The 121319-nt window shown below is 33.5% G+C and overlaps 8 protein-coding genes, 2 long non-coding RNA genes and 2 pseudogenes across 26 annotated transcripts; 6 read left to right on the top strand and 6 right to left on the bottom strand.

The window, feature by feature from the left end:
* The first annotated feature begins 2657 nt into the window (after positions 1–2657).
* LOC148197711 (6,7,8-trihydroxycoumarin synthase-like) lies at positions 2658–6077 on the top strand. Its single transcript, XM_088091868.1, has 3 exons — positions 2658–2766; positions 3346–4130; positions 5469–6077. The coding sequence occupies exons 1-3, from the start codon at positions 2658–2660 to the stop codon at positions 6075–6077; spliced, it is 1503 nt and encodes a 500-aa protein (XP_087947994.1).
* Positions 6078–7834: 1757 nt separating this feature from the next.
* Positions 7835–11749, bottom strand: LOC148197710 (uncharacterized). Of its 2 annotated transcripts, none has more exons than XM_088116591.1 (5): positions 11115–11749; positions 10738–11015; positions 10211–10357; positions 8831–10102; positions 7835–8489 (listed from the first exon to the last, which is right to left on the bottom strand). In XM_088116591.1, the coding sequence occupies exons 1-5, from the start codon at positions 11275–11277 to the stop codon at positions 8226–8228; spliced, it is 2124 nt and encodes a 707-aa protein (XP_087972717.1). In that variant the 5' UTR covers positions 11278–11749; the 3' UTR covers positions 7835–8225. The 2 variants fall into 2 exon arrangements, with proteins under 2 accessions (XP_087972717.1, XP_087972718.1); XM_088116592.1 differs by having other exon boundaries at positions 10738–10950; positions 11115–11273.
* Positions 11750–12937: 1188 nt separating this feature from the next.
* Positions 12938–14699, bottom strand: LOC148197709 (protein NTM1-like 9). 2 transcript variants are annotated; one of them, XM_088116594.1, is made up of 5 exons: positions 14460–14699; positions 14069–14346; positions 13740–13871; positions 13348–13657; positions 12938–13214 (listed from the first exon to the last, which is right to left on the bottom strand). In XM_088116594.1, the coding sequence occupies exons 1-4, from the start codon at positions 14602–14604 to the stop codon at positions 13394–13396; spliced, it is 819 nt and encodes a 272-aa protein (XP_087972720.1). In that variant the 5' UTR covers positions 14605–14699; the 3' UTR covers positions 12938–13214; positions 13348–13393. The 2 variants fall into 2 exon arrangements, with proteins under 2 accessions (XP_087972720.1, XP_087972719.1); XM_088116593.1 differs by having other exon boundaries at positions 12938–13657.
* Positions 14700–32225: 17526 nt separating this feature from the next.
* LOC148197708 (heat shock cognate 70 kDa protein 2 pseudogene) lies at positions 32226–33247 on the bottom strand (annotated as a pseudogene).
* A 3115-nt stretch (positions 33248–36362) lies between these two features.
* LOC124843076 (WAT1-related protein At5g40240-like) lies at positions 36363–42026 on the top strand. Of its 3 annotated transcripts, XM_047319708.2 has the most exons (7): positions 36388–36712; positions 36797–36862; positions 37044–37157; positions 40199–40442; positions 41201–41359; positions 41440–41591; positions 41738–42026. In XM_047319708.2, the coding sequence occupies exons 1-7, from the start codon at positions 36516–36518 to the stop codon at positions 41904–41906; spliced, it is 1101 nt and encodes a 366-aa protein (XP_047175664.1). In that variant the 5' UTR covers positions 36388–36515; the 3' UTR covers positions 41907–42026. The 3 variants fall into 3 exon arrangements, with proteins under 3 accessions (XP_087970903.1, XP_087970902.1, XP_047175664.1); XM_088114776.1 differs by having other exon boundaries at positions 36380–36862; XM_088114777.1 differs by lacking the exon at positions 41201–41359 and having other exon boundaries at positions 36363–36862.
* A 4202-nt stretch (positions 42027–46228) lies between these two features.
* On the top strand, positions 46229–50374 carry LOC124843079 (spindle assembly checkpoint component). Of its 7 annotated transcripts, none has more exons than XM_088115200.1 (10): positions 46231–46458; positions 46558–46727; positions 46940–47002; positions 47097–47116; positions 47211–47255; positions 47356–47417; positions 48308–48444; positions 48539–48627; positions 49131–49266; positions 50236–50374. In XM_088115200.1, the coding sequence occupies exons 1-9, from the start codon at positions 46380–46382 to the stop codon at positions 49258–49260; spliced, it is 795 nt and encodes a 264-aa protein (XP_087971326.1). In that variant the 5' UTR covers positions 46231–46379; the 3' UTR covers positions 49261–49266; positions 50236–50374. The 7 variants fall into 7 exon arrangements, 6 of the variants coding, with proteins under 6 accessions (XP_087971327.1, XP_087971326.1, XP_047175667.1 ...); XR_015786606.1 differs by having other exon boundaries at positions 46235–46458; positions 48539–48659; positions 49161–49266; XM_088115199.1 differs by lacking the exon at positions 50236–50374 and having other exon boundaries at positions 46234–46458; positions 49131–49496.
* LOC124843080 (sulfatase and phosphatidylinositolglycan class N domain-containing protein) lies at positions 49969–65133 on the bottom strand. 2 transcript variants are annotated; one of them, XM_047319716.2, is made up of 18 exons: positions 64789–65133; positions 64515–64706; positions 64047–64202; positions 63273–63566; positions 62071–62288; positions 61896–61970; positions 61603–61669; positions 60954–61276; positions 60104–60337; positions 59835–60022; positions 58309–58450; positions 58112–58220; positions 56519–56621; positions 56243–56420; positions 54962–55060; positions 54827–54885; positions 52125–52230; positions 49969–50571 (listed from the first exon to the last, which is right to left on the bottom strand). In XM_047319716.2, the coding sequence occupies exons 1-18, from the start codon at positions 65000–65002 to the stop codon at positions 50407–50409; spliced, it is 2922 nt and encodes a 973-aa protein (XP_047175672.1). In that variant the 5' UTR covers positions 65003–65133; the 3' UTR covers positions 49969–50406. The 2 variants fall into 2 exon arrangements, with proteins under 2 accessions (XP_047175672.1, XP_087971324.1); XM_088115198.1 differs by lacking the exon at positions 60104–60337 and having other exon boundaries at positions 64789–65132.
* Positions 65134–74539: 9406 nt separating this feature from the next.
* Positions 74540–77452, bottom strand: LOC148197707 (uncharacterized). 6 transcript variants are annotated; one of them, XM_088115264.1, is made up of 5 exons: positions 77041–77452; positions 76466–76778; positions 76147–76228; positions 75933–76075; positions 74540–74734 (listed from the first exon to the last, which is right to left on the bottom strand). In XM_088115264.1, the coding sequence occupies exons 1-3, from the start codon at positions 77214–77216 to the stop codon at positions 76208–76210; spliced, it is 510 nt and encodes a 169-aa protein (XP_087971390.1). In that variant the 5' UTR covers positions 77217–77452; the 3' UTR covers positions 74540–74734; positions 75933–76075; positions 76147–76207. The 6 variants fall into 6 exon arrangements, with proteins under 6 accessions (XP_087971390.1, XP_087971392.1, XP_087971393.1 ...); XM_088115266.1 differs by having other exon boundaries at positions 75933–76069; XM_088115267.1 differs by having other exon boundaries at positions 76147–76186.
* Positions 77453–85483: 8031 nt separating this feature from the next.
* LOC124843083 (protease Do-like 9) lies at positions 85484–99563 on the top strand. Its single transcript, XM_047319718.2, has 9 exons — positions 85484–86178; positions 87312–87511; positions 87613–87793; positions 90204–90395; positions 93120–93352; positions 98059–98160; positions 98257–98307; positions 98384–98488; positions 99096–99563. Exons 1-9 carry the CDS (start codon positions 85644–85646, stop codon positions 99192–99194), a joined length of 1698 nt encoding a protein of 565 aa, XP_047175674.1. The 5' UTR covers positions 85484–85643; the 3' UTR covers positions 99195–99563.
* A 4655-nt stretch (positions 99564–104218) lies between these two features.
* Positions 104219–104806, top strand: LOC148197706 (cationic amino acid transporter 1 pseudogene; annotated as a pseudogene).
* A 1637-nt stretch (positions 104807–106443) lies between these two features.
* On the top strand, positions 106444–110125 carry LOC148197705 (uncharacterized). Its single transcript, XR_015786501.1, has 3 exons — positions 106444–106636; positions 106750–106824; positions 109847–110125. It is a non-coding gene; the product is annotated as an uncharacterized LOC148197705 (long non-coding RNA).
* A 1715-nt stretch (positions 110126–111840) lies between these two features.
* Positions 111841–114438, bottom strand: LOC148197704 (uncharacterized). Its single transcript, XR_015786571.1, has 3 exons — positions 114194–114438; positions 113344–113482; positions 111841–112353 (listed from the first exon to the last, which is right to left on the bottom strand). It is a non-coding gene; the product is annotated as an uncharacterized LOC148197704 (long non-coding RNA).
* Positions 114439–121319: the final 6881 nt, after the last annotated feature.

Raw genomic sequence — 121319 nt, 5'->3', positions numbered from 1 at the left:
ACATAACGACACGTGTTGTTGTCAAATTGTCAAATTTGCGTTGTTGAAGAAACGTTTTCCTTTAATGTATCATGTGACATGCCATTATATTATACATTTTTCTTATAATATGTTAAGTATATAACATACGAAAGTAGAATTATATACTTATACATATATAAATCTTTTGAATGTTTCGAATATAACTGAATATTATAATATTTTAAATAGGAAGTTAGCGAAAATTAATAATTTAGTAAGAATTTTTAAGATTCTAATTAAACTGAGTAGACTATAAAAATAATATATATATATATATATATATATATATATATATATATATATATAAATATAAATTTTTAATGTGGAGAATTTATTTATTGTTAAATAAATAGTGGTTTAGATTTTTTTAATGGTATTGTAAATGTAACTAAATTAAATTTTATGTTTGACAATTTGATGTATTATTTTACGAAAAATTGTAGAGTTTTGTAGTGTGATTGGTATAACATGACAATATGTATATGTTTGAAATGGTTGTTGGACTGGTTCTATTTTTTTTTGTGATTTTAGACTGTTGCTATATAGTTTGAGTGTGTGACTATTACTTTATTATTTCGATGTGTATCCAGATTATTGCTGTGTGGGTTGGGTATGTTGTCGTGTTTGTTTAGGACGTGGTCATGTTGCTTGGTTATGTTAACAAGTTCTTTCGATATTTTTCAAGGGGAGTGCTTGATGTTGTGTGGTATGTGTTTGTGAAATATTGTTCAAGTGGAATTCACATCGGGTCCATATTGAGTTCACATTGGATTTTTAAAAAGGACTTTAGATGTTGAGAGTTGAATAATGTTAAGCAGAGAATGAGAATAGTTCTTGTGTTTAGAGTTAGGTTTGACCTATAGTTGAGATTGGAGTATGAGTGAGTGTTGTGGTGTATCTGAATAGGTGAATGATGAGCATGAAGAGTGGAGGATAAAGTTTACTTGTTGTAGCTAGTAATTTCTGGTGCTATCTATGGATATGTGCTTCCTTTTTCCTTGTGTGCATTGGAAAGGTTATTCGGATATTGAACCTTCCTTGTGTGGGGTGAAAGTGTCTTCCTTGTCCTTGTGTGGCAAGATTGCATGTTCCTTAGCTGGAACGCGGGACTAGTCGAATGTACCTATGGAGAATTTTCATATTGGGCTGTGGGAGCAGCTACAGTCGATGAGGTAGGGTACAGGAGTGAGACTGACTCTTTCCACTATGATGTTTATGGTTTAGTGATGCTCATGGTTTGTTTATAACTAGGATAGTCATGGTGGTGGTATATCTACAATGATGATCGTGGTATGGAATGCTCCAGGAGTTGTTATGCCTAAAGCGTCTAAGAGAGTTGAAGTCAAACACTTGATGATACCTGAAAAAGGTACTCAACGTAGCTGTCGAAAACAGAATAGGTCGAGACAATGTCTCTGACAAAATATCTTAAAAGACATAAAAATATAAACATTAAAAGAAAGCTTAAACAAGTTAAACGCTATTTGTCTAAAAAGAGACAAAACCAAAAGAAGCGTCACAACTGTCTCCCTCAATGGTGATAATTCAACACAAATGAAAAATATAAAAGACGATACAACATCGAGCAACCAAAGTATAGAACCCCTTTGCAACTTATATAGTGTGAGGGCTTGGGATGTCGGTGTACAATGTCTTGTTTGGTTAATTCTTAGTTAGACAGTTAGTGACATCCATTCCAATCAGACGAATGGTCGAAGTATCTTAGAGACCGAATAGTCAAGCCGAAGGGGATTAATTCCAAATCATTTTGTTTAAAAGCTTAATCATGAGTAGACATGTTTGTATCGTAATTAAGCCGATCCTAATCAAAAGTCCATCAAAAAGTAAATAGAAATTCGAGATAAAATAGTAGATTATACATTAATACATTAATTACACATCTATTATCCTTGCTAATCGAACCAAACTGATTTTGAAATCGAAAGACCTCTAATAAATATTCATCGATTGGTATTAACGAACAAGAAATCAACTTGAAAACTAAAAGTGAAAGAACTCCCACTAAGAAGAAGACTGTATCCATATACCCGAAAGAATTCTGAATTACTTTCTTACTATGTGTTATGCTTTATAGTTGTAGAGTCCTCAGTGATTCCTTACAAATTGAATAGACTTGTATTAATTGCCTGACTCATCAAGAATAATTCTTTGGTTCGTGCAGGATCAGCATGATAACGATGCATACATTTCACAAACGAGTCACATCTCCATTTCTAAATCACATCATGGCATGGACTGATTTGTACATAGCCAATGAAACATTTTACATCATAAATTAAACATGAAAGTCAAATCATTAAAAAGAGCCAAAACAACGAGGAAACAAGATGACATAAACATCTCGCAAAAGCGTTAGATAAACAACTACCCTCTAATAGTATTTTGCCTTTTCACCACATTTTGAAGTTCAGAATCTTTTCTCTCTGTTTTTTCTTAAGAAGCTACAACATAAAGATGTTATTGACGTTAACCACATTAATAATCAACTGAACGTAATTGTTTTACCAAAACGGAACGAGGGAATTCATACACATATATATTTACCCACTTGATCAAGCAAATCTCATCCCACTGCAACGAAAACTCTTGTTCTCTCTCTCATTTTCTAATCGTTCATGGAAAAAATGTTACCGTTTGTTCTTTTAGCTTTCCCCATCTTGCTATTATTCCTCTTACGAATACGCAAAACATCTAAGAAACCAACCTTTCCACCAGGCCCTAGAGGTCTTCCTTTGATTGGCAATCTTTATCTACTCGATAGTTCTACCCTTTGTTTGAAGCTATATGAACTCTCCAAAAAATACGGTCCCATCTTTTCTCTTCAACTGGGTTCAAGGCCTGCCATTGTTATCTCCTCACCAAAACTAGCCAAGGAGGTAATGAAAACCCAGGACCTTGCCTTCTGTGGCCGACCCTCTCTCCTAAGCTCAATGAAACTTTCCTATAATGGGCTAGACATGGCATTTTCACCCTATAGAGATTATTGGAGACACACCAGAAAAATTTCCATCATCCACTTCCTTAGCCTTAAGCGTGTTCTAATGTTTTCCCAGTTCAGAAAATGTGAGGTATCCCATTTGGTGAGAAAGATATCGGAGCACGCTTCTTGTTCCAAGGAGACGAACTTGCATGAGCTCCTGACTTGTCTCACAAGCGCTGTAGTGTTTAGAACTGCTCTGGGGAGAAGGTATGAAGAGGAAGGAATCGAGAAAAGCATGTTCCATGGCCTTCTTAAAGAAGCGCAGGAATNCTTACGAATACGCAAAACATCTAAGAAACCAACCTTTCCACCAGGCCCTAGAGGTCTTCCTTTGATTGGCAATCTTTATCTACTCGATAGTTCTACCCTTTGTTTGAAGCTATATGAACTCTCCAAAAAATACGGTCCCATCTTTTCTCTTCAACTGGGTTCAAGGCCTGCCATTGTTATCTCCTCACCAAAACTAGCCAAGGAGGTAATGAAAACCCAGGACCTTGCCTTCTGTGGCCGACCCTCTCTCCTAAGCTCAATGAAACTTTCCTATAATGGGCTAGACATGGCATTTTCACCCTATAGAGATTATTGGAGACACACCAGAAAAATTTCCATCATCCACTTCCTTAGCCTTAAGCGTGTTCTAATGTTTTCCCAGTTCAGAAAATGTGAGGTATCCCATTTGGTGAGAAAGATATCGGAGCACGCTTCTTGTTCCAAGGAGACGAACTTGCATGAGCTCCTGACTTGTCTCACAAGCGCTGTAGTGTTTAGAACTGCTCTGGGGAGAAGGTATGAAGAGGAAGGAATCGAGAAAAGCATGTTCCATGGCCTTCTTAAAGAAGCGCAGGAATTGATAGCTTCAACTTTCTACACAGATTACATTCCTTTTGTTGGTGGTGTGGTTGATAAACTCACAGGGTTGATGGGTCGTCTTGAGAAAATGTTTAATCTGTTGGATGGGTTTTTCCAGAACGCCATCGATGAACACCTTGATCCTGAAAGGAAGAAACTTACCGATGAAGGGGATTTCATCGATGCATTGATTCAACTGAAGAATGACCCTTCCTTCTCCATGCATCTCACTCCTTCTCACATCAAACCCTTGATGATGGTTATTATATTCTAACCTTTTTGTTTTTTCTAAGCACCTTCAAACTTTTCTACTTTTTTTCTCACAGTCAGTTGTCTACCAGGTAAAACAGAAATCAACACTGGATCATCACGTCGTAAATGTGTATCTCCCACACCAGAAATTTTCATCAAACGAAATCACTGTTTTAAAACAATAAATTATTTATAGAAAACTATATCTTTATGAAAAAAAAAATTTAACGTACATTTTTTTTATAACATTTTAAGAACCGTAAATTTGTCATCATCTTCTCAGTAGTTTATTATTTATTTGTCACTGACATATTCTAAATCTAATAAAAAAATGACATACCAAAATGTTATAAAAAAAAATGTGTTAACATATGATTTCTCATTCTTTATAGATCATACACATATTTGACACATATAAAGGTAAATTGTCATAAATGAATGAATGTTTGTATTTGTTTTTTAAAAAAATGATATTTTGAGACATAAATTTTTTTGACACTATCTTTTTTTATTTTTTATTTTTTACTTTTTTCTTTCTTAAAAAAATACAAAAATTCACTGTTGATCATTTTATTCTTGTACTACGTGTCATCCTATCATTACAAAAAAGTAATGTAAGAAAATATATTGTTAAATCAATGTAAAAAATTTGTGAGTAAAAGCATCATTTTTCAAACATCATATGACATCACTTATCTTTTCTTTTATTAATTTGTGAAATAATGATAAGGTAATACATATTTACATTTATTTGAGATACACTACAAGGTAAAATGATCATAAAAAAATAAATTTTTGATATTTTAAGAAAAACAAAAGAGTAAAAGATAAAAAAAGTAGTAGTATAAAATGAATGTTAAAAATTTGTATGTGTTGAAGTGTCATTTGTCTAATTTGTGGATTTGCTTATTCTTCTCTCGTGATATACACTAGTTTTTATGTACAACACCTTCTTTCTAATTTTCAAAACCAAATTATATGAAAAAGTACATACGTTTCCATTTCAAAAACTCAGAAAAAAAAATTATACTTTCGTCAATGAAGAGTTTCAGTAGAAAAGAACGGTGGGAAAATTTGAAATTATTCATTTGTTTAACTAAACATAATGTAACATCATATTCTTAAACTCCACAAAAGTTAAGAGTTGAGAGCCTCTTATACCACTCCCGGCAACCTGTGTTGGTTGCTAGTTCAAAAGTTTAAATATATGGATAATTTGTGTAGATGTGATGTTGTAAGGATCATAGCAACACAATTTTCTTTAAAGAGTTGGATTGTTTTGCTATAAAAATTTTTGGGTTAAAGTTTTCTAACAGATGAGTTTCGCATATTTTGTGTGAATCAGAATATAATTTTGGCGGGGACAGAAACAAGTGTAGCCGCAGTAGTTTGGGCAATGACGGCACTGATGAAGAACCCGAGAGTGATGAAGAAAGCCCAAGAAGAGATAGGAAATGTGTTTGGTGGGAAAGATTTTATAGAAGAAGATAATATCGAAAAGCTTCATTATTTTAAGGCAGTTATAAAAGAAACAATGAGATTATACCCACCACTGCCTCTGCTTGTACAAAGGGAAACGATTAACAAGTGTAGTATCAGAGGGTACGAAATTCCGGAGAAGACATTGGTGTATGTGAATGCTTGGGCAGTGCATAGAGACCCAGAAACATGGAAGGATCCAGAAGAGTTTTATCCTGAGAGGTTCTTGAACAGCAAAATAGATTTTAGGGGATATGATTATGAGCTGATTCCGTTTGGCGCTGGGCGAAGGATTTGCCCCGGCATTCACATGGGAGTTATGACAACGGAGCTTGTGCTCGCTAATCTTCTGCATTCATTTCATTGGGATTTGCCTCAAGGGATGAAAAGTGACGACATAGATACTGATATGCTTCCTGGACTTGTCCAACACAAGAAAAACCCTCTCATCCTAGTTGCAAAAAAGCGAGAATGATATGGAATTTGCATGACGATGTTAAATAAGAGAAAATAAGACAAACACAAGAAAATTCTCTCAGCCTTGTCCTACGAGAATTCGCAATTATCATGACAATGCTAATTGTTAGAAACAAATCATGCACATGTAGCTACTTTGTCTTGCTATATAAATCATTTCTGTCGTCTCAGTGTAACAGTTTAATATGATGTCTCGTGTTTTTCTTTTGAACACGGCCAAAAGAGATAAATTAATATTCTGTGTAATAGGTTTCTTAATTAAATCTTACAATAAATATCACTTAATGCAACAACAACAAAAATCATGGCCTAAAATATAAAACCCGTGAACTTTAGACAATAGTTTTTCACAGTTTTGATAGGCGTGGTTACATGTAATACGCATATATGGAAATAATTAGTATATAATTATTATTTATGACTTCCAAACCACAACATTATACAAGTTTAAGTTTGTGCAACTACTTTAAAAAATATTAATAGACCCAATAAATATAATTGAATCCATAATAAACAATATATTTCAATATTAGTATAAACTACATTATCAAAACAATGGTCACATGACAACACTTTAATTCTTCTGGAAAATTGTCTTTATTTTCTTCATGCTGCAAAGAATACAAAATATATTATGTCAAACTTTATAAACATGTTGTGAATTTTGATAAAAGTTAATTGAGTCTAATTAAAACCAAAGAAAATTTAGCAAATGCCAACATATAGACAACTACATTTTTCATTTAATGCTAGACGACCACATTTAGACAAATGACATCTCCCTCCGTTAGCAACATAACATCACTCAATCCATATCACTAAACTTACTAAGAAGCATATTGAAATTCAAATATGATTATATATATATGTGTTTATATCTGCATGATCTAAAAAAATGAAAACTAAAAGATAAAACAACTAATTTTTACAGGAACTTCATATCCAACTCCTCCAACATTAAAAAACAAAACAATTCTGGGTGTAACTTGAAAACATTTCTCAAGCCCTTTGCACTACTTTTTTTTTTTTTTTACCTAAAATACGTGTCATTGTATTATTTATGTTCTCCAAATATGGATTTTGTTGCTTTACCACAAACTTTACCGTTGCCTCTTGATCTTCAAATTTTTGTAATGTCACTCCTTTCATTTTTCATTTGCATATTCTCATTTTATAAAAACAATTTCTTTTTTTTTTCTTAAACATTGAAGGTGTTATAGCCTTTTCATAACAAGTTACTCTTCTATGCTTGTCCCGCATATTCATTTGAGTTTTGAATGAAATCTTGAATCTTAGTTTACTAAAGACACCCAATTTCGATTGTTAAAAATAATAGATTTATATTCACTTCATAAATAATGGTAAAAATATCATTATGTGTTTCTTCATAATTTCTTTTCCTCTTTGACCTTCTCGACGTTGACGAGTTGTAATAAACATCCATTATGATTGTGTATCATGAATAAGTGTTATAATTTCATCATGAACATACAAACCTTTCTTTAGTACTTCAACCTGACAACATAGCATCAAGATGATGGAACATCCTCCAAGCTCTCCAAGACAATAGAAGAATAAAAGAAACTTGAACTTTTCCCAACTTTCTTATGAGAAACTCGACACTAATGGCTCTCACTTTGAAGGAAGGTTCTTTGGTGGCGAACCTAGAAGGAATACTCTCATTTATGATGACTTTCAAAGAATAAATACACTACCAAAAAATTTGGGTTATCAATTCTCGTTCAATTCAAAAAGTGAAGATTACAAGGGGACAAAGACTTATATATATGGTAGTGCATTCAATGGATAAATACACTTTGTATCCTAGAGAAAAAAGTTCACTACAAAAAAGTACTCTGTCAAGAAACTACAAATAACCGTACAAACATCCTAGTACACAATCTACTATCTTAAATACACACGATTTCATCGTTTATAATACTTTCTAATACATTTCCGATTATACATACTTTTGAATTATAATGCATAATTGTCATTATGCAATTTCTAGTAAATTGGCTATTTCAGAGCAAGTTATTTTTAATAACATATACTCTTATCCACTAATCCAATAATGGTACGAAATTCTTAGTTCGGACCATATGAAGTTGTTCGGTCTTAGATGATACTGATCTTCCCATGACCTTTAAGTGCAAGGAAAACTAGATATTTCATTCCAATTGATCTCTTCAGGATTATATACTGTAGAGTCACATGAGGATGTCTCCATTCCCCGTAAATTGTCTTGAAATATACTTTCTTGTTTCTGACTTGCTTCTTGGTTGGAAAATAGAAGATGTGTGTCACCATTTACAACATCATATGATGTTTTAAACATTTTTGATGAATGGTATTCATCTGAATTAAGATATTTAGTACACATAGTTGAACTATCATCAATACAAGCGTCCTGCAATGATTTCAAAAGAAAATAAACAAATAAATTCGTTGATAAAAGTGCTCAAAAGAATATAACAATATCACAAACTCAAGAAAAAGTGTAGTTCTCAATAATAGCCCGTTAATGACTCATGAATCACAAGAACGCATCAAAGCCAACTCAAAAAGACATTTTACGTTAAAATTATGTTGTATCTACTCGAGAAAATCCCGATACATTGTGAAAAATCTAACAAAATTCAAATCATAATAATGCACTCTGAAATTTTAATTTAGTAAATCAAAATGAAAGTTCAGAAATGAAAGGAGGCACACTCAGTATTATTTGGACTTTGCAAAATAAATATTTACCAGTTTAAGGACGACTTCTGGATTTATGCAAGTGCTTTCACAATATGCCCTTTTCAATGATTTAGGGAACTCAAAAGGAGTCTGCGAAGGAGTATGTGTATTTTGAAATGGAATTTTCCTACTTTCAAAAGGAATCTTCCTAGATGCTAAAGGAATCTGCATAGATCCTAAAGGAATATGCATAGATCCTAATGAAGTCCGCATAGATCCTAAAGGAATCTGCGTAGTTTCAGATGGAGGATGAATCATTTCAGGTGGAGTATACATAGCTCCTAAAGGAGTCTCAATAGTTTGAAAAGGAGTTTCCAAAGACTTCGAAGTTTCAAATGAAGTTTGTGTAGTTTCAAAAGGAGTTAACATAGATCCTAAAGAAGTTTGTGTAGTTTCAAATGAAGTATACATAGCTCCCAAAGGAGTCTCCCTAATATCAAAAGGAGTCTCCATAGTTTCAAAAGGAGTATTTGTAGTTTCAAATGAAGGATGTGTAGTTTCGAAAGGTGTTATAGATCCTAAAGAAGTCTGCGTAGTTTCAAATGAAGTATACATAGCTCCTAAAGGAGTTTGCATAGCTCCCAAAGGAGACTGCATAGTTCCTGAAAGAGTCTCCAAAGTATCAAATGGAGTCTCCATAGTTTCAAAAGGAGTCTTTATAGTTTCAAATGAAAGTTGTGTAGTTTCTAAAGGAGTTAACATAAATCCTAAAGAAGTCTGCGTAGTTTCAGATGAAGTATTCATAGCTCCTAAAGGACTCTGCATAGCTCCCAAAGGAGACTGCATAGTTCCTGAAAGAGTCTCCATAGTATCAGAAGGAATCTCCATAGTTTCAAAAGGAGTCTTTATACTTTCAAATGAAGGTTGTGTAGTTTCGAAAGGAGTTAACATATATCCTAAAGAAGTCTGCGTAGTTTCAAATGAAGTATACATAGCTCCCAAAGGAGTCTCCATAGTATCAAAAGGAGTCTCCATAGTTTCAAAAGGAGCATTTGTAGTTTCAAATGAAGGTTGGGTAGTTTCAAAAAGAGTTAATATAGATCCAACTTCAAATGGATTTTGGGTAGATCCTAAAGAAGTATGCATAGCTTCAAATGGAGTCTGTGCATATGGGATATGCCTATTGTTGTTTTCCTTTCTAAAATAGGCATCGTTAGATGGGTTTGGGAAAGATGCTTCATCCTGCTCAATATCAATTAGAGACTGTTCTGCTGGGGAGATATTGTTTTCTGCCTGATATGTTAACTGACAGATTGTTTCCATTCTGCTAAAAGTATCTCCCTGAAAAAATATGTAAATATATATATGAAATGACAGAAAGAAGCATAAATTCTCGGCATGTTCGCATGTCACAGTGTATATATGTTCATGAAAGATGCTTCAGCTTACAGATGGAACTCCTTCTGCTATTGCCTGATTTTCATTGTCAGAAACCACGCTTCTACTGGATTCCTCTTCATCACATATCAGTGCAGCAGTTCCTCCTTCGGTCGTTTTCCCATGTTTCTTTTTCAAGCGGCATAACACAAAAGCATTCTGAAAAAATTGGAGTATGGTAAGCATTCATTTGGCCCAATTCACAAAAGTAAAAGGTCAACACAAATTAGGCAAACATGCAGAAGAAATTGACGGTCTTCGATGAGAATTAGTGATGAATTTTGAGTGTTCTTAGATAGAAAGACTCAATTAAACACATCCAGTAAGTAACATGAGAGGTTCTCCATAAGCTTTGTCGAGAAACTAATTATTACCCATAGTCAAGATTAAAGCACAAAATTACATGGGATATTTTAAAATTTATAAAGTTTTTCAAAAGTTAAACCCAGGCTTTAAATACTCATCTTGGTTCGACTAGTTTACACTCCTTCCACACACTGTAATTTAGTTACAAGTTTCTCAAAAAATGAAATACAAACCTGGCTTTGGAGAGAGTTAAGAGCATGATATTCGTGAATAACCCAGTTGGAATTGACACCTTTGGAAGCACGACCACTGTGGAAAACAAGAGTCTTCTTAGTCCCAATGACAGTGTTGGTGTCCCCTGTTCTAACATCACGGGGTTTTCCCGTGGGTTTCCAGAACCCACTCTTGGTTGTCCTGTTAAACCTTTCACTATTTGAGGATTTGAACTGAACACGACGGAAGAAAAACCATTCTGAGTTTTTGAATGGTATTACTGATTTTGCTAACATCTCTATTTAAAACAATAAAAATTGAAGTAAAGATCAGAACAAGACAAAGGGCAACGTTGATTTCACGAAGATTCATGTAGAGTTTGGCTTTGGATTATTACCTGGTACGTCCCAAGGTTCCACATCGCAAAGATCTATATCAGTCATGACATGGACACGGGGATCATCATCTAGCAACTTGTGTTTGAGGTAAAAGTGGACAAGTTCTTCATCGGTGGGACGAAAACCGTATCCTACAATCTCCATTGGTTTTTGTAAACACATCTCTTCAGTGTTGAATGAAGAAAAAAGGGTGGATGACGAAACAGGGGACTGAATGAAGAACGCTACTTAGTGTTTTCAGTGTTTGTGTGGTGAAATGAATTTATAATTGCACATTCATTGACTTGACATGACTCCTTAGTTAAGAAGTTGTCTTTGGAAATTACATTATAATAATACAAAGCTCTTATTTCAAGATTCGGAATATGAGGCAATCTTGCAAACTTTATAAAAAGTTCGTAAAATTATTCTATAAATTAAAACTTTAGATCACGCACTTATAGTTCAAATATATTGCATCTAAGTGATCTTATTGGCAGGTTATTTTATAAGAAAATTCAACATATAAAGTCTAAATATATGAAATGTTATCGTGATTCTAAAATCAAAATTTTTAAGTAACAGATAGATACAGTAAAAATGAAGTGACTGTATTGTACTAATACCGCGTGAGAATGAGACTCTTTTTCCTAACTCAGCACTTTCTACGAAATGTACAAAAATATATTTAACAAATTTTCTCATTCGATAGGATATAATCTGTTATGAGTGTCTATGAGAAGGACCAATGCCTTTTAAAGTTATTTGAGCCTTGGTATCCAAGTTTCTTCCGTGGCCCACCATTTCAATGTTCTTTCAAAACTATTGGTTAGTGAATTTGCTTGGATCACTTGCTTTATTTTGGAGGTTAGTTATACTCATCACTACCAATCAAGAACATGACTCCAATGGTGGATATACTTTTTAAGATTTTAGTCATGTGCTAACTTCCAAGAACAGACAGTGAACTCCAACGATTCTTTTATCACCTCAATTTTTCTTTTCACATCCACGTTTTTTCAGTATCCCCGTAAATGAATTTTCATATGAACATTCCAGAAAGAGATTGGTTAAAGTTAGCATTGCTGAAACTTGGACATGCATTATCTTTTCAATAAAATTCCAGGTAGCCTTCATTTTTTAATATTTTTTTGTGACGATTTGCTTAAAAATCTTTATTGGATAGGAAAACAATTATTGACTGCATATTGAACATCTGACCTGACATACATACCAGCATGTTTTTGAACAGCAACAAAAACATTTTCATTACTGATGACATAGGCTTATTAAGATATGTTTCAATATGAGTGAACACTGCTTATAAGAACCACCAACTAGATTAGCTAGTTATCTCCAGAATTTACATAAATTAGCGAGAATAGAGTAAATTCTACTCGTAAAAGTTTACTTCAGATAAAAAAAATATTATAAAAGTAATATCCTAATTTAAATAATTCTACAAAATTATATAACTTTAAATAAATAAAAAGTTACATTATTCATAAAAATAAATATTGTAAAATATAAATACTTGGATTATTGTCATTAATTTTGATCATTATGGAGGTGAGGAGAGGCGATGACCATAGAGAGAAAGAGGGACGCGAGAGATAGTGACAATCAGGTCATGAAACCCTAAACCCCAAACAGCCTCGTTTTTTCTTAATTTTTTCTCTTTCAAGCTCGCAGAATCTTTACAAACTCGTGATTTTACATCATTCAACCAATTTCACAGTCAATTTTAATGAATTTACATAAAAAAAAAGTTTACTTTCGAGTTAACTCGGAAGTCGTATCCATGCGAGTTTACGAGTTAACTCGAGAGGTTGATAACCATGACTACAAATAAGAAACTTCATCTCAATTCAAAATAAATAACATGATAATACAAGAAAAGGAACTATGGAACAGTCACCATCGACCCTTTACATACACTACTACGTGTACTGAAATTGATAATACTTCCAAACTAACGTGGTAATACACACATAAAAACCCTTAAAACTACGTTGTCTTGATGACGTTGTCTCCATATAGATGAAAGAACCTTTAGTATTGTTATCAGAAGATTGATGGCTTCCGGTTCTTCTGATTCACAATGAGAAAATCTTCCGAGACTACAAAATACATCACGTGAAGCATGGTATATCAATAGTATGTTACAGTGAAAATCAGTTCAAATGAAGCATCTGCCTCATTCGTCAAGAAAGTAATCTTCATTTTTCTAATGAATCTGTTTGATTTTCTCACCTCTACATGGAATACTGCATTCTTTTGAAACCTTCCTCTGTGATGATTAGAAGAAAGAAAATATGCTCTTCTTTTTTTTCTTCTTTTTCTCTTGGTTTGTTTCATGGACGGAAGTATTGTCGAAGGTATTTATATTTTGTTCATTGTTCACATAACCGTCATGAACAAAAATAGAATTCAGGAATTCTTCTTCATATGAAGTATGCTCAATGTTAGATTCATTTCTAGAATAGGCATCGTGATATGAGGAGTTTGGAAAAGACGTTTGGTTTTGCTGTAAGGTCGTTTCTATTCCAGTAAAAGTAGTTCTCTGAAAATACACACAAGTATCAATTCTCGGCATTATCACATGACAGAGTGTTAATATGTTCGTAAAGAATGTTTCAGCTTACTGAAGGAATGCCTCTTGCTATTGACTGATTCTCATAGCCAGAAATCATGATTCTACTGCTCTCCCCTTCATCACCTCCACCTTCAGTTGTTCCCCCAGGTTTCTTCATCAAGCGACACAAAACGAAAGTCCTCTGCAAATCAGAAGTTATTTCATACAATGTGCAGAAATGAAAAGCCAAAACGAATCAAGAAATGCTAAAACGACGTGATTATATGCTAAAACTAAAAATATCCATTGATATATGTCAAAGGCTATAGAACAGTGAAGAAAAATCAAGAAAGAGTATTTCCAATATCAGTGTTAAAAATCTCCAAAACGCATACCAACCTGGCTTTCGTGAAAGGTAACAGCATGGTATTCATGAATAACCCAGTTGGACTTCTCAGCACGTGAAACGCTGCCTTTGTAGTAAACGAGAGTCTTTTTTGTGGCAATGAGAATGTTGGAGTCGGAGCTCCTAATCTCACGATCTTTTCCAGTGGGTTTCCAGAAGCCACACTTGGTTGTCCTGTTAATCCTTTTACTGTTCGAATACTTGAAACCAACAGGGCTGAAGAAAAACCATTCTGGAAAATCAAATTGCACATCTGATTCCCCGAATAACACTGTTTCAAACAAGAGAAAAAGTAAACATCAGTGAAGAAATTATAAGAGAAAGATAAAGAACAAGTGATGGTTGCATGAAGATGCATGAAGTGTTAAAGGTTTAGATTATTACTTGGTACGTGCCAAGGTTCCACTTCACAAAGGTCGATGTCGGGGATGACGTGGACTTGTGGATCATCACCCAGCAACCTGTGTCTGAGGTAATAGTCGACAAGTTCTTCTTCTGTGGGTCTAAAACCGAATCCTTTAACATCCATTGTAACAAAGATAGGAAGATGAGAAGCAAAGGTGGTGAAGCAGCTACTAACAAAGCTCAGTGTTTGTTTTGTGTTGTGTTGTGTTGTGTTGTGCTGTGGCAATGAATTTATAATGCAAAAAAGTCATTGACTGACTTTACTCCTTAGCTGACAAGTTACAAAAAGGAAAAGCACAAGAACTTATGTTGTGCTGTTAAGTCTTAGGTTATCATGTGGACGAATATATGATATGTAACAAATGAAAACCGAACATTCTAGAGGTTATATATAATAATAATCAACAATATCTTATTAATCCAAAGACAAAAATTATGTCTGGATTTCATGACCAGGAAACAATTTAAATTTTCAGCTCACTGTAATACTTTACTTGCTTTAAGAACAATTTATTTTGTATATATTATTTTTCGTTACATGATTTATATGGTAAATAATGAAGAAGTTAAAATTAGAAAAAATAGACGTTAAAATTAACTTATATTACAATTAAAATTTTAATATATAAACTAATGTTAACTCTATGTTTTGTGCTTTATTATTTTATTCTCGATACTTCTTTTTTCCATGACCAATCATTTGAACTCCTTGCTCTTCTGACAACAAAAAATAGACAGAAAATTGTTTAATTAAATATGGCCACTTTTGCTTTTCTTTTGGTGGTTTATAGTTATGGTCCCCTTTACTGAGAACTTGGTCACAAAGTATAACCTTTTCAAGATTTGAGTATAGTCATGCAAACTTAGAAGTTCTAGATGATGCAAACTTACTAACATTTTGGCATCAGTTTGAAACTTGTTCTCAAAGGTTTTTCGTTTCTCCTACCATATCCACTATCCTATTCCATTTACTTGTGACTTTTGAGTCAATTTTTCTTTCTGGTTGGTCCCACCAATCCAAGTCATTGTTTTTGTCCTTAGGGTGCATTTAATGGTGTGATTTGTTATGGTGCCTTGAGCTTCTGAAAAAAAAAACACGGAAACTCATTCTGTCAAAATATGATTTTTTTCATAATAGCCACCATAATAGGTTTGTTATGGCTTACCCTTCCAAGTCATTTCAGAGTATATCACATTTGTGTGTGATGCCCCTTAGATTTGCATGTTAAGAGAAAAAATATATTAACCTGAACATATAGATTTCTATACTGGTTATTAAGCATTTTTTTTATCACAGCCCAAATCTTCATAAATATAAGAAAAAGTTCAAAAGATAAAAATAGCAAAAAAAAAAAAGAACAGTCATAGCATAAGAGTAATCTATAAGTAAGTCTATGTGAGCCAGTCTTACGTCAAGAAAGATGATATTAAGTTGGACTAAGTGAAGTAAGTCATTTAAATTGGGTCTAAAGTTAGATTTCATTTAGGTCAAGTCAAGATTGATAGGTTTTAAGTTAAGTTAAATATACTTTATGTTTATGTTAAGCTTGAAAATTGAGTCTAGTCACTTAAAAGTCGAAGGTTGAATTGAGTTCGTTCAGGTTGAAATTTGAGTTGGGTCTATCGGGATGAAAGTCAAACCTAATCAATCAAACCAAAGAATCAAGTTTAATTGGCTCGGACCAAAGAGAGTCAAGTCGATGGGCAGTCCAAGGCAAAGGTTAAACGAAGTTTGCTCAAATCAAAAGACAAGTCAATGTGATGAACAGGGAGAGAGCCACGATGAGCCTTAAGCACTAAATAATGAAAAATCGGATGAATTTTGGAAGTTGAAGGCAGCTCTAGCTTGTAAGCAACAACTCCAACACGCTCAAGTATGTGAAAGGGACCATAAAAACGCTTGCCCAACTTCTCATAAGCTGAACCTCGGACAAAATTCTGGCGGTAGGGTCGCAACCGTACATAGACCCAATCATCAACCTAATAATCCACCTGCCTCCGCTTGCCATACGCAACTATCTAATTTTGAACCTTATGAAGTTTCTTTCGGAGGGTATTCAGGCGAGTTGATAACAGACAATCAATTGCCTCTAATGACGAGGAGCCTGCTAAATATTGAGGAATCGAAGGAGGTTCCTTGCCATACGTGACCTGGAAAGGAGACATTCTAGTAGCTGAATGAATAGTGGTATTGTAGCACCATTCTGCTAGACCCAAGTATTTACCCCAATCGATTGGTTTGTAGTAGACGTTGCCTTGTCTTGCGTCAAACGGTAGAGTACATGGGTATTTATAGACCCGTAGATTATTCTAGAACATGTTATCCACAACTTATGTGGAATGTCCTAGAATTTTACCCATGTAGAATGTTCTTGATTTTTTTCTTCCTATCTTAGGTTTTTCTACTATATTCTAGAAGTTTTATTACATTTTAATACTTCTACCTTAGGATTTTCTATATTCTTCTAGAATTTGCATTACACATTAATATGTATTGTAAAGTTAATTTCAACACATATAGAGCATAAACCATTATGACAACTACATGCATTAAAACTTTCTAGAAAAGTTAGATAAATAAAAATCCAAATCTATGTTGTTTTCATTTTTTTCTCCTCATCTTCTTCAATCACATGTTGTACATAATAAAGAATGGACAAAATCAGCTTGTTGTTATGGCTCATTAAACTATGAAGATTGTTTCATGTCATCCAATATAGTATGTAATTGATTCATTTTCTTTTTCAAATCTTGAATGTATGCTTTAAATTGTTATTGAAACTTTTTCATCAATTCCTATAAAGATGTTTTAGAAATTTTTGAACTTGTGGTTGAAATTACTAGTCCAAAAATTGTGAAAACTACTCATTATGTGACCCATAATAAGGTATTGGTTTCTCACATTATGGTTCAAAAAGTGATTATAATATGGCTTAGAAAATTGTTGTAGTAGTTAAGATGACTATTCAAAATATGTTTGAGATAGTTTCTCATAATGTGATTCATATATTATAATATGTCTTAAAAAGTTGTGACACATGCTGGAAAATTTTGACTCATAAGAAATGCTAGAATGATTGTTGATAAGAAAACTACAACTCATTTTCATCATAATGCATGTTAAAATTATGTTGTGGAACATGATGTTGGAGAGGATCTTTTACATTATTTTCATAAAGTACGGGGACCAACAAAAAAGAATGATTGCATATACCAAAACTATGACCAGAATTGTCGAGGCATCATTTGACATAAATGAGTATTGGAGAATTGTTGACTTCTTCATCATAGGTATGTTTCTTCATTGACACCTTTTTCGTAAATCTTTAACACTATAGGAAAATGATAAATTACCGACAGAATATTACCAACGGACATTAGGTCATTGATAAAATGAATTTACTGATAGAATTTCCGACGGGTACTACTATTGTCTTTACCCACGAATAAATTCGTCGGTAATGGCATGGTGAATTTACTTATTGGAGGATATATAGTCGTCGGTTAGTTGCTCGATCAGCAAAACCCAAAACTTGGGTTTCCCTCCCCCAACTTTCACATTTGCATTCCACCGAATTGGTTGCTTCAAACCATAGAATAGTAGCTTTCATTCATGAACGCCCTCTTCGTCATTCACGCAGGCATTCGCAGACCCTTCATTGCTGACACTTCATTCTGTCATTGCAGAGGCTGACCATCGTGACCTCATTCGAACAGAGGAACACAAAGGGTTCTTGTTCCAGGATTTGGTTAAGGCTATTAACAGAGCATCCATCTCTTTCCCTCACGCGCAAAGACAAAACCATTCGTAGAGGATTCCTCACATAATTGGTAAGTGTCTTGTTCTGCCACTTCGCAAATGGGCATTGTCCTGATTTAAAGTTTTTCCAATGCATTTAAGCTCACATTATTATACATTTCAATTTTATAAAAGTCACATTTATATGGAGATCTTTACTTCCTAAAAAGGGTTCACAACTAACTCCTCCATATTTGTTTATAGATTTCTACTGGAAGGATTATTCTCCGTCTTTAGGTATTTATTAACTACATGTACACCTGAAGTGTTGTATGTTTAGCATAATTTATTGGACCTTCTCCCTATGCCTACAGTGGGATAAATTTATTTCGAAGTTGTAATGACTATATTAGCTTCTCTTAAATTTTGTTTGTTGTGTTAGCTTATAAAGATAATAGTACACCTTAATTTCAATTCCTATGAAGAACTTCCAAACTGAAGAATAATGTTGAAAGTTTAGCCTTACCATTTCCCTTAGGTATAAATAAAAGAAGGAAATTTAACTAATTTTAATCAATTTACTCTTATGCTTGTATCATTTTTCATATTTGGTAGGCTGACGTTGGGGTCTCCTTCTCTTGTAACCCATGATACTGAACAAAACTCAAATAAAAATTCCGAATAAATAGGTGATAGACCAATATCTCTAAATTTGTTTTATTAAAAAATAGAAAAAGCCTTGTACATTAGTTCAAAGCCAATGCATCTGTCTCACGAGCCAATCATCAATTGCATCTTCCATCACTATTTGTAATCTCTATTTTGACATCCAATAGACTTGCCTTCTGCATAAACATAAATGACAATTTAGTAAGTTGCAAACCCTAAATTAAAACAATTTGAAAATGTCATGTTGCCTAATATTTTATAATGTCAAACAACTTATCTTAAGAGACAAAGTTTAAGGCATACTATCAATATTGAAACCTGTTGATGGTTACACGACATGTACAATAACTTAACATGAGCAAGTTAATTAATAAATTATTCTTTTCGAGTTAGGGGTTAAAGAATTGAAGGTGGTGAAAGGTAACACTAGGAGTTCTATTATTGAATAAAGGAAACTGAGAGGAGTTAGTATCTATGTGTAAGTTTGAGAGAACTTATGTGAGCCAAAAGTCTAGAAAGTTTTGTAAAAAATACAACCTAGTTATCCATCAAAAGTGTTCTTTAACTCACTGGCCCTTAAATATAAAACATAAAATTATCAAGAATATTTATTTCTTCCTTATTTCTTGAATAAGAAGAACCCAACCATTTGTGGTTTGTGTCTCGTTCTTCTCTCAATCAGACTCTACTCCTTAGTAGAACCTTAATCTAAATTATTCTCCTACATCAATTAAATGCATCTAGACTCATTCCCTACCTCAAAATAGAAGGTGGGGATCCCTTTGACCTTGAAGCATGGTGTTGGTGTTAAGAATTGTTTCAAGTTCTGAAAGCATCACTTTAAACGGTTTCTGCCTATTTATGCATTTAATTTTCAATTCATTAAGATTGGTACAAGCTCTAATTTCTTTACAACTTCTTAAATTACTGGTAAAAAAAAATATTTTTTACGCGCTATATACGCCTCAATTTTACAGAAACAGAAGCGTATAAAAGTGCGATGGCATTTTCGTAGTTTTAGCGAAACTTTATGCCTCAATTGTCCAGAAACAGATGCCTATATGGGAATACTGCCTCGGTTCTGTGAACAACCGAGGCAGAAAACATTGCTACCCACCTGCAAAGAGGATTTTTCACCTACCAAACTTTTTGAAATGGGGATACTGCCTCGGTTTTGTGAACAACCGAGGCAGAAAACCCTGCTACCCACCTGCAAAGAGGACTTTTCACCTGTTAGACTTTTTGAAATAGGGTTATTTCCTCGGTTCTCTGACTAACCGAGCCAGAAAACCCTGCTACGCTTCTGAAAAAACACTTTTAACTTGACAGTCTTTCCTATATAGGGCTACTGCCTCGGTTCTCTAACCAACCGAGGCAGTAGAGTTTGACAAAAGGTATTTGGAACATTCTATGCACTGACAACCCCTTATTCAAGACGTTCTGTCGTAGGCTCTACAACATCGGTTGCACTTATGATCGAGGTAGTAAGGTTGTTATTGGCTCAGTTAAATGAAGAACCAAGGCAATAGCCTGTTTAAATTTAAGAAATCGCGAAACAAAAGAACTCTTTCCCTGTTCATCTTCTTCCCCGCGAATGAACCCTTCTCCTCTGCTTCCCTCACCACTCTTTCTCTTTTGCTTCCATCGCTGGTGACAGTCGTTTGTCGTCGTCATCTCGTCCTCTCCATGTTGTTATCATCGTCAACTACTTTCTCCATTTCCTCCGCCACTTTTATCCCACGGCCTCTATCGTGCCTCTCCTCTTCCGTCATTGCCACCGCTACGAGACCATTGCCCCCAACCGGCGTGCGTCCCCAGTCGCCACCTACCCGCAACCATTGCCCCCAACAGTCGTTCGACATTGTTGTCGCACCTTGCGTCTGACAGGGGAGTACGCCTCGGTTGTGACCATAACCGAGGCTGAAAGCCCTCTATGGTATCAGTTCAGGTTACAACTAAGGCAGAAAGACTGACGAAAAAACAAAAAAAAAAAGTAAAAACCACTATATTGCTTCGATTTAGGTCCCAATCGAGGTAGTAGAGTCCAAGATACTGCCTCGGTTCAGTAGGAACCGAGGCCAAAAGTCCTTCAAAAAAATAAAAAAAGGAAAAATTGTACTACTTCGGTTATCTGTGAACCGAGGAAAAATCCTACCCCTTTTTGCCTCGGTTTAGGAATTGCTGCCTATGGGCGAAAATAACCGATGTAGTTTCCCTTGAGTACACTAATATGGACTTTGACATTTGGTATTGCCACAGTGGCTCTAATTTTGTTCAACCTACAGACAAAATAAGTTATGTAGTAGTTTGTCATGCAACTAATTTCATATGTGACACTAGTACAAAAAAGAGTTTTGTCATCTCGAATTCAAAATCATAATATGAAAAAGCTAACGTAAAAAAATGACTTGCAACACTTTTCTAAATTAATGTTGAATTTCAACGATAGAATTTATACTTTGCGACGTCATATGGTCATTAGACGTTGAAATTCTCAATTTTCGATGTCATACTGAGGAAATTATTGGTGCGAAGCTGAAAATGTACTATCATATGATGTTGAATGTTCTAATCTCAGACGTCAAGGAGCTATAAGACATTAGAATAATACTTTTTAGATGTTATGTGTTAATGAATTCATTAAAAGTTTGGGCGGGAAGGTGAAAATTTATTCACTTTATCTTACGTGAAACTTTCTTCTTTGTTCAAACCCTTCTCGGAGGAAGTTTTCGACAACCAACACATGTAATCTTTTTTTCATTTAACACAAAGACAATTTAATTAACTACTTTAGGTATGATTTTTTTCGTTTTGACTTCTTGGTTTCGTGCACAAGTACTCTTTAGAGCATAAACGCGTTCTCCTTTCTCCGTCACTAATGACAATACTTTATTCCGACGACGAACCCACCTTCAAACAGCTTAGTTTCATTTTGGGTTTTTGATGAACTTTCATTTTCGTTTTCATTTTTTATAAGCTATAAATTGGTTGAACGTGTTGTTATCGTTAAACTTGTTTGTTGTTCATACATCGTATATGTCGCAACCGGAATCGCGACGGGACGACGATCCAAAAAAAGGAACGGGTTTTGAAAAGAGATTTTGGAGTCGCCACCATAGTTTATTATGGAAAACTACGGAAAAACCATAAAATAGTAAGACACGGTCCACGAAAACCATATTCTGGGTTCGGGAGTCGGTTACGCGTAGGGAAGGTGTTAGCACCCTACAACGCCTGCCCTAAGACAGTACCTTTAACTAAATGCACGATTATGATGTGGTTTTCAAAATGTTTAACTATCCCCTAAAATAAAATTCTGAATAAACAAAATATATTTTTTAGTTTTTTGGGCCCGACAAGGATTGACCTTGCTCCTACGTATTCTCATTCAAAATGAGAAATCAGGGTTACGTAGTTCTTTTAGAAATTGGAAAGCTTGTTTGGGAAATTGTTTAGAAAATTTGTTTGGAAAATGATTATGGATAAATTTGGATTTTTATGAAGTGAACCTGACAAGGGCTAACCTTGCTCCTACGTATCTCCACTTTTGATGGAGAATCAAGGATCACGTAGTTCTGGCTAGAAATACTGTTTGTTTGCTTGAAAGTGTTGTTTTTAGTTTTTGAAGATTTTTATATATTTTTTTTTGATATTTTTATAAAAGACAGAGAGAGGTTTTTAGCACGAGGACGATGAGAGCGATCACACACGTGCTTAAGCTTTAAAACATATTTTTGGTATTTTTTATTTAAGAAAGAGAAAAGGTTTCTAACACAAGGACGATGCGAGCGATCACACATGTGTTTGACCCTAAAAATATATTTTTGTATTTTTTATAAAAGAAAGAGAAAAGGTTTTTAGCACAAGGACGATGCGAGCGATCACACATGTACTTAACCTTTAAAATATTTTTTCGATATTTTTATAAAATAAACAGAAAAGGTTTTTAGCACAGGGACGATGCGTGCGATCACACATGTGCTTAACCTTTAAAATATTGGTTTTTTGGTATTTTTATAAACAGAAAAGGTTTTTAGCACAAGGACGATGCGTGCGATCACACATGTGCTTAACCTTTAAAATATTGTTTTTTGGTATTTTTATAAAATAAACAGAAAAGGTTTTTAGCATAAGGACGATGCGTGCGATCACACATGTGCTTAACCTTTAAAATATATTTTTTGTTAATTTAAAATATTTATAATTTTAATATCTTTTTTGTAATTTTTATGGAGAATGAAACAAACAAGTCTAATAGATATAAATAAAACAAACGGGTGTGGGCTATCATACAAGGGGTTGCATATAATAAAATCCTAACAGTCAAACAAATAATAAAAGCATAAAATAAAATAAAATAAAAGCAAGAGAACATCCCATAAGAATGGGGTGCAGAGATAAAAACCAGAGGTGTGGAGTGAAATTGAGGCTCTTTAGTTTGGGTCAAAATCTTTTTTCTCCAACTTTGTATCTGCCAACGTGTAAAGATGAAAATGAGGGGTGCATCCTGAAATGTGTGCCCAGGTCCAATTCCTTTTTATTTTTGTTTGTAAAAATAGAGTGGGCTTAAGCCCGAATGAAATGGGGGTGTGAATGGGAAATGGGATTGCAAACGGGAGATGGGTGCGTGCAAAGGGAAGATAGTGTGTTTTCGTTTTTGTTTCAAAAAAATGGATCTGACCCGAGAACCTGGGCCCAAGGGTTTGGGCTCTTTCCCTCACTCAGGAGCATTAGGGGTCTCCCACTCTTTACTCCATTCAAACAGGCAGCTCAGAATCCAAACAGAGACCTAGAGTCTCTCTTCCAAACGAGGCAGCTAAAAGTGGACCTCCGCCTGTTCACGCACACGCGCCATTGCCTCCACCAAACCGGCCGTCGCCAGCCACAAAACCAGGACGCCACCAGTGCGCCGATCGCCGCCACAGACCCCACCGTTTGCCGCACCAAGCTTCTACGCCCACCGTCGAGACCCTCGCCTTTCACCCTGCAACGTCACTGCCACTACCTCCACCGAGGTCGGTCGTCGCGAGCCATGGCGTCCTCGGTGACTCCAAGCATCACCAGAGCTACATCCGACCACTTCTTCTCTTCCTTTCTGCTCTCTCCGACACCGTTAACCCAGGGAGGGGTTCGTCTCCGCCGCACGTCCAGACCTCCACTCGACTGGCAGCCGCGAGCCGCCGGAGCCGTCACCGGACGAAGCGAAATCTCTCCTCTTCCGTCGCTCGTCGCGTGCGAGTTGGACACGCTCTCGCCGTCGTCAACGATGCTTGTCGTCGTCGCCAACGATGGACTTTCCTATTCCTTCTTTATCCGTTTACAGTCTCGGTGTAGGGACGAAGAATTTTGGAGAGCGTGACGATTGTGATAATGGAAAGGTGATGGAGCTTTTGAGAAACTGGTTTCCTGACTCGCCCTTGTGTTACTCCATTTTTCTGTTATTTTCTGTTGTAGGTGAATGAGGGATCTGTTGGAGGTGAGGAATCGGGAGTGAAAGGGAAGTGTAGTTGGGAGTGATGAGCCGGGGGTGGAGAGTCTTGTAGGAGCATTTTCGGAGGGATTTAATCTGGCGAATGAATCCTGGAATCCATAGCAGCGTGAGAGTTGTGTGTGTGTGAGGAAGGAAGACAAAGGTTGGAGTCTCTGTTGTTACTGTGGGCAAAGACTAGGAAAATGAAGATATAGGTTGGGGAATGGTAGATTCCTGTGGTGTGCTTGGTGGAGGAAATTGGTTTCTCCAGAGGTCTCTGTTCAATGAGTATATGGCTATTTTCTTTGACTTTTAGCTCACGCAACTATTGTTAATTACACTTGGTGAATGTTGTGGGCATTGAAATGACATTTTGAATGAAATTTGATTAAGAGATAGTGTCGTGAATGAAACTCACATAACTATGTACGTTGCTGAAACATCACTCGTTCATCTCCCAGTACGCATAAGGAAAACATATATAGAACATATAGACGTGCATGACTAAAGGGTTTGAGTATAAGAAAACTTACCTTCGCAGCTTCAAGATGCCTCTCCCTTTGGGTTCTCTTTTCTCTTATTCTCTTGGACTGAAATTCCTCTTTTCTATTCTCTCATGAGAGCTGATATGAAAACACCTCTGCTATCTCCATTTGCTTTTTATTACATGTTTTCTTCGCAGCTTCAAGATGCCTTTCTTCTTGGGTTCTAATTCCCTTTGCTCTCTTCGACGCCGGAAAGTAAAGTTGACTAGGCAGCTAGGTTCACACAACAGTCGGTTCTCCTCTTTTCTATCGGGTCTCAGGTCTCTTGCTCTCTCGTGGTGATGGTGGTGATCCCCCTCAGCTCTCAGACATTGTTCTTTTTTCTAGGTTACCAGTGATGAAAACCATTTTGAAAACCACCCAGCTCTTTTTCTGCTGCCCCGTTTCTGGGAGCTCTGCCATATCCTCTGCCCTCAGATCCTCCTTTGTCTTTTTTTTTATGCTTAAATTGGATCAATTGGGAAAATCTATTCAGCCATCCTTTCCCTCTTTGATGTATGATTGCAACTCAACATAAGGAATTTTAGCAATATGAACCCACACTTTTTCTTCCTGCTAGAGTATATTAAGCATTTTAAGCATTACTGCATGTTGCTTTGTGTTGCAGGCTGGTAAACACGGTTGTTTTGTGTTCCAGGAGAGAAAACTTGGTTGACTTTGGTGTTTTTTTTTCTTTTTTTTCTTTTTTTTCTTTTTTTTCTTTTTTTTTTCCTTCTTTATCAATGCATATATATCACTTCTTAACAAATAAAAAGAAAAATAAAAAGGAAAAAACTTAACAATAAAAATAAGTAAATAAATATATACATAGATAAAATGATATGATACCAAACAAATAAAAATAAACACAATAAAATAAAAACCAAAGATAAAAGCAAAAGGATAAAATTAAAACATAATAATAAAAGAGAATAAAAACACAAAAAGTAGAAAATTAATAAAAATAATCGAGGAAAAGAAAATAACATCAATCTCTTTTTTTTTTGTTAATAAAGTAAAATAACTAAAAAAATATAATTAAAACATAAATAAAGATGAAAGAAAAAAATAAAAAAAATAAAAATAAGATGAAAAATAAAATAAGCCTATTATAGTCGATGCCGACGAAATTGGGTGTTGACAGTATACATCAAAACTTAGGATCAAACTAATAGTATATTCAAAAGAACTTCAAATGACCTAAAAATTTGTTCAAAGCATCAAACAATAATGAGAAGACCCCACAAAAAATTTGAGATCAAAATTCAAAGTCTAAGTATGTGAAATAATTTTGCAACGTTTGAAAAAAACAAAATAAATTGACGAAAAATAAAAAATGACCTTTTTTTTTTAATGTAGAAGGAACAGTCAGCTATGTAGGCTACCACGGCATTGAGAATTTTTTTTCTACCCCAAATCATTATAAAATAATGCAAAATGTGCCAATCAGAGCTTTTCAACAACTAACTAACTTTTCAAATAATTTTTAAGTTTCAGACGAACCCAAAATAAGGACTTTTGGTGGTTTTTACCTTAAATAAGGGTTCCAAGGAGTGGTAAAAAAACATTTCAACCAAAACTAATAATCATAGTTATCAAAACCAAAAATCACATGTAAATAGTCAGACTACAAGTAAATAGTCATTATACATCATTCATCACTTCTACTACTACACTACTATTAACATACATAGTAAGGATTCTCATAGTTTTTCGAGTTTTTACTTGTGATAGCTTTAGTTTATATTAGTTCATACAAATTTGAAAATGAGTTTTGGATATATGAAATGCCAAAATTGAACTACATTTGTTGGTTTTCTACTTTTTAGGTTTAGTAAAACTCTAAAAAAGATTCATTTATTAAAAAAAGAAACAAAGCAAAGATGTTTGGAAGTGCATTTTTGGACGTCATTTGACTCATTTAATATCGAAAATGATGATTTCCAACATTAATCAACGTGTCTCACTATGACGTTGGTATTTTTGCAAAGGTTAAAGGTTGAAAATAACATATGTCAAAGTCATTTTTCTATATTGACAATCTTGTTTCTTTTTTCTTTGTATCGTGTGTTTAATAATGAATTTCGTTGTTTTTTTTTGTCTAACGAGGTTCTTTAACAAGGCTTGCAAGAGGAAAGGCAAAGAGAAAGATTTGGACTGGTAATTTGACACGTTCTTTTTTTGCTTCATTGTTGCTACCTTTCTTCGAGCTGATATGTTACAAGGCAACAACATATCAAGGTAAGTTGAACTATGAAGACAATGATTTTAGTTTTTATAGTGCCATAATGTTTGCAGAAACTCATTCTTTACTTCACAAGAGGCGTTTTTCAATTCTAATCTTTTCGGAGGGAGAAGGGTTAAGAGGTTCTCTTTCTTTTTATGCTTCTTGATATGACCATACATGGGACAAACTTTAAGAAAAGAAATTCCTAGTGATTTCCAAAGTAAGATAGTATACCTAATCGCATTAATATTTGAATCATTCGGAGACAGGTCCATTCTTAGTTGCTGACATCTAATTTTGGATTTAGGCTACGTGCGGTTGTGTCTCTTCATAAACACTCATTGAATAGAAAAATAGGAAAAGGGTTTTAAATTAATTTCACTGTAAGTTAAACTTAGTTTATATATAATTTGAAAATGTTATTGTATGTAACTTCTTTAAATTTAGTTTACTAAAAAATCAATTTCATATTTATTTTTCTTCTAAAAGTTCATCCAAAAATATCTTTACTTGCACTTGATCAGTTTGTTCATAATTTGTGAGACTTATAGTTTCTCCATTGGTGTTAATGCATTTATTTTTTATGTCATTGTCGAACCTCAGGGAAGATGCTAAGAAGAACTACGTACCAAAAATCCAATGGACAAGGCTGAGTTGAAAAACTACGTGCCAGAATAAAGCTAGCAGATTGTGCAATTCTTGTTGACGTTTACCTTTTAAAGAAAATAAAGTTGAGTTTTTGGAATTAAAAGTGAATATGGTTGAGGTTGGCAATTTTGGTGCAGAGTTGAAACAAGCAGATTGCGCAATTCTTGTCGACTTTTACCGACTTTTACCTTCAAGGAAAATAAAATTGTGTTTTTGGAATTAAAAGTGAACATGGTTGAGGTTGGAAATTTTGGTGCAGAGTTAAAGCAATGCAATTTTAAGTAATGATTGGAGAACACATTTGGAAACTTGTTACCAGTCTTGTAATCTGTAGATGCCAGTGCCAGAAAGGAAAAATCAGTTGAAGCTCAATTGACACTAACTTGTTAAAAGAGCTGACACATTGGAGCAATCATTAATATTAGGGAACTCTAGGCTTTATTTATTAATTCTAGGCTTTATTTGTTAATATGTTTGAAAATCTTTGACTCATTCAACATAACTAGAGATTTGTATTTTATAATGTTTGGATGCTAAATCTTTTATGTATGAATAATGTTGTATGTTGATATTTTATGCTTAATTATTATTTCTTAAATATCATATATAAATTCTCTATATCTATACTTTAATTAGTGTTCAAGAATTCATAATTGTTCTAAAAAATAGGTTCATCAATCTAACAAATACATTACATACAAATTTATCCATAGGTAATTACATATAGATTTATTCATAAGTAATTACATAAGGATTTATTTGTATGTATTATCTATGGATTTATCCATATGTAATTACTTACAAAAAATTTTGTAGGTACTTATAGATTTTTTTCGTAGGTATTACCTATAAAAAAAAATTCATAGGTAACATTACCTATGATTATTTTATCTATCTAAGAATTTTTGCGGTAGGTAATGAATTCTTTCTTCTAGTGTATACGTTATACTAAGTATTATATATTATGTACATCCATCAAACCAAGAAACAAACACTACCCTAAAGAGCATTCACTCCTATTAACTATCATCATTAGCTCCTGAAACATCCTCTACTCATGCCAAAATTACAATCATCACAAAGGAAGAGAAAACATATAACCACACACAAAAAAGGGTAAGGTAATGCTAACATGACATTTAAATAATACATAAATAATACATAACTTCATATCTCAACCAACCAAACATAACATTTAATGATCCAGGCATCATACTATTCACATATACTTAAGTAAAATTATAATACTAGACTCGATATTTGGCTTTATGCATTTACTCGGACTCTAGAAGTTTGATAAATGTCCAATTTAAGTGAATTGTAAAATAAATTTGACATTTATCTTGTTTTGATTTTGTTTAGATTATATACTTAATTTACCCCTATTTAGTTTGTTTTGTAGTTCTTTATATCAAATAGAGAGTCAAAGTGGGAAAATGAAAAAAATAGAAGAATTTTAAGAAAAATACAACAAACTGAGTTTAGCAAAATTGTAGCGTGAAATATGGGTCTTGAGTCAAATGAAGAAAACTCACATTGGAAGGAAACTTTAAGCCCTGACTTGAGGCTTAAGGCATGAAGAATCTTTCACCTAGACATAGTCTCAGGAGGCTCCAGCACAGAACACAAGGCCTAAGCCATAAAGGAAATCCACCTTGGAGGAAAACCTCAACAAACAACCTTTGGAAGGATCTGGAATATAAATTTTATGGTTTGAGCCCAAAAATGTGCAATTGAAGCTAAAAAAAAGGAAATTTTGAAAGACTATAATAAATCATCTACGGCTAAAACACCAAAAGTTGGGGCTCAAGCCACGCCATGAAAAGTTATAAATATAGACCTCATGTCTTCATTTTTTAGGCATTGAGAGGAGGACCAAATATGTAGTAATAGAGTACGAATGGGTTTTTTAAGGCTCAAGAGACATTATTTCATTGTAAATTTTATGTTTAGATGTTGTAGGGGTTGAATTGTAATATTCTATGAGTAGTTGAACTCTCTCTTGTCAAGGTGCGATGTAATAAATTCTAACTCCTTGTGCCTTCTTGGATATTTATGTTTGCTTTCGGTCAATCTGTTTGTGAATTGGTTTATACTTGTTGGATGAACTGACTACTCGTATTATTTCAATGGCTTAGGATTGAGTAGAAATTAGTTTCAAGTTGTGGTCTAATCAATTCTTCTATATGCTTTTAGATCCTAGGAAATAGATATAAGGTTACAATTGGATATAGAGTTCTAATCTTAATGCAGGTGATCCATTCAAGCATTCACTAAGGAATCATATGAAGTTTGGTGATATTAGGTTTTAGGTGTCAAGAATGGACCTATAGTTACATCCAAAGGAACTCCCATAACTTGATTACTTGCAAAATCATATTTAACGATAAGAATATTACAAAAGAGGGAGAAAGTGGTGGAATCAAACTTCAACATGTTTTAATCATATAAAAGTCACTTGCTTTTAATCCAAATAGTTTTATCACACTTTTTACTCTGTTTTCATGAACAAACTCTATTTTGAACAACTTACAATCCATTCATTGTTTTATCAACAATGAAACTAGTTAGAACATTGTATTTTTTACTAAATCTCTATGAACATGACACTTGTTATACTACAAACTACCCTCTATACTTGTTGGTATATTTGGTTCTTTCGTGGCTCCTAGCAATTACTAATAGGTTGTAATCGATTACCAGACTCAAAATGGTCTACAGATAACAAAACCTACTATTTCCCTATGCCAAATAATGCATCCCATGCTTTACGCAAATCATAAACACTTAGAATAGCATATTGAGACAAGTCATTCCATCAAATAATTATGTAATTCGCAAGTTCACTATTCATTCCATATCTAAGAAAACATGCATAAAATTCCAATTTTCTCACACATACACATGATTCTGCGTTTGAACCTCTATGCCCCATTTCACCAACAAACATACAAATTTCTCTTATCATTACAGATTTAACACACAATAATCGATCAAATCGAAATCAAACAATGCAATAGCTAAAATTAATTTCCCTCACATGAGACAGGGAAAACTCATTTATTACTTTATTTCTCCCTAGAGCTCTATATTGCATGGGATCACCTAAACCACCAATCAAAATCATGATTAGAGTTTTAAACATAACCTCGTGGTTAGAGAATAATAAAGATTTATCAAGAGTAACCTTAAGTCACATGCACAATTTTAAACCCCACATGCAACCCAAGATTAAAAAATACCTAAAAAAAAGAGAAAATGAAAACTTACTCTGGTCAACTCTTTGATCAATTAAACATGTATAATTCCTCAAGAAGATCTATCCTATAGTATCTAATATTCAATCAGATGAAAATTGGAATTAAATGAAAATTGGAGTTAAAAAGAAGAGAGAAGGTAACTGAACCTTTTATTATTAAAATGTTATACACTCTTTTTAGAAAATCTTTATATATCTTAACCTTTTATTATGTAAAATATTATGTACTCTTTTTTCTAAAAATCATCACTACTCGTTATTTTTTATATCTATTATACATTAATATTCAAAATTTCTTATTTAATAATTTTTTAAATTAATTATTGAAATTAATTAAAATAGAGGTTTAATTATGATCAATCAATTATACCGTAGCAATATGTTTTGTAAATCCACTTTTATTTCATTCACTCTTAAATACGGTTTTTTAGTTTTTAATATTTGCAATTTTTATTGCTTTTAGTTCTAATAACTTTTTTAATTTGTGTCCTAATATATCATGTTTTATTTTAATTCATACTAATAACAAATTCTTTATTGTAATTCTTATAAATATGTCACTTTTTATTTTAATTTTTCTATTGTATGACCACTCGGTCAGGCAAGAACGGACGGTCAACCGTTCAACCAGGAAATGGTCAACCGGTCCAAAACAATTATTAATTAATAATTAATATGATCAATAACAACTATTAATTGACAGTTAATAAAAATAATAGTCATTAATTTTCAATTAATATGAATAATGAAAGTCATTTATTAGTAATTAATGGATCAAACCTAATTGTAAGCCCATTATAAGATTTATAAATATATGTTAGACATGGAGGAAATGTAATTAATTCTGATTACTCATTTTTATCACAAAATTATTGAGTAAAATCACTAACTTGAATATAGGAGTGCCTTTAACAGGTATCCACCCACACACCTTGGACAAGAAGGAGAGAGGGCGAACAACATAACTTGGATGATGAAGGATCATTAGGGAGCCTATTTGGTCTTCAGAAGAGCTTGGAATGACCTCAACCCTAAACCAAAACATTTTGTCACCCACTATGGGATCGAGCGGCATCTCCTCTAGCCACAAGGAACGAGATGAGCGGTACAATGGAAGACAATCACCTAGTCGCCTAGCCCCAGGTTTCTCCCTGTGTAATGTGCTCAACCTTGACCAACTTTGAGCAACTGGCCCGCAGATAATGGTTTTCAACTCTTATCGAGCCCTCCACAGGTGGGAATTCTAGTAGAAACACCAACATGAACAACATCATGGACAGTCCTTTGTCCATCTTAGCATCCCTTAAACACTTCTCAACTGGTAATGGTAATGGTGGAACAGAAATCAATTCCTTAATACAAAGAATCAATTTCAACGGTGGTTTGGGCAGTGGAGGATAGAGTTCTCTTTGCCCTCTCACAAGCAACCTCTTAAGTGCTCTAGGGTTGGCATTGATATCCTTCTTGTCTTTCTCTTGAACTCTTGAAAAAAATGATTCACCATCCTGTTATCAAAATCCTCACCTCCGAGATGAGTGTCCATAGTTGTGCCTTTCACCTCAAAGATACCTTCTTCAATGGTTAGTAAAGAGACATCAAAGGTACCACCCCCTAGATAAAAAATCAACACATTCTTCTCACTAACGCTGGTAGCCTTCTTGTCAAGACCATAAGCAATAGTCGCAGTAATAGGCTCATTGATAATTTGTATGACATTAAGACCAACGATAACATCAGCATTCTTGGTAGCTTGACGCTAGGAATCATTAAAGTTAGTAGGGATAATAACAACAACATTCTTGACTGTAGTTCCAAGATAAGCTTTAGCAATCTCACGCATTTTCATAAGTACCACAAAAGAGATTTCTTCGGCGGAAAACTGCATATCTTCACCCTTGTAATTAACCTCCATCATTGGCTTATCACTAGGTCCAGAAAGCACCTTAAAAGGCCACAATTTAATATCACTCTGAATAGAGGCATCGATGAACCTACGACCAATCAATCTCTTGGCATAAAAAACGGTGTTATTAAGGTTCATGGCTACTTGGTTCTTGGCGGCATCACCGATGAGACGCTCGGTGTCGGTGAACCCTATGTAAGATGGCGTCGTTTTGCTACCTTGGTCATTGGTAATGATCTCGACGCGATCATACTACTAGACACTTGTTGTAGGAGTACGTGGTTCTGAGATCAATTCCAATGGATGGACCCTCACCTTTGTTGGCCATGCTAAGTTTGATGTTCTGTCAGCGGACGAAGAGAGATCTGAGAGGTTTAGAACCGCGGCTGGGTTTCGAAGTTGAGAATGAACCCTTGTTTAGCATATTACGAGTGGTGCCTATCCATATTATCACGGTCAACGTCTTCATCTCTTATACAGGTCACAAGGCATTAAGCACTAACATCTCAGTCGTTACACATTCTAATATCGATTTCTCATTTTGGCCTTCAAACGTTCAACCGAAGACCGAACGGTCTCGCTTGCATGGTCATCCAACCTTATAACCTAAGCCAGCTTGATATTAATTGTTTAACCTCGTAAATGTGTTAGCCCGATTGACTACACTCTTTCTGACCGTTCAAATTTGAATTGCTTCTTTTTTACTGTGGAGATGATAGGACCTTGCAAATAAAACACTTGGCCTAAAGTGTTCGAACTTAATTGTTCGGTCTTTCTTTGGCCTCAACTGCTCGGCCTACCCTGGTCTCAAGTACTAGGCCACCCCATGGATCTTCACCAAAGGAATCATGGCCGGCCTTACCGAAGGTCGGTGACCATGGATCTTCATCAAAGGTGTAACATCCCGATTTTTAGGATGTCCCGATCACAAGTGAAATTTAAAAATTTTAAAACCATAACACCATTGCGGAAATCCAATTATATAATACCGAAAATAATCAAATAAAAACGAAATAAAGTAAACTCAATTACATTGTTTCTAAAGTTTATAGCACAAAAACTTTAAATAACCAAGTCTTTTTCCCACTCTCGCGTCTTTATCATGCATCTGGAGCATTGCAAAATTCATTGCTCCCGTATAACCAAAAGTTATCGATCATTACAATACACAACCACAAACAAATATGGGTAAGCTACTATAGAACAACCAATAACAATAAACTTTGTACATAGGAAGCAAACACAACTTAATAACAAATCAATCATCTACAGCGCTATCATACTAACAGAATCATTTCTACACCATGATCATCATCAACATTCTCATCATTCATACCGTAACTATACCATCAAGGTTATCCGTATAATATTATCTTCAAACACATCGTTATCCAGAAACATCAACACATGTACCTCCATCAGAATTAACCTCATCATGAATCATTCATCACGAATAACACCATGAGCTTCCACAGTACCATAGCTCCATAATGAAATGAATCAGTCGCACTCTTGTACCCTACCTCACAAACCTGTAGCCTCCCCTACATGTCTGCTCGAGTAATTCTGCCATCCTGGCTAAGGAACATGTTTCCTGCCACACAAGGACAAGGCAAACACCATCACCCCCATACAAAAAAGGTTCAATGCCCGAGCACCCCCTTTTCTCACACAAGGCCAAAGGGAGTTGTTATCTCGTATCAGACGATCGATAATCTCAAGTTTTACTAGGTACAACAAGTGGACATATCCCTCACTCTTATGCTCATCTACCATACACTGAGATACAACTCCAACACTCACTCATTCCACTCATCAGTCAAAGTTCATCATATACCTAAGTACAACAACCATTCTCATTCTTTGTCTAACACTATTCATTCATCATTATCTAAAGTCTCATTCAAAACTACAATGTACTCAACATAAACCTCTCATAAGTTCTACTCCAACAATAGATCAAAATAAATAAATAAATAAAATTTAATAGCAAACTAAAAATAATAAATTATTTATTAATCTAATTAATGATAGTAATCACATAATTTTCCTCTTTTATTAAACTAAAATTAGTAAGTCAATTAATATTCTAATTAATGATTATAATCTTATTATTTTTCTCTTTAAACCCAATAATTGTTTATTTCTTATTTCCAATTTTGTCAACTATTAATTAATTGATTTTATTACTCATTATTTTAATTTTAAAGACCTAATTTTTATCTTATTATTATTTTTGGATCTCTGCACCTTCGATTTCCAATTAATTTAAAAATTTCACTCATAATCGGGACATCCTAAAAATCAAAATGTTACAAAAGGAATATCGGCTAACCTAACCGAAAGTCAGTGACCGTGGATCTTCACCAAAGGAATCTCGACAAGCCTCACCAAAGGTCGATGACTGTCGATTTTCACCAAAGGAATCCTGACCAACCTCACCAAAGGTCGGTGACCATGAATCTTCACCAAAGGAATCTCAGTCGGCCTCACCGAAGGTCGATGACCATGGATCTTCACCAAAGGAATTTTGGCTGGCCTCACCAAAGGTCGGTGACCGTGGATCTTCACCAAAGGATTCATGACTGGTGTCACCGAAATTTGATAATTGTGGATCTCCACGACATGTCGCTTAAGTAGGATTAATAACCTATGTGTCTCAGTCGTTATAACCTATTTTAGTCTTCCAACCAATCACCTTAATCAACGTACAACAATAGACAAAGACAAGTGTCGAAGGTAAAACTAATCTACATCAAAAGTGGACTACCTAAAACCCCCTCGCGTATTATATCATGCTTGGGTTTGAGCGGGTCTGTATACTGTATGACCACCCGGTCAGGCAAGAATCGGGCCGTCGACCATCGAACGAGGAAATGATCAACCGGTCCGAAACAACTTGAAATGCTTTAAATAAAGCTTGGACTTGAAGTGTCGGAGTATCTTTAACATATACACATCCATACAACTTAAACAAGAAAGAGAGAAGACAAACAACAGATGAAGAATCATTAAGAAATCTATCCCATCTTTAAAAGAATTTGAAATGCTTTCAATAAGTAACTCAATCCCAACAGAAAGAATTCGTGATAGGTTTAATGACAATGTCAGCAAAGTTAACAATTTTACGATGACATTATCTCAGTATAAGTTAACAATTTTACAAATACTTTTATTTATTCAAATCAGAACTTGTTAAAAAAGTACTGTTAACCATAACTAGCTTTTCCTTTAAATAATAGGAACGTTATTTTTGTTTTGGTATATTTGGAAATAAAATAAATATTAAACATTTACTTGCTTTTTTTCTTTTGTAAAAGTAGCAGAATAGGTTTTTTTTGTTTGCTATATTGGAAAATAAGATATGTGTTTAAACATGTCCAAAAACACGTATCTAAACAAGCTAATAAACAGAATCAGATAGAATTAACAGGAAAAGTCAACTGGAAAAGTTAAAATAGAAAAAAGTAGAAAAAACTAAAATCAAACTACTGAAATAAAAAGAAAAATATGTATAAATAAATAAAACTAATGGTAGCGGTGACATTAGTAAAAAAGAATAACCAGAGAGACCTGAAAAGTTGAAGCAGAGAGAGATGATGAGAGAGAGGTACTGTTACAGGGAAGTGCTTCCATTCATTGCAATGGTTGCCATAGAGTTCTCCAACGTTGGTGTGAACATTCTATTCAAAGCTGCAACTCAGAAGGGATTGGGTTATTATGCCTTCATCGCTTATTCATATCTCATCTCTGTTCTCTTTCTCCTTTTGCCTTTGCCCTTCGTCTTTCGATGGTTCTCTATTACCTCTTCATCATTCAAATCAATTCTTCTATGCAATTCGATACCATTCTTCATCTTCTTTCTGCATTTCTTCAGGTCAAGAGGCCTTCCACAGCTCAACCTCTCTCTCATCTTCAGAATTTTCCTCCTTGGAGTAATCGGGTATGATCAAATTATGCAGTTTTTTTACCCTATTTAGACAATTCAGATCGGTTTGAACTAGATTCCACACGTAATTTTCCTCGTGAGAGCAATTGTAAAATTGTAGTTAAGAAAAATCTTGATGATCATGTGATTGAAAATGTTGATGTTAATTTTTGCTATTGCATTGGGGAGTGAGCAGAGTGGCAGCTCAACTGTGTGGCTACAAGGGACTGAATTACGCATCGCCTACGCTTGCGTCTGCTCTCAGCAACCTCATACCAGCTTTCACCTTCATATTGGCTGTCATTTTCAGGTGCATTTCTCGTTCATCTTCTAAACTTCTGTTTTTTCAGAGTTTTTCAAGTCAATTTCATATAATTAATCACTTCTATTGATTCTCACTTCATTAATCACTACTATTGACTTTTTTTTTACTTGCATAAGATATGAGAAGAAATTTTCAAAAGTTAAATTATTTTTTCATCAATTAAAATTAAATTATACACAGATTAGCTTGTAAAATATTTCTTGGTTCATTTGAGCTCAGATTTTTAATTTATCATAAATTATATTTGGTTTATAATAAAATTATTTAATTTTTCGTACTTTTAAATATTTTTAGGATAAGATTATCTTAATAATAATTTAATGTTAATAAAATGTTTGCCAATAGATTAGACTGGTATAGTGTCATATCAGAAATACCAAACGTTGGTTTCTTTAAGTGATTATACATACGTAACCTAAAATTTGAAATAATAAATTAAGATTACAACGTTATTTTTATTGTTGATTCATTACATCTTATCAACATATATTCATATAAAAATTATGCACCTTTGAAAGAGTTTTCTGAATTTTGTGGGATACTGGTTTTGGTTTTGTGTTGTACTGATAATTTCTGTATGTTCTCCGTAAAGGTTAAGAAAAAATTAATTTTCCTACCACCATTAACGAAAAATATCTATGGTAGACTTATTTTTTAATAAACTATTATATTATAATAAATCATAAATTTATGCGGTTATAGGATGAATGTAAAAAGAAAAAGTAATATCAAGAGATTACCATTTTCTTATACGGATTGCATATATGTTATACTAATATTTATGTTATTCTTTTATTGTTGAAAAAAATTAAAAACACATTTATAATATAAAGTGGAGGAAGCACGCAATCATTATAACCAAGAATTATACCACTGTGAACCTTAACATATCTAAGGTCCTTTATGAATAAGTCCAAAAGCTTTCAATGAATAATATGAATTATGTCCTTTTCACTTTATGTATATTTAAATTCAAATTTGGTGAAGGACACTATAAAGAAAGTAACATTATTGATGACAATCAATTTGGACCCCACGCAGGATATTCCTTTGAGATATGTTTATTTTCTGACAACAGACTATACACTTTTTTTTTATTATTTACTTAGTTATATCGTCACCTATTTTAGTTTTATGGTATCCTCGTTACTCCTATTTTCATAATCTCTTTGATTAAACTTTATTATAGTAGGATAACTTTAATTAAAACATCCTCACTTGTGTAAATAATAACTGTGTAAAAATTGGTTAGCTAACATTTTATATGGTTCTTATAATGTCACATGAAATTTAAAAGATTTTATACACATTAGTTTCACAATTATTACAAATTAATAAAATGTTTCCTTTTTATATAAAGATTTAATTATTCATTTAATAATTGTTTTTGTCTAAAAGTATTAAGTTAATCATGTAGAACTTTTTTATCAATTTGGTCCTCATATTTTTAGTGAGATTTATTTTAATCATTTTCATTAATAATGTATAAACGGTATTAAAATGAGTATTACTTGTCAATTTATGTTTTTTTTATTTTTTTGAATTTTTTTAATATTTTTCACGTCTTACTTCAAATTATCTTACTTCAAAGTTATATTATGTAGTATTATGAATGTTACGTGCTAGAATCTCATTTTAATTTTAATTGTTGTGAAAATAGAACAATGTTATTTCGTTTATGGACAAAATTTATTTTTTGTACAAATATTCTATTAAATATTTTTGAAAAGAAAAATAAACTATACTAAATTGAAACTAAGAAATAATATTTGAAAGCAACAATAATTATATATATATATATATATATATATATATATGGAATTATTTTTGAATTTTAAGAAATTATAATATTTAACTCATTCGTTTTAAATTTTTTTTCATGTTGTATTTGGAAATCTGATTTATGTTTTGTTTCACATTTATTTAATAATCATATTTAAACTCCAACTACATGGTTTTAAATAAATTTATATAGATTTTAAAGCTAGTTTAAAAATATTTGATAAAAACTTCAACTTTAATAAAAACAACAACATAAGATTTATAAAAAAACAATAAATTTTTCTATAATTTAAAAAAAAAACATTGTTCAATTTTTACAAAAAATGGGATTAAATTAATACTTTGTCACTACTATGTCATATTAATATTATTATGTCATATTAATACTGTCACATTATACTATATCACGTATTACAATATTAAAGTGACATGTGAAAAAAAAATCAAAAATAAAAATAGAGAAAAATAAAATAAAAGTTAAAAAATAAAAAATAAATACAAATGAACTTGACAGTGAATTTATTACCAGTTATAAGGTCCTAACAAAAACAACCATATTAAATAACTTTTAAAAATATCAAGACCAAATTAAAATGAAAAGAAAAAACTAAAATATCAATTTAACTATTTTTAACAAAAACAAAAACCAAATAATAACTAATGTAAACAATAATATAAATTATTGTTTGCACAATAATTTAATTATTGTGCAAGTTAATATAATTTATTTATAATAAAGATAATCCCTTAAAAAAAATTAAAAGCATCACAAATATCATTAGTTCAAGTCAATAATTTTAAGTATGAATTAGCCTATGTTAGTAATCTCAACATGTCATGAATGTCCAATACATTAGTTATTATTAATACATGCATCAATGTTGAATAAACTTATGCTTTCACTATAATCTTAAAATTGCATCATACAATTCAAATTTATTTAAAATTATTTCATTTATTTTTAAATTGAAATCACACCAAATCGAGTTCAGACTAAGTCGATCAAGTTGACCCTTAGTTATTAGCTTTGAAAAATAATTTCTTCCCATAAGAGATTCTTTTATTAAATTATTTTTTACCTAAAATCAATGTAGAAAAGATTATGAGATAAATAATAAAAACATATGTATTTATATTCATTTGTTCACGTGTTTCAGTTAAGTTTATGAACTATATATAATTATAACTTTCACTACTGTCACATTTTTTATCCTAAACCATGTTGATGGTCCATTTGTTTGAAGGATGGAAAAGGTAGCTTTGAGAAGCTCAAGCACTCAGGCCAAAATCCTGGGTTCGTCCGTATCCATATTAGGTGCACTCATAGTTTTACTCTATAAGGGTTCCATAATCCTTTCAACATCATCTCCAACACTATCTCCTACGCCTCTTTCTCCAATGGGATCTACATCACAAACAAATTGGGTTCTTGGTGGATCCCTACTTGCCATTGAGTATCTTTTGGTTCCAATCTGGTACATTGTTCAGGTATATATTAAACACACTCACAAAGATTCTTTTTTCACTTCCTTTTTTCTTTCTAAATATTTATATAAATAATTAGATTAAATCTCAATAATCATATTTTAAAATTTCTGAAATTTCATTGTTCCTTTTTATTCTTTGGAAAATATTATATACTAATCCCTTTTATTGAGCACAAAACTTTCCAGTGTGCTTCCTATGTGTGAAAAATAAAACTTAGTATAACTTACTGCAAAAAATAACGAAGAACAACTATTTTTTTCTCTCTCACTGTTTATCTGTAAAGGAAAACTAGAAACAAAGTACTTTATTAGATTCAACTAAAAGGAAAAGTAACTTTTTAATATTACGAGTAATAATTCTTTTAGATATTTTATATTCATTTTACACTATCTTTATTTACTTTTTATTTTCTTCTTTCTTGAAACAATATAAAAGTTTATACTTTTTTTATCATTTTATCCTTGTAATATGTGTCAAATGAATGTAAAAGTGTATCATGGTACCATTACTCCAATATTAGTATTTCAAAGTGATCCTTATCTTTAAATCTAAGCACCTTCCAACGAATATCACTGACAATTTTTTGACAATAGACTATATATCATTATTTTATCGGTCGGTATATTTGAAATGGATCAATCACAAGTTACTACGTCAACAGGTATAAAAAAGTTATAAAAAAAATTGTTAAAAAAACAATTTTTATGGCTAAATGTAATTTAGAAATACTAAGTACAATTTCTGTTGCTTGGAAACAGACCAATATTATGAAACAATACCCAGCAGAGTTTATTGTGGTGTTCCTGTACAACCTGAGCGGGACTCTGATATCTGCTCCAATTTGCTTGCTATTAGAAGAAAATTTGAGCGCTTGGAAGATAAATCCTGATATAACATTGATAGCAATTGTGTATTCGGTGAGAAGATAACAAAAATTTAATTGATACAAGAGTTAAGGAAATGAAGCTAAAACTGAGTTTTACTTTGATTGATGCAGGGTTTCTTTTGCACAGGCCTAAGTAGTTTGGTGCACACTTGGGGCATTCATCTTAAAGGCCCAGTTTATGTTTCAATCTTTAAGCCTCTGTCCATTGTGGTTGCAGCCGTTTCGAGTGTCATCTTCCTTGGTGATGCTCTGTATTTTGGAACGTATGGATTTCGTTTCCTTTTATTTATCCTTCTTGGATTTTAATTCTGCCAGATTTGAATCAATTGAAACTGCCAGAGGACACGAATATTTGATTCACTTTTGCAATGCACTTTTTGACATCTACATTTTGTTTTAAACTTTGTAGTCTTGTTGGAGCAGTGATACTCTCGTTTGGATTTTATGCTGTCATATGGGGTAATGCAAAACAAGATGAATTGAGTGAGGACTTTGACATGCGTCCTTCGTCAAGTAGTAAGAGTCCTTTGTTGCTGAGCTACAAAGGGAAAGATAACGAAGAGACCACCCATTGTTGACTAATGATTTTCTATACTGCTTTGTCAAATCCAATAAAGTCTTGTACAGAATTTACAAGAATTTAAATATATTGCGATTTTGTTTGATATAAAATAATAAAAAAAAAAGTTATTGTCTCATTGTCTATTTCTGCATTTGAGTAAGAATCTACAACGTGGGAGTAAGATCTTTATCAAAATTGGTTTAAATAGAATTAGGAGTTGTTATTTGTCGATCTTATGACTTAATAATAACTAATTCTTTGTGAATTCTAAGATCTAATATCTTTGGGCTTCACCTTACTTGCTTTATGTTATTATGAATCTAATATATGTTACTAACATCCACTACATCGATAAAGAGATTTTTAGGTTCACGAAATATTTATAAAATGGTTTAAATTAAAAAAAAATATGCAGAAAAGTTTAATTAAAAAGCTTAATAAAGAAATTGTGCTTCACAAAATAAATTTATTTGGTAAAAGAAAGGTTTTATTTTATATTTGAATGTTTAACCAAAGAAATTGTTAAATACTTTGATTATATTTGAATGTTTAATCGTCACCAACTCAAAGGAACACGCCAACATCATACCAAGAGAGAAAAAACATCTTGAATTTAGCAAGGTACAACATATAATTGAAGTAATCAAGCATAATTAACAAATCACATCATACAAACAATTCCCTTCAATTCTCTTCCTAAAATAAACAATGTCCTTTTACGATATCCTCGAGGTCTCAAATGTCTTTACTCAATTAAACTTTTACTTTCATGACACCCTCAAAGTTTGTGACTTTTTTTTTCTCTATACCTTATCTTACTATAAATAGGAGACATACATATTCTTATTGAGTTTATTTTTCTCAATTTTTATAAAAGTCCATCATTCTCAAAATGTTAAAATAAAATTATCTTTCTCTTAATTGATTCTCATAAGTCCGTAAATAATATATTATATTTTAATATTTTTATTCTAATTAATTTTAATAAGTCCTTACATAATATATTATATTTTAATATCTTTGTTCTAATTGATTCTGATAAGTCTCCACATCATATACTCTATTTTAATTTTTCAAAAGCTACTTTAATTAACATGTTAATTTCACTCCCAACTCTAATTAATTTTTAGCAAACACATGCACAACAATTATTATAAATATTAATACAAATCATACTTGTACATAAAACAAATAATATATATATATATATATATATATATATATATATATATATTCTAATATAGTTTTGAACAACCACACATAAGTTCCAAACAACCACATTAAACCAAACAAATTTTAGTTCATGATACACCCCATCACCTTTCTAGATAATTATTTTTCCTGGGTCTTACATCGTTCTTGATACTCTTGGTTTTTTCATGCAAACTTTCCTTTTAAAGTTAGCCTTCATTATTTTTAAGCCTTTTCTTGAATCTCTCTTTTGGACCTCTCAACTTGTAGTGTTTTTGGTGTTATAGACTCTCTTATGAGGTGAACCAATCCCTTAAGGTAACATCTTAGGGGATGAAAACCTAAAGTGGACTTGAAGCCTTGGTGAAGTAGACAAAAAGAGGAGGAGAGAAACACTTGGAGAGGAGTAGCTTTTCATTGGTTATATTTGCATCTTACTCTAATTTTGAATTGTAATTTGTTTTATTTTGCTTCTTATAAACTTGGCCTAATTAGGTTTCTTGGGAAATAGTTTGGTATGTAATTTCATCTCTTAATTAGAACCTTATTGCTTTTGTTAATTATTCATAGTTTAATATGTCTACTTGCTTATCAAATTTAATTCCCTTTGCGAAGTTTGGTGTAAGAGGGCCTGAAGTAAACTTTGACTAAGAAAGACTAGGTTATTAAGTAATCCTTTGTTATTCACCTATCTTTCTTGGAAGTGAACTTGAGCTTCTTTTTCCTTTTTAAGTCTCTTAAGGAATTCTTTTTGAAATACAAGTTTTGTTTGTGCATATCATATAGAAAATATTGAAAATGTTTAGAGCAACTTCTTATCAAATTGGAAGTAATTCTAGTGTGGAGTCTCCAAAAAGCTTAAATAAACTAGTCCAAGAACTAAAATCACTAAAAATTTGGAGGAAACAATAGGCAATTTTAAAAAGAAAAAAGGAGAAAATTGAAAGAGATTCTCATCTTGTTATCCTAGAAGAGGAGCTTAGGCTTCTTAATAAAAAAACAAGAGAGAGTCTAAGAAGGACAAGGAGTAGGAGTCATTTAAAGAAAAACGGGTTAACCTGCTTCAAGCCCTCGAGCTTAGCATCAATCGGTACCGATTTTGCACAACGAGATTAAAATGTATTCGATTGTTAAGAGCGGAAAGCGTGTTTGGTCAATAAAATGGTTCCTTTAATTTTCTTATAAAACTTTTATCGAACAGTTGATGTGCTAAAGTTTAAAGAGTGTAGAAAAGAGAAAAATCACACAAATGATTTTTATCCTAGTTCAAATCAGCATATTCTACGTCAATTGTTAATCACTATAAAGAGTGATTAACTATTTCACTAAAATCAATTTAACAATTACAATAAGATGAATAGAAATTAAGAACAGCAAAAACCTTTTGTTCGACAAACGAATGGAAGAACCTTCCTTCGACAAACGAACCGGAAGAGACAACTCTGCCAACTTGAAGAGAACTACTCTAACCTTTGACACACACAAAGCACAAGCTTCTCCTATTCACAAGACTTGACAAGAGTAACTACTATCACTTGAGAACTTTCTCAGACAAACTGTATTCTCAAATGGCATAGATAAACCCTCTAAAAGGTTTTACAAAAGTATATATAGCATACTAGTCTGAAACGAAAAAGACCATTACAACTGCTAGTGATAATCGATTATTGTAAGTAATAATCGATTATTCAAGTTCGTTACAGGGTTTTCAGAAAGGTGATAATCGATTATCCTGCGCAATTTGGGTAGTTCTGATTCATATCAGAATAATAAATTATTTCAAGTAATAATCAATTATATGCGCGAATAATATTTATTTAAGAAAGCTCGTGATAATTGATTATTACACCAAATAATCGATTATCTGCGCAAACTTTCTAAAGATAGTAAAACTTTTAAGTGTTTACATTATCAAGGTTATTCCTATTACAATTGATTCTACATAGATGCTTTTAAATAAATTCTAACTAAAATCTTTAAGTAGCATCAACAAAATATTAATCTTCAAAACATCAATGTTCCTTATTGGTAACACAAAAGACTCTTTGACACTTAAGTCAGTAAAAAAATTAAAATCTTTATAAATATTATGTGTTAGTGTTTATAAGAATTAATACTCCTTAAAAAATATTAGTTGTATTTATAAGATCAACATAAATTTTGTAGTAATAAATAATAGTCAAACACGTTAAATTATTAAAATTTAATTATTGAGTTATTTTATAATTAAAAAACTTAATTTACCGTATTTAATCCTACAGGAACAATAATAAATATAGATATTAAAAAGATGCACTACTTTATAAGATTTCACGTGCAAAAACTATTAAGACATAAGAAATGTTTTTTTTAAGAAAAAAAACTTGCGAATAAATGATAAAAACAAAAATGAATGAGAGGGAAAAAAACGGAAGAAATGCAACCCTTACAAAAAGCTAAGTAAGAAAAAAAGTGAAAAGAAGGCGTAGAAATTATAACACTAAGTTGGTGTTAAGTGTGAGTGCAAGAGGAAGAATTCCAAATGTAATGTTAAATCTGAGGAAGAGAGAAGAACGCCAAAAAGTAAGGATTTTTGAGAGAGAAAGAGAGGAAGAATGCATAGCTTAGCGAGGAAGAAGAAAAGTATATTGTCATGTGTGAAATCCCACGTAGGTGTGGAAGATGAAAGCATTTCCTCTCAAAATGTATGCCCACGTGTCACAGAGTGGCATTGCCCAATGTAAGGATTCTATGTAACCACGTTTCGATGTTAGTGTGTTTAAATTTCTCTTTTTAATTAGTTCTGGTAATTTAGAATTTCTTTTGGTTCTATTACTTTTTAAAACTTTTTTTACTGTTTAAAGTGTATTATTCATTATTTTATGTAACGTGAAGAGTGTATTTAAATTTTTTTCTTTTAGTTAATTGGAGTAATTTAAGACTTTTTTATTGTATTATTTTTTTTTTAAATTGTTTAAAGTGTATTATTCATTATTCATATATGTGAGTGGGCAGTTGATACAGTGAAACAAACTAGTATTCTCTTCTATTTTATCTCTTTACTTTCCATACTATTATTTCCATATTATTATTGTTACTTGTGTTAAGGAAGGAAGCAGGTGCTAAATAGATATAAACAAATAGCACTTGATTCTCTATTATAATTTTAAATTATCACAAAAATAACTTCAAACAAACTTATTGGCCAACCTTGAAGAAAAAGTGTTACAAATAAATAGGTCAAACTTAGTTCAGTCTGTCGTCTATTTACAATTAAATAGGAGCGTTTAAATTTGGTCTGCGGAAGGTTCGGTAGAAAATGGCGGGAAGGGGAAGCGATTCGCAGAAACAACTGTTGAGCCTGATCCGCAATTTCGCCGCTGAGAAATCTCAAGGAGGTAATTCTGTCGCTTCGTTTTCAATTTCTCAATTTGACGGAAGAACAATTACAATGTGCATTTGATGCTATTGTGTGTTTGAAATATTGAATGGCGAAGAACGAAGAGTGGTGACTCTGAGAAAGCAAATCGCTAAGCTCACATCGGAACTGAGCATGGAATATGAGGAGCTGGAAAAGGCCAAACGCTGCAAAGAAATGGTCGAACAGGATCTTAAAGGCTTCGAAGTTCAATTGATGTTGAGTGAAGCTTCGAATCAAACACTAGAGGTTACTTAATGCTTAATCTGTCTGTTTAAACAAATTTTGCTATAACAATTTTAGGACAAAAAATTGAGACGAGTTTTTTCCTAGGTTAAAATTTACTTTTACGTTCTTATTTTTCTCTCTGTGAACTTCTTATAGAGAAATTTATTAAATCAGAAAGTTCTTTTCCATCTATTCTCTCACTTTCTTTTAATAGAGTTGAGTTGAACATGCAGGCGAGGGTATCTTTAATTCAAGACCAGATCTCTGCCGTTGGATCTGATTTGGAAACTCTCAAGGTAACTCATTCTCGCCGTTATAATGGATTTCAATTTTGTTGCTCTATAACTTGTCACTGACCTTTTTGTTTATATGTTGTGCTCTTGTGATCAGTTTGAAGAAGCAGCTTTGCGGTAAGACGTTGCCACTTTCTTGTGTTCTTTTCACGATTTTCCAAGTTAAATTGTTGCGTCAATAGACCTACAAATCTTCCATGTGTGTTTGCAGAGAGCAATTTTTCCACAACATGCTTCATATGAATGGCAAGATAAGGTTGTTGGCGTTAATAAAAATATGGTGCTCAATCGAAATTTACCATTCATAATGGAAATAACTTCACCACATATAGTTACTTATCCCTCACTAAATGCAGGAAATTCCAAGAAAGCATCATTATTTGCGACATTGATGCAGTAGATTGTACTGCTTCTAGAGGTACTGTTATTCTTTTCACCGTTATAGTCTATGCTTTATATGTAAGAATACAAGTCATAAAACACAGAGCTGGAGGATTCTTGTGTGGTAGCCTTTCTAGTATGAGATTAGTTTTTACTTAGTTTCGGTTCCTTGTCACAAAGTTCTCTTGCCATGTTTGGACAAGAACCAAATTGTATTTTTTTAGTACTCATGTTAGTGACCTCAAGCAATAGTCTCGTTTGTAAATCATTTTAATTCAGCAAACTTCTGTCGTCCAAAATTTCTGCCGATAGTTATTACTATATTTTGGTATACTATCTCAATACAGAAGATAAGGATATAGTAAACATGAAATAAGATTTTATTCCACTCGTATCAAATTTTAATGCACATATGTTTTATAGGTAATCTTGGCAACACAAATTGCTATATATATACACACACGTGTGTGTGTGTGTATGCATGTATTTTTTATTCTGATTTTAGTGAGGATTTCTTCAAGCATTCACTTCTCTTTGCCTACTTTCGAGTTGTATTGGAAGTGTTTGATCCTTGGCAGTTTCAAACTTTATTCCTGCCATCTAGTCAGGGGAAAAGTCAGGAACAAGATCCTGGCTACCCATACTGGTAGTGGCCTCACCATAAATTGGCTCGCAGCACACACTTTCATGCATGCATACAGTTTTCATCACATATACGTCACACTACCCCCTCCTAGTTTCCAATAATATTATTGATGATCCTGCTCCCCCCACGGGTAGCTCCTGGATCTGCGGTAGTAGTTAGATATCGTCATTTCTTTTCTCTTTACCTTTTGAATTTTAACGTAGTGTATTCTTATACAATTAAGCTTTTCTAGATAAAGACTTTTGCCTGGAAACTGAGGATCCAGTTTGATATTGTTTTAGATGAATCACGAGTAATAATTAAAGAGAATGATGCTGAAGTTGCTTTATGTGACCTTGAAAGTACACTTTCAGAGGTGATATCTCAAATCGCTAAAGAAAATGAGGAATACCAAGAAGAACAAAACATTTGTAAGAACGTAAGTTGAGAATCAAATACTAGAATGTCTAGGTTCCTTTGCTATCATTGTTTTCTTAGATTTACCTCTTTCTCATGATATGGAGAACCTGTAGGCTCAGCAGCAATTGATTGATTGTGAAAGAAAGGTGTTTGTAATGGGCATGATAGTCAAGGAAACAAAAGAATTGCAGGATCTGACCATATATCCTTACAAATATTCAGTTGTTTCAATAGGTTTGGCAATCTCTTCTGCATATGTTATGCAATCTCTTGTTCATGTTATGAGTTTGTTTCATTATCATGAAAGCACACTACTTTACGACGCACGATTGCACATGACGTTGGTCATTTTAATGGAAATGTTTCATTATCATATAAATTAGAATGCTCCGTCAATAAAATCTATTTAATCCTTTTTCATGTTGAGCTGTGGCCTAGAAACTATAGGAGGCAAATTTGAGTGGTGCAACAGTATAACTAACCAAATCCAGCTGATCATTATCTAGATTTGTCATTCGGTAAATCTCATAAAACATGAAAAAAAAGAATCGTAAATTTTATTGCGAAAAATACTGTGCACCCGTCTTCCAAAATTTGAGTACTAGTTATCTAGTTCGTGTGATCTTAGTCTCATTAATGTAGTTAAAGGATTTTAATTTATTAGCATAATTGGAACATATGTGTTATGTACTTAACTGGAAACAAGCAGTCTTCTAAATTGGAAGTGGCATACAGTTCACTTGGTGAGGAGCTACAAGTGAGATGCATATGTCCGAGTTGTCATGTGGACAATTTGGATTCTTTCAGCGAAATTCTGGCAAATCTGGAGAGATGACATTTTGTAAGTAATCTACTTCACGACCAAACAATTAAAATGTTGCTATTATCGCATTGGAGTGATACCGAGGAACTGAACTCTGCTCATTTTGTGTGGTTTATTCGGATATAACTTTCATTCTTAAGATAAATGACGACTTATTCCTGTCAAGCAGAACAACTTGTAATTTTTCTTATTTTGGCCTCTCATACTGTGTTAGCTACGGATCAATAATATATGCCAAATTTGTAATTTCTATGTTGTAATAATTTGAGTTGGAAATAAGATTTTATTTACAAATTAAACCATATTTTCTAGATTTTAAATAAATAATTTCAAATTGCTCATTCAAATTTTTAATTTATTTTTTAAATGTTTGAGCATTCAATATTTTTACATGATAAATTTCAACTTTCAAAAGAACGATTCAATTCAACTTGTTTGCACCTTACAAGCAAATGGTCCATCACATTTTCTTTTACAATTTTAATTTGTATATAAACTTGAGATAAAATGTTTTATTAAATAATTAAATAAATTTAAAAGAAAAACAAAAGTCATAATAAACTTTTAGTAAAATATTTAACAGGTAGCTTCCCTATTAAAAAATCGTGTAATTCGCTACCTCGCCAAAAGCGAATATTCGTGATTAAAATTGGGAGTTATATCAAGATAGAAAACCACAGATTCAAAGTTCTTTCCAGGTTTATTTTGACGAACAAGAGCTTTTAAAACTCTTTTAAGGGAACTTCTGACAAACTATTTGTTTTTAGAAAAACAAGAATTCATTTTTAAAATGTCATATCTCAAAGGTCAACCATTTCTCTTGAGATAATCTCACTAATAAATCCACCCGGATCTGGACATTTACAGCTCATATAACAAGAGGCCGTAATATAAAGAAGAAAAATGTTTAGATGTTGGTGAGGTACAATTTTTTCTGGCCTTTATCTGTGTTACTGATAACCACCAGTCGTTCTGAATCTTGAATAGATGGAAACGAATAAAGCGGTGGAAAACCAGTTGAAGAGCCAAAGTTTCAGTTCCAATAAGTCGGCGAGGACAGATAAGTTCTACTATGGAGCTCACAAAAATGTAGCTTAGCCAAGGTAGAAACAAAATACCGGGTCAGTCATAAACCATTCAGAGCCACTTTGTTGAAACCTAATTTGCCTTGCGTGTCGATGGTACTGCTGAATTGCACTGTATGTCTTTTGTGTATGTATTTGTGAGGGCAAAGAGTAACAGAACGAAGACAACTTGGGCACTCATGATGCCAAAATGACTGATACTATTTCCAATTTCCATCCAACTTCCCTTATTCCTAACCTGTCAACCATCAACTCAGTATATATATATGTATGAACTATTTTGAGAAACAAATAAAACGAGACAGCTAAAACATCACTGTGTTGTTGAAATAGGTATGCATAGACATATCTATACTAGTTAACATTTCAGGACTTGATTGAGCAGTTATTCACGTTAACAAAGCAACAAGCACACATTTAAAATTTTAATCTGCAGCAGTATTAAACAGGCACCCCAAATGCAATCCCTGTATTACGCATCCTCAAAAGTCAGATAAAGATCAATTAGCACCACAAAATAGAACCTTCATAAAGTGTTGAATATTTATGGATTAAGGATTAAATGTAGCTGACTTCAAAATATTCAGAAGAAATGTTAATTTAAAAAGTTTGTTTACTCATTCGGTCGGCACTTCTTGAATTCAAAAAATGCCATAACAATTCCCTCTATTACAATAAAAATATTATTTAGAAAAGTACAGTAAAGCCAAGTCCTTAACCTTAAAATTAAGGGTGATTTACTTTACAACAGTACCATTGTATATTCTTCCCCACATATGGACCAGAGAATAATGTGTTCTTCACAGCCCAACTTTTTACAATGTCTCTATATCTATCTATTCTAATTTTTAAAACTTTTAATTTACAACAGTAACTCAAGATACAAGCTGAGTGGTCAAAATGGAAAAAGACACGAGTTTTTTTTTTTTATAATTATAGAAATATGAAGCTAATTTATATAATTAGAAGTATCTAGATTATAAGTGTATTATTTAGGAACGTTTTTATTTATCCTATTATATCTTTATTATTAGAGGATATCAAATCTCTTCTATTTATTGTATTGGTTCGTTCTCAATATAAATAAAGCACCCATGCTGTCTTAGAAGCACAATTTCAACTCAATATTTCTCTCTTCCTATAGTTTTACATGGTATCTAGAGAACTTTTCAAAATCTTGTTAACCCCTGTAGACCCCCTATCTCTAAAGAAACTTCTTTTTGCAAACCTTTCTCCTAGGTTAGGTTCGCTTTCCTAGTTTTGGTACCACCTTCGACAAGTTTTTGGACAAATAGCCTGCACTACACTGATCTATCCAACTGTCCAAACATCATCATAAACGTCATAATAGACAAATACTGTAATATTTGAAGATTGACATTTATTTGATTGTGCCAAGACAGCAATCGATCACCCATATTCATATATTCCCTTCCAATCTTGAGTAAGATCTCGATTTTTACTACCATGCAAATAAATACACCAATGTACATCAGTAAATCCAATATTATGCAAAATCCACAAATTTCCTAGTGCTAGATTTGAAGATCTTACGGGCATGTTGCGAATGAATAATACTTACTAATTCAAGAGAAAGTGTTGTTCTGACATAGATATTTAGGAGGTAACAGAAAAACTCTAAAAATCATTAGATATTTGTTTCCCTATTTGCCAACAATTGTTATTTCCTTTTTAAGCATAGTCATTTATCCTAGAAAAGGGGAATTAGAGTGAACACAGTCCTTTTTTTTTTCAATTTATAAGAAATTAGAAGGAACAGGGTGAGTGTACCAGGAAGAAGAAGTGAATGGTCATCACGTCTGAGAACAATATAACAAGAAAATAGCATCCCATCCTTGGAACTTGGTTTAGTTTGGTAATCGCACTAAATGCACATCTGCAGTTCAGTCCATTGCAAGCAATATAAGATAGAAAGTTCTATAAAATATTTAGAACTACTACAACTATCATTGCTAATAATGTTAGTGAAAATCAAAAAGCCCAAGAAATTGCTAATATTGTAAAGTTCAATAACAATGCAAAAAACACCATTATGAATTATGTTGAATCTACAGATTATACCACTGAATATTCTTTCTCCCTCTACCTTGTTTCGAAACAGAAAATGTAAAGAGATTTAGCAAGTTTTTATCTATTTGGCTAAATAAAAATGAGATGTATTAAGGATGCACGATGTACAATATTTAGCAACCGATCAAACTAGGCAATGTAATTATTCTTGTACCCAAGGGTACCCACCCTCAGAACGATTTTGATGGGTTCCCCTGCTTTGGTTTGGGACAAGTCCAGGATAAGTTTTGCTCAAGTTTCAATGTCAGCAATGAAGGCAATGGTGATACTCGTTATACATATTTAAGGCTTAAATATTTCCAGTCCCCATAATTTGGAGTTTACTTTTGGTCCCTCAAATTTAAAGTGGCTTGCTTTGGTCCATCTATCCCAAATAGCATTTAAGATTTTGCTTACGTGCCCAAAAAATTACAAGTCAATTCCATAACTGATCGGAAGAAGTGGCAGCTATGCTAGAGTTAGGTTAAACTAGTGAAACATAAGTAAACGGAAATGTAAGGCCTGTACTCCAAATTGGTTCAAATAGATACAAGCAGGAAAACGAGTAGGCTAGCTGCACCATTCTCAATACCGGTGTGCTACAATTAAGCTTGGGTTGTGTTTACACTGTGCTCGGTTGCTATCAATAACAACCTACTTAGGCATCTACATTCTTTTCATCAAACAACCACACCATGCATTGTTTTCCTCCTATCAACGTATTCACTTTTACAACATTAAGATAAGAGATTAAGCATTCTAAAACATTATTTTTTTCAAATTACAAGGACTGAAAAGAAAAATTTTAAAATTTGAAGCACTGAAAAAGAACATATCCCAAATTTGAAGGACTAATATATGTAAACATATATTTAATTATGTGTATATCTTGCAAGATGTGATTCCTCCACCTCTATTTCTTTTCATTTCCCACTCTCCTTTTCCCTTTCTCTCTCATGACACACATAAACAATTCATCATAGACAATATTTGGAAACGTGATGAAGTGAGAGTAGGCTAAGTTACATGATAACAGAATAAGTTATTGAACAGTTCATATCTCTTGTATGATTTGTAGAGATCGTACACCAAATCGGTTTTAGTTATTGAACAGTTACATGATCCCTTAATCAGTTTTAGCACATCTCTTGTGAGAAACCCAAATTTTTCTTTGCCTTCCAAAATTAGTCTGACAATTTGGGCTCATCTTGGGTAGTTCTTCTCATTAAGACGCCAAAGGGGATAGAAAGATTTCCTGTCAGTTAAACCTAGGGCTCTTGTACCAAGAATGCTTAAGGAATTTTCAAATTCACATGACCAAATATTTAGATCCCTTAATCGGTTTTAGCACATCTCGTGAGAAACCCAAATTTTTCTTTGCCTTCCAAAATTAGTTTGACAATTTGGGCTCATTTTGGGTAGTTCTTCTCATTTAGACGCCAAAGGGAATAGAAAGATTTCCTAGTCAGTTAAACCTAGGGCTCGTATACCAAGTAAAAGTTAAAAAGGAAGACTTTCTTGTACTATTCAAACACAAAAGTACTACTTACATAGAAAAATTACATCAAAGTTCATTCCTTGATTCAAGGAACAAAAAAAAATAAATCAAAGTAAAATAAGTAATAGCTACTATACTATTTTCTTAAAACAACAAAAATCATATCCCTGATTTTGCAATATCTTTAGCTCCTACATGTAAAAGTGGCTCACTCTCTTACAACACTTTTACTTGCTCAGGTTCTTACATTTTATTGCTTGCTCCTTCACTCACTAATCACAATTTGTATTTTGGTCATGCACTCCTTGAATTTTAGAACCTTTCTCCTAAGGAATTTGGACCTTACACATGCAATTACATAGAGATTTGTTAGGTTTCAGAAGGAAGATTAAATTTAGATGAGAATTAGAGTTTTGGGTTCAAAGGGTGATGAAGTGGGTTAAATGATTTTAAGTTTTGGAAAGCTTGGTGGCTTTAGATTTGAGAACTACATATGGGTAGCTTAGACAAACAAGGTTTGGACAGAGATAGTTCGAAGTACCTATGAACTGAACATGAGAGGCAAAGAAACCCAACCCCTGACAAGGACAATGATGGGTACTAATTGATATCCTTGACGGTGATAAGTACAAGAACAAAGACTTGTTGGGGATTAAGGTGCAGGGGCAGCGAAAGCTGCTTCCTTTCCAACAAGTAAAAATCAAACCTTGAAGGACATATAAATCTACTGTGGGAAGAATTGTTGGTATTTTGTTTTTAAAATGATAATGGTGACAAAAGTTTGTATAACCACATATCATTCACTTGAGATGTTGGACTTATAGTAAAAGAAATAAGACACTGATTTTAAGAAAATCACGTCCCAGAAATAATATTGTGGAATAGTTATAAATAACATTACATGTAAATTTGCAAATGCACTTACATAACAAGCATGAAGGGTATAAATAACTTGAAGATAAGTAGCGCTGCCATAAGGAAGGGCTGCATTAGAGAAGAAACATATCAGGTCAAAAAGTTTATTAGTGATACATAAGATTTCAAAAGAATTTTCACTTACACTAAAGATGGTAATGAACCGATAGACTGATGAAATCTCAAAACTAGCAATACTTGCAAAATTTCCGGTTCCAAAGAAGGCAACATTGAATAAAACCATCTGCATGATACAATAGTTGGTTTACATGTAAAATCAACCATCAAACTATCAATTACATGAAATTATTAGTAATTACTTATTTAGAGCTCATCTGATTTACATTATGAAATAAAAAAGTATGCATAATTCTAGATGCATTAGTTCAAGCTGAGTCTTAATAAACTCTACAAGGTATCAGCTAAACGAATACTACATTTTCTTTTACTAAGTTTTTGTATACTTCTATTTATGCTTTTTCGGGTCGTTCAGAGAAAAAGCCAATGAACCAAAGAGATGTTTATCATGTTCTAATAAAATCAATTTTACACACCCACCAGATTGCAACTGACAGCTATATACAGCCTTGAGCTAAGTATGTAACTAAACTAACTGACTTGAGATAAGTTAGATGTACAGCTGTCAACCTAGAAAAATTTCTAACAGTAATGACAACAATGATAGCAACAATATAGTGGTAATGTTACGAATCTGGGTAAGAATCCTAACTTTCTACCTCACTCACACACTTCAGTAAAACTCACAACAAGAAATGGTAATGAATCGGTTGTATTCACATCAAAGAATCAAGAATACAACTGGAAAAAACCGGGAGCTTAACCTCCTTCACCAGGTCTGAACCGGTCTACAACTCAAAGTACAAAAATCTCTAGTGGCAACAATAAAAGAGGTCCTTTTATAAAGACCCTTTTCCCGCCCCACTTAACTGTTTAGCAGTTAAGTACTCTTCCTCACCTTTCTCCTTTCATAAACCCTCCATGTCCTAACAGGTAATGACTAGAGACAGTGATGATCATCACAGTGATAGCAATAATGACTGTTGTGGCAATAGTGGTATTAGTAATGATGGTGACAACAATAGTTGTGGTAGTATTAGTGTTAGAAGAACCAAGAAGTTGTAGTAGTATGGAATTCTCAATGGTGACAACAATATTTGTATTGTAGTAGCCTTGATAATTGGTTTTTAAGGGTGACTTCCCCAAGTAAATGGGTGTTATTCTATTATCAAATGTCCTTAGTGAAAAAGTAACAGCGTGAATGAGGAAATGCATGACTTCGGATGTAAATTGGTTTTCTGTATTTTTTTTTTAAAATCTCAAGGTTAACTAAGCTTTAAAACAAGGAAGTTAAGATTTAACTAAGTTATATTATGAAGCAAAAAAGACAGGAAAGAACTAAACTTACAAAGACCAATGGGATCCTTGCATCAGATAACTGCAAAGATCTATAATCAGATCCATGGATAAGATCATTAGTGGAATCTGAAGATTTATTCACAATGTTTAAGTTGAGAAGCGTATTTTCAAGTAATATCCATGCCATGAGTACAAGAGCAAGAGCAGCATAGAACATAGCTTCATATCTGCACAAGTTTCAAGAGGTACAGGTAAAGACAAATGCATCAAGACATCAACAAGACTACAAAAGCAACTGAAGAAAGACTGGTAAATAAGATAATACCCAATGGAGAGAAGAAGGAACGGAGGTGCAAAGCCAAGAAACATGGAAGTAAGTCGAGATAATAGGCTATTTTCAGAGAACAGCGGGAGAACCATTGAAAACCCTGAAGAATTAGTTAATATCAATCAACAACAGATAATCAGCAAATTTAAATATCTCATCAACAGGTAATTTATTAATTAGAAATTATGTTAAATATGTAAGATTGTAAGTATCAAACAATCCTACGAATTTCTAAAACTGCAAAATATCTCATGCACAGGTAATTTATTAATTAGAAATTATGTTAAATATGTAAGTATCAAACAATCCTATGAGTTTCTAAAACTTTATCTGAAGAGTATTGCTTGTAGCTTTGAACATTCAAATGCCAAATTCTATAGCGCATACAAATACAAATAATAGTAGAAATCTATATCAATTACCCTAACCAAATAATCCCCATTGAATTTGTCTGTTAGGTATGTTAAATGAAACTGATTTCTGATATTTGCACTCACGTGAGAATAAAATAGAATTTCAAGTCTCGTAGTCTCGACCCTATTTCAAGCGAAGGAATTTTTGTTCAAATGAGGATACTACATCTAACACTTGTCTCTACCAAATTTTCACTGAAATGATGGATTTTTTTGCTCAAGTGAGACAATTTTCACTGAAATTATTTCTCTTTTCTTCTTCTGTGTTGTTTATTTGTTTATTTTAACATTAATTAATTTAAATGTGAATGTTAACAAATGTGATAAGTGATGAATGAATGAAGTGTATTTGAACGATACTGTATGATATGGTTGTTGAGAAAACAGTTATTTTCAGAGAGGGAATACTATGTTGAGACATTTAGGTTCTGTATTTGTTAGGAAATGGAATGTTTATGTGAGAAGAAAATATAGGAGAAAGTAGTTAGTGGTTGGGTGGTTTTGAGGAGTTAGTCTTCTGTATAGGAAGACTATATATAGATGGGCATTCCTATGTCCTGGGGGATGTTTTTTGGTCTGTTTTAGACATTAGACAGGATTGTGAAGAGTCCTGTGGAAAGGGATACATTGTCCCTTGGCTTGGTACATGTTGTTTTGTCATCCTAAATCAACAATACAAGGTCTTTTCAGTGAATTAATGTGTGAGTTGCAATTATCAAGTTTCTACTATCAAGAAACGTAACATGGTTCCCTATGAAAAGGGAAGTTTATTTTGAAAAACTTTATGAATATTGATGTAAATATTATGCAAATATATGTTTAGATTATCTTAATTAGTAGTAATGTTACAATTAATCGGATGTTATTTATTTGTATTAATTACTTCTAGCCTTTATAAAGTTTGCATCATGTTATTGAGATACACGGATTCAGAATTTCTATCTTTCTTTTATGCAAGAGGGAGAATGACACTTGGCACATTCGAAAATTTCCTCCCTCATTTTCTAAGTTTACATTATATATATATATATATATATATATATATATATATATATATATATATATATAAACAATGGTAAATTAACATGTGAAAATTGTGTATTTTGAGATCGAACAACAAAAAAGTTGGATGACAAACAAATTCAGGCAAACAAAGAATCAAAACTTCCATCTATACCAGCAACAGACCAATTTATCAATTGGTGGGATGCAAGCAACTCTTGCTTTTCAGCTCTGTGAACAGTTGATAAATACACCATGACTGAAGACAAACCAACCAAAAGAGCCTGGTGATGGACAAGTAAAGGAAATTAGTCAAATTGTGATACATAACTAAGGTTCCAAACTCAATGGCAGAGATGTTATGATATGCACCTGTAAGTAAAATAGAGATGAAAAACTGGAACTTTTTGACTTGCAATGGCATATGCTTTGCCAATACTTCCTAACGCCCGCATGAAAATCTAGCCATCTTGCAATTATTGCAATAATGATAATAATAATCCCACTACAAACACTGTAAACATAATAATTCGATATGCTTAAGTTTAGGTTCAGAATGTGTTAGAAAATGGTGGGCTGCAAAAACAACAAACCAAGCAGAAGAAAGAAATAACCTCAACATGAGAAAAAGCAAAATGCTGTTCGAGATCACTCTTTCAAGACATATTAAGGTAGCGTGCATTTGGTACCAGTGTTTGCACAGTATGGAACAGACCATATATGTTATATATTATGTTTGGTATATTTTGTTAATAGAACAAAAGTGGGCATAGGCTTCCAAACGTGATACTATCTGGTTTAATGGAAAAGGTAGAGAACCGTCTAGAACAGAACAGTAGCATTAAATTAATTGTTTGAATGACAAAAGTACTAATAAGTTTTACTTCTCTTTTCCTTCTTGATGTCTAGTAGCATGACAGAGATAGCACATCAATTTCATAATGTTGCAGTTAGAGACTGGATTGCAAAAGTCTCAGTTAATTGCACTTTTTAAATAACTAATTTCAATAACATTTCTCACATCCTTTTTGGTTTGTCTACACAAAACACCTCCACTCAACAAAACATTTAAATTAGAATTCAGGGAAGGAGTGTGATGAGTAGCTTGCCACAAAACATATTAATCTTTTTATATCACTATAATTTTTTTCAAATTTAATTTTAATTGGTTTTCACTATAGTTATTAAAGCCTTAGAAGATGTTGCATATAAATTATAAAAATTATTATTAAAGGAAAAAAATTGAATATCCAATTCAAGGAAATATGAGGGCTGTGACCAAAAAAATTCATGGCACCACCAGAACATGTTTCCTTGAAATGAGAGGAACTCTGAAAAGCAAACTTCTGCGGTGTTTTGCAATCCTAAGAAGACACAATCCTCAATTCCAATGTTTTTCTTTTGCTTTCTAATAAATAAAACATTAAAATATTTTTTAAAAAACTAAATAAGCAATATATGCTAGAAATGAATATCATAAAAATATCATGCGTAAGTTAAATTTAAATTTTTTAATATCAAAAAGTGTTTTGTAACTTTTTTTTTCCACTGTCTTTTCCACCCATCCAAAACAAGCTAAGAGAAATTTTTTTCTACGTATTTCCCTGTTATTTTATCTTTCCAAACAACTATTCTTTTACCAATAATAGTTTTATTCTTTATAATTATTGTCTTCCTAATTCTTTCTTCTTAGTTTCATCTGTAATCTAACAAAAGCAAAAGATGTATATGTATGTCTGGGTTAATTAGAAACATTATTCTATTCAATTTAGGTACCAACATAAGACAAAACATTGGATCCTGTTTTGCCTTATAGCCACCAAACAGTAACAAAACAAAATGTCCTTTGGATTTCTTTTGCATAATGGCAAAATATATATTCAGTGGAAGTGACTTACACTAATTCATTGTTGTCAGGGATTTCTGCTGGCATCAATGTGAAAAGAGACAAAAGCCAGCACGCTATGCAAACATATATTGGTATACCAGATCTCCAGGGGATTGACTTAAAGAGATAAAATGAAGCAGTGGCCCCAGCAATCAAAAAACACCATGTGTAGAGCTTCCTCTCAGTGAAGCTGTTAACCTACAATGCAAGCCAAAAATTCCTTTATCAGATAGATTACAACATTACTAGGTTACAAAATATTACAACAAACGCTCATACCAGGAACTCAAGAATGAAAACTGAGATAGCAATGGTGGCTAGAAGCTTGATGATATAATTCATTCTCCTTCTAGATACTTGCTTCCATAATGTATTTATAAACTTGTATTCACTAATTATTTGAACCCATAAAAAAGAAGTCGTAATCATGTATGCATGGTAAAGAGGAGGAGACTGCTCCAGCAACAAAAGCAAGCTAAGCATGCCCGTCAAGATAGACCCATATACATATATCTGCAAAAGGTAATTTATTTATGTATTTAATTGATGGAAACTAAAATAAAACAATTTATGCTCATGAAATCAATATGAATCAATCATCTTCAACCAAGAATCTTAATCAACTGACTTCCATATAATTCATAAATAGTCATATTCTTAGAAAGTGAACTTTAACTCTAACTCAATCTCACAAAATTAGTTTATAAGGTGAGATTTGCATTCACTTATATACTATAATTTGTTCATATCTTTATTTGATGTAAAATCTTTAACACGAGGACTAGACATCTCATGTGTGGGAACTAGATAGTAGTGGGTTTTTCGATGGTGGCCTAAAAATGGTGGCTTGATAGGCTCAACAAAACATTATTATAATCGACTTTGATATGATCTCAAAAAGTGAACTTTAATCCTAATTATATCTCAATATCAATTTGAAGGTGATATTTGCACTCACTTATATACTATAATCTACTCATATCCCTAGTCCATATGAAGTCTCCAACATATATAATATGTACATGCTTCTCCATAAAATATCTTTTATTTTCTTCCTCATGATGTAATATGCAACTCACAAGAAATTAAGAAATATCATTTGGAAAAGCTAAGCTTACACAAACATTACTTTTCCACGGTTATTTTTCTGAAGTGTCTCCTCCATTCCGAAAGAATTTCCTGGCAATGACGTATAAGACTGCAGAACATGAAGAAGAAGATAGATCATCCAACCAACATACCCAAGGGTAATTACAGACATGAGCATCAGCCAGTCGTAAGTCTGAAAATAGTGAAGCCCTTGCAGAGCCAAACTTCTGAGGTTTTGGGAAAGATTCATTGCAGCTTCATAATCTCTTGCTGATATCAAACCCTCAATTTTGTCCAGTGTAGAAGAATAATGAGACAGTGGTTTGAAAGGTTTAAAATATAAAGAGTTTGACCGCTTAATATCTGATATTGTCAATGAAAAACTTTGATAAGGAACTCTTCCATCCATTTTACTCTATCATTTTGTTTGAAAGAAAAATGACATTTTTTGTTATTACTTTCATATTAACATTTTGCTCATGAATTGGCTTTGTGAAAATCTTTATATTTTCTCATTAATAGTTAATTCCTTTGGCAATTCTGTCTACACAGAAAACTATATCTATAAACACACCCAAGTTTGCATGCTTCAAAATCCTTTGACACAAACAAAGAAAAAGAAACCATGGTGAAACCAACGAGAAAATTGGTACATATCAAAGATAATAATTAATGTAAGCAAAGGATACATGATTTGCGAAGAAATTGGTTCAGTATTTCTTTTGTATTGGATAAGACAGCTTCAACTTCATCAGCCTGAAACATAATAAAATTACATCTCAGATCATCCACTCATTAATAGTCCTTTTGTCATGTAGAGAATTTTTACTTTCCTATATGCTTTAGTACAACTATGACAATGAAAATACATAAAAGATTATAACATTCTCATGAAAATAATGAATGAAACACATTAGTCAGCTATCATGAAAGTTAACAATAAATTCTTCATCATACACAAGTCAAAACAAGAGGAAGATACCTTGGTCATGTTAATGTAATCTAGGGGTAAACTTCCAACTGAATTAACAGGACATGGCAGACCAAGCAGAGTAGACTGTCAAAAAACCAAGTAGATTAGATAAATGAAACCAAAGGATGGTTGAAGAAATATACACTACAATATGAAACCCTTAAGCAAAAATAAATTTTACAACCATGAGGGGTGCAATATCAGCCTGATTGACATCCACCCTTTCTAGGTCATGCAAGCCCCATTCAACTGGTGTTGGTGCATCATGCACATGGTCATCAACAAACTTAAATCCACAATCAGAATGGTTGTTGCTAGATATTGGCTTTGGATACTTAACACCAGCTCCCCAGGCAACAAGCGGAGTATCAGTGTTTGAAGGATGCCCATCTCCATGGCTTCCTATGATTAGAAGTTACATAAAAAAAAAATAAAAAAAAAAACCATTACTTTAATCAAATAATAACTTTTGTAGGAAAAGCCACAAAAAGAAATTAAAGTATTGAGAAATTGAAGATTCTATCAAGCCCAAGGCAAGGTCTAACGCTGGGAGACGCAACTTAATGCATCATTTCATGACCGTCTCCGTATGGGGGAATAAATAGTAAACAAGTGGGATGGAAAAGCATTGCAATCACATAGATTCCAAATGTAAAACTAAAAAGATCATTTCAAATGCAAGTTTAGCAAAATACATAAAAACCAGCCTAAAATCTTAAAGGCTTGGAGATGACAATTGAAGATTGCAACATAACTCGTGTTCAACAGTATAGGTATTTGGATCTATAGCATAAAGTGAAAAAAATTAAAAGAACTGTAATCAAAGTATTTAAGCTAGGTGAACGAAATGGAGAAATACTTTAGGTGTTTTTGATTGAATTTGTCAATATGAGCTACATGTGGCCAACCCCACATAGTACAAAAAGGCTTTAGTTTTTCATTTTGTAAGAATTTAGAGAAGTGATAACAAAAAGCAATAAAGAAAAATGGAAGCTAATAATCCAAGTGTCAAAGTTGTGTTTTATGACATTATCTTTTCAATTTAACTCATGGAATAAGGATCCGTTTGGGATAACCTGTTTGGGCATGAAAGCAGCTTTTTTTTACCTTCCTCTAACCTCACTTTTAGCTTATTTAAGCAGGCTTCACAGTCACATTTACAAATAAGCTCTAATTTGATTAAAATATGCAATCTTGATTCAAACTAAGCATTGTTATTATTTGTTTAATTGGTCGTCAATATTAAGAAGCTAATAAGTGGTAGATATGGAGACATCCTTTTTACAAATAAATACTTGCTAACATCTACTATACTTAAATCAAGATACTTTTGTTTGAGATGAGGTAAAATATTATCCACACACATATGATAAAATGATTTGCAACCTTTGTCACTCATTCCATGATCTGCAGTAAAAATGTATGCTGTACGATTGTCCTTGAAATAATCTTGGACAAGATTATAAACACTTTCGGCTACATGGTCAACAACCTTAACATTGTTGAGATAGATGGAAGAATAGGGCTTATGTGCATGGCCATTAGAGTCACATCCAAGCAAGTGGAGGAATACAACAAGATTATCCTGCTGAAGCAACTCCTTTAATTTTGGGTCTTCTCTGGACCTATTAAGAAGGCTTTGAAATTTGTCTAGAGACCACATGTCCAGGAATGATGCATCTGCGTGAAGAATCAACAATACTAAATTGATGAATGAATGAAATTAAGGATTAGAGAATTAATGAAGTATTTTTGTGCATGGTAAATATTTTATTTTCCAGTTAGTATACTACAACCCAGGATCCCGGTAACTTCTTATTAGCATGAAAATTTTACAATATAGCATTTTGATCAAAAGGAACAAGGTTAAATATTAGACCTTTTTCACATTTTTTAAGTACTTGCATGCATGGAATTATAGTAGAAAGGCAGTAAACACCATGAAAATTGTAGAAAGGCAATAAAATAAAAGTACACGAATAGCCACATTTCATGTCAATGTCTATGAGGTGGAAATCATTAAGTAAAGCTGTAATGTTTAGACAAAAACTGAGTTTCTCAATATTCATGCTACTGGGCCAGTCAACTGATGAGAAAAGGTAGGTAGGGCTGGGAAGGCATCAAACAAGAAATAATAACGGGTGATGGATTATGTCAAACCAGTTGCAAAGTCTTCAAACTCATGGGGGTAAGTATCCCAAGTGGAATGCTCCAAGGCACTACAGAAAATGGGAACTATATCAGGACTCCCAAAAGAAATGGTATGCCGGCTTCTGTTAAACACCGAATCGAACTCAACAGGATTAGCCTTCCACCCTGCAAGGAACCAAAACCACTCTTTAAGCACACACACAAACAATAAGAAGAAAATTTAAGCTAATTTTAACTTCATACACACACTAAAAAGTAAAAAATGTCAGAAAGCTTATACAAATTAGCTTATAGGAGAACTTAATTTCATTTTAATTTTTTTTTCTTCTATTTTGTCTCTCTTTGAAGTCCTTAAGCATAAGTGTATCCAAAACGACTCTGGTTCTGTTTAAGGTGAGGACTGAGGAAAGAAAAAAATACCGAAGCGTTTTCAGGACAACAATGTCATGTTAAACAAAGAAGAAGAAGGAAACCAACCTTTTGTAACGGCACTGGGATCTTCATAGAAGCCAGCAATTATGGAAACATGGCCAGGCCTGGATTCTGTGGGAGGCCTAGCATGAGAAACCCCCCAACGACCCTGCCTTTCGATTATGCCCCTGAGAAACGGCGCTCGGTGATTCCCTTCCGCGTCAAGCTCGAAAAACTTGTCAGCGCGCAAACCATCAGCTACGTTCCAATTTGAATACGATAAGTATCTGATTAATCGATTTAGGTTAAAGCAGAGAGAGAAGAATGGAGTGAACGGTACCAACGAGGAGGACGAGGCGTTTGGCAGGGGCAGCAAAGCGAGGAGTAACGGGATCGACGCCATGGACAATGGGAGTCTTGAAATAGATATCAAAAATGCTGAGCATGTAAACGGCGTGCAGAACGACGCCCAGCGCCACCAGCCATCTCTCCCTTCTCCTCAACCACTTTCTTCCCCTCTCCTCTCTGTTTCCTAAGATCCCATCGCTACGCATTCTTCTTTTCTTTTCTTTTTTTTCTACTTCTGAGAGTGATTAGTACTGGAGCACTTACTGAACAGCACTGGAGCTATATGTGAAATGTAAGTGTCTGCTAACTCGCAAGGCCGTGTAAGAAATCCGACTTTAGTGGGTCCATAAATAAAATATATGAAAAACATAACATGTTTACGTTACATGTTACATACTGGTATTTGTACCTGTGAAATTTTTAAAAAATTGAATATATTCATAAAATAAATTTAAGTTCATAAAAATATAAATTAAAATTTAATATAAACATTTTATTTTATAAATTTAAATAATGATATTTTTATTTGATTTGTTATTGTGCTTAAATTTATTTTCATTTGAAGTAATGAAATTTATAGAATCGCCATTTATAAAAATGTAAAAATTCAAATATCGTTCAAGGAAATACTTTTATTTGTATTTAGAGTTAAGAATTAATGACGTTATGTATGAGTTGAATGAATGGCAAAGTAGTATTTTATATTAGTGTGCTGTATATGTTTGTGTTGGTATTGTAATTCGAAATACAACAGTAAATATATTGGGTTGTTATAATAAATAAGTATTGTATTTAGGAATTTGACAAAAAAGTATAATATTTTAACTAGTTTGATCGGTTGTAAAACAATTTAAGTATAAAAACGTGTTTGTATACGTGAGAGTGTTGTAAAATTAATGAAGTTTCAAATTATCAGGTTTTGGAAGTTTTTTCTTGAATGTAGCTCTAGGTTGACACCTAGAATCTAGTTTATTGTCTACTGTCCAGTTTGAAAGCTAACAATGACTGCGTACGATTTACCTGCATTTAAGATTAAAATTTTATTTTAGTTGCACACCCTAAATTTATTATTGATAGGAGGAGCACGGTGTTAGCTAAACTCAATTCTTGTGATGTTTGTTTTTTATGATGACAGCACATCGTTAATAAAAACACATGTGTGTATTGTGTTATATATTGAATGTGTACATGCTTACTATGTAATATGCGCATAGTGTGTTTGTCACGTTATTTGTTGAACATATCATATTGATTGATGCATACTATTGTGTTTATGAAATGATTATACTTGTGTATGCTCAATATATATATTACTGTGATATGAAAACCACAAGTACAAAAGCATATCTGCATGACTTAATCGATTATAGTGGTGTGATAATCAATTAAGGTCATTAGACAACTTGAGTTTTAAACTGTGGCAAAATAACTAGTTTTGAATCGATTAAATTAGTTGATGAATTGATTAAAAATCGTGTGTTTGCACATATCTTTTGCAAATGTGTTGGGATGTGTTTTGGAAAGAAAAATTTCAAAAAATCTTCTAAGTGTTAAAGCTTAATCATAGTGTCAGGATTAATAGATTACATAAGTTGGTTTATCGATTTCATAGCATCGGGATTGACATAAAATATATATTGACGCATTGTTTGATTTTCTTTAAGAACAATTGAGAATTACACTTTCATATCTGATTGATTTTCATCTAAGAGGTTTTACAGATTGTTAAAGAGCTCCAAGAATCAAGAACAAATAGTGGTTTACAGATCTTATTTCTTGAGAAGCAAACATGACTGCATTGAAAGGACTGGTCCTTTTTGCACAACTAAAGGTGTTTTTTGCTTGATCAGAAGAAGAAGATTTGTAATATTGGATTTGATGTTTCCTTGTACGTATGGCGTCAGGAAGAAGAGTGGTGCACTCTTGACTTTGAGACGGGATATCTCAAAGGGGTTGTTGCGATAGGAACGGGGTAGTTCTGTGTTGGAAGGTTTTGTTGTTCTATATTTGATTTGAGAGTTTGTGAGGTGTTTACATTGATAGTGGCTCTTTAAAACCTTGGTTGTAATACTCTAATCATTATAGTGCATTACATTCCAATCTATGGTTGATTGGGAGAGTGACTGGATGTAGGCATTGAGGCCGAACCAGTATAAAAATTGAGCTTGATTTTCTTCTCCCTATCTCTTTACATTTGTACATATATTCTGTAATTGTTTTACACGCATACTATCTTCATTACACACCATTACTTATGGCACAAGAAAGTTTTCAAGAACAATATCATTTGCAAAAAAGATTTGAAAAGTGTACATTTTTGTAAAACACCAATTCACCACCCCCCTCTTGGTGTTGAGGAACAAAGTCAATCTTTTCTAACATTTATGTCTAGCACCAAAAAGCCCATGGGAAAATTGTCTGGCCACAACTTAAGGCTAGATTTCACTTAATCTTAACCCAGTTAGATAAAATGAGTGATCAATTCATTCAACAACAAGTATAAATCAATTAATAGACTTTAAACCAAAAGAAATCATTCATAAATTGAAGGCTTGACTAGATATAAGAGAGTTCAACTCTGTTTACATCTTGTTCCAACATAGGGGAGATTTAGCTCCTTATAGATGATAGGAAGAAGTATAAACAATGAAGAAGATACATCTCCTAATCCTCTAAAGATATTCCATTAATTAACGAGTATGTTGTGATGCCTTTTGGAGTGACGAATGCTCCAGCCATTTTCATGGATTACATGAATCATATCTTTCGTTCTTGCTTAGATAAGGCAGAAGTAGAGAAGTTAAGTTGATACAATTTGTTCCTTGTTGGGCAAAAATGTACATGTTTTGTTTGATTCAGGTGCAACACACGCATTTGTATCCTTGGTATGTGTGAAGAATCTTGGTTTCTCTATGTTTGATTTGGGGTGAGTTAATAGTCTCTTCTCCAACATCTAGACAAGTTTCAACCAGTTCAGTCTGTGTTGGGCATCCGATAGAAGTGGTAGGGCACAAGTCTAGAATCAATTTGGTGTATTAGTTGCTTGAAGGTCTAGACGTGATCTTAGGGATGGATTGGTTGGCTGATAACCATGTGTTGATTGACTGTGGACATTAAAAGGTGGTTTTCTAGGAACTAGAAAGCTTTGAGATGTCAACATCGAGAAAAATGTTGCAGGATCTCAAGGGTGGAGTTATTTATTTGGTGGTGATGGCGAAAGAGCAAATAAAGTGCACAAACGAGCAGATCAATGGAATACTAGTGGTAGAGGAATACGAAGATGTGTTTCTAGAGGAGGTGTTGAGGTTGCCACTGAGTCCATAGGTGGACTTCGCTATAGACTTGGTGCCATGAGCAGGGCTAATATTAGTGACTTCACACCGTATGACTCCAGCAAAGTTGGCTGAGTTGAGAAAGCATATTGAAGAATTGCTAGAGAAGAAGTTTATCAAGCCAAGTGTGTCTCTATGGAGGGAGGTGTGTGTGTTGCTTGTGAAGAAGAAAGATGGAAGGTCAAGATATTGCGTGGATTATCGACAATTGAACAAGGTCACTATAAAGAAAAAGTACCTGTTGCCAAGGATCAATGATCTATTAGACCAGTTGAAGGGTGATGGGGTGTTTTCAAAGATAGATTTGCGATCTAAGTATCATCAAATTCTTGTCATGTTTGATAACGTATAGAAGACAGCATTTTGCTCACGCTATGGGCACTACGAGTATGTTGTGATGTCTTTTGGGGTGATTAATGTTCCAACCATTTTCTTGGATTACATGAATCATATCTTTTGTTCTTGTTTGGATAAGTTTGTCATTGTATTCATTGATGATATTCTTATCTACTCGAATAATCGAGAGGATCATGTTGAACATCTGCGAACGATGTTGGAGATTCTGAGGGAAGATCAATTGATTGAGAAGTTATTGAAGTCTGAGTTTTGGTTGAAGGAAGTTCAGTTTCTTGGCCATGTGATTTCTACTTAGGGAATCTCAATTGATCCAGCCAATGTTGATGCAATTTGAAGTGGGAACTTCCTACGTTAATGACTGAAGTACAAAGTTTTGTTGGGCTAGCAAATTATTATTAGAGGTTTATGGAGGGATTCTCAAAGATAGTGGATCCTTTAACTCAATTGACGCGTAAGGACCAACCGTTTGTTTGGATAGATTAATGTGAGGCTAGTTTCGAGGAGATGAAAAAAAGGTTGACAGCTGCTCCGGTATTGATTATTCGGGACACAAACAAGGCTTTTGAGGTGTAATGTGATGACTCATATCAAGGTTTGGGTTGTGTTTTGATGCACAATAGAAGACTAGTGGCGTATGCTGTGACACCCGGGCACTGATGAGGGCGGGGAGTGGTCGCCGGTGCAAGAGGCACGAAGTGCAAGGGGCACAAACAAGGAGCGGCTCCTGGCAGGCTTCCAATAGAAGAGACACATGCATGAATCGAACATACACCGGAATGAGAGGGATCTAGAGACTGTATAGGTATGGAACTATATAGTTGAAGGATAGCTTAAAGGGATTGATTTGGCTACTTATATCACAAAAAATGCATTTGTTTTTCGGTAGCATAACCCATAAGAACTCCACAGTTAAGCGTGCTTAGCCTAGAGTAATTTAGGGATGGGTGACCTTCTAGGAAGTTTTCCAATAAAGTGTGCGAGTGAGGACAAAGCACATTGGATAATCCCTATAAGTTGTCAGGCCGTTACATATATGCAGCTAAACGCTTCAATAAAAATCTCACTAGATGATAATCAAATAAACTCTCAATATACCTTAGTTGATAACAGTCTCAAGCGATGCCTTTAGAAAGCATGATGAAAAGTCTCCTTAGTTCAGAATTTAGTTTTGAGTTTTATGTGTTTTAGTTCGTTGTGTTTTACATCTTTTACGATTTTTATCTTTTGCATGTTGTTAGTGTACACAATCAAAGAAATAATATTGCGTATAAAGACAAAAATGATAAGCGAAGATTTAAACAACATATAAAATGAATAGGTAAACAAATAAACAACAACCAATAATTTTTTTATTAAAACACAAAACAAATTACATGAACGTAAACATAGACTCCTAAGACAAACTCTAAAATGTTATAGAAATTATCTCAACACAATTAATTATATATATATAATTCAAGATTCTACATACATATTTATTTATAAAAATGAAATTATAGTAATACAATCTTTTATTAATATAAAAAGTTGGCATATTATCTATTAAGAAATAATATTCTTGTTTTTGGTAAATGTTTATCCATGTGAATAAAATAAGATCAAATTTACGGAAACACTAACAAAAATATAACTATAATCCTATTTAACCAAATAACTGAAAATAAGATCATTTATATATCTATTTTTTAATTAATTTATTAATATATATATATATATATATATATATATATATATATTATATTTATATTTATATAATTGTTAAGAGGATTTTCTCTTCTCATAATTAACTATTCCACAAAATTATCGCTATATTACAATATAAGTATGGTAGATATTCTATTATCATTTATCTTCGAAACATATATATACAAATCAAATAAAATATCGAATATATAGTATTATGATTGTGCATAATCTATTTTATATAAGGAAATAGAATATATCTTATGTACAGATACGTCTTACTTTTAGTTATATATATTTTCATGGTTAGTTAGACTTTGATTCAAAGTAACTTAATTGAATAATATCCCAATTTATAAAGATATAAAGGGGTAATCTTGTCATTCTAATATGGATAGATAATTATATTTTGTCTTATAAATAAAGTAATCTTCGTATATCTCTTTTATTCAATTTAATAAGATAAATCATAATAAGTAATGACATCAATATCAAATATAGTAGATATTCAGAATTAAGATTTTAAAATTTGAATTTATCTTTAACAATTAAGATTTTCTTTATCTTAGATTATTATATCTATAAATAATCAATGTAAGAGTTACAAATACATAACCATTTCTTATTTGTTCAATTCGGAAATTTGGAAAATTGTGACTTCATAACGAGGTAAGTGTTTGTTTTCCATGTTTTAAGTCTTAGTTTATTAGTGATGATGATCTTGACTCCAAAGTTTTGCTATTGTTTTAAATCTTTTTTATTTTGGGTTTTCATTTGTAGATTATTGTTGTTGGCTTACAAATTTAGTGGTTTTTCTTGTACTTTTTGGATTAATGGTTGGTGGGATGATGTTATTGGTTTAAATTTGTGTATTTCCTTTTGGTTTTGGGTCCACAATTTTATATAATACTTTCTCTAGTATTCAAAAAATGGTTTATTCTAACATTGAAGTGTGTTTGTGAATATATAGTTATCCTACGACATATTGATTTTTCAAATTGCTTAATTTTCTTATCCGTTTGTATAGATAAGTATAGTACGATTATTCTTATTGTAGAAATTTTTATTATTGTTTTCTTGGAATTGATTTTATTCACACTTTGTTTTTACAATACAGGAGTGAATGGCATTATCAAATATGTATGATGAAATGGTGGAACGGTTTTCAACACCCATACAAAATGTACCATCATTTGCAAGCGCATATATTCCCGCTTCTGGACATCGAATGAATCTTTCTCCTGTAACCTTTCTTGAAACTGTATATATCATTCTCTTTACTTTTCTTGAATTTCATATACACACAATTCTAGCTTTTTTTTTTACATGTTATCTTTTTTTCTTGTGCAGGATGTTGCTTCATTGGATGACCATGATAGTAATTTGGACATTGACAACATGTCATATGAGGCAAGTATATTTTATATATTTTGATTTATGAATGTTTATGATGTCTAACATACTGAAAACTTAGTGATTATGAAAAACTTTAATTTGTTAACTCTTTGAAATTGGACAATAGGAGCTTGTTGAATATTTTGAACAAATTGGCAATGTAAGCATGGGTTTGTCAGAAGAAACTATTACGCGAGTTGTGAAGGCAAAAACTTGTTTACTACCTAGTCCTTTGGATGGGGTAACTTCTCAAGAGCAAGAAATTGATCTTTGCGTAATATGTCAGGTACAAAATTTAGCAACATGTATAATTCATTGCATTATGATACATCAAATGGCTCATTTTATGGGAAATATTTGTTAATCTTTTAATTTACTCCGTGAAATTTTTTATTTGGGTAAGATATTTTACAAAGAGCATATGTTAATTTGAAAACTTTTGCATGATTTTACAGGATGAATATAAGAACCAAGAAGAAATTGGAATTCTACGATGCCAACATAAATACCACGCAAATTGCATAAGGAGATGGTTACATGAAAAAAATGTTTGTCCCATCTGCAAATCAGAAGTATTAGATTTCGAAAAGACGTTGAAATAAAAAACCCTTGTTTCATTGCTTCTACGTGCACACTTCTTAACTACTACACATTCTAATACATGTAGTTAATATTGTCAATTTCATTTCATGGTACTAGAACAGTTGTAATCAAGTTGTATAGATTTCTATGTTAACTTTAGGAGATTAAAGCGTCGTATCTTGTTCTTAGTTTTTGCATAGATAATCGAATGTAATGTTTCCGTGTAAATGATAATGAAAATTGTTTATATTGTCAACAATTTTTTCTTATTTTTCAGATAAATGTTTGATGTCCTATTTTCAAGTATGTGATAAAAGAATAATTTGGTTTATGGTCTATAATATATATTATACATAGGATTATGTATGTGGCAGCGTTCTACAAATAAAATTGTAAACAAAAATCACTAGTCATTCGTTTACTATTTTCATCAAGAGTATACTTTCTTAAATCTTAAAAGTTTTTAAATGTCCAAAAATTTTTAATTTTACGAACTAGAATTTTACTGTTTCTGAAATTACAAAACCTTTAACTTTTGGATTTTTAAATAATTTTAGAGTTAGTGAGTTTATTTCAGGGAAAAACTTCACTTTTTTTTTTCTAAAATCTTCCTATAAACCAAACATATTCATATAGCATATGAAATAAATATATTTTATAAATTTAAAACTTATTATAAATAAATATATTTGATTGTATAAACAATGTATTGGATTTAAATTATAATATAAGATTACTTTTAACTATCCATACCTACAAAATTATTGACATAAAATATATAAATACTTTAATATATGACTTTTGTTTTCCTTATTAAAAACTCAAACTAAATATCATGGATGGCAACAGGTCGGGAATACATAGTGTCTATTCGCAACCCAACCAGTAAATAAAAATCTGACCTTTAACTTGTCGGCGACCCGTGTTGTCATGCGTTTAGAAAATACTCGTGAATATTTTAAAACCCACGAAAACCAGCAAAAAATAAAAAAAAATATTTTATACATTTTCAAAATAAATTTTAAATAAAATTACACACATATATAATATATAAATTAAAATTTAATTTCAATTAAATTTAACCTAATAAATATAATTTTATTTTTTTTAATTAAATTTAATTATAAAATATATAAATTAATTATTATTACTTTTTGCGGGTAACGGGTACCTGCGGTTCGGGACATATACTATTCGTATCGAACCCGTTTCGAAGTGAGTATTTAAATACTCGCTACCCGTTATCCGCGGGTAGTAAATATCACGGATAGTAAACATCATCCACATATACCCGTGCCTGCGGATTTGCAATTAATATATTATGTCCAACAACAATCATAAGATTAAAGTAAATACTATCTGTACTATAGTGACCAATCGGCTATACCCTGGTGACCAATCAGCTAAGCAGAATCTGAAGCCAAAACAGACAACTGACCAGCTATCAGTCAAACACTAATCAGAAAAGGTAAATATCATTAATGGTCAATTAATACATTTATTGGTCATATTGAATGCGGATATACGCTATTTATGAGTGATTGACAGGTTGTATTCTCTAAAAATATATTGCACTAATCGTTAATAAATGAACTTCGCTATCACAACAAGTCCTATAAATATACAGTTGGTATCCACGTACAGCGATCTGAATCTATTATAATAAAATATAGACCTCTGTATGAAATATATCTTATTTGAGCGTCGGAGTGTATTCTGCAGGTCAACCACCCATTGGAGAGGATTATGTTTTCGGAGAGCATTGGACGACCGATCCTCGGACAAATTCAACCAAAACATTATCCAACACCAAATTTTGAGTTGAGTGATTTAAATCTATTAAAATAAGACTTTAGTTCATTATACATAAGCAAAATCACCAACAAATTTGGTTCCTATTAAAAACCAAATAATCAAACAAAGATAATTGTTTTTTTCGCATTTTAATACATTTAAAAAATGAAAAATATTACAAATGTTTAATTAGATTAAGTTTTTCTCAGGTGTATATTTCAAGTTATGATGAAAATTTCAAGTAACACTACAAAAATAAAAGATTTTACCAGGGGTTTTTTCCTGCATTACCGGCGGTTTTAACCCCTGGTAAATTCATTTCCCGCGGTTGGGAAAACCACTGGGAAAACCACCGTCACAGATTTCCGGCGGTTTTGTTCGTAACCGCCGCTATTTGCGGGGGTTTTCAAAAACCGCCGTAATTTGCGGGGGTTTTTTACAAAAACCGCCGGTAATTGCTAAGGTTGTAATAAACCGTCAAGATTTGCGTGGGTTATCAAAAAACCGCCGGTAATGATAGTTTAATTTTTTTTTTATTATTCAAATGACTTGATTAATGTGATTAATATAAAATATGTTTAATATTAAACCAGAATAATATAAAACCAAAAATAATTATTATTATATGAAATAAACTTTAAAATTAAAAATACAATTAACTTGTAAACTTAAGAAATAACAAATGTTTGTCCTAAAAATTAAAAATAAACTTCTACATAACAAATTAAAAAGTGTTCTGCAATAACAATTATCACTCTTTGTTCTTCATTTTCTTCATGCTTCTTTATCATATACCTACAAACAAATAAATCTATGAGTGACCTAAGCATTCAACAATTCAAACCTTATAAGAGAATAATAAGCAAACAATAATATATATAACAAATGCCTAGAATTAATGAACCTAAAAGTATAGTTCTTAAGGCTGAGAATTGTGTGGTAAAGAAGACAGTACTACTGGCAGTGGATGTCGAATTATCAATGTCAAGGCCATAGTGGATGGCACTTAAAAGGTTCTATTGAAGAAAAAAAGGGACCATTGAAATGCTAGAGCAGAACATCCTTTACAAAGTGGTCTTTCATATGGAGATAGTTTGAGTCATTTTACCGACTAAAAAAGGTATACATTTATTTGCAGCATTGAGTTGGGAAAGGCACAAAGAAAAAAAAAAGAAAACCCGAAAACAAGAAAATAAACAACAATTTTGTGAACAGATTGTGTTACTTTCAATGAGTGCATGCGTTGACAGTTCTGATTGGAAATTGTGGGGAAGAGAAAAATTTTCCTATCCTGTGTAGACTTTTGAACATATCCATTTATGAAAAACAGGGAGCCATCTCAAATTTTTGTAGAAATCCAAGAAAATTTCAATTTTCATAAAGAAGTTGGAGTAAGACCTGATTGTACAAAAAAGAAATCATAGGTAGAGATGATTAAGTTGACAGTAAACAAGGAAGATAATGACCAATACTTATTTTATGAACAAATAATGAATAACTAATGCTAGCATGATTGTAAATTTGAAGCTAGACCGTAGACTTAGACTATTTAAAACAGATTTCAGTCAATCTTTATTTTGATTATACTATCACCGTATCATTACTTGGGAAAATCCAATGTCCGAAAAAGAGAATATAAAATACCACACATTGATTAAACAAAAAGCAAAAAAAATTGTAAATTTTGAATAAATTGACAATGAAATAAATTATTGGTTTGAATAAATCAACTATTAATAAGTTAATCTGACAACAGTTCTATGATAGCAAAACTTGCAAACCGCACCAAGTGAGGAAAACATTATTCACTGTAGCAAGGGTTTGAAATTTTGAAAGTTTAATCTTAAAAAACTATTTGTGAATTGGAAGGACATGATGGTCTGAGTCTAGAAATCATCGAAACCGGTGAACAAAGAATAACAAAGGTAAAGAAATTTAGATTCAGAGTTCAATGGTTGGTTAACTGAAAAGGGAAAAAGAAAAGCACACATACCCATTTCTTCTTGAACATCCCAATCTTGAGAGGTTTGGATTTTGGGACACCATTCAAAACACGATAACTATGGATTCTGGGCATATCTGGAAGCTCATCCACAAACATCTCCAACTTGGAGACATTAACCAAATGATCTGAAGCTACAACACAAGATAGGAAAGCATGAGATAATAATGGTAAATATAAGCTCCAAAACTACACTCAATCATACCTCGTGATATAAACTTCTTGTGTAAACTCCTTCAGCATATCTGCACTTATGCGCTTAGGCTTCAGAACTTTGATAGTACCATCTTAAGTATTAAAGAACACCAAGTTACCAATTAGTGATTTTAATTTCAGTACACTACCAGTATAACTATGAACTAATCACAAATCACTTTAATTATGCCTTCTAAGGAAGTAATTAATAATCTTATCACCGTATATGGTCATTTGTGATTAGATAGCAAAGTAAAATCCCTGTACTGCAAATCACACACTACATAAACCTCATTAGTTGAAGAAATGCATGATGCAGTAGTACTTACATATTTCTTGTGTCCATAGCCCTCATCATCATCATCATCATCACGCTTCTCATAGCAAGGCTTTCGGTAGCCCTCCTCCTGAGGTGGATGCCCATAACCATTCTCAACACCTCCTTGGCTCCCATAGCTAGGTTTCTCATCATACTCACTCCTCCCTCCATAACCATACCCATTGTCCTGTTGTTGTTCTTCCCCATCCCCACTACTCTTCCTTCCACCATACCCAGATCCATATTCACTCCCCTCCGTTTTTTCACTATAGCGGGGTCCATATTCAGAACTTTGATAACAACAACTTGACTGCAATATGTACCTAAGGAATATCAAAGAAATGCAGAGAGACCTCAGTTACAAGGATTAGAAGAGTATTCTATTTTCAATTCCCCAAACATACAATTATACTGGAATGAACATTAAAATAGGGGAAAAGCATATCGTACCACATACAAGCAATCAATCCCACTAAAATAGCTTCCATACCTGGAATTTCTTCTCCTCCACAACCATACCCAAAATCATGGGACACCGGAAGAAAACCCCATTCAAATCCCTAAAAACAGAACCTGAATTCAAACCTTAAATAAATCGCGAATTCCATCCAAGTCTCTGTTGTCGCTAAAATGCTGGAGAACGAGATCCTCGCGTCGTGAAAACGCCGCGCCTGAGTCACCGGAAACTCGCCGTGAAGACACTGAAACACCGTTGTCGCGAAAAAAGTTCCCCTACCACCACACCCACGGACAGAGGCCATCGCACCGCGGATTAGGTATGACTCTATCAACTTCTTCCGCAACGGGCTTCCTTGTTTCTCTTCTCGACAAATTTCTTTGCAAGTTTAATTGCCAAAGTGGAATCAAGCCCAAGAGCTCCGCACCTTGTTTGAAGATGAAGAAACAACTCCACACCTGGTTTGAAGACGAACGACACGGGGAACAAATAGAGTTGGGAGAAAATAAGACCAAGAGGCAGAAGCGGGAACGAAGGAGTGGAAAGGACACTAGGGTTAGGGAAAAATTATTCAAAAATAAATAAATAACTAAATATTAGGGGCGGTTTTAAAAACCGCAGGAAAACAACCTCGCCTAAAATGTATTATTTTTGTATAACCACTTAGCTAAAGTATTTTAGAAATAATAGATTTTATTAGTTTTTCTTTTGGTATTTAATCAAACTTTTCATGATTTTGTGCAATTAATATATTTTGTCAACAACAACCATAAGATTAAAGTAAATACTATCCAACACCAAATTTTTGAGTTGAGTGATATTAATCTATTAAAATAAGACTTTAGTCCATTATACATAAGCAAAATCACCAACAATTTTGGTTCCTATAATTTTAATAAACTCAAAACACCAAAAAATTAAACAAAGATAATTTTTTTTGTGCATTTTAATACATTTTAATTAATTAGAAATAAAAACAACAAATAAGCAAATATAGAAAAATAATAATTGCAATGCATTTTAATTAGTTAATGATCTTTTTAATTGATTATCATCGCTAGAAATTTTATGTAAATAATGTTAATGGATTATACGGTATTTAAATGGATTAAAATAAACAACAAAAATCACAAAAAAATTTGGTTGTCATAAATTTAATATTAAAAAAAAGACACATAAGAAAATAAAAAAAAAAAGCTTAATATCTCTTTTGATCCATCGAAAGAGGGGTTGTGTTCAAAATGGTCCTACCTTTTCTTAAAAGTAACAGATGATCTCGATTTTTGAAAAAATTGGTCAAGATAATCATTTTTGCTAATGGCGTCAAAATTTTAACTGTGGAGGTGCCCTTGGACAAAACATGATGAGGTGTCCAATTTTAATGATTGTGTCGCACTGTCACTGTGAATGAGGTGTAAAATAAAAAATTGAATAATCCTTTAAAGGAAAATAATTAATTATTTAAAAAATTAAATAATTACTAAATAATGTTGAATTGGGAAGGTTCCTTTTAATTTATAATTAAAAAATTTATGAAGAGTTAGGGTTCATTAACCACTATAAATTGCAATTTCTAATTACCTGTAATCTTAATAGGTAATTTAATTAAAATCACTTTAACTCTAATTAAATTTCTAAAAGCTGATTTATTATCAGAACCGAATCAAGAACTTGTCTTCTTCTTCCCAATTTTCTTTTGTTTCTTTCACGCTAACAACCCAACCTTGAGTTCTTCTTTCTCGCAGACAACTCTACTCTGTTGTCCTTGTCTCGATCAAAGGCAGAAGCCTTGTGGCGGCAAAGACGACAGAGATGTGGGAGCGCGACGCAGGCGGCGTTTTTGTCTTCTGTGGTGGCTAGCGGTGTGTTCGCGAGGGATCGTGTGAGGAGATCATGTCGAAGAAGGTCGTGGTGACTCACGGTGACACGATTTGGCGAGTACTGTGGCGAAATCGTGAGGCCCTTTGTGGCGCAAGGAAAACCCTTTTCTTCTTCTCTATTTTGGGTTGTTTCGCAGGGAAGCGTAGACACGACCTCTTCGCGTTTTTGTCTTCTGTGGTGGCTAGCGGTGTGTTCGCGAGGGATCGTGTGAGGAAATCATGTCGAAGAAGGTCGTGGTGGCTCGCGGTGACACGATTTGGCGAGTACTGTGGCGAAATCGTGAGGCCCTTTGTGGTGCAAGGAAAATCCTTTTCTTCTTCTCTATTTTGGGTTGTTTCGCAGGGAAGCGTAGACATGACCTCTTCGCGTTTTTGTCTTCTGTGGTGGCTAGCGGTGTGTTCGCGAGGGATCGTGTGAGGAGATCATGTCGAAGAAGGTCGTGGTGGCTCGCGGTGACACGATTTGGCGAGTACTGTGGCGAAATCGTGAGGCCCTTTGTGGTGCAAGAAAAACCCTTTTCTTCTTCTTCTCTATTTTGGGTTGTTTCGCAGGGAAGCGTAGACACGACCTCTTCGCGGTGTAGTGGTCACGACAGAGGCAGGTTGTTTCTTGACCACTTTTTTCTGACATGAAAATTGAACTCCTCCACTTCTTAAATAAATGAATTTTTTTGACAGATTTATGGTATTTCAAAATTTGGAGGATGATTGAAGATCTTGTGAAAAGTAACTCCACACATAGATTAATAATTAATAATCTTCTAAAGAAATGAAACTAATATTATAGAAATGAACAGCTTAGAAATGCATGAGGGATTTTTATTTGGAATGCAGAATAGAGAATCTGACTTCAAAAGACAAAGAAGCAGATTGAGTGGAGAGTTTTTTACTCTTGAATCTGAACAGTCTCAAAACTCCTTTGAATGAAAGCCTTAACAGCATTCAATCTATTTTTTTTGTCCCAATTTTAACCTCACTGCCACACAATAAGATAAATTGGACACGCCATTAAGTTTTGTGCAGGGGACAGCTGCACCGTTTAATTTTTGACATCGTTAGCCAAAAGGATTAACTTGACCAGTTTTTTTCAAAAGTTGTGATCATTTGTTACTTTTTAAAAAAGGTAGGACCATTTTGAACACAACCCCTCTTTCGAGGACCAAAAGAGGTATTAAGCCTAAAAAGTAAAATTGCAATGCATTTTAATTAGTTAATGAACATTTTAATTGATTACCCTCTCTAGAAATTTCATGTAAGTAATTTTAATGGATTACACTGTATTTCAATGGATTAAAACAAACAACAAAAATTAAAAATTCAAATTTTATCGGGTTATTTTTCATATCATCATCAGTTTTAATCCCTAATAAATACATTTTTCGTAGTTATGAAAATCGACAAAAAATGTCAGAAAATAATTACCTGCAGCTTTTTATTAATCGTCGTTACTTGTGGAGTTTTTTTCATAACCGCTGCTACTTGAGGAGTTTTTCAAAACATCGCTACTTCCGAGGGGTTTTCCAAAACTGTTGCTACTCTTTGGAGTTTTCCAAAATCCTCGCTACTTGTTGGGGTTCTCCTAAACCGCTGCTTTTTAGTGGAGTTTCTGAAACATCTATTAGAATCGTCGAGAATGGAAATCATTTTTTTTGGCATTATTGAAATTATTTTATTATCATAAAAATGTTTTAATAGTAAAATACACAATCAAATAATTTGAAACAAAAATTTGTTAGCAAATCTTCAAATGTAGAAGTTTTGATGATGCCCAAATCAAGTCTCAAGTGCTCACTTTGCAAAAAGACCTTTATGAAGACTTCTATTATGTGTTAAAGCTTTTTTAATAAGTACTTTTTGTATAGGGCTTAGTGTTTTATTTGATTCTTTGTACTGTATGCTTTAAAATTCTATTTGTAGTAAAAAATACTCTACATATAATCCATAGCTACTTAAGATAATCGATTATTATAGAGAAGTTTTTCAAAATGCTAAAAACTCTTTTGGCCTCTAAAATAATCGATTACCAAAGATTGATAATCGATTATCCAAAATCGACTATGACACACAAATGCACGTTTTTGAACAAAGTAAAGTGTGACCTAGTGTTTTTGTAACTCTTGTGAATTAGCTTTCAGAACTTGGTGTTGACAAGAGTGAGAACTTTCACAAAGAGTGTGATTGAGTGTTGTTGTTGTTGCTGAGTGAAGTCTGTCATCTTTTGTGAAGATTCAAAGGAAATGTTTATCCTTCGTGAAACATTTGGAGGAGGTGTTCATCCCTTGTGGTCTTCAGGATAAGTAAGTATCATCTCTTGGGGGTAACAAGAGAGGTGTTCATAAACCTTAACCTTGTTTTTCTGTGTAATTGTAACAGTTTATTGGTTTTGTGATAGGAGAACGTTAATATTTATTTGGGATTAGGAATTGGATGTAGGATCCTTATGATCTGAACTAGTATAAAATTATCTGTGCAATTTTCTCTCTTCTTTTACTCTCTTATATTTGTTTAAATTATCCAATAAGTAAGTTTATTTTGAGAGAAAATTATAGAAGGCACACGTTTGGGATAAGAAACAATTCACCCCTTCTTGGTTTATTTGTTCACGCTAATCATTCCACGACACCGCTCTGAATATTGGTATCAAAGCGTGCTTTAATATTAATTCAAATGACGAGGCATAATCAAACCTTTGCTGAAGGTACATCTATCAACATACCTCCTTTGTTTACTGGTGAAAACTATGTTTTCTGGAAAGTTAGAATGCAATTTTTTATGGAATCTATTGATAGTGAAATTTGGGAAACTGCCACAAATGGTTCTTTTGTTCTTACTATTTTTGTTAACAATTTTTCAGGAACCCAAACCCTATGACTAATAGAATACTAATGACAGAAGAAAAGCTCAACATAATGTAAGGGCTCGTAACTTTATATCATTTGCTTTAACTATTGATGAGTTTTACAAGATCTTTGTTGTAAGAATGCTAAAGAAATGTAGGAGATGTTGAGGGTCATTCACGAAGGAATAAATGATGTAAGAACAAAATATATATTGTCGTAACTTGTAAAACAAAATAACTTTAAATGAATCCCAAGGTTATTCCTTATCCTCTCTCGAGTCAATCACTCCTCTAGAACATTTGTAACATTAATTACTCACATATAACACATTATACGATTATCACCGATAATTTCATTCACAAACATACAAACACAAACTTGTACGGAGTAAGTTACCGATAAAACAATCTTAACAACAAGATACATATCTTCTAATTATGCCAACCATAATTAAACATACAACAAGACACATACCTTCTGATTATATCAACCTTAATCAAACACGCTATACATAGTAGTAATAACAATAGGATTCCTAATCCTCTAACATAAATAATTCAATCATACTGAATTTCTCGATCCCCAATCCTTGAACTTTGATCATCGATCCTTTATCTTTAACCCTTGATGTCATCACTAACATCTCACACATAGACCATTGGTCAATCCACTCATTAGCACCCATGCTAACTACTTACTATAACCATTATAGCAACACCACTATCAAAATAACATAACCTGAAGCATCAAAAGTACCATGATCATCATCATATATACACCACCATCATGACTATCCCAATCATGAACAACACCATGATCATCATCGTACCATATAATACCATAGTGGAAAGAGTCCATCCTACTCATGTACCCTACCTCACCGACTGTAGGCGCTCTTACAGCCCACCTATGGCCTCCCCTACAAGACATTTGTAGCCTCCTCTATAGATCATCTTCTTCCAATGCACACAAGGCAAAAGGAAGCACCTATCCGCAGATAGAATCAAGATTTAGGAGGTACACCAAGTAGACTTATCCTTCACTCTCATGCTCATCAATCACATACTTAAGTACATCCCAACACTTACTCATTCTCCACTCTCAATCACATGTCAAACTGACCCTAAACATAACCATTAACCTCAATATTTGATTATCATCATGCTCCAAAGCTCCTTAGGCTTGGTTCACATCCATTCTTCATCAAATTTGTCATTTTTCACCAAAATGCATTGTGATAATCGATTATCTCAATGAAATTTACCTAAAAACATCACATAGGAAGGGATAATCGATTATCACCCTAGATAATTGATTATTCTTGAAACCACACTCAAAACCAACACGCAGACAATCGATTGATAACTAATGATAATCGATTATTGCCGAACCAAAATACATCCTCGACATGATTCAAGCATTCAAACATACATACATGAACCCTAGATCACGTGGAAACATAGTTAACACATTATACATGCATTCAAGCATCAAACACACTCAATCATTGACATGCATTCAAACATCAAACTCATGTAAACATACTCAAACACATATAATACATCACTTGAATCATCCAGATCCAATCATTGACATGTTATACCCCAATAATAGGGTGCAAAAGAGTCTCCGATAAAAACACCAAATAGGGTTTTCAATCAGCCAAACTAACTAAACTCAAAATGAAGAACCATACGTCTTGAACCCAATGTTCATAAATCAGCCTGATCTAACGGTGAACAAATTCACAGTGGCGAAAACACCAGTGCAGATTTTATGAAATTCTTCAAACTAGAGCTGCTAATGCAAGAATGTTTTGTCCAAAACAAGACCTCTGATTGATGATTTGAACAGTCAGAATGAAGAACCATACATTTGGAACCCACTGTCCAAAAATCATCCCGATCCAATGGTGAATGATTTTACAACGATGAAAACACCAATGTAGGTTTTATGTTATGCAGGAGTGTGACTTCTTCTTCATTTCTCTCTCACTTGCCTTTTCCTTCTCTTCAAATGATTTTAATGTGCCCTATTAATCTGACCCATCTCCACTAAAACAAAGTGAGACATAATGGTCCACATTATTTAGCCTATTCTTCACATAGGAAGGGAGTCCAATAACCCAATACTTACAACATATATTTGCATGAAACTCCCAAGCATCATAACTTTGTTCTCCCTTAGCATCAAACCCTTTGTTGGGATAACCCAACAAAACATACATAATACATTCATAAGGAAAACTCATCACAAATATTACATAAACCCCATGCACATTCATTCACAAACTCTTACCTAACAATAACCATAGATAATCATAATCATATACAGATGTATCAAAACAAGGATTACCAATCAAGATAATCAAGAATACATATAACTTACAACTATAGACAAACAAAGGTAAGTGATGACTTGGGTCCCAAGATAAGTCATGGACCCATTACTCAGGGTATGGCTAGGAAGCTTCAATAAGACTTAGAAGAGTTATCCCAAGAAGAATAAACCTTATTACCACACTTTGAATGGAAGTCAAGAGCCCAACTAGACGAATCAACAGAAACCATACCAGCACATGGAGAGGGTAGCAAGTGAATCCAGCCAGCACCAGCATACGAGGCCATCCTGACCGAGTGACGCTAAGCGCTAGCTCTATCGCTCAAGCACCAACGAAGCTGCTTTCTTTTTTTAGGACGTGTCTCTTGTGCTCCTTCTAGATCTTCAGTACCCACCTCATGCACATACGCATGACATATGATCCACACTTAGTAGGATTGATTAACACCGTAGATGAGTAGAGTAGGAGATGAATTTCTCTTATAAAATCACCATTAGCTCTCCTTTGTAATCACTTTTGATGATATATGAGTTTATTCTGTTGATGCATTTCCAACCCAAAACTCTGTCCAAAAGTCACTCAAATTGAGCTTCCCTACTCCACCTAGCTTCCTTCCAAAGTGAAGGTAGTTTGAGTTAGAGTTTCCCCACCATAAAGCTCTTCATCCACCACTTATAGCCACTGTTTCATCATTGCACCTTGCTGCCCAAATCACAAGAACCTCATTCATTGCATTCAAAGCCATCACCCGCTGGAGCAACCCATCAGTAAGCTTCCCCATACCTTGGCCAATCATAAGACTTTATCTACAACCCGAAAACACCACAAATCTTTCTTTAAACTAAGAGTTTTTCGTCGCTCTCTTTTCTTCTCCCAAAATGCCAATCTGTTTTTTCTCTTTGATTTAGAGTTTCTATAGTTTCTAAACACCAAACCAGCCCTTAATTAATTTCTACACCAATTAAATAAAAGTAAAAGACACTTTTACCCCTAGACAAAAATATAAAAATAAAAAAATAATAAATAATTATGTTCTAACAAAGTATACACTCAATAACACTAATTTCCAAACAAAAACTCAAAGTCTCAAAAACTACTTTATTTTTAAAACTCTTATTTTCTCAAATCTTATAAAAGCCTTTTAGTAGAAAAAAATTAGAGAAAACTATAATATAATTTTAATTTCATATTATTTTTGAAATTCATATTACAAATTATTAAATCTAAAAGATAAATTTACAATATAAATTGTATAGTTCAATTAAAATTAATATTTCTAAACTCTAAAAATAATATGGAATATTATGAATTCCATAATCCAAAACTATAACTAAAACGCAACAAATTCTTATATCATTCCTTTCTATAAATTTCTAGCAGGGGTATACTTGGATGTTTAAAAAATATAAAGGTGCTGAAAGACCTCCTTTAAAAAGTTGGAGGCGCAAGGAAAAATATTGGAAAAATTAATGGGGTTACAAAACGTAAAAGACTGGACCCAATTCAAACTACTGAGCCCGGAACTACTACCAACTCATGGGCGTCGCCTTCTCCGTTTTGGAAGGAAAAGAATTCCACTCAATTCTCTCCTGCGGTACTTAATCCCCTAGACTCGTTTTCCAAATAACCCTCTTTCTCCAACTTCGTCAGTCCCTCACTCAAGGAAATACATGGGCAAAACGAGAAAACGTGGCCGAAAGCCCAAGCTCGCAACTGAAGAAGAAACCGCGTCCCAAGATTACAGCACCGCCTCCATAAACGACGCCGTTTCGCTTCCAGCCACCACCGCCGAAGCCGTTGAACCCAACGACCCGGATTCTCAAGGGTGCCGCCGCGGCCGCTCCAAAAAGATCAAGGTAGCATCGCCGGAGCGCCGCAGCTCTAGGCTGGCTGATTCGAACGGGGATTGTGCGGCAGTGGCGGAGACGCCGCTGATACCTAAGTGGGAGGGCACGGTGAAGGTGGTGCCATCGATGGACGCGGTAGTGAAGGTCTTCTGCGTCCATACAGAGCCTAATTTCTCGTTGCCGTGGCAGAGGAAGAGGCAGTATAGCTCGAGCAGCAGTGGCTTTATCGTGGGGGGACGGAGGGTTCTCACAAACGCGCATTCCGTTGAGCATCACACACAGGTCAAGCTCAAAAAACGCGGTTCTGATACCAAATACCTGGCGACCGTACTCGCCATCGGGACCGAGTGCGATATCGGTATTTCAATTTAACTTCATCTCATCCTTCTTAATATTTTGCTGTCATGTGAGGGATCGAAATTATGAACACTGTTATTCTTTATTTTTTAGTTGGTGCCTTGTTTTGTTCTATGTTTTTTATATGTGAAGATCACAACTAACATGCTTTCCTATTTAAAGAGAGGGAGAGGTGGGGGTAATATGACTTGCATGCCTAGCGTGGGAAATTAATGGATTATTGAAGGAAAGGAGATATGGATTTGCATGTAAACAAGGTTTTAAATTGCAGTAAGGGTTTCCCTGTGACTCTTGATATTGCAGGAAATTGCAAACAAATGCAATGCGGTTGATGCAACTGCAATTGTGGGTTTGCAGCTTTGAAGACTCTGGGGATTCCAAAACCCTTAATGTTGTAACTGAACATTTGAAACCTTGCATGGAAATGAGGTTGATGATTATTCCTTATTTGAATTTTATTTGAATTTTAGAGAGTTATGTTAGGGAAGGAAAAATGTTTGAGGTGTGCATGGTTTGGAACTATTAGAAAGTGGGTTTAAGCCTAACTCAACCCCACAAAACCGGCTTGTAAGGTGAGGTTTGCACCTCACTTATATATTATAAATTGGCCTTATCTCTAGTCGATGTGGGACTTCCAACACACCCCCTTCACGCCGAGGTATAGACATCTCGTGCGTGATAGTAGAAATTGGGTGGTCCAATAGCGGCCCGATTGCGGGTGGAATAGAAGAATAGAATGCCCACTTAGAACTCGCTAGGATAGGCACTAACCATGGCTCTGATACCATATTAGAAAGTGGGTTTAAGCCTAACTCAACCCCACAAAACCGGCTTGTAAGGTGAGGTTTGCACCTCACTTATATATTATAAATTGGCCTTATCTCTAGTCGATGTGGGACTTCCAACAGGAACATAGTGGAATAAGGTAGAGCTTTTATGTTAGAGTGCCATTTTAATTAGTTTTAAGCACTCAGCCTGTCAAGATTTGCGTGGCTTCTTTTATATTCTTAATTCCACCACATTCCTTTTTTTTGGCCTTTTCTTTTGAGATTTGCAGATGTTAGTTTACTTTACACATACGCTTGATTAATTAATTTTTGTGATGTCTGTTATCCTTCTAACGCGATGGTTCAGCAATGTTGACGGTGAGTGATGATGAATTTTGGGAGGGAGTTTCACCTGTGGAATTTGGTGATATGCCTGCCTTGCAAGATGCTGTAACTGTTGTTGGATATCCAATTGGAGGTGACACAATCTCTGTGACAAGTGGTGTTGTTTCACGTATGGAAATACTCTCTTATGTTCATGGTTCAACAGAACTTCTAGGACTGCAGGTAACATAAGTTCTAAGACATCCCTTTTTACTTTTCCATCTTTGTTCGAGTTGTCCATTTTTATATGTTAAGTTGAAGTGTCTCTTCAAATTTCTTTGCAGATAGATGCTGCGATAAATTCCGGGAATTCTGGTGGACCTGCTCTCAATGATAAAGGAAAATGTGTTGGGATTGCTTTCCAGTCTCTTAAACATGAAGATGTGGAGAATATAGGATATGTGATACCCACCCCAGTTATCCTACATTTTATCCAAGACTATGAAAAGAATGGGGCGTATACAGGTATCTAAAAGCTGGTTGGTAGTTTTGTATGTCTTTTATGCTGTTATAAGTATAGAATAAGGAACTGATCCTATATAATTAAGAATATATAGATTATATATATATATATATATATATATATATATATATATTATTAGGAACTTTTTTGTTTATTCCTATATTGTATCTTTGTTATTAGAGGATATCAGTTCTCCTCTGTATTGTACTGATTCCATTCTCAATATAAATAAAGCACATGTGCTGTCGTTGAAACACATGGTTTTAGCTCATGTTTCTCTCTTTCCTAGAGTTTAACATTGTATCTGGAGCCTATTTCAAAATTGTGTTGTCCAGGTAGACCCACCATCCCCAAAGGAATTTTTCTTGTAAACCTTTCTGCCAGATTTGCTTCACCGTTTTGGTGAAACTGTGTTGGGATTGCGCCAAACAATCTATCCAATCATTGACGCGAGCCACAATCATCATCTGATGCTCCAATATACTTTTCCGTCTCTTTAGGTTATTTTTTTGCTACTTTTATGAAAAAATGGTCCTCGTACACTTCATCAACCTCCAAAACAAATTCTCCCACCTTTTGTAGCCATATTTTTAGTATATTGAGAATATGAACGAATCTAACTATTCCAATTGGACTTTTGAAATCGGGTAATGGTTAAGTGGTTGGGCCATAAATCCCTTCTCACTACCACTGGTGAATTTGTTCCTACTAAAAACAGAGAACAATGGATAAAGATTGATAATCAACTACATAGTGTTATTAAATACACTATTCACATCTCAAACCTATTTTTCATCCCCATGAGATGTGTGCATCAGTTTGGAGTGAGGCCTGCACCCTTTATACCAATATGCAATGTTTGTGTTGTGTGTACCAAGATCTCTTAACACTTCTTGCTTGACGACATTTTGAGGGTCCTATGTTTGCTTATCTTGGGTGGCTTCATGCAACCTTACATGATTTTAATGTGCTCCTCCCACCATCTGCAAATGTTAAGAAGGATTTTGATAACCACAATATGTTCTTTATGACCTTAGGCTTTTATGGCTTGCCACATGCGTAACCCTTTATTAGATTTTGAGATCATTAGTAAACCTTTCTATGTATTTCGTATCATTTTTACTCTTTTCTTCAAAAAGTAAACACAAAGACACATACGTCATTTTTAGGGGAAAACCCTATCAGACGCTTTCACATAGGTAATTCTAAAAGTGGTCCAAAATGTAAACATTGCCATTGCATTCTACATATGATTAATAAGTGTTGAAAGCTTCATGGGAAACCCCCTTTGTTCGCATAATTTTGCCTAGACCTGTATTGTTGAGTCACCTTTTTCTCCTGCCTTACAATTGTTAGAATAGGCATTAAATATAGTTAGGAAGTAGTTGTATTGGGAAAATGCTATATACTTATTAGGATCCTATCTTTGTATCTAAGTATGTATGATTATATTTGATCTTACCTATGCTCATTGAATCAGGATCCTATCAATATAAATATGAGGAGAGTTTTCAAGCTCTCTCAATTACTCTTAAATATAGTCTCTTTTATTTATCTTAACTGCAACTAAACTATCTTCGACAACATTTGAAAACTGTGAAATGGTGTGCAACACGCCAATCCACTAGTAACATTGCTTCGTATCATATTTCTGTTATTAGATGATACAGTAAAAGGAAGGGAAGGGCAATTTAGGAAGTTCCAAAAGGTTTATGAGAGGAGAAAGTGGAAACCCATTGCTTGGGGTCCACACACACGCACCATGATTCTGTTGTAACAGAATTGCACACGTATCTGAAAGGGAGGGAGGAGGCAGATGAATGTAGGAGAGAGGGTCAATCCTGGAGAGAGGGGGATTTTTAGGAATGTTTTCGGGCAGGGACAAACTAGAGGCTAGTCTGGTTTTGTAGGGAAAGGTTTACTAAAACCTCTTTTGTTCCTGTTTATTGAATAATACATCGTCTCTCTAATTCTCAGTCTCATTGTTACATTAATCTTATCATTAAAGGTATCATCTATTCATGTATTGATTCCTTTTTCTCAATATAAATAAAGCACCTGTGCTGTCTCAAAAACACATGGTTTCATCTTATTGTTTAAATCTTTCCTAGGGTTTAACAAGCTTAAAAGTTACGTTTTACGTTCAAGCTTTTGGAAATGTGTTATTGGATCTAGTTATGGAATAAAGACTAAGAAAGAAAAAAGTTCCTAAAGTTAGCATATCTAAAAGAGATACACAATAAATAAATAGGTTAAGTGATATAGAAAGATTAACGGGAGAATTCTATAAACAATATTGTTTATTGTTCAGAGTGGTTTCCTTATCTTATGGCACTTACATTTTTGTGTACTTTAGTTTGTCTGTTATAACACGATTTTAAATAAAGTTGTCTTTAACTTCTTGGCTTTCAGGATTTCCAATCCTTGGAGTTGAGTGGCAGAAGATGGAAAATCCTGATTTGAGAATGTCAATGGGTATGGGACCGGACAAAAAAGGTGTGCGTATTAGAAGAATTGAACCAACAGCTCCAGAATCCCATGTTTTGAAGCCATCTGATATAATTCTCAGTTTTGATGGTGTCAATATTGCCAATGATGGAACAGGTAATCTGGCTTGTTTTTATTCTAAAACAAATAGTGATCACATTAAGATGATTTATGCATGTTGTTGAACTATAAGAAAAAATTTTGAGTTGAAACTGTGCGTTTAACACATGTAACTTATTTATATTGATTTATTTATGTATCAAATATGCATAATGGACTTATATGCAAGCAAATGAATTTTTCACCAACCCATTTACATGAAAATTTTAATCAAGAACCTATCAGCCAAGACTCATCTTTCATAGACCAATTTGGGTATTTACTCTATTTGTAATCATAAGGATGTGATCTCTTTTTTTGTAATTATAAAAAGGTCTTTATTGCTATAATTGTAACACATGTGGTTGTAAATAAATAGCTGACTAAGAATTCAAGTTTTTCAAATATTATTGCACTTTCAAGAAATAGTGTGGGCTGTGATAATTTATTTGATGTTTTAATCAAATTATGGGGCGCTTGGGGTATTTTAGAACTTAAAAATGCATAGCTGGATTTGTTTATTTGGTGAGGTCTGACATTAGTAAAGCGTATGTTGTTGCTTGTGAAACATGCCAAAGAAATAACTGCTTCACACTATCTCCAGCTGGTCTATTGCAACACGTCTGTATTCCTGACAGGAATTGTTTGTTAAGGAGGTTGCTTGTCTACTTTGATTTCCTTATTTTACTGTTTTGGATTGTGATCAAATTTTCATAAGCACCTAAGGAACTCCCAAAGATGGACAAATGGAGGTTGTCAAGAGATACTTAGATGTGTACTTGCAATGTTTTTCATTAGTTTCTAGAACCCTCATTAACCTTTTATCTCATGCAAGGTGAATGGGATTTTCCTCCAACTTTAACTAAATTTACATCTGACTCCTGTCCATTCTAGTGTATCCTGAATTCCTCACCTAACATGCACAAGATCAAGTTAGTTCCCCCCAATAGCATCAATCACCAAGTTTGAGTTACCACAATTATTGTTGAAGCAGATATTACTAAATATCACCTAGTTACCACCCAAATACTTTGGCCAAGTATAGCTTACCTTATCTATCAAGATAAGCATTGCAAAACCCTTGACTATTTGTACTAGTTTCATGGTTTCTTTTCTTCATCTATATTTAGCCCTAACACTCACTACTTGACAGGTGAATTCCTCTTTTCTTCCTCGTCATTATATACATCTACTATTAATTTTGTCAGTTTGTTTGATGACGGTCATCTATGGAGTCCACATATATAACAGCCCCTTGGCACTTATTGCCTGCAATTCCTAGTGTGTCAAACTTCTGGCTCCTTGTACACCCCTTGCTTGGCCTTCCATTATGCTTGATTTGCACCACTTCCTTGTCCTCTCATTCATTCCTTGCTAGATGTGCTTAATGTTGTCCATATTTGTATTGTATGTTTGCCTCCTTTATGCTTTTTGGAATTTGAATTTAAATGACTTGATATTGAAAAGAAATAATTCTTGAGGCATTACTCATACATCAATTGTGTTAAGGATATTTATGTTATACACTTTAACTATAATTTGCTAAATATGGAATAATAAAATATGATTGCTGGCATTACTCATACATCAATTGTGTTAAGTGTAATGGTTGTTTTGAAACATTTGAAAAGCTTTCGATCTGTATGATTCTGGTGTCCACACTCCCATTTGAGACATTTAAAAGCTCTGTATGCAATATACAAGATTGGAAAACTATATTTGAAAATATAATAACAACGCTTAATGTAATCAGATCCCTATTATTTAGGGATGTAATTAGATCCATATGGTTAAGGGATATTTATGTTATACACTTTAACTATAATTTGCTAAATATGGAATAATAAAATATGATTGCTGGCATTACTCATACATCAATTGTGTTAAGTGTAATGGTTGTTTTGAAACATTTGAAAAGCTTTCGATCTGTATGATTCTGGTGTCCACACTCCCATTTGAGACATTTAAAAGCTCTGTATGCAATATACAAGATTGGAAAACTATATTTGAAAATATAATAACAACGCTTAATGTAATCAGATCCCTATTATTTAGGGATGTAATTAGATCCATATGGTTAAGGATATTTATGTTATACACTTTAACTATAATTTGCTAAATATGGAATAATAAAATATGATTGCTGGCATTACTCATACATCAATTGTGTTAAGTGTAATGGTTGTTTTGAAACATTTGAAAAGCTTTCGATCTGTATGATTCTGGTGTCCGCACTCCCATTTGAGACATTTAAAAGCTCTGTATGCAATATACAAGATTGGAAAACTATATTTGAAAATATAATAACAACGCTTAATGTAATCAGATCCCTATTATTTAGGGATGTAATTAGATCCATATGGTTAAGGGATATTTATGTTATACACTTTAACTATAATTTGCTAAATATGGAATAATAAAATATGATTGCTGGCATTACTCATACATCAATTGTGTTAAGTGTAATGGTTGTTTTGAAACATTTGAAAACCTTGTTTGCAATGCAAAATAAGAAAAGGTGTTGCTAATTATACTTTATGCTAAGAAATGATGTTGAAAAAGATATTTAAATTGATATATTTTCCATAAATTTTATTTCATTGCACCAATGGAAACCATTGTTGATGTTGTGCTAAACTTCTCTTGAACCTTGTTTTTAACTAATCAACTATATCCTTTTTTAGTACTAGTAGTTTGTATAGTTCTTCAGTGCTAAAATCTAATTCTGGGATAAATTTGTAGTTCCATTCAGGCACGGCGAGCGCATTGGTTTCAGTTACCTTGTCTCTCAGAAGTACACTGGGGATAGAGCTCAAGTAAAGGTTCTCCGGAATTCACAGATACTTGAATTTAATATAAAACTTTCAACTCATAAGCGACTTGTTCCAGCACACATCAAAGGCAGGCCTCCTTCGTATTACATCATTGCTGGATTTGTTTTTACGGCTGTTTCTGTCCCCTATCTTCGTTCTGAGGTGAGTAGTTATCTTTAGTACATGCTGTTTCTGCTTTTGTATATACTGTTTGTACAAATTGCTGATTCCCATACCCTTCTGTTTTGTCTGCCACGTGTCTTATCTTTCTGGCTAATTTTCTTCTGTTTTATGGGGAGCTGTATGCAAACAATTGTTTGCTATTGTGTGGATTGAATTCACATGTTTTCTTACGTCACTGCCATAAGCAGAATATTTGTGTTAACTCATGAAATTGTTTGTTTTAAACTTATGACATTTCTTGGGCTTTTTCACTTTATGAAGTTGGTAGCTGATGAATTGGTTGCATATGTTGACAGAAATGGTACACATTCATGTAATCCCCTTGTGTCTAAGCAGTGCCGAGGAACTCATATTCATATATTGCACAAAGCATTACATAGGGATGGACCCAAGGTCATATACAAAATATATCTATAGTATATCTAACACTTCCCCTCAAGCTATAACATACTTAGTCAATCCTAGGGCCCCACAATGGTTTGGTGAATATATTGATCAACTGATAACTAGAATTAACAAATTGAGTGGCAATGTTCCTTGATAAAATATTTTCACATATGAAGTGGCATTCTATCTTGATGTGTTTGGTCTTGTGAAATACTTAACTTGAGGTAATATCACCTAGTTACCATCAAAAAGCTTTGGCTAACTTATTGATAAGCATTGCAAAACCCTTGATTCTTTTTATTAGTTTCATGTTTTTTTAGTCTTCATTTGTATTTAGTCCAAACACTCAACTGCTTAACAGGTGAATTCCTCTGTGTCCTTCCTTTTGGGTTAATTTAGACGTATCTATTCTTCCTAGTCCCTTCCCTGTCATTATATAAATCTACTATTAATCTCGCTAGTTTGTTTGATGAAGGTCTATGGAGTCCACATTTATAACAAAGCCTAACAAAGGCCCTAGGCACTTCTTCCCTGTAAATTCCTAGCATGTTCCCCTTGTTCCCATTCTTCTTGACCTTCCATCATGCTTGATATGCACCACTTCCTTGTCGTCTCATTCACTCCTTGGTCATCTTGCTGGATCGGCTTAATGTTCTCTATATTTGTCCCTCCTTATTGCTTTTTGGATTTTGAATTTTGAATTTAGATGAATTAAATTTGGCAATTGCTTCTAGAACCCCATCAATTTTTATGTGCATCCCTTCATTTTTTGGAATTCTAATTTTGCCCTTGTGAGTTTTCTTTGAACTGGTTTCCTTCATCGAAAAAGTGGTTTGTTGTGGTTGACATAATAGGGAGAGAATACTCTAGCGAGCATTAGTTGGGATGGTGGTGATTTGTCAAAGTCAAAGAGGTCATAGTGTGTTTATTAAGGTATAAAATGTCTTTTTCATGGTTCATAGTTGGCTAAAATGTCAAACTTGAGCTTACTTGGATCCTTTATTTATACTATTTGAAATGGAATTTTACTTAGTTGACCTAATCAAGGTCCAAATGTACCTTAAACTCGTTATTTAGTTGACTCAAGATTTACCTTTGCTAAGCTATGCTTATGTTGGTAAACTCTTTTTCCGAGGGTTGTTCAGCCTACTGAATGGGTAACAGATCAGTTTCGGTTGGTCATCGATCAAACGAAGTGCTAGTTGCAAAGTAGCTCCCATGGACTCTATAGCTCTGTCTAGTTTTGGCATATTAGAGGTGGAGGTGGCCTAGGTGCCATAACTCTGCTCACATACATATCCAGAATGGAAGGAAACTACAACATGACAAATAGAACACAAGTATTTCAAAAGGATCTATTTACAAAGGCTCTAAACCTAAAGCTAAACAATCACATCATCCTCACCCTCTGCTGGATCAACTCCTGCTTCCTCATCTGGTGATATAGCAAAAGAAGAAAGACGAACACAAGACAAAAACACAACAAAAGGGTAAGCTAATTTGCAAAAGAGTTTTCATATAATAGAACTAAAGTTAACATCACATACAAATCATTGATAAAGACAAACATATCACAAATAAAGACTAAACAAGACTCAATTATCCAAATACATGCATTGATATCATATTCTAGCAAGTTTTCCACTTATGGTGGCCTCTACTGCTTTGCATAGTCATGACCAATGAGTTTCATCCTACTACACACAAGGTTAATCCCTTATCGTCTTAGGCTAAGGTAAAACCCCTAGACTAGGACCTCCTGTAGGTATTCAAACCTATGTGAAACAACCTTGAGAATTGTAGATCTTTATTCCCGCAATACACTAGGTTTCCTCCAAATGGAGAAACTGAAATACATACAACTTGTTATTCGAGAGAACTAGCCTCTCCACTTCCCTAGATTTACAAAACTTCCAAAACAAAGATAAAAACTGCTAAACAATTGCTCATGCAGACTTTATAAAAGTTTGAGACAACAAAAATACCCCTCAGACACTTATAACTGTTTGTTAGTTTTTATTCCTTCTAGTATAAACCTTCCCCTCCATGAAGTTTCACCTTGTCCTCAAGGTGAAAAGTAGGAAACCTCTTATTGATGGTAGTAGCAGCTTCCCAATTGTTTTCAATGGGTAGGAGGTGTTTTCAGTTGTACTAACTACCTTCTTTTTTCCTTATTTTGTAAACTTTATCAAACCTATCAACACCCACTCCATGAAGATACACCTTATGCTCTGGGTGAAAGTCTTGAAATTCTTCATCAATGCAGGTAGCAGATTCTCCTAACTCATGAATATACTCTTTCGAAATAAGCAACATATAGAGCTGTTTATTTTTGCAAGTATAGTTAGGCGTGAACCTCTCATCACACATGAAACATAAGTCCTCTTTTATCTTGCAATTCTTCTTGGGACAATTTTTTAAATGGTGCCTCTCCTTGTTGAGTCCCAGAAGGAGAACTATGGATGGTGCTCACACAGCCACTGCGCTCTCCACTTCCTTTGTTGGAGTTGGTAAAACCCATTGAATTTCCCCCTTCTTTTGAGTAACTGCGAGTACGACAACTGTACGTAGGTGTTACTTTGAAGCTGCACAGTGAGAGATTCCCCTTGGTGGTGACTCTAACCTTTTCTTCTACCATTTGAGCCTTCATCATAAACTTAATAAGATTCTTGGGCTCATACAACTTACCCTAGCCTATATTTCTTCCTTCAAACCATTCAAGAATATGCCAATCAAATAATCTTGTTGCATTCATTTCATGAACTCTGCATATTTTTCAAATTGCTCAATATATTCCCCGACTTGCCCTATTTGGCATAGGCCAATCAAAATTTCAAACAGGTTTTGCAGCATTGTTGGCTAAAATCTTCTAACCACGGCGTCTTTGAAGACTTCCCATGTGGGATGTGGATTGCATGTTTCCCACCATTGAAACCAATTCAAAGCTTTCCCCTCCAGTGCCAACATAATAGTCTGCATTTGCTCCTCCTCACTAACCTCTTTCAAACGGAAATACCACAATAATCTATTTGTCCACCCATAAGCTTCGTCCCCTGTAAACACAGGAATGTCCAACTTCCTCCATTTGGCAGAAATCCCAAAAAGAACCTCCTTCTTCGTTTCCCCATTATCCTCATGGCCATCCTTGGCAACAAAATCTTGGTCCTCTTGAATCAAGGGATGTTAGGCATTCAACCAGCCCCGTCAGTCCTTGAATCATCTCTTCAGTTGGACGATCTTCTCCAACCCATCCCATCGTGCCTCCATTCTTGTGTTGACCATAACCTCTAATGGGCCCTCACTTCACTAGCAAAGAGGCTTTGAATACCAATGATAGGTATTTAGACCTATGCAAAACAACCTTGAGAACTATAGATCTTTATTCCAGCAATAAACTAGGTTTCCTCCAAATGGAGAAACTGAAACACACATACAACTTCTGGTTATTCGAGAGAACAAGACTCTCCACTTTCCTAGATTTACAAAACCTCCAAAACAAAGATAAAAACTGCTAAACAACTTTTAAAAGTCTGAGACAACAAAACTATCCTTCAGACAGTCATAACTATCTGTCAGTTTTTATTCCTTCTAGTATAAACCTTCCCCTTGAACCTATCATCCTACTACTCTCACCACATAACCTATTTTTCTGAACATGAGTCTAGATGATTATTAGGGTGTCAGGATAACCTCCAATATTAGATCTTTATAGCAATGCATACACTAAAGAAACTTAGGCCTAATCCACCTTGGATCAGGCACATCATCATCACTTAGATCACATACATAGATAATTCCATCATTAACTCCTAACCTTATCATAATTATATCAGAACACAAAGTAGTTAAAATTGAAATGATAGAACAACTTTCAGTCTCGCTCAACAAGTTGTGCCAAAAGGCCCACTCGCTCAACTTCTAGAACCTAACCCAATCCAACCGTTATAATATTAACTTAATTTATCCATCGTGTAACCACTTTTTAATGTGGTTGTTATTATTAGTTACATCTTTACATATTTGTATGTCTTGAGTTACGTTTTTTAAATGTCTATGAATCTTACCGTTCATGATAAGAAATAATTCACGTACGAAAAATAAGCTTTTCGATATGCGATATGATTTGCGATTCAACTACCATGGTTATAGATGCATTGCGTTTTGTGGTTGTACAAATTGTGTAAGAATGTGAAACTGATGTTTGTTTGTTGTAGGAATTTGTGTATGTTTTGACTATTTTGTATTTTAGTTTATACTCATTACTATTTTATTTTCTGATTTGTTTTACTTATATCCAGTATGGTAAAGATTATGAATTTGATGCACCGGTGAAGCTTCTGGACAAGCATCTACATTCTATGGCGCAGTCTGTTGATGAACAGCTTGTAGTTGTTTCTCAGGTTTTTAGATTTCCCTCGATAACCTTTTAGTTTGTTTATTACCATTCCATTACCAGATTTAGAGGTGCTCATACTTGAAATGTGCTATATTGCTAGGTTCTTGTGTCTGACATCAATATTGGATATGAAGAGATAGTAAACACTCAGGTTAGAGAATATCATGCAGATATTACCTTTTTATATTATTGTAGTATCCATTAAGTTTTGTTCTTTGCCTGTGTAGGTTCTTGCTTTCAATGGTAAACCTGTGAAGAATCTGCAGAACTTGGCCACGATGGTAGAGAGCTGTGATGATGAATATCTAAAGTTTGATCTGGAATACCAACAGGTTTTTCCTCATTGACATATTCCAGTCGGTTCATTGTGTCGCTCATGTTAAATAGATATATGCCCCCAACTTATTTTGTTCGAAATAAATTTTTGATTTTTTTTTTATGGTCTTAGAATTTAGGCTAAGTGTCTAACTCTTAACCCTTCAAAATCAACCTGTGAAGTTAGGATTGTCCTAGTTTTATTAACTTTATTTTAATCACATATCTAGTTGGTGTGAAATAAACGCCGCCCTTGAGGTTGCAATTGGGGCCACAACCTAGGCATGGGAGTGACTACGATTAAGACTACGATTAATACGGCTATCCAACATATGTACCATACATATTAATCCTAACAAGTTAAAAAACTATTATGAATAAAAAGGTACCAATTTATATGAAGATTACCTTATTAATCTTGCGTGTTGTTGTTTTCTTAACATTGGATATAAGAACGATTCTGATACTCTTTTTTTTTTTAATTTCAAAGAATTGGACATATCTATTATAAATTACATTCTCTTCTGCTTATTCAAATTAAATCTATCAAATGAGTATAGTCTGCTATAAATTTTTTGCTATGATATGACTGATTTCAAATTCTGAGTACCCTTTTTCTGCCAGATAGTAGTGTTAAAGACCAGTACTGCAAAGGCTGCAACCTTGGATATCCTCACCACACATTGTATACCTTCTGCAATGTCTGAGGACCTGAAGTCATAAAAAATTTTGCTGCATGCTAAAGTTACTCCTAATTGCCTCTGCTTATTCTTTTAAGTGGTGTTACACATTCACTACCAGATTGCCGTACTATATACTCTGCACCCATCATTGAGATAAAGGCTTCTTCTCACGCTGAAAGTTACAGCAGCAGAAGATGGGAGAAAGATCTGGCAAATTACAATATACGCTTCGTTAAATTTATCTCATTTCAAGTTGAAGTGTTCTGTACTGTACTTAAATTGATCATTCCATTTTTTATTCCTTTTTGGTGCAAAATGTATGTTGTGCAAAAGAATGATTGGTGGAGGAATAGGAAGTATTATTTCATTAACGGATCATTTATCAAAAAATTGACTTTCTTATGGTCTATTTTTTCTTAGGAGGGCAAGACGTGTGAAATTTCTCGTTGAGGATATAGCTACTTTCATGAAGTTTATGACTCTGTTTTACTTTTTATGTCAATTGTGTTCTAAAATTCAATAAAATGTTTCAATTAAGTTCTATTTTGTTGACAGTGTTAACATTGTTAAGGATTGAGTGATTCGCATGCTTATTTGACAAGTGATGTATATGTAACATACATTTATTTTTTGAAATGCAAATTTGCTTGAAATGTTTTAACCAGTCCCTTTTCTTTCACCAGACATCTTCATTCTCACATTATTCATGATTTCTAGCTATTATCTTCTTCCCATCCTTTAATCCAACCTACGAAGCTCCTCTTCACACATGAACAACACTTCATCCTTCACATTACTCACCCACCATACTTTTTAGGGACAATAGAACAATCCCAATCTCACCCTCACACCACCATTATCTGATTCTTCATTCACCTCCGCATATACTGAGAAAAGAAGGCATCTTTAGTGCAAACTAGTATAGTTCAATATTTTTTGTCCAGTGATCTTAGAACTAGAACATTTTTTTGCAATAAATTGTCCAACGAACATAGTCCACGTCCTATTATATAACACCACTAAAGCTTTACGAAAATTAATGTCAAAATTTTCCTAGTGAGAATCCATTCGCTCAGCAGCCTAAACTTTTTCGAATTAGATTTCATTTTCGTTCAACTGAGAATTTGGTTCATCTACTAGGGTGAATCCTTTAAATTCTCGTCCAATGGGCAAAACTCTTTCGGAAAATAAATTATGCAAACTTGTACATTGAGCATACCTATTATTCAACGAGTCTATATAATTTCAAAAAACGAAATTTGTAATTTCAGATAATATCAACCATACCAATTTCGCAATAGACCACATTAATCAACACAATTCATCAAAATTACAATACCAAACATATAACCCTTCAAACTTCATTACAAAACCTAAACTTGCAATATGAATCCTACCACTAAACTCACAACTCAACCTATCAATTCATGAAAATTTAATCATACCAGTACAATTTCAGAGTTAAAACAAATCAGTTGTATAATTCAAAACATAAAGTAACTAAAATTTGCTTCCTTAATTGTGAAACAACTAAAACAACTCTATGGAATGACCTTCAGACTCATCGGATGCTTTATTTATACTTAGGAATAACATAAACACGATGAAAAACACTAGAAGGGAGGAGGGTAGGGGTGTAGGGAGATTCAACACACATATATATAGATCTCCACACTGGTAAGATATTGTCCGCTTTGGACTAAGTCCTCACGGATTTGCTTTTGGTACCATTCCAAAAGGCCTTTTACCAATAGAGGTATCTTATGTGTATATAAACTCATGTCCATATCTTATTTTATCTGATGTGGGGTTTTGTTTGTACCAACATCCTCTCCTCAAACAAAGGACTATGGTTCTTCTACCTCCACTACAACGAAAGTCTTTTCTTATCCTCGAGTAGACTATGGTCAACACTAAGCATCTCTTTTGCCCTCTTTCACGATCCATGGTCACACAACACTGATCATCTCTTGCTCTCCACCTCTCATGATTCATTTGGCTATCTGTCATTGGCCACCTGCCAAGGCTTCACTTGATCATGGAGGGACGTACTCGTCACTAGACCTGAACCATGGGCTCTGATACCATTTGTAGGGAGATTCAACACACACACACATACACATAGATCTCCATACTGGTAAGATATTGTCCGCTTTGGGCTAGGTCCTCACGGATTTGCTTTTGGTACCACTCCAAAAGGCCTATTACCAATGAAGGTATCTTATGTGTATATAAACCCATGTCCATATCTTATTTTATGCCTATTACTCTCGCAAAAAGGATGTGTAGATAATACAATGCAATTTAATAGACTCTTGGGATTTTTCTCTCGTTTTACAATAGTAAGCTTTTGATTCTATGAAGCTTGAGAGTATTTTCTTTTATTTTGAGCTTTTTGTTTCTTCAAAGATTTTTCTTTCGTATTCGTGTGTTTATTCTCTTGCTCTTTTCTTTAACATTCTTCAATATATAGGCTTCAATAAAATGTCCATTAGATAGTACTTTGCTTTGATGTTCGGATCTTCAGATCTTCTTATCCTTGTCGTAGGTAGTAGTCGTTGATTAAAGTCAACTTATCAAAAAAGATATGTTTTTTCAGTTCTTTATCAAAAGTAGGTTGTACGAACTTTCTGGTGCAACTTTTGATAGTGAGAACATTTCATGAATGTCTAGTTTGTCTCTAATGATAGTTAGAACATTTCGAAAGAGTACAAGTTTTGGAGAGGAGAATGATCAACTTGATTTAAATAGGAAAGAATGTTAGTTAGCCGATTTGATTTGTTATATCTATTTACTAAACATTGTACAACTTAGATTTGAGAAGAGATTTTGTACGACTTAGGTTTGGAAATCGAGATATTTTGGAAAATAAACATTGACGCAGTAGATAGGTTTTGAGAAGGTGGTCGAGTTAAAGGATTTATCTTCTAGATAAGGAAGAGATTTAATGACTTGGTTGACACATAATAGATGATGGGACAAATTATTGCAAAAACTCAGATTTGAAATTTTTTGATCTGTCACTTAGAGTCTTTTGGAATCCTAGACATTTTGCTGGAGATGAGCTCAGTATTAGATACAACTTATGCATGTATGCGATTTTCTTATAGACAATATGTCTTAGATGATGTTATATATATATGACGTCACTTAGATGATGAGTCTTTGACGTTTGTCTCTAGGCGCTATATGATTGCACTATACATGTTGAGTCATATTCATTCAACGATTCTCATGTCGAGAATGATGATTAGACGATAAAGTCTATCTTCCATTAATGGTTTCGCGAAGATGTCAGCTAGCTAATCTTTTTTGTTCACGTATTGTAAATCTACGATACCCTTGTTAACATGATCCCGTATGAAGTGATGCTTGACTTCAATATGCTTTGCGCGTGAGTGCAATCTATGATTTTTAGATAAATTAATAGCAACATTATTGGCATAGTATATAGGGATCTTACTCTCGAAGTATTTGTAATCTTCTAGTTGATTTCTGATCCAGAGCAGTTGTGAGTAGTAGTGAGCGACATATATATATATATATATATATATATATATATATATATATATATATATATATATTCTGCTTCAGTAATTGATAACACAATTGTTTTCTATTTCTTGCTCAACCACAAGACAAGGTTTCCTTCAATGAAGTGGAAGCCTCCCTTTGTGCTTTTACATTCCACTTTTTCTCTAGCATAGTTAGCTTCACAATAGCCTTCTAATTCGAAGCTTTCGCTTCCTTCATAGCATAGGATGAGATTGATTGTTCTTATTAAATATCGAAAGATTTGCTTTACAACACTTAGATAGGTTTCTCTAGGATCTAACTAAAATCTTGCACATAGATAGACATTGAACATTATGTTAGGTCTAGGCATAGTGAAATAGCAAAGTGAACCTATCATTTGACAATAAGTAGTGTTGTCCACTTTTGTTGAGCTTTCATCTAGCACTAGGGTAGTTGTTGGATGTATTTGAGTCTTCATCTCCTTTGCTTCATTCATTTTGAACTTCTTTAGCAACTCTTTGATGTATTTTCTCTGATGAATATATATTGCATTTGTCTTTTGCTTGATTTGTAGTATAAGGAAGAACTTTAATTCACCCATCATGCTCATCTCAAACTCTTCTTGCATCATAGTAGAGAAGTCTTGGCAAAGACTCACAGCATGTTCATCTAACTTATTGCGATATACCTATTTAACTTTGACTACATGTTTTCCTTATGCTCATTACACCAAAAATACAAATGCATCTTATTAATAATTGCATCCTTCTTTTCAAAACTTTTAATGAATTTTCTATATCATAAATCTTCCTACTTTGCTTGTCAATGATAACATCTCTTTCATCAACATTTCTTCATAACACCACTTAAAATAGTTATACATGATATTAGAGGAACCACTTTGTTATTCAACACAAATATAACAAAGGCAATGTTAATTACCAAGAAATATCTCTATTAGAAATAATTAAATTTGTTATTATTAATATAACTTTGTAGTTAGGATAATCCCAAAATTGTCTTCCAACATTATTTGAAGTTCTTGTCATTCTTACTATTATCATCTTACCACAATTGCAAATGAGGATTATCCCAATTTTCCTTGAATCATCATCATGTGAAGAATGACAAATTCGGTGCCCCGAATTGCAACAAGACAACAAAGATTGACAATCATACATTGGTGTTTCAAACAACAAACATGATTGTTGTCTGCGGAGGACTTTACAAAATCAATTTTCCTCCTAAAAAAACCTCACGCAATTCAAAAACCCCAGTATACATATTTTTCATTTTATGGCCAATTTTGGTTTCAAGTTACAATAAAATAAATTAAATCCAACTCTTATTATGCATGATAGGTCCGGTTAATAACCATAAGGACCAAACGAAATATAAAGGTTTAAACCCTCCCTTGGTCCTCAAGTTTGTATGGAAATCTTAGTTCGGTCCTCGTTTTTTCATCTGTCTCAATTGGGTCATATTTTTTGTAAAAATGAGCACATTGTACCATAACCGTTAAGTGGTGTGAGACGGCGTTAAATTGATATGAGCTGGTGCACAGAGAATGTGGTGATGTGTGTTGATGACTTACGTTGACTGTTTTGATTAAATAAACAGTGCTGATGTGGCATAAGTACTCTTTATTCATTTTAGGTATATCAGAATTAGGGATTTGAAATTGGAATTGGTGATTTAATTTCGATCTCCACTCTCTTCTTGTTCTCCCTTGTGGCGCTGGCCCTGTTGGTTCGCCACTACTGTGCAAGAGGGGTGGCTACACAAGCCAACATTGTGAAATTCGTTCTCTGCATTGCTCTCATATTGGGTTCTTCTGTTGCATCAGCTGTTTACTGGGCCAACACCACAAAATGGGTTGGTTACACCATCATGGTGCCGCTTTGGCTTGTGGGAACAGTGGGGATTTGGCTTTCGGTTCCAATGACGAAGAAGCCAAAGGTTTGGGGTGTGCCACTGGTGCCGTTCCTACCATCAGCTTCCATTGGCATCAACGTTTTCCTTCTTGGTTCGTTGGATAAAGCTTCGTTCAGAAGATTTGGATTCTGGATTGCGATTCTGCTGGTGTATTACCTGTTTGTGGGATTGGATTCCTCTTATGACATGGCACAATACTGAAGAAGGAGAAAGTGGAGAGCTTGACTAAGTCAAAGTTGGATGAAGAAAATGTTGTTCCATCTCTGACAGAGTCTGGTACAAAAAATTAAATCCCCAATTCCAATTTCAAATCCCTAATTCTGATATACCTAAAATGAATAAAGGGTACTTATGCCACATCAGCACTATTTATTTAATCAAAACAGTCCACGTAAGTCATCAACACACATCACCACATTCTCTGTGCACCAGCTCATATCAATTTAACGCCGTCTCACACCACTTAACGGTTATGGTACAATGTGCTCATTTTTACAAAAAATATGACCCAATTGAGACAGATGAAAAAACGAGGACGAAACTGAGATTTCCATACAAACTTGAGGACCAAGGGAGGGTTTAAACCAAATATAAATTATCAAAATTAGGATCAAGTAAAACATAAAAAAAAAAATAGTATTACATTGAATAAAATTAACAAAAAATAGAAAAAAAAAACATTATTTAAGCCTTTTCAAATTTATTATTTAATTTATTATTTTTTTTTGAAAAAGTGAAATTCAATTTGTGTAATTTATAGATCTATAGATGGGAAATAAATAATTATATTTAAATTCAATTTTGAAAAATATATTATGTTCAAAAAAGGTAATTTCATTATGTATAAAATTATAGAAAAAAATATCATTGTTTATAAAATTGTTTTTAGCTATTATAATTTCTGTGAATAATAAAAATTGAACTAAGATTTATTCATTTCGACAGTAAAATATTTAAATAATGATTCTTTACGCAAAGCTTTTCCGTGAATTTGTTCTTTCTCATCATTTCCATAAATCTGAAAAATGGTGGAGGAAATGCTAATGGTTTACTTACATTACACAAAATGATAGCTTGTGAAGACAAACAGAAGCAATGATCAAGTCCCCTAACCAAAATTTCCTTCGTTTTCCTCACTCTAGCATTCACTTATCCCACATTCCCAAATGCACGTTCGTACCCTACATCTCTACCAAATCCCAAATCCACTTTTTCTCCTCATTGCCACCGGGTGGCTCCAAAACCTTCCGAACCATTGCCCCAAAATCCCGGTGCCAGCACGGTCCCCTGTTCGCAAAACGGGTCGGGCTTTTGGCATCAATTCTACCCGGTGGAAGCTGGTGGGCCTTGCCGGAGCTCCGGGAAGACGGCGTGGAGCCAACGACGGCCTTGATTGCTCTCCGGCGAATATGGGAATTGGTCGCCGATGAGCGATGGGCCGCGTTTGTGGCGGTTGGGTCTCTTGTAATTGCTGCTGTGAGTGTGAATTGCATGAGTTACTTTTTAATCCGTAAGAGTTTGTATGGAAAAGCTTCTACGCAAGCACTTCGTGAGAAACAAGACAAAACACAAGTTTCTCCGTAAACTTAAATTAAAACTCAAACTCAAAAGCTATAGAAGCTCTATCACGTAATTTTTTCAACATTCTTACATTAAATTTATACAATATATAAAAAAAGTTATCTCAGTTTATTCTTTGTATTTTTTTTCCTTTAATAAAAAGAGTAGTAATACAATGACACGCCTACGTGTCAGTTACATTCATATGACACGGGCCACGTCTGCGTTTTGGAAAAAGGAGTCTACAGTGAATGAGGGTAAAATTGGAAAAAAATGAATTTGGAAAACATTCTTCTTTCGCGCTCGTGTTTAGAAAATCCATTTAGGTTTCTCCATCGGTAGTGCCTCTAATTTGATTTCTTCTTCGGTGCTTCAATCAGTGCTTCAGTCATTGCTTCAATCGGTGCTTGAATCACTGCTTCCATCGTTGGTGCCGCTCCGCTCCCAATCTCGTCTCTGGTTTGATTTGAGGTACGGGTTTCTTTTTTCGATCTCTCCTAAGTGAGGGTTTTTTTATTTTGATTTCGCATTTCCTTTTTGAAGTACATTGTGGTGTAAACTCATTTGTGCAAGATTATTTTCAGTGGTTGTGGAGTTGAGGGTTGTGGTCTCCGGTTTCTGTTTCGACTTGTGTCGCTTCTTTGGTGTGTGACTTTGAGGTAGGTTTTTCTCAATTTTTTTTGTGGTAGTTTTACCCTTTTGAGCACTACCAGTGATGATGTTGTTTTTTTTTTGTTTGCAGTTGCTGTTTGGATGAAAAAAGTTGTATAAACTGTTTGTTAATTTTGTTGTTACTGCACCAGAAAGTTTACTGTTGATTAGAATGCTACAAAAAATTAGTGCAGTATTGTTTGCTGTTTTGATTCCAATGCTGCAACATTAAATTAGTGCATTATTGTTTGCTGTTTTGATTAGAATGCTACAAAAAATTGTTTGCTGTTTTGATTCCAATGCTGCAACATTAAATTAGTGCAGTATTGTTTGCTGTAACATTAAATTAGTGCAGTATTGTTTGCTGTAACATTAAATTAGTGCATTATTGTTTGCTGTTTTGATTAGAATGCTACAAAAAATTGTTTGTTGTTTTGATTACAATGCTGCAACATTAAATTAGTGCAGTATTGTTTGCTGTAACATTAAATTAGTGCATTATTGTTTGCTGTTTTGATTAGAATGCTACAAAAAATTGTTTGCTGTTTTGATTCCAATGCTGCAGAAAATTATTTGCTGTTTGGGTTAAAATTGTTGCAGGAATTCTGTGCTGTTTGAATTAAAATGCTGCAAACATATTTGGTTGTATTAATTTGATAAATCTTCTTTAATATATAATTGTATGGTGTGAGTGCAGAGCATGTATATATATCACATGAGATTTGTTTATAAATGGTGTTGTTTGAATGCTCATGATATATATGTGAACATTGGTAGCTGAATGTTGTTGTGGTAGGAAAAGAATTGAGATTGAGTAATGGTTGGATGTGCAGGATATGAGAATGACGTTAAACCCTTTAGCTTGAGTCCAATTTACCAAATAATTGGAACTATAGTTTGTAATTAGTGTGTAGTATAAGAAGACATGGCATTGGAGGTGATTCAACTTGATTGAATAGATTTAGTTCTTCATATAATCATAGTTTATTTAAAAACCTCTCTCGTATAAACTCTTTTCCATCTTCCCAAGTACTGGTGCAGCTAGGTTCTTTTCACAGCAGATTTAAGGGAAGATTTGAGTTTAGTCTCACACAACCCACCCACTTTTTCTACCTAGAATTTCTCTTTAACATTGTCACGATCAAAATTGGAAGTTGAAGCACCACCATTAACAATAACTCTACTTGTCTCCCTTTCACATTGCATTGATTTCCTTGTGGAATTATTGTTTTCCTCATCATATGGTCTTTCTGATATGGAAACAAAATGTGCATTTTTCCTTTTAATAGATAGATTGGAAGAGGATTTGACCACTGCTTCATATGATTTGGATATTTCCTTCTCTTTTTCTGAGGTACTTAATTTTAACACTTTTAAAAGATCAAGACAGATCTTGAATGCTCTCCTCATCTTTCCTGACCATTTTAAGGCCAACCTTTTTTGGTTGCCTGTCTATGGATGTTGTGTCTGTTTGACCTAGGGATGCTTTTGAAACACTATATTGATCTTATTTTTCTTCTTCACCAGAATTTTGTCATTTTGTTCTAGCTTTTTCTCTCATTTTTCAATGATTCACAAACTATTTTAACCATAAACTCTGTCACATATGCCTCTTTTTCAATGATACCCCCACACTTGAACTCAACAATGTCCCATAACACAACCTACTTTACCTCACAATTCTAGGACATGGTATAATCTAGTTTTACAAGTCCAAGGCTGACAATGGACTTGAAAATCTGAATAAAAGCCTAAATTGATTCTGGACAATGGTTTTGCATGTCATTTTTTCTGCTTTGATTCTGTGATGTTTGGAAGTTTAAACAAGTCCAAATTGATGTATTAAAGCTGTTAGAACCATTGATATGAAGTTAGAATGACCTATATGCAATTTAGTATGTCAAACCATCATATTTGAGCCATTTTTGGAACTTGCAAAGTGAATCTGAGTAGCAGTTCTGTTTTATGCCTAATTAGAGTTCAAACAAGTGTATTTTGATGAGTTAAAATTGTTAAAATGATTAGTAAAGTGTCAGAATGGCTTAGGCACAAAATCACTTACAAAATCACCAATTTTGAGTCAATTTTGGGAAGTAGAAAGGTGATTTAGAGTAGCAGTTTGGTTTTGAGTTAAATTTGAGTTTTAACAAGTTTCAATTCACCAAACAAAGTTGTTGAAGTGGTGAAAAGAAAAGAATAACCTATTACAATATTAGTTTTTGCCCACATGGTTAATGTAATATTACAATATTAGTTTACTTGGGTAAAAGAAAGTGATCGCTTGTTGATTGCCAATCTCCTTGAATTCAAAGTTACACTATTTTGTTTCCATTCTGGCCGCTTTCAATGCCTAACGAGCAAGTGACAGAGGTTGCTATCTGCTTGTCATTACTCAACTGTGCTTAAATAATTGCACTATATCAAGATCCATATGCATTTGATGTCATATTTCCGCTGTTCTATCTTTGTTTTGCATTTGGCTCTTTTATCATATCCCTTTATATTTTCATACGCTTTGCCTTAACATTTATAACATTCTTTATATTCTGTCTGTCATTTTCAATTTGAATAATCGATGATTTTCTGACCAAAGAAACTATTTTTTATTTCTCAGAATCAATTGATTTTGATAAGTTTGACTGTCCTAAATATACTTTGATGGTGGCATCTTTCTCTTTTCAATGGTCTTTATCCTCATCATTATCGGTATGCATGATTCTTGCATTTGTTGCACTGCAGACTTTAGTTTCACTTTCATCAATAACTTTTATGAATCTCCCATCATGTTTAAATTATAGTGTTTTTAAATTATATTGTCTTTAAAAAATTAAACATTTTTTTTACAATTCTGTATTTCTCGACTTAATAACTTTTTATATAATATCATATTATAGATATATTGCTAATATTTATACCGTTACTTCTCATGTTGGTTGAAAAAATATACTTTTGATGTACATTTCCAACAATATGGTAATTTTCTCCCAGGACCTATGACTTCTACTTACATTTATACTTTATGGTTTGCAGGTGTGTGGCACCTTGATCAAAGTCTGCTTCATCATGCCGCTTGAACTTGGATAGTCTTTATAGTCTTTATTATTAGTTCTCGTTTATATTTGCTCTTAGAATTTAAATGTTTTTCCTATGTACTGAGATGTGAAAACTTGTAGTGTTGTAGTGTTGTGGCAACAAATATCTTATGTAAAAGACTACAAACATATTATGCAATGTTTTGAATGAGATGTCATCTTTTAATGATGGTATGGAAGGGCCTTCGACAGATGACAAAGTAAGAGATTAACGTTACTGGTTTTAAAGTTGTTTAGTTTATGTAATGAAGAATATGTCGTACTATTTAATGTTGATGAATTTTATTATTGCTTATAAAATGGTATTTTGATGAAAATTTAAGTTTGTTTATTCATACAAGTTTGGCTACCAACCATATTAATGAAATTTGTCCTAAGAAATGTGATGATTGATATTAAAATAAACCACTTTTATTGGTGTTGAGAAACTTTTGTCCTAAGAAATGAATGATTGATATTCAATTAAACCAATTATATTCTTGTTCAGAAGCTCTTTCATAAATAACCACATACAACTCAGCATATAACTACTTACTGCACCTAAGAAATGAATGATTGATATCCAATTAAATCAATTGTATTCGTGTTCAGAACATCTTTAAAAAATAACCACATACAACTTATTAAATAACCACCTACTGTACCTAAAAAAAAGGGATTATTCATATTGAAATAGACCACTTCTATTCTTGTTCAAAACCTCTTTCACAAATAAGCACATATAACATAGTACATATCCACTTACTGCACATATTTATGCAGATTGTAGAAATATCTTATATTTATACTTTGCCAGTTATATCCATTTCAAGTCTTTTGTTTTTGTACAAATTGTCAGTGACAACCAACCACAAATTTTGAATTCAATAACCACATAATGCAGCAAAAAAACCAGAGTAGTTTAAATGACCAAATTATTATTCTGCATAACACCACTCCATTTAAACACGGCATTTGATGCCTCAGTGAACTTTTGATATCAAAGTAATTAAAATAAGGTTTATCAATTTATTGTTATACGAAATGTCTGTCACAACCAACCATATATGTTTTATGAAATAACCACTTAGTGTTGAAAAAAATCAAGGGTTTCACAGGATTGACTGAAATCAATTTTATTTTTTATTTATCTCTGATGAAGCAACAATTTTAGTTTTTATTTTTCTCTATGAAGCACAAGGTTAATATAAACCCATAATTTAATATTAACTTTTAAAATGAATGTTCAATTTTTCCTCTAACTTTTAATTATTCACTTTTCATTTATAAGTCAAATTATATGCAATCAAATAAATTTTTACCTTGTATAATAAATGCTAAGGTAATATAATTAAAATTAGAATGACTGAAATGAGTTATTTTAAGTACAAGCTTTGGATTACATAATAGTAACTCATAAGTATAGATCACAGTAACACTGTTTTAATGTCTAATACTTAGGAAAACCCCATTACAATTTCCTTCTCTAGAAGTTTTTAATTCCATTTGTCTTATAATGAAAAACAGCTAATAGTGATATAATAAATAATTTTACATATATACTTGATCAGAATTAAAAATAAGATAAGTTCACCTTTTCTATATCTTTATAAACATTTAAGTATTTTGAATTACAAATGGTTATAGAGTACATGCATGTATCTTAAGTTAATTCAAAATAAATGTATTCAATTGTGATAATAGTAATATGTTTAGTTATTTGATTTGATGTCTATATGGGTATTAAAGTATTTGAGAGCTGCTATACACAGATTCATTCATCGTTATTCTCTCTTTTCTGTTCCATTTTTCTTAGTCTGTTACTCTTGAATTATATTATCTTGGTCGAAAATTGTTAGTAAAATTAGACCATTGAGAACTTGTTCATTCCCTACATCACACAAATATAATGTGTATTTCCTCCAATAAAGAGAGTTCTATTTGCCACCCACCAAAATCAAAGTATGTGTATTTACTCGATTATAAATTTAACAATCAAATACAACACAAGTTTCTAAAGAACTTATCATGAAGGATGAATAATTTATGAAGCTAAGGGTGAGCAGTTGCAGGCCAAAATAAATTATCAGTGCAAAATTTGATGATAATTGGTTATACCAAGTTGCTAATATTTTTATCTAATTGAATGCCTAATCTGGTATCTACAGCCATATGAATAAATATTGTTGCTTAAAGAACCATTTTATAGTAGTATACTAATTGGATTTTCCAGTAACATGTGTAGTAGCTGCATCCTTTATACTTGACTCAGATGTTTTCATGGCACTATCAGATAATTTGAGTTTTGTAAGGTTCCTTCTAAGGAATTGGAATTGCAACCCTTTAGGTTTTATCTTCCCAAGCAATTGCCATCTTCTAGGTGTAATCTGTCCTAGCATTTTCATTTGCTCTTTTCTGAACTTCTTAGTTGCATACCAGCTTCCACCCCTCCATCCTAAGGCATACCTGTATATCAGCTAAAGTGAGAACTCATAGCAAAAAGAAAATCAAAATGTTTAAATCCACTGATAGCAAAGTATCAAAGAAAATAAAAGTCAATATGAATGGCTTATGAAACAAGCAACAACAAATCAACAGAGGAGACATGTTCACATCAAACATGTACGCCAACACCTAGAATCAATCAACAGGTCAAATGCATGGCAGTATTTCCTTTCACAGATTAATACATTTTTAAGTGATTTTAACTGAGGCATCTTGTCCATATAACGAATAAACTTGACATCATACTGGAACAATATTCCAAATTCAAAAGCAGGTCCACTGGAAGAATGATTTGAGTTTGAGAAAACAAAACCCAGACATAAGAAATGGAATGACACCTCCCTCCTCCCTGTTTTCCTCCCACTGTTAAGCCTCACTCCTGCTCACCTAAATCCGAAATAGTCATCAAGTATGAACTCATTTTGGCACATACAAGAAAATTAAAGTGACAGATATTGTACCTGAAAAGACAATATCCAATCTTCAAGCCATAAAATATTTAACTGGAAGACATATATCGACACATCTCTCACAACAAAATCACATTCATAACCTTATATAATAATTATATTTTCAACCTACTCAATTTCATCTGCCACTCATATACCAAAAAGACATCCAACTTATAAGAACCATGGTGGTTGTGCATAGAAAATCCATCCAACATTATTAAAATTAATGAAATAAATTTCACAATATTACAGAGCGTTTTTTTATATTACAAATATACATATTTTAAAGCATTATCAAACAATAAATTTCGTTTGTTTATATTAAATGAGATAAACTTGATTACAACAAATTTTATACAAATAATTACAAACGCATGGCCAATGCATAATTACAAATTTCAATAAATGGAAATAATTCCCATATTCTTTTTCTACATAGCAAAAAATCCAAGTCTGCACATTCTATCTAACGAGGCTCAATCATTATGATAGTTACTACCTTGAAAAAAAGGATGGAAAAGAGATATGCTATGTATGTGATGAGGCGTGCCTCAATTTTCTAAGTGCCTGACTCATCAATTCATGTGAGCATCACCCATTTCACCATCAACATCACCTTTAGGAACAAGTGCAGCCACCTATCATGAAGAGAATGCAAAAAGTTAGTTGCCAGTGGACGTGCATTTAAACTAATTCAAGAAGATGTTGATGACATTGTATAAACCATACAGAAGAAAAAACAAAACAAAAGGGAGAAATGCATACAATGTTCAAAGAGGAACACTAAAATTGCTTTCATTGTTACCATCTGAAAACCAAACTAAACAGGTCTACAAATAAGGGTTTTCAGATGATAAAATCCAAAAAGTCAAAGTAATTTTACTAAAAAGCTTCTAAATATTGGATGATTCAATGTGAGAAATACACAAGCACTACGGAAATTCACTCTCAACAGCTACCTATTCAGGGGAGAAACCAATATTAGTTTACAATACAGGGGAGAAATACACGCATCAGGCACGACACAAGTTACAAATCAAGCAAACCAGATTTGTCATAAATCAATATTAGTTTACAATACAGGACAATCAAATTTGTCAAACAGGGAAACTAACCAAAATAATATGCCAAATTAGACATTCAACCACAGTTTTCAAATTAGACATAGATAACTCCCCAAACCGTCTTGTCTCAGTGCTCGTCACGGATTGAGAATTTAGTGTTCTCCCTACCGCAACTCTCCCTCAGAACACCTTGCCCCCTTTAGTCTAGGGTTCACCAAAATGAAGCAAATAGAAATGGAAAAATACAAAAATCATGACAAAAGAAGAAACAAAGAAGAACCATACACCCTCCGATTAAGTGGCACCCATGGAGTTCTCGCCTTCTCTATCAACCGAACCCTACCACAGCACGCTCTTCCACTTCTCTGCTTCTCTATCATCCCCAACCCTAGCAAAGCACGAAGAGATGGAGTTCTCGCCTTCTCTATCAACCGAACCCTAGCATAGCACGCTCTTCCACTTCTCTATCACCCCCAACCCTAGCAAAGCACGAAGAGCTCTTCCAAAATGTGAAATCATACAAACTGGAAACTGAATACAGAGAGCACGCTAAATAAAACGCAGCGTTTAATTTAGGGGGTAAATGACAATATCACCCTTCTGTACAATCACAAAAATTGGGTCCCACCGCGTGTCATATGAGTGTCAAAAACTTTGGCCGTGTCAAAGTATTCTTTTTGTAATAAAAATGATTATGGAGGAATTTCTAAAAACCTATTTTAAATATTATTTACAAACGTTGCCAAAAACAAAGAAACTCTTTTTTTGAAGTATGCATGGTGCAACATTCAACTCTAGTGGGTTTATTGAGCACAATTTAGTTACCAAAGAAGTTGCTAATATTCCTTTTAGCTCTAACTGGTATATATAAATTCGTTCTCAGGGATGTTAACAAGTTGATGATTTTGATGCTACTGTGAACTTCTTAACCGGTTAATCAATTTTGTGGAACCAAAGTAATACGAGTATATATCTATTAGTGACCAGATTATATATTTAATAGTGTTTTTCTTTTATAGAAGTCTGGCAGGTTAAATTTGGATAGCGCTTGTTGTTCTGCACTACAATGTTGTCTGTGAAATGTTATATATTTCACGAGTTTAATATTCATGTACTGTCTTGGAAAGAAAATTTATACTGTGAAGTGTCAACCAATTAAAGTGATTACTATTAAGTCAATGGATTTATCATATAAAATACCTTTACATTGTCCGTGTATTCTAATTAGATTCATATTCCTTTGTGTTTCAATATTTGTTCTCCCTTTTTGTTTCGATGGAGTTCTATAGTCCAGTACGTGGAATAAATTACTGTATCACTGATCACGTGTTTCCATGCATTTCAATAAAAGAGTTTGACCTTGACATTATTAGCTAACTAAAAGTTCAATCTTAGTGTTTTTCATTGCATGATTGAGGGATAGATGGTCCACCAAAATTAAACTCCTCGACTTGGTTATTTGCTACATAACTCTTTTATTTTTTATTTTTTTATTGTGAAGATCTAAGACCTAATTACAAAGACCACTCTAGAAAGAGGCTCTCAAATCTAAGATCTTAGTGCACTTGGTTGCCACTTCTTTTAAGATCTATGACCTCATGCAAGGCGGGAGGGTAGGCTAAAGTTCAAGCACAGTTGTTTAGATAATGTGATATCATGATCAAGCAAGCTGGCTGTTATCCCCGGAAATACTCAGTACCATTTGAGTTATGTTTCTTATAGTTTATCAACTTTCATTTTATGAAGAGATTGTCCTAAAATAACTGGTGCAACTTGATATACGTGCAGCACTGTAGCTTCATGATTTTTATATTTTTCACCCAGTCCATGTTAATTCTCAATATTTATTCTGCTGCTGCAGCTTTCAGAGATCTCCATACCAAGTATATTGGCAGCATCAATATTTTCAGCACAGAGTGGTGAGACTGTGGCGTTCTCTAGGAATGCACTGTTTTTACTTCTTTTGTGCTTAACTTCAGGGATATGCAGGTGATTCTTTTAGAGCTTTGTTTCTGTGTAACCTTTGTTTTTAGTCACTCTTCCTGATATCTCTACAATGATTAGCAAACTGATTATCCAAGGTTCTAGAGGACTGACTTAACTCACCCTAAAATAATAGGGTGCTTGTTCTGAGTAACTAGGGCCACTTATAGTAAAAATAAGAGGTGAGATATCTGAACTTTGAAAACAAATTACCTAATTGTTAGTAAACCTTGTTCAAAGTGCCTAATGCTTTTTTCTATATGCTTATTCTGTCACTGTCCTATCAAGGAACACTTTGATTCAATTTATTGCCTAGTCTTGATATGAGCTATTTGTCATTTGTTTTAGTATTAAGATGGAGTGGGTCATAATTGTGTTCTCCCATTTTGAATTTCAGTGGCCTACGAAGTGGCTGCTTTGGAATTTTGAATGTAACCTTGGTAAGTCTTGATCTCAGCCCTTTCTCAAATCTCAATTAACATTTTCGGATGGGTCAACTTTCATATGCAGGGCATTTTTCTTTACTCCTCATCATGTCTCTACTATTTCTATGAATCATTGTAGGTAGATTATCTTTTGTTCGATTAATACAATTAGATGAAATCATCAGTTCATCAAAACTGAATACTATTTATTATGATAAGAAGATATGAAATTAGATTTCTTATTGAGATTCTACTAGAAGATTATGATTAGACTGTCAAGAGCAGATTGTTGAGAGTAGACTGTCCTGGTGTAATAATGTTAAAACAAGAAGGAAATAAACATAGAAACCACCAACCCTAGCGTCAGGAACGTGCAACACAATGCAGCCACTTTGTGTAGTGTTTTTGCCCATTCCTCTTCCACCTGATATGGTTAGGATTCCACATTCTTTTTCGTTTCCAGCTCAACATTCTGTTTACTGTTCCCTCCCTGGACCATGGGTAAATTAACTCCTCTATTGGTCCATTATCTCCTAAGCTCCTTGATGACTCCTAGAATAGTCATAAGATATGGGCTTAATACATTGATTCATTACTTTTTTTTTCTTTTGCGTGGTTACACTATCGGGTAAGGATGTTAGCCTTTTCACAAATGTCCTTGGTATGACAATGGTGTAAAAAGAACTTCCAAGTTTAGCCAACAAAGCAAATTATGGGGGACCTAAAGTAAATAGATGGCTGATAACTAAACCTCGAAAATAGAGAAAACAAATAACATTAAGAGAGAAAAGGTGAATATGGAAGAATTTATTATAGGTAGTGGGTTCTAAACGACGAGTATGGAACGAATACAGAGACGTAGACATCTGATTGTCTACTCAGCCCAGCCTGTCCCAAATTCCCAACAAAATTTGCCTCCCCCCATGTATGCCCCTACTCACCTCTTAAAAGGTCTGTGATAGACTTCTTTAATCAAGAAGTCCATCAACACTCTCCTCCTCTCACGAACACACAAAAGATAACAGAATAGAATGTGTATTATTGATGTATGAATGAATCAATGTACAAAGAATCACACCAAGGAAGCCTCTCTCCCTCCACTGGAACAAATATCCAGTCTATACTCAAATGTACAAAAGAATTAACTAGTCCTGTGCAGAACATACACCTTATTTATAAAGTCTCCCTTCCCCTTTCCACTAACTAACTAACTGTCAAACAACTCTTCCTAACCGCCCTCTCATTTCCTCTTCCTTCTATCCTAAACCCATTATATCCTATCACCTTATAATCTATCAGTTTGACACTCTCATACCTACCCTCTCGCTCTTTCTCTCTGCCCTCTATGGAAAACTGTTGCAACCAATCATTGTAAAGTATCTCGTGGTCCACACGTAATGGGTTTCCACTTCCTTCTTTCATAGACTTTATGAATATGCCTATTAGGCCCTTCTCCATCCCTATAGCTTAACTGGTTTTCGTTAACATTTAAGTTAGCCTTAGTTTTGGAGGTCAAAGGAGAGTTATTTTGAACTTTGTTTTGAATCTCCCCTTTTGTGCATAAGTTTTGGAGGTTTTAACTAAGGGAGAGGTTTTTTATTTTTTATTTTCTTGGCTTTCTTTTGATTGTAACTTTATGAATTGGGACTCTTTTTGCTTTCTTGTGTGGGTTTTTCTCAAATTCTTTTGAGGAAAAAATTCAAGCCAGAAAATGTCATGATCAATGTTGGGGCAAGCAAGACAAAAGGCTTAATAATGAATGGTTAAACTACTAGATGCCACAATTAACAACTTTTTGTTATCTGTAGCTCTCTTGCTTTCACATTTCATTAAGGCATCCCACTCGGGAATTCTCCATTGGCCTTTTTATTAAGAAATTCAATTTCTGTGTTCGCTATTTCATTACTGCAGCTTCAACTTTCTACTTTAACTGACTTTTTTATTCCATGCATATAATTGCTTGGGATACCCTCTTTTTTTCTTGTTCTTATTGCTATTGTAGATCATTTTCCCACTCCAATGTTTTTCTTTTTTCTTTAAAGTACCATTGTTGTTTAAGATTAAGTGCACTGGTCACCATTCCATGATAATTTTTCAGGTAAAGCATCTACGAGAAAACTTATATGCAACAATTCTTTTTCAGGTACGTATTTTACTAAGTGAAAATATACAACACTAGTGGGCGTTAATTAGATTTTTTTTGGTTATTTATTTGTATTATTTTACTATTTCTTTCTTTTCCTCTAGTTAATCTACGACCTATGTTTGTTATTATCTGTGATGTAGGACATCTCCTACTTTGATAAAGAAAGAGTTGGTGACTTGACAAGCAGGCTCACAGCAGATTGTCAACGGTTATCCCATGTGATAGGAAATGATCTTCAGCTCATATTACGCAACACTTGTCAGGTTTTAATTCTTACATTACATATTAATCTGTTATTTTAGTTTGATGACTTTATCTTTCCATCTGGTATTGACTGTCCCTCTATTTTTTATCTAGGGAACTGGAGCAATACTTAATTTGATGGTTTTATCTTGGCCTCTAGCATTATCTGCCTTGGTGATTTGTTGTATTTTATCTGCAATTTTCATTGTTTATGCACAGTAAGCATCGGTAACATCTTCCCCTTTATGTTAAACCCATAGCTTTGCTTCACTATTTTCTTACATATTTTGGTTCTCTTTAGTTTTTGTATTTTTTAACAAGATCTCCTGTCTTCCTATCTGTTTGTATCCATTTTTCAATCAAAATAATGAAATTATATTTGTATCCATAAAACATTGAGCTTTATTAAATTTCTCTCTTAAGTTTCAAATTTTTTCTTTCATTATATTTATTTTTACAGATATACACGTACATAGTTTTTTTAATCAATAGAAAGAATGCTATCACATCGCAATATGGCTTGCAATCCTAACTAAGTTAGCACTATAATTTGTACTAATCTTCTGCAGAACTCTTAATACAATTAAAAGAAAAAGGAAATACAAATGTGGTGGGATCAAATCAAAACCCACTAAGACAATGAGTAATGTGGGATGCCCCATCTATTTGTACAAAAATCAGAGACAACACACGGAGGCTATCCATCCCACCAAGTAAAAACTAAAGTTCTTAGACAGTAAGCAGCTAAGCTATTTGCACACCTATTTCCCTCCCTAAAAGTGTGTGAAAATCTAAACTATATACCCTGAACGAACTCTATCAAAATATATTTTAGGAAATTTTAGATATTATTCCCATGTTAATTTGTTATATTCTTTGTATCTTGCTATTATTACTAGAATAACAATCCCACAATTTTAGGGATTTGTTTTGTAGAATAGACTGCTCATTCAATAAGCTCTTGTATATATATCCAATGCATGTAAGGAGACAAATAATAAAAAATATATTTTTTCTCCTAAATTTAAGATGGTATCAGAGTTCCTGATCCTTGGGAGCCTCTGACCATGTGCTTTGATTGCAGCCTTCATTGTTGCCCAACCCTAGAGTTCCATCACAGCCTTCATTGTTGCCCAACCCTAAAGTTTCATCGCAGCCTTCATTCCTGCGTGATCTCAAACACTCATTATCAGTCTTCGTTTTTGTGCCTTAATTGCACATTTTTGTAATGGCTGAAATGGAAAATGTAGACAAGTTCCAGAGTCTAATCCCTTGGTTCATCAGGATACCTTAAGCAAGTCTGGTACAAAGACAATTTGTTTGGTCCTATCATGTTGTACTGGATTACGGGCAATGCTCATGGTAGACTTATTGCACAGTGTAGTTGCACATGCTTGTCCACGTTGACTTTAAGGTCATCCAAAATGATTTTCATCCGGAGTCCTTCACACATTCCTTGAGCAAGAGTTCAGCATTCAGCTTCTGCACTAGAACGAGATACTCTATCTTGCTTTTTGCTCCTCCATGTTACCAGACTATCTCGAAGAAAAACACAATATCAGAACTAGATTTTCTGTCAGTAATAGAACCTGCATAGTCAACATTAGTATATATTTTCATAGTCAATGTGTCTTTCCTTTTGAATAATAGCCCCTTTCCTGGACTTGACTTCAAGTATTGAAGAATTTTGTCAACTGCCTGCATGTCTCTCTCTCTTGGATTATGCATAAATTAGCTCACTACACTAATTGCATAAGCAATGTTTGTCTAGTCTTGTGTGTGATAGATAAATCAATTTTCCTACCAATCTTTGATATGGGGCCTTCTCTACAAAAACACTTTCTTCACTTCCAATTCTGTGATTTTGTTCTATATGAACTGTTGAGATTCTACATCCCAACTTTCTTGTGTCTTTGAGGAGATCAAGTACATATTTTTTTGGGAGATGAAAATTTCGTTCTTGGAGTAAGCAATCTCTATTCCAAGAAAATATTTGAGTTTTCCTAAGTCTTTCATTTCAAATTGGGCTGCCAATTTTTATTTTAACGCCAATTTTTCTGTTTCATCATCTCCTGCAATAATCATATCATCCACATAGACAAACAATAGAGTGAGTTTACTAGTAGAAGAGTGCTTTATGAATAGAGTATGATCTCCTTGGCTTTGTCTGAATCCCAACGAAACCATTGCTTTTGTAAATCTTTCAAACTATGCTCTAGGGAATTGCTTAAGACCATACAATGCTTTCTTTAGGAGACATACCTTGTTTTTTTCATTTTTCACTTCAAAACCTCGGGGAATCTCCAATGACACTTCCTCTTCTAGATTTCCATGAAGAAAGGAATTCTTCACATCCAACATGTGTAAGTCCCATCCAAAATGAGCAGTCAAAGCGACAACAATTCGAATTGTATTTATCTTTGCCACTAGAGAAAACGTCTCCTCATAGTCAATCCCATAAGTTTTGGTATATCCTACTGCTACCAATCTAGCTTTATATCTTTCTATTATCTCATCTGCCTTATGTTTCACTATGAATATCCATCTACACCCTACTGCCTTCTTGTCTCTGAGGAAGGATGATAACATTTTTACCCTTTTTTATTAGAAGGAT

Source organism: Vigna umbellata, chromosome 5 (assembly GCF_029865625.1).
Source record: "Vigna umbellata cultivar VRB3 chromosome 5, Vumbellata_1.0, whole genome shotgun sequence".
NCBI classification, from domain to species: Eukaryota; Viridiplantae; Streptophyta; class Magnoliopsida; order Fabales; family Fabaceae; genus Vigna; species Vigna umbellata.
Note: the sequence above shows the minus strand (reverse complement) of the source record. Positions and strands in the feature narration are given on the sequence as shown.

Bases quoted from the DNA above. Each gene is read 5' to 3' on its own strand.
- LOC124843079 (XM_047319711.2), top strand. From the start codon at position 46,380: ATGGCGGGAAGGGGAAGCGATTCGCAGAAACAACTGTTGAGCCTGATC. The intron at 46,459-46,557 runs GTAATTCTGTCG...TGAATGGCGAAG, and splicing joins CGCTGAGAAATCTCAAGGAG to AACGAAGAGTGGTGACTCTG. The intron at 47,117-47,210 runs GTAAGACGTTGC...GTGTGTTTGCAG, and splicing joins TTTGAAGAAGCAGCTTTGCG to AGAGCAATTTTTCCACAACA.
- LOC124843076 (XM_088114776.1), top strand. From the start codon at position 36,516: ATGATGAGAGAGAGGTACTGTTACAGGGAAGTGCTTCCATTCATTGCA. The intron at 36,863-37,043 runs GTATGATCAAAT...GGGAGTGAGCAG, and splicing joins TTCCTCCTTGGAGTAATCGG to AGTGGCAGCTCAACTGTGTG. The intron at 37,158-40,198 runs GTGCATTTCTCG...ATTTGTTTGAAG, and splicing joins ATATTGGCTGTCATTTTCAG to GATGGAAAAGGTAGCTTTGA.
- LOC148197707 (XM_088115262.1), bottom strand. From the start codon at position 77,216: ATGGCCTCTGTCCGTGGGTGTGGTGGTAGGGGAACTTTTTTCGCGACA. The intron at 76,779-77,040 runs GTTTGAATTCAG...GATATTCCTTAG, and splicing joins GAATTCGCGATTTATTTAAG to GTACATATTGCAGTCAAGTT.
- LOC148197709 (XM_088116593.1), bottom strand. From the start codon at position 14,604: ATGGATGTTAAAGGATTCGGTTTTAGACCCACAGAAGAAGAACTTGTC. The intron at 13,872-14,068 runs GTTGGTATGCGT...TCTGATTTGCAG, and splicing joins TTACCTTTCACGAAAGCCAG to AGGACTTTCGTTTTGTGTCG. The intron at 13,658-13,739 runs GTAAGCTGAAAC...GTGTATTTTCAG, and splicing joins TAGCAAGAGGCATTCCTTCA to AGAACTACTTTTACTGGAAT.
- LOC148197710 (XM_088116591.1), bottom strand. From the start codon at position 11,277: ATGTGTTTACAAAAACCAATGGAGATTGTAGGATACGGTTTTCGTCCC. The intron at 11,016-11,114 runs GTAATAATCCAA...TGTTTTAAATAG, and splicing joins GGAACCTTGGGACGTACCAG to AGATGTTAGCAAAATCAGTA. The intron at 10,103-10,210 runs GTAAGCTGAAGC...ATATTTTTTCAG, and splicing joins TAGCAGAAGGAGTTCCATCT to GGAGATACTTTTAGCAGAAT.
- LOC124843083 (XM_047319718.2), top strand. From the start codon at position 85,644: ATGGGCAAAACGAGAAAACGTGGCCGAAAGCCCAAGCTCGCAACTGAA. The intron at 86,179-87,311 runs GTATTTCAATTT...GCGATGGTTCAG, and splicing joins CGGGACCGAGTGCGATATCG to CAATGTTGACGGTGAGTGAT. The intron at 87,794-90,203 runs GTATCTAAAAGC...CTTGGCTTTCAG, and splicing joins AAAGAATGGGGCGTATACAG to GATTTCCAATCCTTGGAGTT.
- LOC124843080 (XM_047319716.2), bottom strand. From the start codon at position 65,002: ATGCGTAGCGATGGGATCTTAGGAAACAGAGAGGAGAGGGGAAGAAAG. The intron at 63,567-64,046 runs GTTTGACATAAT...TTCTTCACGCAG, and splicing joins GTTTGAAGACTTTGCAACTG to ATGCATCATTCCTGGACATG. The intron at 58,221-58,308 runs GTGCATATCATA...GTCCATCACCAG, and splicing joins CATCTCTATTTTACTTACAG to GCTCTTTTGGTTGGTTTGTC.
- LOC148197711 (XM_088091868.1), top strand. From the start codon at position 2,658: ATGGAAAAAATGTTACCGTTTGTTCTTTTAGCTTTCCCCATCTTGCTA. The intron at 2,767-3,345 runs GTCTTCCTTTGA...CAGGCCCTAGAG, and splicing joins CTTTCCACCAGGCCCTAGAG to GTCTTCCTTTGATTGGCAAT. The intron at 4,131-5,468 runs GTTATTATATTC...TGTGTGAATCAG, and splicing joins ACATCAAACCCTTGATGATG to AATATAATTTTGGCGGGGAC.